Source organism: Populus alba, chromosome 2, assembly GCF_005239225.2.
Source record: "Populus alba chromosome 2, ASM523922v2, whole genome shotgun sequence".
Taxonomy (NCBI): Eukaryota; Viridiplantae; Streptophyta; class Magnoliopsida; order Malpighiales; family Salicaceae; genus Populus; species Populus alba.
In genome coordinates this window covers 9,247,081-9,383,452 of record NC_133285.1, presented here as the reverse complement: position 1 = coordinate 9,383,452, position 136,372 = coordinate 9,247,081, and the positions used below count along the sequence as shown (strand labels likewise).

Below are 136,372 nucleotides of genomic sequence, written 5' to 3'. Positions count from 1 at the left end.
ATACCAAGGGCCAAAATTTAAAAGAGTACAATTTACTGAATAATTGAAATTTTTTTTTTTTTTATTTAACGTGGCGTTGTCGGGCCAAGCTTTTGCGCGCAATGCACGACTAATGTCCACGGTCCCATTGAACATGCCTGTAAATCCAGTGAACATGTAAGGCACCACGGGGATGACAAACATACATGCTGGAGGCTTGCCCAGGGAGTCGCAGAGGCAAGCGAGGAGCAACCCTTACTACTGTTAGGCTAAGAAGACTCGGTGTTCCAAGTTGACGAAAAAATCATCAATGCGGCCAAAAAAATAATACAAGAAAAAATGAAACAACTGTGAAAAAGAGAGAGCTAGACTGAGAGAGATGTTTTCCAGTCCTGCAGTACCAATTGAAAAGGAAAAGCACTTCGAAATGGTGTCACGTGGCCATGCATATGTACATATTGCATGTACAATTCACGAGAATAGTATACCCCATTATATCCACATAATGTCAGCAGATTTAACTAGGCGGATCCAGTCAGTCTCATTCAAAGGCGGTGATCCAGATTTGTGAATGCTGTTTCAAGGAAAGCAGCGCTTCACTTGATAGCATGGAAGTACGGAATCCTCTGCTTCTTTCGACAATCTCTTAATAGAGAGGTCCCTTCTTTCAGGGAGGCTCCTCCCCTTACACACAGGGGCCGGAGGGGAGGCTGGCAGGGGCCGGGTCCCGCAATAGAATTTTTTTTCTAGCCTTTTTCTTTTGCTAATATTAATATATTTAGCCTAAATTGGAATAAAACTAACTAATATTGGTCTGATCTCTTTTAAATTTTTTTTTCTAGTTCCGCCCCTGCTACCCGTCATACTACCAATGGTGAAAGGGTGATCAGACCGCCTCTTCCACTCCCTTCTTCAGGAGCGGAGAGTGCGCGCATATTCTTCTGCGGGTCCCATCCATGAAACTTTCAGAAAATGCAATATAGAAGGAAAAGATGATCTATCTGGAAAAAAAAAGATGTCCTCCTGGGTGATTTATATAGTGCAGTAAATTAAGTAAATACTCTGGTGAATAAGAAATAACTATTATAATAATTATTTATAATAGTAAAGATCACAATTGGTACTGGTGGAGGCACTTAAAACTTAATAATCCTCAATGAAATTAATTTGTTTTTTGAATTTTTTTTAAATTTTTTTTAATTTAATTTTGATATTTATGACTCTTGGAATAAATTGAGTAGTAACTATTCATTGTTAATTTAGAAATAATAATTGTTTCATTAACAATCGATATGTAATAGTCATAATATTAAAAACATAATGTTTCATTATAAATAATTTCAAGTCTAACAGATTGTATGCAGAGTAGAGAAAAACGTATAATAATAAATAAACAAATAATTTTTTTTTCACCTTTCTTCTTTTAATTTTTATTCTTTTAGAGGGGTTTAGATGAGCTTAGTTGTATCATGAAAGTGTTGTCTATGTGTGGAGAACAATAAACACTATAAAAATAGCTGGGGTTTTCACTCTCTAGAGCTAATTTTTATTTTGGTGTGGGTTCGTGTTTATAAAACAATTTCTTCAATAATTTTAAAGAATTTATTTTTATGAAGAGAAATCTAAATTCAAAGCATTAGAGTTGCTAAAGCTGTCAAAAATTTAACTATTATGAATAACTAATTCAAGTGAATAATAAGTCCACATCAAGATATAATACTCTCCCTTGGAGGAAGTGTAATATCCAAGGCATCTAAATAAACAAACATACATCTTCATTCTACTATGAAAATCCAAATTTTTACATTATAGCTATTGTAGGTAAAGAAGTAAAATGGCTAAGAAATATGATGTTAGATATTAAGTTGTGGCCACAACCTATATCAATTATTTTTTATACTACAATCAGTGAAGCAACTTTGTCTCGAGCTCTATTTAGTAATATTTACAAATGGTAAGTCATAGACATATAAGCCCCATTTGGACATGGATATGTTCGAGAGTTGATTACAAATGGGGTAATCACCAATGTTAATGGGCAGTGAAGGCTCCTGTCGAATAATATTAGTGGATTCTGCTCTCAAAAAAAAATATCGTGATGAGACGTGGTAAAGAAAACAACTATGGAATGAGATTGAAACCCGTTATTAAAGATATCGGTAATTGGAACCCAACTTCGGGATTAGCAAAGAAGTTTATCTCAACAAGTTTAATGGGTAATAACAAGTTTAATGTTTAGTATATGTGTAGACATTGATAATTAATTTTTTAGACCCTATTATGATAATATTTAGTGCATTTTATTACGTAAAGAAAGATAAACGTAGACTCTTAATGGAATTTAAAGTTTGTGTTTGATGTAACAGAGACATGTAATTCCTCCTATATGAAAAATATTTAATGGTGTCGTTTTTTTATAAAGAGTTAGAGTTTTCTCTTTGCAAATCATTCATAAAAATAAAATTTTAACACATAACCATGAATAAATGCTAAACAATTGTAAACATCTTTAAGAGTTTTGGAATAGTATTGTGTATGTAATATCTTTATTTTACAACAAAAAGGTTTTGGTTTAATTTGTGGACATCAAATAACTTTAGTAGATTTAAGTTCTAACACTAAGTTTGAAGGTTTAAATTACAAGAAATATCTTTTTAGAAGTGATAGAATTCTTCAAATGATGAAAATACATTCATTGCAACCTAGTGAGAGATTATTGGCTGTAGTTTGTAAATAAATAAAGATAGAAAAAAGATATTTTATCTCATATTAAAAAAAAAAACACCTTCCCTTTTTAGAGTGTTTATAAGTGTGAGTTTTTATGGGGTGTAAAGTAAAATTAATTGTAAGTCATATTGGATGAATTTCTCCTAATAAGCTTTCTAATACTATTATATAAATATATTATAATATCAAAAGAATGATACTTATTAATTGAGTCGCATATGTCATAAGGAGATTAATTTGTTTTTTTAAATTTATTTCATTTAATTTCATAATTAATTTAATATTTATGAATTATTGAGAATAAAACCAAATAATTATTTCAATATTAATTTAGATATATAATTGTTTCATTTAATAGGTTATATAGTTTCATTAACATAGGGTATAATATTTTTATTATAATGTTCCAAGTCTAATAACATGTTCGAATACACAAAAAATACACAGGCACCAAAAAACAAATGCCTTTTCTTTCTTTATCTTTATTTTTTTAGAGATTTAAAGAATTTAATTACATTACATAAAAAATATATTGTTTTATATAATAAACAAATAAATACCAAAACAATATTTTCCGCCCGTCTCTAACCAACTAATTTATTTGTTTTCATTATATAAAGAGTTTCTTCAACAAAATAAATGGACGCCATTGAGAGAGAATTGATAATCAAAATGATGATTTTAAGGGTGATAATTAATATTTGTGATTAAAGAATAAAAGCATCTCAGACAATCCATTCCAGTTCTCAAGAAAGTCCCACGTGTCCTTCAGTTCCTGGAAAAAGCGTGAAGATACATTGAATTCAGCAGGCCATCTACGAATGAATCAAGGAAGTTAAACATGGGAGTTGCCGTGTCATGTTGACACCCGAGCTAATAAAATTGCCTGCAGAAACTGATTCTAGGTTACCACTAAGTAACCTTGGCAACATACACAGGCTACCAAGATGCCAAGCAAAGCTCCAGCAAGAACTTGTGATGGGTTATGTCCAAGAAGTTCCTTGAGCTTTCTTTGACTGATAGGATGCCCTTGAAACAGGTCCTCAACGATCATATTAAGAACCTATGTTAGGCAGGAAATGTACGTGTTAGTTCCATAACGATGAAAGACTGAATCATTCTTCACAAAAAGCTAGAGAGAGAGGAGGAGGGAGAGAGATCGACAATCAAACGTAGACAAGCTATACCAAGCTTGAGAAAAGAAAATGGTTGATTGTGTATCTCTAACAGAAGGACTGAAGTAGAAACTGTCATGCTAATCCACATATAAGACGTCCTATGCAATGAATGAGGAAGAACAGAAGGGTTTAAGAGGCAGAGAGTTATAGAACACTGTGCTTGGAACTTCAAAATGCGCATCCATTAGCCTCAAGAATGGATACAAAGCTTCCTTACCCCACAAAAATCACAAGCTTCAAGTGCTGAATTAATTATCCACCAGAAATGCTGTTCAGTATGATACCAAAAAATTGTAAGATCTAGTGCAGAGAAAGATACTACGAAAACTAGCTATCACTTTAATAAAATTTCTCTCATAGTCAACTCAACTGTCTAAGATGGTATTACCTATTATTTTTCAAGTGTTTTTCATATGGAAATATATTAAAATAATATTTTTTTTCAATTTTTAAAACTTACTCTTAACATTAACACAATTCAAAAACACTAAAAAAATTAATTTGAAACAAAAAAAAATCAAGTTTTTTTTGCCGCAACAAACAAACAAGTCCTAAATTCACAAGACCATTGGTAGGGCTCATGATAGTTATCTGTTTTTTTGAACACGACAAAGAAACATTTGTTAGATTAGACAAATAGCTTATGCTTTTGTATAAAGAAGCCTCGTAACATAAATGCATTTCAAATCTTGTTTTTGTAGAAAGCTATAAGGAATCTGTTTCTCATTTTCGTAGAGACTTACTTTTTTATTTATTTTGCATACAAAAAATCCATCTCCGAGCAGTTTTAACTAAACAAATACTTTATAAAATTTATTTTCTTAAAACTGCAACTAAAAGTAATTTTTTCTTAAACCTATTTTTTTAAAAATGGCAAATGTCAAAAGCTTACCAAATTGACAGAGACACAAAATTAAATACCTATAATCATGACATATAAGCGCCGAGCCAGTGAGCAATAAATAGCAAAATTACAAACATAATGCATAGAAATCAGATCAACACAGCTGATGTGACATTTATTGTAGTATCTCTTCTGCTTAAAGCACAAACGACTTCCAATCCAACAACAGAGTAGCTTTTGATCTAGCAACAAGCACATACAAACTCAGGAAATTATCCAGCTAGTGGAGACAAAAATTAAGTCTGTGAACTTTACCTTTCAAAACTTATCTCAGACTAGCTTTAAATAAATTAATACTTGTCTCTAAATTAGATTAGTTCAGTTTTTAAGAGCTTCAGACCATCTGTTGAAAATCCTTCCCAAACACAGAGAACATTAATTTACCAGCATTACAAGTCTGATCAAGCATCCAATTAAGAAACATAAGACTGATCATTCTACCCAACCTCATATTATACTACAATCCTTCCTGACATTTGTGCTGTACTCAGTTCAAGTGAAACACTCTCTGGAAATGCATTTGGCATGGCATCCGCTTGTCATGGCTTATGCCTAATTGAACACACAGTACACATCCAAAGCAAATTGCCCCACTGCATCATGAAGTCTGGAAGAAGAGGAAGACCTCCCTCCAAATTCAATCCCATCTTTGAGAACGAAGTTTGAGTATAAGCCAGAATTGGATTCCGAAAAAACTTAATACCATCTCCAAAGAAAATAATGGCGATGATTAGGCAATGGATTGCACAGTATAGTGCATCCAGGCCTTTGAACACAGATGATCATCAATCTTTTTTCCTTTAAATCCCATAACCTACCCACCCATCCTATTTCCAATCCTAGCCATATCAAGAAGCTCCACTGGCAGGGGACCCGCTAGTCTTATTGGATTCTGAAATTTACTCATTTTTCCCAAGCGAATCACGCCATTCCAGATACAAGTTGACCATGAGGGGAAGCAACACGGAAAATCAATCTCATTAAGCTTGTACAAAGCTTTAGGTCAAATCAACGATCCAATTTAGGAACACCTCCAAAAAATAAAACATTAACTGTTCTGTCAAGAAGCACAACAGAGTTACCCGGCCAACGTTTGGGGAGCAACCACCACAATTATGACAACCAAAGCAATGCAACATAAGACTACGCATAAAAATGCGAAATTTCACCAACAAAAACAATTACTTTGTCAACAAAGCAGCAGCAACAAAAGCAACGCAGCAGTAGAATATTATGCATAAAAATACTAAATTTCACCAACAAAACAAATACTCTGTGTTCAACAAAGCAAACATAATGAATAAACCAAACTATTTCACTCCTTACCTGAGCTTGCATCCCAGCATGACGCCTGACACCAATTGCATCATACATAACTATAAGACTAAACCCCAAACAAACAGGAAATAACGAATCAGCCACTCCATGACAAAACGCAACTGATGTTGTCAAAGCAGTACACAAAGCAGAGTGGGAAGAAGGCATCCCTCCAGAGGCAAACAACATTCTCAAATCCCATTTCCTCTCCACAAAAAAATTCAAAAACACTTTCATTGACTGTGCAATAAACCAAGCAAACAAACCCGATATAAAAGTTGGGTTTGCAGCTAATGTTGCCACAAAAGGACTGATCTTTACTTTCGCATGCGATGTTATACTCAATAAAGCCAATCCAAACGCTCCATTTAGCGTAAAATCCCCGTTGTGTTCACTCATCACCTTCTCCGAGTCATCACTGTATGCTTGTAGCTGTGAAGACCATTTTTTTGTTTGTGAAGAAGCTAATGCTTTGATGTGTTCCATTATCGGGACCAAAGCCCGCAAAGGGTTTGATAAGAAAGTTCTGTTATTTTTGTTTCTTGGTTTTGGGTTTTGTTGATTTGAAGGCTTTTTATACGAAAAACAAATTGGAGAGTTTTTGAATTTGGTAAGATGAGCGGACTTGAAAAATGAAAAGTGGCCAGAACACCAAATTTTGGTTCTTGGATTTGTGGGAGTGAAGTAGAGAGAGTAAAGGATGGGTTTGGTGAGTGTTAGAGAATCCATGAGAGGAAGTAATCTATCATTCTATTCTAATTTCTATGACTGAGTTGTTGAGTTCAGTCTGCATTTTAGGAGAGAAGGGTCTAGAGAGGGAATGTGAGGTTGAGTTGAGACTCGAGAGTTTTCCGCTAATAGTACGGCTGTGTGATTGGATAGTGACAAAAGGTCATCATCTAGTTTCGGGTAACCTCTAAATAGTCCCCAACTAATTAAACCCTTCAATTGCATCCTCTACCTTCAATTTAAACAATATGATTATATCACATGCAAAATTTATTAAAAACTTAATACCCACAAATATTTATTAATAAAAAAACATATCTAATATAATAAAAAAATTAATCTAAAAAAAAAGAATAATTGTTATATAAATAAAGTAATATAACTATTGATTGTGAAAAAATATAAAATTTTGTCAAAAAATTTAAAAAAATATAATTTTTTAAAAGTGATCCTTAGCGGTGATATAAATTCATTAATATTAAAAATACATTTAATGCTTGCAGATTATGCTATAACATAAAAAAAAATTAAAATTACATCTCTTTTTTTTTTTTAAGATTGTGATCCACTGTTAACACGAAACTTGATAAATACAGACTTTTTAAGGTTTTGGTCAAGCTAAAACTTGTTTTGGAGGCAATATTGATAAATTTGTGATCCTTTTTAGGATAATATTGCTTGAGTCTCTAATCAGGGGATGCATCTGGAATTTACATAGTAGTTGGATGGCCTCTATTTGAAGGTATTCCTCTAATTTATAAAGATGGTGGAGAAAGAGCCCTTGGTTTATCTTATTATAACAAAGATGCCATTGCATCGCTTGACTGACATCGAATATGCCATTGGTTTGTGCGTAAAGAAATGCGGACTCTTGACAATTGGACCACTCCAGTCGCCATTGGAGGGGAACAAATTTCAAGGTAGGAAGCTCCAGGACTGGAATGTCCATTGCTAATCAAACCGAGAGAAGAAACAAGAAGCATTACGGGCGTTAAAAAGAACCGGCTCATATGTAATATTTATATTATTTAACATGATCTAACCTATTAAAATTGAATAATATGAATAAAATTAAATATTATAAAATGATAGTGAATTAAAAAAAATAAAAAAAATATCATGGATCAGGTTACGAGTCAATATTTTTTAAAATTCGCTCAACATGATTTCTCTAATTTATATATACTCTTTTTATATTTACATTTAATAATTTATGAATTATTATTTTATTGAGAATTGTTTCGGCTTCTAAAAATTCTTGTTAGTCAACTTCATATTAGATTTTTTTAATCTAACAAAAAAAACTTATATCTTTGATGGAGGAAAAGGGTGGGGTAATTATAATTTAATAGTAATGTAATATATAGAAATTACACTTAACATTAAGATTGAGAGTGTCATGACACCTACAATCTATATTATAAGCCTATCTTTAAATACAAATTCTTGAAAATTAGCAATATAAGTTTAACTCGTGAACATCTATAATATCTCACAAAAACTTGATCAACCCAATATGTTCAACCACTCAATCTAAAATAATTAAAGACGTTGAATTTATAATATATAAAATATTAAAAATTAAGTTGAATACAATTATAGACTTAAACTGACCCAACTATATTCATGAATATCCCTACAAGTGTATTGTTGTCTAGGTTCTGAATTGCAAATATTTTTAATGATTTAAAATAAAATATAATTTTTTTAATTAAAACTATTTTTTATTATTTATGTATTTTTATGAATTTTTTTTTATTAAAAGCACTATTTTAAAAAATAAAAAATTATTATGAACATGAAGAAATAAATATGTAAGTGAAATATAATCATATTCTAAAAAAAAAAAGATGGATGAAAGTCTAATAAACTCCTTGATTGTAAAATATATTTCATTGCACTTTATTACTTTGTTTTCTTTTAAATATCCATAGTGATGATACAATTATTTAAAAAAAAAAATTAGTGAATGCATTGTATATGTCAACATTATAGTTATTCGGGGTCATGACTAAAAAGCTAAAAACATATCCTGGCTCATTTTGACTTGTATTTGACTCAATCTCGACTTACTTTATTTTACCTAATCTTACCTCAAAATATATCTCTATATTTTTTTAAGTTTATAGGTCCTTTACATTAATGTTACATGTATATATAATTTTTTTTTAATGTATAATACCTTTTTTATGACAAGTATAAAATAGCAAAACATTATAGTCAATAACAATCACCAATAACTACTTTCTAGGAAAACATTTTCCTTCTTCGTGAGGTAAGTTAAAAGACAAAGTGTATAGATAAATTCAATTACCAAAATAAAGAGAGAAGGAAACTTTACCACATGAAAACGAGTCCACATGACTTGACCAATGCTATAATATCTTACAACCATCAACCAAACAATAGTTTTAGAAACCACAATTAATATCCATAAACTAAATCAATCACCCAATAATTCTAAGAAACACAAACAATTATTTGAAAACTTCTAGAATTATAAACAGCCACCCAACACTTCCTAGAACATTCATATCATTATCAAGGGTTCTATTAGCTCAAATCTAGAATTAATAATCCTAAAAAAATATATTTTTTTAAGAAGAAAAAATAAAAATAAATTTATTGATAATTAACTTGCATTAGTACCAAATAATGGAGTTTGATTTTGATTTCAAACTCATTTTCTTTTTGGTTTTCTTTGTGGATGTTGAGAAAATCACTTCTTCCACCCATGAATTAGAATAACCAGATCCATTTGTGTACAACATTATTGTAATTATATATTATGGTGGCAATTTTGTTATTTTGATATTAGCTTTTTATTTATTATAATGAATTTAATCACAAAATTGTAAATAAAAAAGATATTTTTGTAGACTTTTTGTTAGGATTTTAAGTATTAGCATGTGTATAAAGTTCAAAAGAAATAATGTAATTTCTAAAACCTTAGATTGAAAATGAAAAATGAACTAAAATGTAGGAGGTTTTTTTGTAAAAAAAATTTCATGTTTTTCTTACATGTATATATATATATATATAGCATATTATATCACTATTTGACCACGTATAAAAAAAAAAGATACAAAAAGTGCAATGATGAAAATAAAATAATTTATTATATCATATATTTATATATAGTATATTTTATAAAATGTAACTATACATATAATATAGATATTTTAAATATAAAATTATAAACATATAAGAATTGAATTGAATTCCATTAACATTTTTTTTACAATGCAATCAAATATAAAAAAATTTAAAAAATATTTTTTCAAAAAGAACATTTTTCTAGCAAACAGGCAAGCAATAACCTATTGGAGCAGGAAATGGAATTATTGTGTTTACTTTCCCAAAATTGCATTGCCGTACGTAATTATTTCCCCATTCAAACAATAAAGGGTAATATGGTAATATAAACTAGAAAAAATGAACGCCACGAAGAAAGTTTCAACGGTCTCTCCGCTCTCTTCCTTCAGACATTCCCTTTTCCCGGTTCCTTCGCCAACCTCCTCCTTCTTCTTCCTCGTTATTCAACAACAAGAAAAGTAAAAGGAGAGGAAAAAATAATATATTAAATAGATCACGGAAACTAATATCTCTTTCGCGCACTGAACGACTCATCAGCTCACCGACTCGGAACTTCCTCGCCCGCCGATCAAAACCGACTCATCAACTCAGCATTTCGCCTCGCAATGGAGACTTTGATTTCATTGGTGAACAAGATACAGAGAGCGTGCACGGCACTCGGTGATCATGGTGAAGACAACGCCTTGCCTACTCTCTGGGAAGCCTTGCCTTCCATTGCCGTCGTTGGTGGTCAGGTACCATCTCTAATCCAATCTATTCTAACTACTAATCATAATTTCAGCTCTTCATTTCAATGAATCCACCCACGCTTTCTTGTTTATATTCCAAATCGGATCATTCATCTTCTTCTTTTTTTCATGCGGTCATATTGGCGGTTGTTTGATTTTTAAAAAAATTGTTTCTTGAATCACGTTATTGTTTATTTCTCTGATTTGGTTTGATTGCATTGCGTTTTAGTTTGCTATTCAAGTAATATATCCATCAAAATAATTGTTTTAATTCTACCGTGATCATTTTCTTTATTTTTCTTCTTTTTGGTTATTTTGAAACATTAGTCTTGCACACATATTTTTTTCTTCTCATAATTGAATGCAAATCACACGAAACCTATAATTACTATCAATTTTAAGATGTTTGGGTTTATTATTTTTTTTAAAGTGTTCATTTATTTAATAAAGTGATGTTATTTCATTTGATCAGCTTAAATGCGCGCTACTTCCACAAAATCTTTTCAACTATTTATTTGGAATTTCTACCCTTTTGAACTATTTGTTATTTAATCATCTAAACGTGTTAATCGTTCATAGAGTTCCGGGAAATCGTCCGTGCTGGAGAGCATTGTTGGAAAGGACTTCTTACCTCGTGGGGCAGGTATTTAAGCTGTTGATACCTTCCATGCTCGCAATATTTGCACGCGGAGATTATGTATTTGTTGGTGAATTTTTTTTTTCTATGGCCTTTAGTGATGCGAGTATTTTTCAGGGATTGTTACACGGCGTCCTCTTGTCCTGCAGCTTCATAAGATTGATGAAGGAAGAGAATACGCAGAGTTTATGCACCTCCCGAGAAAGAAATTTACTGATTTCGGTATGATCTATGGCCTTGTGTTTTTCCTCTTTTTGCTACTTTTTGATGACTGTTAGATAGTAGTTGCAATAAATGCCAGGTGATACATATGTTGATGACAACTAGTTTCTGTTTTATCATCGTTTGGTTAGTTTTGGCAATTGTTTGTATGCATATATGTTTTATTTTCTATCTCAGTTGCTAACCATATTTCTATTATGTATAGCTGCCGTGCGGAAAGAGATCGCCGATGAGACTGATCGAGAGACAGGTCGCAGCAAACAAATTTCTAGCGTTCCAATCCATCTAAGCATTTTTTCTCCTAATGGTGAGACTGCAATGCTCATCACACTATTTTTACTTAGATGCATTTGGTTTTAGCTTTAGTTCATTCTGAGTGAGTGATTATAAACCAACAATATATGAACTGTCATTTTTATTATTTGATGTGATGAGCAGAGAATCAGAGGGACCACAATCAGCCAGTCATATTAATCTGGCGTGTTACAATGTGCTGATCATTCTATCATTCTTTGCTTGAGAATGGACTTGTATTCAACTAAGTTTCAAAATTTCGTTTCATCTTTATGCTTTTCAAATAATCTGTCTCCAGTTTTCTGTCAGGTGTATGGCTTGAATTTTATTTAGAATGTTCTGGATTTCTCTTGTTAGTAATTGCCTTCTATTCGGCACTATATTATACAAAACACTCTGAATGTCTATTGTGATTTTTTGTACTTTCCAGTTGTGAATTTGACATTGGTTGATCTTCCTGGACTTACTAAAGTAGCTGTTGGTGAGTTATTGTGACAAGTCTTTTCTGTTAATGTTCATAAATATTTTACTTGTTTGCCACAAGAGTGACTAACCAATCTGTTAAATTGGGTCATCATAGACGGTCAACCTGAAAGTATCGTGCATGACATCGAGAACATGGTCAGGTCATACATTGAGAAGGTAATTTTCCTCAAATGTTTCATACCATATGGTACCAAAAGTCAAACTTAATGGAAAATGATTCCAATTAGAGCTTCTGAGAGCATTTTGATTGTATTTATTATATCATAAATATGTTCATTGCGAATGTTCATAATGTTTAATGGTATAAATCATTTTCAACATGATCTACCACATGCATAAATTGTCCCTTTTAGTCCAATTTTTGTGAATTTTTTGGGGTGCAATATTAAATTAACTCTGATCTTTCAGCCAAACTGTATTATTCTGGCAATTTCTCCTGCAAATCAAGATCTCGCGACAAGCGATGCAATTAAGATCTCCCGTGAAGTTGACCCTAGAGGTAAGATTTCAGACAACTGTACTTATTCACCTGGTGCAAAAATGAACTTAATGGATTCATTTGCCTTCATTGTTTGGATAAAGCAAGTCAGCTTTGCTACAACATTACTCAACACAAAAGAATAATCAGATCAATATTTGAAAATTAGTGCACACTTGATATGTAGAAAAATGGTAAAAGAGGAAAATTTCCATTTTCCAGCAGTGTGGAGGAACATGTATACCTCAAAACGTACAAGGGGACAAGTTATAAAGATGACTTAGATAGTAATTCAGTGGATCCAGGGTAGATTAATGAGTTTAACAACTTATTTTCATCTCTCTCTCTCTGTTCCTTTTTCTTTTTTGCCTTTTATCTTATGTGACCAACTTTCAATTTGAAACTCATTTGTCTTCATCTGGGAGAGCGGTGTGTTCATCATGTTCACTGAAAAAATTGAGTGTATCCATCAGTCAAATGTTAAATTTTGAAATTTTAGAATTTTCTATCACATTCATTTTTATTTAACATGATGATGATTACTGTAGACAAGATATTTTATCCTTTTATTTGATGATCGGATTTCAGGGGAGAGGACATTTGGAGTTTTAACAAAGATTGACCTCATGGACAAGGGTACTGATGCAGTTGATGTGAGTTTCATACTTTAAGTTCACAATCAAGTCTCGTACTTTTATTAGACAGTAGAGTTTCAGTTTTCTGTTGGATTCATGTAGCCCTGCTCTTTCATATGGGCCTTTTCTTCACAAAAAATGCATTAATGTTTGATATAGTGGGAATATAGTGATACATGGGGTGTTTTTTTTATTTAAATCATCTTTGGCATTTATCATTTGTATGTGGTAGGGTGTTCACGGTTCGGTTCGGTTTCGGTTAGACTAAAAAACCAACCGAACCGAATTACAGTATTGTTGTAAAAAAATGAACCGAACCGGACCGAAAACCGATTCAAACCGAACCGGTCCGGTTTTTAAATTCGGTTTTTTATAATCCCATGAGGTTTTTGGTTTTTTGATTTTCCTTATGATGATGTTCCTGGGTCTGCTCCTTCTGTATTGTTGCCAAGACGAAATCCTTTTGACCTTCCCTATGACTCAAATGAAGAAAAGCCCGATCTTAAGGGAGATAGTTTTCAACAGGAATTCTCTGCAACTCAGCATAAGGAACCATTTTTCCAAAGGCATGAAAGTTTCAGCATTGGGCCATCAACCTGGCGGGGACCAGGCAAGATCTTCGATGGAAGCCATACTTTGTACCCGAACGATTTGCTACTGAAGGGACAAGCTATCACACTTTCCAGCGCCAATTAAGTGAAGCTAGCAAGTCAAAGGATCAATTAGTTCCAGATACAGAGTCAGTTAGTTCAGCTTTGGAGGAAGAGGACAAGAGGATCAATTAAAGAAGATGACATACCGAGAGCTAGTGCCAGCGCATAGTCAGAGTCTTCCCTGTGTAAGTGGCACTAAAGTCATCAAATGAAAGATCAAGATTAGCATGCTATGTGAAGCACACGAGAATGAACACATGGGGCAAGAGGCAGGGAAGATGAAATTGAAGGGGAAATGAAGAAGGCTGGTTTGGTGTGGGCGGCGGCTGCAGAAGTGAATTGTAATATCATTTAGGTTTAGGTTTACACTTTAGTATTTATACTAGGTCATTCTGCCTTTCTACTTTATTTTTATGGGTAGCCGGTTCGGTTCACCGGTTTTGGTGGTGAAACCGGAACCGAACCGAACCGGAAAGATATTTTGTTTTAGTAATCGGTTTTTCATCTCGGTTCGGTTTTCTCGGTTAATTTTCCATCGGTTTTCTCGGTTTTTTCGGTTAGTCGGTTTTTTTGAACACCCCTAGTACTATGTGGTATCAAATCAGTAAACATTCTCGCTTGTCATTCGTCATTGTGAAGCTAAAGCAATGTTTGTTATTGGATGTGGTAATGCTGATTTTAGTTAAGTAGATGGAGTATTGTTTGGAAGGTGGTTAAAGATGTTCTAAAAGCTTAATGTTACTTCTTCCTGCCTTTGTTGTAATGTTATTACTAACATGGAAGTGTCAAGTTTCATTGCAATGAATTTCTACTAATATTTTTGGCTTATCAGATCCTGGAAGGAAAATCATACAAGCTACAGTTTCCTTGGATTGGTGTTGTGAATCGCTCTCAAGCTGATATTAACAAAAGTGTGGACATGATTGCTGCTCGGCGCAGAGAGCGGGAGTATTTTCAAAATAGCCCCGAATACGGGCATCTTGCTAGCAGGATGGGTTCTGAACATTTAGGAAAGTTGCTTTCTAAGGTATGCTGAGATGTTAGTGGGAATTTACATGTGTGCATAGATTCACAGATGCTCACAGATGTCTTCTGGTGCACGCACACAGACACTAATCCAAGATTTGTATAGAAATTCTCATTTGCAGCAGTTAATTTGTATAGATGGAAATGTCCTATATTGTATAAGCTTCACATGGTAGCAAGTTTTTGTTGGAAAAAATGAAATCACCTGTCTCTTCGTCTACTTGATTTCTTGTTTCCCTGTTGCCCATTTATAAACCATTTATGTTGTTCTGTTAATTTCGTTCTGATACTGGATGTGGTAAAAAATTTCAGCATTTGGAACAAGTCATCAAGTCTCGAATCCCTGGCCTTCAGTCTCTTATTAGCAAAACCATAAATGAACTAGAGACAGAATTAAGTCGTCTTGGGAGGCCAGTTGCTACTGATGCTGGAGTAAGTGTTCCATTTTATCTTTGGTTCGATTATTCTTACAGTTCCTTTTTCATTCTTTTTTTTATTACAGCCTTCTGACTGGAGTAGGGTGACCCAATCATTTAACAATGTTACTTTTGGTCTTCTTTTGCTTTCTGTGAAGTTTATTTACAATTACAGTATGCATTGTTCTTTCCTTGTCAAATATCATTGATTTGCCATTATTTATTTTCAATGCAGGGAAAGTTGTATATGATAATGGAAATATGTCGTTCTTTTGATCAAATTTTTAAAGAACATCTTGATGGCACGTATGTATTTGCATTTTTTGAATTAATTGGAATGCAATTCTGCTCACATGATGGTTTGCATTTCAACCATGGGATTGATGGGACTTGTTTTCTACAGACGTTCTGGTGGTGATAAAATCTACAACGTGTTTGATAACCAGTTACCTGCTTCTCTGAAAAGGTTGCAATTTGATAAACACCTTTCAATGGACAATGTACGAAAGCTGATAACTGAAGCTGATGGATATCAGCCACATTTAATAGCTCCTGAACAAGGTTATCGCCGTCTTATTGAATCTACTTTGGTGACTATCAGAGGTCCTGCAGAGGCAGCTGTTGATGCGGTATGCATATGTATGCATTGTAATTGTGTGTCAGGAAACGTAATTGTTAGTGACCATAGGAAATGTTTTGTTTAAGGGGAGTGTAGCTATTAATACTGCTATGTGATTTGGTCAGAATTTCAATCCTTATTTTGGGCAACCTGAATTATGCACAAGTTGCATGTGTACTTGAGCTTGCACTGCTACTTCTTTCCTCAGTCCTTTGGTTCCACCTTTAGATTCTAGATTGAAATTAAAATATGTTCTTATTGCTTTGATCTAGGAGACTTCTTTCTAGTTCTATTTTTCTCCGTCTTTTTCGAAGGCTAAAGTTTATCTATCTTTAGAATATAAAATCTGTCAAACATGCTGTTAATAATCATACATTTTTCTATAGCAATGGTATGGGATTTTGGTTTGTATCTGGCATGCATTGTTATTGATGTTTTCATCTCAAGACTGCTGTTTTCCATGCCAGAAGAAAAATAAGGAAAGGGAAAAACAAACCCTCTGGATTTCATGTTTTGTTACTGCAGTTTCCATAAAATGTGGGTCAATTAATCCGATTTCTTATTTTTGCCATGATTTCAGGTTCATGTTATACTGAAGGATCTGGTTCACAAGTCTATCAGTGAGACAATGGTAAGTCTCTGTGATTCTTACTTTAATGAATCCATTGAAGTTCATTCATATATTATCATGCCACTCACACATTGATTTACTTAATTGGAGTAGTATGTGCTTTTTCAATGAAATGATGCATTTGCTTTTAAGATATTAGCAGATAGATTTTGTCCTATATGCTCAAAATTATGTCAGATTTCTTGAACTTTGCTTTGGAAATGAAGAAATATCTCTTTCTTTGCTGCAAATATTAGTTTCACCCTGATCCTATAAAACCAATATTGTCTGTTTTTCTTCTGTCCTGCCTTTTAGTTTTAAGTGGTTGCTCTCTCTATTGCGTGTAGGAACTCAAGCAATATCCCACTTTGAGAGTGGAAGTTAGCGCTGCTGCTGCTGACTCACTGGATAGAATGAGGGAAGAAAGCAAGAAAGCAACTTTACAGCTAGTTGATATGGAGTCCAGTTACTTGACTGTTGAATTTTTCCGGAAGCTTCCTCAAGATGCTGAGAAGGGTGGAAATCCTACACTTTCAATATTTGACCGATATAATGATTCATATCTCAGGCGAATTGGTAAGTAGCTAGAGGTACCTATGCAGTCTTTCGCAGAATTTGACCTGTTTAAAGTTTTGGAAAGACATGTTTTGTAGTTAAGACCTGCACGCGAGAGATTACCTCACACTAGATTACTTTAAATGATTTCTTCTTCTATTTCGGTGCCTTGAGGGTGTCATGTGTGAATCTTTGTTGTCAGGGCCCTCTCTACTTGTTAAAGAAAGAAAAAGAAAAGAGATGACACTGTGGTTCATCTTTTTACTTGGAAATAAAACAAAATATCTTCACAGTTCTATTCTAGGTTGAAAAATCAGTACATGCCTCTTTTCATAATGATTATAATTAAAAATTTGTTCTCTATTTATTTTCTTTTCAAAACTCAGGGAGCAATGTCTTGGCCTATGTCAATATGGTTTGTGCAAGTTTGAGGAACTCCATTCCAAAGTCTGTTGTCTATTGTCAAGTACGTGAGGCCAAGCGCAGTTTGCTTGATTATTTCTTTGCGGAATTGGGCAAGAAGGAGGTAAGGATTCCAATCCCTTTTCCTTTTCCTATTTCATCAATGTCAGAGAGATAGAAGATTGCTGAGCGGTGCTAATTACCCTTCTTTTATTCATTCAGACAAGACAGTTGTCTTCCTTGTTGGATGAGGATCCAGCGGTGATGCAGCGCCGTACCTTACTTGGAAAGAGGTTGGAGTTGTACAGAAGTGCCCAAGCAGACATAGATGCAGTTACATGGGGCAAGTAGAGGGTAATTGCTTGTTTCCTTTCTTAAAACATGGGGTTTAATTGTTGGATTTCCGATTCTTTGATTCATGAATACTAATTCCTAGTACGTTCATTGGGAAGAGCAGATAGCTTCATGCCACGGCTTTCTTAGCAGTTACTCTTTTGAATGACCGATTTGAGCTTTTACTATATCCACTTTTCTTCTTCTTAGATTATAGCCATTTTTTTACTTCTTAAATGATAGTTTTTTTGTTTTTGTTTTTTTCAATGGTGTTGAGTTACAAAAACTTTTAAAGATTATGGTCTCTCCAAGGAAATTACGGGTTGGGAAATGAAGGTCAAGGTTGGGAAACTGGGATATTTGCAAAGCAATTCAGAAGGTTAGGGACCCTTCATTGTCTAAGTTAGGAAGGCAAAAAAATCAAAAAACAGATTAAACTGAAAAAAAAAAAAAAAATTGAGAAAGCTGAATTATATAAAAAAAAAACTGATTAGAATATTTAAAAAATTATTGATTCGGTTCAGTTTTGTAAGTTTAAAATCGAAAAACCAAACTGAATTGAAAAAATAAACTAAATAAAAAAAACCGAACCAAACCGAAACTAAACTCATTAGAAAAGTTTAAAAAAATCCTAAAAAAATAATATAATTTTTTATTTTTAATATAAAAATAACCAAACCATCTCTTCAACATAATTAAAAAGTGTTCAAACAAAGAAAACTTCTTATCTTAAAACCTCAACACCATTTTAACATGTGGCCAAAGGGAACATTTTAGAAAAATCCAATTATCAACGGTTAGATCACAATGAGCAACAGCTTTATGTATGTACTGGACAATGATAAACTTGGGAAATCTGCTAAATACATCACCGAGCCGAGCAGGACAACGACAGCTCAATGTCCCTGCACTAGCAACAATGGCACTTCTTTCATTACTATATAATCCCTTTTGTTTCAGTTAGTTTGTTAAAACTAAACCTGCTTTTTATCTTATAATGCAAAATTGAAGGTCGTCATCGTCTCTTTCAATCACCTGTGCCAAGGCAGCTTGCTTGCTAGCTTCATTGCCTCGTCGGTCATATAACACAGATAAACAGAATATAATCAGATACTTTTTTCAGCAGATTTGCTGTCCATATTTCACGTTGTCTAAAAATACACTTTTGGTAACATTTATGAGGTAAGCAGAGAATAACCTAACTCCAGAAGAAAAAACAAATTTCCCAGATGGAATCAGAGTTTTCTTATTCATACATTTCTTTTTCTGGATAACTTTGCCCAAATATAGGTCATGGCCCAAGAAACTTATTTGCAAGTATGATTCATGACAGCTTGTGGACAGAAACCATCAATATTGTTTTCAGATTGCAAGTATAGATTGGTCTCCAAGAAAAAGGAAATAAATTTGAAATATATGGCAGAGATTAAAAAAACAAAAAACGCTGATGTTCCTCTAAATACTTCGAGAGAAAAAACATGGACATGTAAAAGTGGTGCAAAGGCACTAGTAATTAAATTTGAATTCTCAGCCAGTAGTGAAACCTGTTTTAAGGTACCTGCGATGCAACGAAGAGGATTAGTCTCCTGGCTTGGAAGGGTGCCAGAGGATGCTGGAGGATATCCTGGTACAACCAAAAAAAAATAATTCGGATCAACCATAATTTTTCCTTCATTTTCGAGAGACTGATTCCTCTCAACAACTACTCGCCACCTGTTCTGTGTCTTTCACGTTCACGATATTCTATCTTCTTGTTCTTCGTATTCTTGGCTACTTCCTGTTATGATCCTTAGATTTCCATGGAAAATCCAAGATTTCAAAATTTGAAGCTTGTGTTCGTTGTATAATGCTTCTTGGTTTTTGTCTTGAGACTCGGGGTTCTCGTGGCTGCTGCTGATGAGTTTGATGTGTAATGTTTTGAAAATTAAAAAGATTGGAAAATACAATAAAGCCCTTGGAGGCTTAAAGAGAGGGTATAAATGATTGAGGGTTAGTGTGGTAATTGAACAATGGTTGATAAATATAAATAAGAAAAAAAAAAAAAAAAAAAAGAGGGATCTGAATATTGGAAGAACAAACCGTAAGAGAGAAGGGAGGAAGAAGAAGAAGAAGAGAAAATAAGGGAAAATAAGGGGAAAAGGAGAAGAGAAGTAGAGGAAATAAGTAAAAAGGTAAGATTTATGGTTTTAAGTGTATAATATGTTAAATTTCGGTTTTGATTAATTGTAGAGTTTTGAAGTTTGTATTTTGAGTTAATTGATGAATTAATTTGAAGGTTAGGAGTTGATTTTTGTGGGTATTTGATTAATTAGTTGATTTGGAGAGATTGAATTGAAAGATAATGATTTTGAGTTATGATTTTGTTTAAATGGTGAAATTGTGTTAGAAATAAGGGGATAACAGTAGGTGATCTGTTGAAATTCTGGGTTTGAGGTTGAAGATGACGAAAATTCAGTTTGGTCCCTCAATTTACGGAAATTGCAGTTTAGTCCCCGAACTTTGGAAATTTTACAGATTGGTCCCTGGGGCATAAATTGAGGTTCTGAACAGAACTGAGGATGATTTAAGGGTAATATTCCAGTATAATTAGGAAGATATGATATTTTCAGTTTGGTCCTCCAATTTGACAAAAAGTATAATTTGACCCTAAAAAAAATTTGGTAAAGTTCCAGAATGGTCCTTGGAGCATAATGATATATCCTGGACAGAATTGAGGATTAATTATGGATAAATTTCAGTATGGTTATATATTTACAGTTCGGTCCTCAAAATTTTGGTAAAATTACGTTTTGGTCCCTGTTTTGGAAAATTATCGTTTTAGTCCCTAAACTTGGGAGATTAAGCCCTGTTTTATTTTATGCATTGGGATCTTTTGTTTGATTTGTTTTTGAGCATATTTCATATATTTATTGTAGGTTCTCCTATCGATCCTTAATAGGATTTTCAGGTCTTTCGTCCGACATTCCTTTTAGTTCTATATTTTCCGGGTGAGTGGAATAATCTTTAATATGCATATAATATAAATAAATATGTATGTTGATTATACAATGAGTACAACTAGTAAATTTCTTGAATATTTATATATGTTGCTTTATTTTCCGAGTACTAATTTATTATTGAATTTTCACTCGCAATCTGTTAAAGTAAATTCTATTTGATATGATATACGTTTCTTTGATGATTATGTGAATATTTGTTATGCCTTGATATGGGACTTGTCAGTACTCCATGCTAACGGAGAATAGTTAGCCTGTGTGCACATAGTATTTTGTTACCTAGCTGGTGAGAGAGGCATCAGCCTGTGGCGATTGATCATCCCACAGTGGTCACCGACGGGTGTCATCTGGTCACCGACGGGTGTCATCTGGTCACCTTCGGGTGTCATCTGGTCACCTTCGGGTGTCATCTGATCTCTGACATGTAATCCACTACGTTATAATAATATGTTACGTTATGATAACTATATGTTACGTTATGATAATATGTTTAGTAAGTATATGTATATGTATATGTATATGTATATGTATATTAAGATAAATCATCTTACAACTTATTAATATCTGAAATATCTAAAATGTATATTAAATGTTATTCTCTCACTGAGTTGGTTGAACTCACCTCTCATTTTTAATATTATTTCAGGTTCTTAGTTTCTGGGACTTTGTTGAGTGTTTCCGCTTCTTCAGTTCTGGTCGGTATGCCTTGCTTGTTCGCGAGGTTTTCCTTTCAGTTTTGTTTTTGATGTCTTAGACGCTCCACTGTTACCTTGTTTTAATTACATTTGGTTTTGACAATGTAATGAGTATTATGAATTATTATTTTTGTTTTAATAACTATCTTTTGGTTTCATCAGTATTTGAATAATATAATATTTCTGAATATTATGAGCCGCTGCGTATTTTTGAACAAATTATTCTTTTGATATGTCCGTTCTGAGGCTTAGCGTAGGTGAGGTGTCCTTTCGACACCGCTCCTACGTTGCCGGTCACGGATCCGGGATTCGGGTCGTGACAAAGGTGGTATCAGAGCACGGTTTTATTAAAATCTCGTAATCTATTTTATTTATTTATTATTATTCAAAATTTCGTAATAAGTGGAGCATTAGAATCTGTATCGTTTTGTTTGTTGTTTTTGAAATTTTGAATTCTCATCAAGCATGTCTTCTTCCTTGTGATAAAAATGCATTTTGTTTTTAGAAATATGCCGAGGGCTAAACATGTAATTAATACCGATGATCAAGAGGACATTCCTATCGCTCAGCTTAGGAAGGAAAGGCGCAAAAAGAGAGTTAGAAACCCTTCACCTCAACCAATTGAAGCAGAAGTTCAAGATGAGGTTGAATTTGAGGGGGACTATGGTCTGGATGTTGGTAAGAACCAGGAGCAGGAATCCCATGATAGGGTGTCTTATACTGATAGTGCTTTGGATAAAATTGGACAAGCCATGCAGACCCTAGCTAACCTTTTAACTGAGAAAGAAAAGGAGAAGGATAAGAGTGCATCTTCGACTTCCCATACTGTGCATGGGGTGAAAGTGCCATTGGCAGAGTTCCTTAAGTTGGCACCTCCTACCTTTAAGGGTGTAGATAACTCTGAGGACCCACAACAGTTTTTAGATGCAGTGTGGCGTAGGTGTGAGGCCATGGGGTGCACAGATCATCGTGCAGTGACTTTAGCATCTTTTAGGCTAGAAGGCGAGGTGGCTGTGAACTGGTATGAGTCCAAAAGAGGTGAAAGGGCAGCTAGTTCTCCACCGATGGTGTGGAAGGAATTTTCTGAGATATTTTTGGAGCGTTTTCTACCTGAAAGTGTGAGGGAAGCTAGATCATATGAGTTTGAGAAGTTGGTTCAGGGTGACTTGACTGTGACGGAGTATGAAGTTGAATTCACGCGGTTGTCCAGGTTTGCTGGGTATTTGGTACCAACTCAGGAGAGGAAGATCAAGAGATTTGTTCGGGGTCTTAATAACTACCTATTTAAAGCTATTGGGGCTCATGAGTTTAAGACGTACTCGGCCGTAGTGGATCGTGCCCGAGCTATTGAGGCACGAGAGTTAGAGGATGAATTATCAGTGGGTTCGGTCAAGAGGCCCAAGGTGGAAAATCAGTTCTCTTTTCATCAGCGGTCTGATACAGGTCCTAACAGGGGACAAGGAGGTCGGCAATATCCTCATCGTTTCAATAATCTCGGTAAGTATTCAATCTTTTCTATTAAGTTTCGAGGACGAAACTTTTATAAGGTGGGGAGATTGTAATGTTTTGAAAATTAAAAAGATTGGAAAATACAATAAAGCCCTTGGAGGCTTAAAGAGAGAGGTATAAATGATTGAGGGTTAGTGTGGTAATTGAACAATGGTTGATAAATATAAATAAGAAAAAAAAAAAAAAAAAAAAGAGGGATCTGAATATTGGAAGAACAAACCGTAAAGAGAGAAGGGAGGAAGAAGAAGAAGAAGAGAAAATAAGGGAAAATAAGGGGAAAAGGAGAAGAGAAGTAGAGGAAATAAGTAAAAAGGTAAGATTTATGGTTTTAAGTGTATAATATGTTAAATTTCGGTTTTGATTAATTGTAGAGTTTTGAAGTTTGTATTTTGAGTTAATTGATGAATTAATTTGAAGGTTAGGAGTTGATTTTTGTGGGTATTTGATTAATTAGTTGATTTGGAGAGATTGAATTGAAAGATAATGATTTTGAGTTATGATTTTGTTTAAATGGTGAAATTGTGTTAGAAATAAGGGGATAACAGTAGGTGATCTGTTGAAATTCTGGGTTTGAGGTTGAAGATGACGAAAATTCAGTTTGGTCCCTCAATTTACGGAAATTGCAGTTTAGTCCCCGAACTTTGGAAATTTTACAGATTGGTCCCTGGGGCATAAATTGAGGTTCTGAACAGAACTGAGGATGATTTAAGGGTAATATTCCAGTATAATTAGGAAGATATGATATTTTCAGTTTGGTCCTCCAATTTGACAAAAAGTATAATTTGACCCTAAAAAAAATTTGGTAAAGTTCCAGAATGGTCCTTGGAGCATAATGATATATCCTGGACAGAATTGAGGATTAATTATGGATAAATTTCAGTATGGTTATATATTTACAGTTCGGTCCTCAAAATTTTGGTAAAATTACGTTTTGGTCCCTGTTTTGGAAAATTATCGTTTTAGTCCCTAAACTTGGGAGATTAAGCCCTGTTTTATTTTATGCATTGGGATCTTTTGTTTGATTTGTTTTTGAGCATATTTCATATATTTATTGTAGGTTCTCCTATCGATCCTTAATAGGATTTTCGGGTCTTTCGTCCGACATTCCTTTTAGTTCTATATTTTCCGGGTGAGTGGAATAATCTTTAATATGCATATAATATAAATAAATATGTATGTTGATTATACAATGAGTACAACTAGTAAATTTCTTGAATATTTATATATGTTGCTTTATTTTCCGAGTACTAATTTATTATTGAATTTTCACTCGCAATCTGTTAAAGTAAATTCTATTTGATATGATATACGTTTCTTTGATGATTATGTGAATATTTGTTATGCCTTGATATGGGACTTGTCAGTACTCCATGCTAACGGAGAATAGTTAGCCTGTGTGCACATAGTATTTTGTTACCTAGCTGGTGAGAGAGGCATCAGCCTGTGGCGATTGATCATCCCACAGTGGTCACCGACGGGTGTCATCTGGTCACCGACGGGTGTCATCTGGTCACCTTCGGGTGTCATCTGGTCACCTTCGGTGTCATCTGATCTCTGACATGTAATCCACTACGTTATAATAATATGTTACGTTATGATAACTATATGTTACGTTATGATAATATGTTTAGTAAGTATATGTATATGTATATGTATATGTATATGTATATTAAGATAAATCATCTTACAACTTATTAATATCTGAAATATCTAAAATGTATATTAAATGTTATTCTCTCACTGAGTTGGTTGAACTCACCTCTCATTTTTAATATTATTTCAGGTTCTTAGTTTCTGGGACTTTGTTGAGTGTTTCCGCTTCTTCAGTTCTGGTCGGTATGCCTTGCTTGTTCGCGAGGTTTTCCTTTCAGTTTTGTTTTTGATGTCTTAGACGCTCCACTGTTACCTTGTTTTAATTACATTTGGTTTTGACAATGTAATGAGTATTATGAATTATTATTTTTGTTTTAATAACTATCTTTTGGTTTCATCAGTATTTGAATAATATAATATTTCTGAATATTATGAGCCGCTGCGTATTTTTGAACAAATTATTCTTTTGATATGTCCGTTCTGAGGCTTAGCGTAGGTGAGGTGTCCTTTCGACACCGCTCCTACGTTGCCGGTCACGGATCCGGGATTCGGGTCGTGACATGATGAGTCGAACAAAGGTGATGGTTATGATTCTGGAGTCACAGAAGAAGAACAGATTGATGATAATAGCACTATTGATGGTGTGGGCTCGGCGATTTGACGACCCAAAAAGTTTCATTTCAATGGTGCAAAGGAAAAGGCATTGCTGAGTTAAAAGAGGGACCAGCTGCCAGCTCTAATGGTGTTGGAATGGATCAGGAAATATCCGAGCTCTGCGATAGCTATATGAGTAGTTTTCTTCCTCCACCATACAATAACATATCAAACATTATCTGCAGACCAGTTCGGAATACTTTTCTGTTGAGGGTAAATTTTGATGATTTATTTTTCTTTGATCTCTTTGTATATCTATAAATGGGTATGGCCTAGTGTCATCATCTTGTGCATGCAGTATCACGAGAAAGAAGATGACGTAGTGACTTCTATATTATCTGCTGTATACACAACCGGATGGGTGGCAATGGGGTTTTCAAAAGATGGAAGGATGGTTGGATCCACTGCTATGGTGGGCTGGTTTAATAGGAAAGGACAAGCAAGAATCAAAGAGTCTTGCTTGCAAGTTACTAGGCCATCATAGGACATAGAGGAAGCAGGTGAATTGGACCTCACAAAAGTTCCACCTGCTGTTGTGATTCATGGGGCTATGATTTACTCGGTATTTCAAGCTAAGTTTGAAAACCCTCTCACTTCCCAGCCAATTATATTGGCTTTTGGAACCAGCTAATCCCAATCACTACCGCCTATCTTCACATGATGACAAGACGACCATTCTTTTCGACTTCACTGCAGGTTTGGTTCATCTCCACCTAGCTAGGCTGCTTCTTAATTATTATATTTTTTTTAAGTAGATGATTTACATATAGGTTGCTCACAGGAATTGCTCTGATTCATACCTGGCCTCAATTTCTCTTCCACAGGTTCTATGTCTAAAGCACGTATAAATCCTGGGCAGATGAAGAAGAATCATGAGGTATTAGGTACCCTGGCATGGGGTCTCTTCCTTCCTAGTGGGGCAATTGTTGCAAGATACTTGAAGCATAAAGAACCACTCTGGTATTATCTACATGCGGGTATTCAATTTCTGGGGTTTCTCTTGGGGCTTGCCAATGTGGTTCCTGGACAACAACTCGGCAATAAGATTAATGCCAGGTACATCACATAAAGGCATGGGGCTTGCCAAAGTGTTCTTCAGGTACGCCATCAGCCGATATCATGCATATATAGGAGCTTCTCTTAATCACCTGTTAATCATCATATCAAATGCATTCTGATGAATGTTCCAAACTTGAAATTAGAAATTGGCTTTCTTTCTAAGGCCAAGGAGAGATGCCAAGATCTGCAAGTGCTGGAAATGGTACCACCATTGGTTTGGAAGGATTGCCCTCTTCTTTGGAGCCTTCAATATTGTGTTGGGAATCCATTTAGGAGCTGCGGGGATGTCATGGAAGGTAGGCTTTCGTTTTCTAATCACTACGACGAAACGTTGTCTTGGTTAAGGAGATCAGAGAACACTACTCCACCTGAGACCTTCCAAATGAATCCAATTCAATTACTTTTTAGAGGGCTTGGTTGATGGGACATCCATGTTGAAGGATTTCCTAGTCGTGAGGAAAGGCTAGGTTTGGCATGGTTTTAGATATTTGGAATCTGTGGGCTGCCCTGTCTTCTATTGTGTTTGGCAATTTAAAATTTGCAAAGAAAATGGAAAGATTTTTCGCTCTTTTTTTTAAAAAAATGGAAATGAAAAGGATTAACAAAGGAAGAGTTTAAGAACCATATATATTTTATTTTTTTTAATTTTTATTTCAAGAGTGAAGTTGAATTTCTCGTCTCTCTTTTTCGGCCGTTTGTGCTCAGAAATTAGAGTAAAAGTAAATGCAGTAGTGTTACCATTACCATTTACCAACAATTTCTTTGACGCCATTAACATAAAAAACAATTCATCTTCCAAAAGAACTTTAGAAGTTAAAAATATTTTGGTTTTCATGACAGTAATGCATTTTTCAGAGAACAGGAAAACATGCACGGGCCCTTAAACAAAATGTCAAAGCTTGATTCAATGGATTAGCTTCCCTTGTTTACAATTCAATCAAATTAATATTTCAAAGTCAAAGCTATGGGAAACCAAAAGTACTGAATGTATTTAGATGCTGTGATCCAAGATATCAAAATTTTCTAGCTACATTTTAAGCCAAAATTGTCTACTTGACGAAACATATGTTGAAGGTCCCAATGGCAGACTTCCTACTGTAAACCTGCACATCAAGCAGAACCAAAAAAAATGTGACTCAATATAATAGACCGGAACCTTTCGACCACTTTAGCTACTAATCTCCAGCTTGATGACACTTGGGCATCGGTGATTGTTACCATACCATAACTTCAAGTCATCGCTGACTTCACTTTTTTGTCACATAAAAGTAAAGCACTTTTGTACAAGAAATGGATTAATTTTTACCAAAGTCATGGAAGACGCATCCTTATTACGGACACCAAGAATGAACTCAGTGGTCAAGTTCTGTTCTATGTACCCACTACCAAAACATCTCTGGATAGTTTCTCAAAGGAATCAATTGCGGTACAATTTAACAAGAGTCCATCACAAGACACCAACTAACTGAGAAGGACATTTTCTCTCCTTTAACCAGGGCTGTTTATCATGCTAAAATGGATCGTCTTCTGGAATTGATGAAAAGAAGAGATAGAAAGGGTCACAGAAATACCTGAACAAAATGGAAGCATCTGTTCCTGTATCTCCACTATCCGTTGCACAGGCACAAACCAAGTCAAATGGAGAACTGCAAATTTATCAGAAAATAAAAATATAATATTCACAAATAAATCTTGCATACATTTACGCCAAATTTTATCCATAGACTAGGCGATGGGTCAGCCTGCGTATTGCACTCGGTTGTGATCTGGAAGTCCAGAAAGTGATTGTGGAGAACAACTTTTACATACATGTACTTATACAAGAAAATAGAAGATTCAAAGAAGCAATTCATGGCAAGCAAATATACGTGGGATCAGCAGAAAGTTATCTGCTTTTGTTAATCAAGAAAAGAAGTGCTATTCGCTTTGATTATAGAGAACAAACCTGTAAATTTTCCAGAAGGTGCTATGTCCATGAAAGCCAGAAAATACTCAAGATACGTGTCCCTAGTGCATATAATCAAATAAAAAAACTATCCTCCAGCTATCTCCAAACGATCAGAATCACTTGATTGGAGAGAACAGCAGAACCTAGGATCATGTAGCACTAGCTGTGCAGCCTTCACCATGAGCGAAGCTTGTAGATTTTGGAGATTCACTGCCTCTTACCACTCTGTTATATATAAATTTGAAAGACTGTGAGCCATATGGTCGACTAAGCAAACTTATTGGCATTCTCAGATTCTGCTTCCGGTTTCTCCTTCTTCTTAACAAAATGCTGAAGGTTTTCTCCCCATGGATCTGCTGGTCAACATTGCTAGTGACATTTTCTTTTGGGCTTTTTTTTCTGACTTGAATCATTCCTATAAACTTCAACTTCAGACGGATTTGAGTGACCATTTTCCTTGATATTTTCCAAGCCATCTCCAGTCAATTCCTTCACGTTGTCCTTTCTATCTGATGCTTGAAGGTTCATTTCTCCATTAGCTAATCCTACATTGTCAATGTCCACTGGCTGAGTTGGAGGTGGACTTGGGCTTCCAGAATTTTCAAATTGTACTTTAGGCTCCAATACAGGATCAGCAATTGGCTCAACAACAGGTGGTGGGACAGAGAACTCCACTGCATGACAGCCAGACCATACTGTGCTAGGAATAAACTCTGACACATTAGGGCGCACATTGCATTGCCAGGAGAAATAATTAGGGTGGAAGGCGCTGCTAGTAACAGGAAATGTACTGGTTGGCACTGCTTGACTGTAAGGAGGATACATATAGGACAATGGGTGAATCATGTTTGGGGTTGGAGGTGGTGATAGGTATGGATGGTGTGGAGAGGACATTGGATTGAGGGGGGTTATGACAGTTGCAGGTCCAGGGTGAAGAGTCATGTTCACAGGCCAGGGTGCAACAGCTGGAACACCACCAGGAGCAGAAGGAAGAGGGATGTTGATGGCAACTGGTGAAGAGCATCCAATGGATGTTGATGGGTTGAATGGAGCTGCAGAAGCAGACAATTTCTTATTTGGCAATCCCCGAGAATCACCTGAATTCAAAATCAATGGTTTGTCCTTCAAACCCTCTACTCCTGGCAAGGTGGAGTTGGGATCAACTAGTGGTCCCAATTCAATAGATGAATCCTTCTCATGTGGTTCCTTTGGAAGAGAATCGTTTGAATTTTGCATCTGGTCAATCAACATTCCATTCTGTATAATTCCATGAACCTCAATATCACCAGATTCAGGTCCTTGCATGTTCGGGGAGGAATTTTCTTCCAATACATGAGTTGAGTGGTGTTCTTCCATTTTCAGAGCAACACCTGTTTCCTTCTTCAAATCATCTGTATGATCTGATTCAGAATTCTCACCATTCTCTCCACTGCTATCTTCCACGCTCATTACTACTGGACCAGCAATTTCTTTAACTTCATTGGTCTCCTTGAGTTTTCCATCACCAATTTCCTGGTTATCTGAAGTATTGCTTTGGGGAAACCAGACCTGCAGCTTAGCAATGGTCCCTGGTGGGGCCAATGCTACTTCCTTGTATGAAGGGGATTTTCCGAGACTCACTATTGAATTCTTGAATTGACCGATGTCATTAGGGGGGGGAATTGGAGCAGATTCTGATGAAGTAAGAGCAGTGCTGTGAATTCTTGGATTCTCTGTTGTAGCACTTTTATTAGATGAAGGAACAGACTTGACCCTGTAGGTTACAGCTTTAACTATTCTCCTCCCAAATCTGCTACCCTGAGGGAGATTGGTAGTTTGGTGGTCTCCATAACTTCCATGAGATGGTGTCCGTTTCTTTAAAAGGTAATACCCACTATTCTGATTAGCATTCTTGACAGGAGTGTAATCCATGTCAGGATCCACAATCTTTTTGTGATAACTATAAACTTTGCCAACAATCCCACGCCGCTGCTTTAGTCGTCGCCCATACAAGCCAGCTGATCTTGGCCTTTGAACTGGTTGCCATCCATCATCTCCTAAAGCAAGAGTTTCAGAAAAGGCTTCAGTCACGATGCTTGATTTTTTTTCTACAGTCTCTTCCACAATGGGTGTCTGGAATTCAACATGTACAGAGCTGGTCTCCTGGGAAGCATCATCTTCAGGCACATGTATCTCCACTTCCAAAGCCTCTTTAGGAGTATTTTTTGGAGATTCATTGGAACTTGCGATACCAAAATTTGGTTGGGTTTTTTCCTTAACCTGAAAAGCAAAATTGCAAAAGCATGTTGTATTAAGGAAAAAATTAGAAGTTACTACATGTAAAACAATTGTATTTTCTGATAATGTATCTTGGTGAAATGGTTGATCTCAGCCCAGTGGAACTTCATTTCATCTTTTTTCATTACTTCATTTACAACAAGAGAAGTGAGAGATCTTCAATGTTAACAAATATTAAAGAACCAAAAGGTCGAAGGAAAATCATAATTATTCTAGATTTTGCCCTGTTTTCTTGTCCTTGTACTTCTATAACAAAGACAACTGGTTTCCTGAGCCTACGAAAGTACAGTTTCTAAGTATTCCAAATGCTCCAGTAGGGGTCCCCTCAGATGTTGACTTAACAAGTGAGAGTACTATCATTTATTCCTTTTCAGTCCAGTACAAGGTTGCACATATTTGGCTTGAAGTTTCAGACAAACCCCAAATGTGATGGTAACTTGAAAAAACATGAAACCAAATCTTGGAAACTCCCAAGTCCCAGAAGGAGAAGGAAAGTGGCAGGAAAAATCCCATTCTGAATTGCTAAAGTCTAACAGGAAAAAAAAAAAGTATCATGTAATGAACAGAAACTGGTAATTTTTCCCCAACATCATTGGCATGGATGATGAGTTAGAGTTGTTTTAATCAAACACGAATATCCAGATACCTTAGTGATATAGCTCTTTCTCTTCCCAGCCACGTCTCTCCCCTTGGCATCACGACTTGGATTAATGTAGTCCAGCAAATCTGATACACTGCCAAATTTTAAAAACTGAAATTAGTTTCAAGACATCTGTCCGTTTGAACAAGAGTTTGCATCATAAGCTAGATATGTGAATTGCATTCATGTGACAGCATGTTCATGGTGCATATAATCAAATAGAAAGCAAAAGTGGCATCCAGCTAGATCAAATTATTCTGCACACCCATTAGAAAAGTAGCCGATTACTAAAAATTAACAGGATAGATATGATGATCTGTGCAAATACTTCTTGACCCCAGAAACAAAAAGAATGACCTTTGGGGAAGCTACTGAATGTGAGATGAAAGTCCTTGCTGAGTGATGTTTGTGCGTGTAGCAAAGATCATGAAGAAACCTCGAGCTTACATCTTTTCTCTCTTTGTATGAGTGTGTGTTAAAGTTCACTTGTTACAATTTCATGGATGTATTTCCAACAAAATTAAAAGAGCATAAATTGCTTCTCATGCAAATCCCAAAAACACAAGTAACCACACCAATAGCAGAGTGTCCAAATGGTGTGATTAGTGAAAGAAGTAGAGGAAAGTTAAACTACATTAAATAATTAAACGGGGCAATAGGCCAGTGTTGGTCTAATTTACCTTAGGTGGCCTTTGCTAGCAATTGATGCATCAGGCTTCTTAGTACCATTTCGTGCAGCTTCTTGCTGTTCAAAAGCCTTGGATTCAAAATACTCAAGCCAAGCAGCAGCATCCTGCAGCATTCCATTAAGATTTTAAAATTACGAATGGATATTGGTCACACACATATATACAACCATGCCCTTTTAGTAAGTTCAAAACTTGGTATCGAATCTCTATGTCAAAAAACAACAAAATAAAACAATCTATGTAGCCCTTAAAGTCATCAATTTAGAGTCATTCATCTCATGGCTCCATGTCATGTTGAAAAGAAACCCAAGGACCTATTTAATTGCAATCTTATCTTCATTTCAACCTTCAGATCGCCAAGCCAGAAGGGCAGGTCAGACTTCAGATGATTACACATACATGTTGTCAGTAATGAATATAATACTTTCGAGATGTTCAAATTCATTTAGCGTGTCTAGTGCTATCATACTAACAAGTGCTTGTTTCTAGCTCAGGGTAGCTGATAGTAACACGAATGCCTAGGAGGAGAGAAATGGTGGAGGGTGCAGATTAATTGATGAATTTAGCAAGACACCTGAGTACGCAAATCATCTGGACCCAGCTTTGCTCGGAGAATTTGCAAGGTTGTTTGTTCATGTTGAACACTCAAAGGATATGCTTCCATCAACGAGAGTGCAATTGCTATTGCATGGTAACTTGCAGCTGTCTGGCATTATTAACCACAAAAAAATGCAGTAATTAGCTCATTTATAAGTACATAACAAGTGAAAAAATGGAGTTTCATTGGCCATATATTGTTACAATATATTCGCAAAGTGCTTATAGATGTGGTACTGACTACTGACCATCTGAATAGTTCAATGCTTATGAACATTCTTTTTCTTCTTTTTTTCCCCTTCTAAGGATTTTTACATTTAAGGAGGAAGAGGGAGATCAATATGGCCATTCTTAAGGCTAATTAATTACAATATGGAAAGTTTCTTGATGTAGATGGGAACAGAATTTATAAGATCATTTAGAGCACTGCTTAGTTATAATGCTTGACAAGATGGTAATGTATATAGCACTTCATGTATAACTTCAAATGAATATATAATATGCTTACCCAACCATTTTACTTTTGGTCATCAACTAGAAAATAGTGAGCATATTATGAACAATAAAACATAAACAAACTTCAGAGCAAAATAAAACCTGAATATGGTCTGGGCCAAGTAAACTTTGGTTGCATTTCAGAGCTTTATGAAGATATCTGAGTGCAACATGCACATTCCCCAGGCCTTCCTCCATCATAGCCACATTGATGTATGTTGCAGCAGTGTTTGGGTGTAATGAACCGCATGTGAGATGTAAGAGATACAAAGCACGCTTTACATACCTAATCAACAACAGTACTGGATTCTCACACTAGGGTAAAGGTAAAACACAAAACATGAGCAATTTATAACAAATGATGGTACATATGAACCTAACTACAGGTATCTCCCAGAACTCACGAAAGAAGTACAAAAACAAGCCTTAGGAAAAGCCAGGTAAGATTTTATCACTCAAAAGAAATCCAAAATGATAAAAGAAAGGGATCTTGGTTTATGCAATATAAATAAGAACCTTGTCTGTCAAATAAAAAAAAACCATGTCCCTTAAATATGATAACCAAAACGAGCACAAACAAGCAATTGATATCTAACATCTATGGTGCAGAATCACTATGAGAGCAATCATCATTCTGATTATAAACATAGATAATTGAATACAATCAGGCAGTCCAGGAGACAATCATTTGACATCAAGCCAGAATCAGATTAAAATGTAATGAATGCAAAACATGAAATTACATAGTATCATGCAAGACTAAAACTTCTAATGTAAAAAGAATAAAACATACTTGAGAGCCAGCTCTGTATGTTGAAGTCTGTAATAGAACACAGCAAGATCCCCATAGCTTTTCATTGTGTCTGGATGATCAAGTCCCAATTCTCTCTCATTAATATCCAACGCTTTTTGCTGATATATAGTTGCCTGTAAAGTGAACAGAATATTGAATCAGCACAAAACGTAAGTCCTTAAAATAACGGAATGCAAAGTTTCTGGGTCGACTCTGTAACTATACTATGTCATTCTGCTACTAATAAGCAATTAGTAAGGTGACTATAATCTGGGTGTTATTGGAGAAAATTTCCAGCTACATCAGGGGGGGAAAAAGGAAGAAAAATATCGATAATAAATAGACCTGATTGAAGTCCCCAGTGTGATACAATACCACAGCAAGAAGGCTGTATGCTCCTGCGGTCATTCGATGGTAGGGACCACAAACAGCCACTAGCTTTGCAAGAGCCTGGAACACCACAGATACGAATCAGCTAAAATACTATAGCACCAATAGCAAAGGTTGATTAAACGGTTGGTGAAGCACCTTGTTGACATGGGAAAAACAGGTAAGAGATTATTAAAACAGAAGCCATGACAACTATGTCCTTTACAAAGAGTATCAGAAGTGCAATTTCAGAACCCACCAACCTTTGTCCCATAAGTGACTGCATCTTCAAGTTTTCCCTTGTCTAGAGCTGTTTTTGATGATTCCAGAAGTTGCCTTCCATCTGCAGAGGAGCATGCTGCTTGCTGAAAATAAAAAGGTACAAGTCAATATGGATTATAAGGAGAAAAGCATAACCACTTTAATCTCTAGTAATCACCTTATGCACAGGGACCAGACTGACAACATCTGATTTTCTGAATGGATGTGGAGAATCCATATCAAAATCCCTTGGAACCAACTCGATGCCCACCTGAGAGGATGGGAGAAGACAAAAGAGTGTCAGTTTATACATGTACCTGTTTTGATTTTCCCAAATCAAGTAAAAGATTAATGTGTATGCAAGAATATGCAATCAATTCCTTTAAAAGGTATTGTTTCATTTGGAGGAATGCCACAATCAGGGAGGAAATACACTCGTGTGCTTTAAAGCCAATGCTTTACAGGTTTACAATTGTGCCTCACCAAAAATAATCAAGTTTGGACATATTTACCAAACTGATCCAGTGAATTAATTGCAAATGATGCATCCTACAACTCTTTAGAATACCAAAAATGGGAAAGAAGCAAGGTTTTTGTAGATCAAACAATTTTGAGTCCCTATATCCCACTTGTTATGCATTCTAGAGCACATGCAGAAATATACCTTGTGGCACAGCCCACGCAGGATTGCAAATTTCCTCACATCTTTGAAGTTTGAACTGCTAAGATCCCATTCATACCGCTTCTTTAAAAATACCTCCAGCCATCTCCATACAAGAGGATGGACATGCAAAGACTTGATTGAATCTCTACTTTCAGGAACCCCAAGCATCAAATTTAATGCAGCGGCTATTGATACAGCAATTTTCTCATGGTCCATAACAGCAGCAATCACAGCCTGAAGTATGTGCTTAAAAGCTCGTACTATCATCTCATGAATGCAGAGTGACTGCACATGTGACAGCTTTTCGGAAAGCTTTACCTGGTTTATAATATAAAAAGCAGAAATTGTCTAATATGAAAAATCAAATTAAAAGGTAGAAATTGACAATTATAAGAAGAGTTGTTAACACATTAACTTGCTGGAATCAAAAAACCATGGACAATTTCTACTTCTAGTTAAAGAAAGTAGCCACATCAAAATATAGCAACCACTTATGAAGTTAATTCAAAACTCTTATAAACTAAAAACACCCTAGATCAAAGACAACTTGTGTCTCAAAATGAGAGAGCATAAGGGGAGGCACATAACCTCCTCAGAGGAGCAGCATAAGCCTCCAAAGGGGTTGAGGCGTGAACCTCAAGAATATTGGTTTTATAATAAAATTGGCTAGAACTTTAACATTTAGTGCAATTTGAAATAAACAGTAAGTTTAAATGGTGCAGTAAATGCACACACATGAAGATAAAACAGGTGAGAATTTTTATTATATATGCAAAAAAGGAAATTTTTTATACGTAGTAATCAACCCTATCAGTTATGCTACAACTGGCGAACTGAGAGAGCTGGCCCTGCCTTCAGTCAATCAAGCAACCGACTGTGCCCTTGAGAGCAGAAGCTGCAAATGACAATCTTAAAGGCATGCACCTTATCTTGTGAAGTTTGCTCAGTATCTTGTGAAGGTTAGGCCACACAATATTACCACTCAAAAATTAATGCCTCAAGGCTATCTATCACAGCTGTGTTTCAAGCACGCTTAAGTGTCTAGAAAAGGCCTTATAAAACTGTAAGGATCACATACAGTTAACATGAGCACCAACTCAGACAACAACATACATATGCATGTTTATACATAAGAACAATGGCAGGATAACAGATCTCATTGTCAAGCATGAATATACAAGGATCTGATTGGAAAATCCTCAGAAAAACTGGATGGTTAAAGCACAAACAAGGTCTTAAAAAAGTATAAAACAGATGCATTCGTTAAAGTTAAACATGATTGTGTCCAAAGAGAAGGTAGATATGGAATTAAAATTTCCTTCGTGGACAAATAAATGTACCTAAACTGTGTATTGAAGATTAAAAAGTAGGGGTGCACGATAACAAAGAACTTACAACATGTCCCAGGGAGCGCATCTGAAGACCTCTAGTATGCATAAAATCAGTTAGAGTCCGGCCATCGACGGGTGAAAGCTCCAGTGAACCAAAATCTGCTACCTGTGTTCCATTATCAGTACTCAATCTAGGAACTATAGTAAACTTCTAGAAATGCAGGTTTGGTTGAGATAATTTAATGAAAAAGGTTGAGTACCAGTTTAGGAAGAGCAACTTCTGTGTAATATCTATGAGACAAGTCGATTAGCTCTCGCAGAGACTGTCGATCACTTCATAGGTTAGTTAACTCCTTAATAGAGGGGAAAATAAAACAAACAATAAGGCAATGAACAGTCAAGAAAATAGTACCTTGCGATGAAGTCCAGTATCTGATCCTTTTAGTCGAACAAAGGCTGCATCAGACAACAACTGCTGCAGTGCAAGCTCATTATCTTTGGCATCAATTTCAAGGTGAGATTCCATGGAAGGCAATGTAGCATCTTCAACTGCCCCGCTTAAACCATCAAAGGCAGGTCTTGAGTTTTCCGACTGCATTTTTACATGGCTTTCATCTGATTTTTTCTTGTTCTTAAGGGACTTAAGAGGTGTCCCAAGTCCCTCAACCTTCATTTCTGTTTCTGTGGAAGGTTTCTTATCTTTTTCAGTATTTTTCTGGTCTTGCAAATGTTGCATCCAGCAGGCTCCAAGTTCCCATCTCACCAAATGATCCTGCTCTGGTGCCTCTTCTTCAAGCCTAGCAACACTTTCTTCCAGCAATCTCTCTACAATTGCTTCAGAAGCACAGAGCTCTTCGCATTCCAAAGTTTGCAGATTTGGTGTCTGCTTTGTGTGCTCTGAAGGTATTGTTTTGTAAAGAAGTAGTCTCAAGCTGTAAGGAAGGCAAAGTTAGATCTCTGTATAATGAATGAAGCCAAACAACTAGAAGAGAACCAAATTATGGAGCATATACTATCACCATGAAGTCATAATATTAAAATCTGAAATATCAGCTTTTGGGTATAAATATCTTCCATTCTGGTATGATGTTGCAATCATTAAGATTGGTACAATAATACAACGGTAGCATGGGAATGCATGTCATAAAACCCTCATTGATTTAAATGCTAGTAACAAAAAATAGATTTACAGGTAAGAACCAACATGCCAAATAGCTAGAGAATCAATCAAATCACCATTCAAAGACTTCTATCTTTGAAAATTTTGGAGTTGAATATCGCAAGACATGATTGGTATTTTCCAAGATAGGAGAAATTAAGATTCTATGTCAGTCACCCACATTGAGATTCTTAAGGACAAAGCAGGGTTAAAATTTAACTTCAGCATAATTTATTTGAAATGGAAACAATATCACAGTATCGAATTGGATCGCCATTGCATTCTAAAATTGTTCAAGAAAAAGATCCACTTCTGAAATTGAAAAAATGTAATAAATCAAAGCTGACTAAATTTCTTATATTGCACTGATACATATGTTTGGACAAATCAAAATAGAAAACATCAAAACTATTGGCTCCCAACTAACGAATGATCCATCACAGTTTTCACTGCTTGTTCAAAGCTAGAATACAGCAATCGTATATGATTCTTAGCACAACCACTGGCAGGTATACAACTCCACTGACAGATGATATCTAAGATCTCTATTGCATATATAACTATCAACTTCAATGGGAAGTGGCTCATTTTAATACTAGTTCATCAATAGGAAAAGATGGTAAGGACCTGTTGATGTTAAGGGCATTTGCACCACCTTCAGGCTGTTCAAGTTCAATACTTTGGGATGGAGGACTGGCTTTCTTTTCATCCCTCACCTCAACTTTTACAATGGCGATGAAACCACAGTATCTTACATTAAGAAAACCGAGGGTGGCAATGTCCTGCAGTCAAAATGCAAAAGTATTCACCAGTTTACCAATTAAACTAAAATTAAAATCCCAAACCCTTGGAAGAGCATCATTGATCAATCATGTTTTCTGGAACTTACATGAGCAGCCGTATTCTCGTCAGCAGTGATCCCTTTCAAAAGGTTCCTCTCTACTAAATTTTTCTTATCAGTTCCAGTTGCTTGAATCCCATCAATTTTAGTGTCTACCTTAGAGCTTGCATTGGAAGCATCTTTCATAACTGTGATGCTTAAATCCCCAATTCTCTCTGTATAAGGAATATCACTGTTTGCAACCGAACCCAATAAATCTGGCTTTAGTTTTACATGTTGCACAGCCTTAATGGCTCTGAAAATAGCAACATCGACAAATAGGCTGTGAAGAAGGAAGGCTTTCCTGTCTCGAATCTGCCTCTCCTCAGCTGTCTTGCAAGGCATGGATGCGACAAACAAAAACTCATCAGCCCAAGGTATTAAATCTTTTTTCCCATCTCTTCCTAGACCACCCCCATTTCCTCCCCATGTTTCATCCTCAACTGGGAGAGGAGGGAAAACTGACGGCAACTGTGCTGCAACAGGAGGGATAAGCCATGTGTTTGCTCTAAAACCATACGGAAGATTCCCAAACTATAAAAGGCCAGGAAGCAACAAAAAAGTTAAAAAATTGGAAACAACAACTGCAACATCAGCAAGAAATCATTAAATCACAAGTGCACAGTTTATTTCCCTTGTTTTTTGTGAGAGAAGAATCGACACAAAGGTTAGATACCTTGTTACGCTCAGCAAATGCTTTCATGAGCTCATCGTAAGCCTGACACATAAGACATGACATCCATATCACTTCCACAAAGTCTAAACTGAAAGCAACGTAGTATCTCAAGAAAAGATTAATCTAAGTTCATTTACAGACTAAACTTCATACTCAGAAAAATATTGGAAAAGCATATGTCATGTGCACGGACACTAACTGTTTATCCAAACAATAAATGATCTTTTAAGAAAGTTCATGGATTCCAGCCGAAAAATGATACAGGTTGCACCAATTCGAATATTATCCAATACAAAAAAAAAAAAAAAAAACTCCGCCCACACAAATTGAGCAAGGTGGTGAAACTAACATTATCAAAAGCTCGACTAAGCTGCCTTAGCAAATCAACAAGATTGTGACATAAAATCCTCTGCTTTCCAACGCTATAAAACCCTTTTCTGCAAGCTTCAACCTGAACCAGCTTCCCGTTGCATAGCTTCACCTGATCATTTCAACAACAATTAAGAAAAAAGCCTTGTCAAAAGATAAAAGCAAATTCATAAATAAAACAATCTTACATCAAGCGAGAAAAGATGATCATCCACGGAAATCTCATCAATCTCTCTTTTCGTTGCCTTCCTTATAACTGCAACAACACCAATCACATTTTCTGTCATTTCCAATTATACCCTCAATTATCTCAAAATGACGCTCTTTTATTTTTAATCAGCGAGAGAGAGTACATTGAAGAGGAGGGGCGAGATGCGAGAGAGAGAAGAACTCGTAAAAGCTCCCAAGCTTAGGGCACGAGTGGCTCATTTCTCCCTCTGCGTCCACTGGAACATCTTTCGATGCTGATTTTGGTGACGATGATTTCTTAGTGGACATAGCGGCGGTGGATGGAGACTTGGTGGTGGTTTTCTTAGAAGTCTTATTATCCTGCGCAGCCGGCGCATTCTTTCCAGTATCGGACTTGAGCTTATCCTGCGCAGTCGCCGATGGACCGAAGCACGTTGTGCATGCCACGATGTCGAGGAGTCGTCTAACGTGCGCCACTGCAAGCTCCTCATCGTAGTCCTCTGTTACAAACGAAAAAAAATAAATGGAGAGTGAAGCACGTAAAACAAGACGCTGTCGATTAAAGAATGAAACGGCGCCGTTTGTTGCTGGTGGGTTTTTGCGTCTTACCATCGCTCAGAGTGAGAGCACAGGGCTTGAGAGCTGACACGTCGACCGTGTCTTTTAACCGAGATCCTCTGACCTGTCAATTAGACACGGAAAGGTAAATTACTTTAATGCCCCTTTCTTTTATGGAGGTGGACACACAAAAAAGTTGAAAAATGGAAAGCCCCACGTTTTGATCGTCTTTGACAATCAGTGCAAATCCTGTGATTTAGATTTTCCGCTCACGTGACATCAATAGTGATGCGCATTGATTAATCTTGTCATTCTTAATTGATCATGAGGACTTGACCGACACTAAAACACCCACACGACACCGTATATGTAGGGGAAAAAGCAAGAGTCAATAATTTTCACTCTATATCTTCACCTCGTGTGATAATGAAAAGTTTGTGATGTAGCAGGTTCCAGTATTCACCGATAGAAGCCGACGAACATCTATGATCCTGTCCGTTGATATTCCCTGCTCAAGATTGACACGTGGCTTAGCAGTAAGAGGGCAGATGAATACATACCAAAAGAGTAACAAATGTCACTATATTTTCTCCTGAGCACATGCTAGGTAGGAAAAGGAAAACGAGCAAGAAGAGGACTGGTTTTCCTTGCAATCAAGTCATATCATGCATCTTTTTACTAATCACATATTCAAGCGAGTAATAGAGGAAATCAAGATATTGTCAAACCCATTTTGTTGAAAAGAGTGACACCATTCTGAAAGTTTTGCTGGCGTATCTAAAACGTTTTCCACTGTTTCCACGCCTTTCAAAAACCAGTTATTAATGTCTCAGGCTAATACGTTTTTTTGAAAAAAAAATTTAATTTTATATATATTTTTTAAAATATTTTGATACGTCAATATAAAAAAACATTTAAAAAACTCTGAAAAGTAAAATAATGACCAGAAAAGGGACAGTAAATAATTGGCTAAATTAGATTCCAATTCAGCCAATGAGCTCATGGCGGACACACAGCCATGGCTGGAGCACTAAAGTATTCAGGCTACCTTCCAAAAAATCAAGCTTGCGGAACCTATCCAAGCAAAAGATGCCTGGCAAATTATAAGGAATGTAGAGACGGCTACGAGTAGAAGATGCTAGCTATGTGAGTGCAGCAAAAATGACAATTCCTTGGAAAGAATTTGCTAATATAATTAAGAGCCATGACTCCGGAGCACCAAACCTTCAAAACAACATGAGTCTCGTCGGGAAGGTTTATTGTGATATCAGCAACAGCAGGGAGAACTGCACAAGAAGTCAATTAGAACATTAGATACATTAGCTGGTGACTGATAGAATGGACTCAAGAGGGTCTTCATGATCGATTTATTATATTAAATTAAACAATGTTCTGTTGGAAAATAAATCGATACCCTTCTCGTCCTTCTTCTTCCTCTCCCCTTTAGCCTTGCCACGACTGTTCCTAGGTGCCATTTTCAGCTCTTGCTTGTTTCAATGAGCACAAATCTCCCAAGTGTACCTGTATTTCAACAAATCTCAATGAATTAATGAGTCCGTTCCTTTTTACAGGAATAAAGTAATTCTTCTCTGCAATAACTGCGTGGACGAAAGCAAGTCTTGTTAAGAAAGTCCAGATAAGAGGATAAGATCCCAGCACCCTCTTGCATCTAAAATGGATAAAGAAAGAAAGAATTCGACACCAACCAAGGGAATCACTGTATAAATTTGTAAACGAAAGAACGAACAAGAACAGCATAACATTGAAACAGCAGGGCATTTCAGAACTGGGAAAGAAAAAAAAAACGCAGCTTTCTGGACAAGGACATGTATACATTAATGGCATGGACCAGCTCAAGAATTGTTATGTGTACATATATATGGAATTCAAGAAATAATTACCAAATAGCAGAACTCTTTTGAGTTCTGCAACTTCAAGAACTGAAGAAGACAGAGAAAGGGGTTTTTAATGCACTGTATTGATGTTTCGTGGTACCAATAAGACTTGCAGCAGAGGAAAGCATATGTATTCGAGGGAAACAATTCTCAGTAAAGAAGGCTAAAGAGCTGCGAGCAACGAAGGTTGGCTTTCAGAGGTTGGATGCTGAGGAGGACTTAACCATTGAAGAGGTTTTGAAATGAAGCTCTTAGAAAGAAATGGTGAGAAGAGGAAGAGATAGAGGGGAGAGATGGTATGATAAGGCAGGAAGGGCGGAGATTTAACAGATAGGTGATATGTATGGCAGCTTGTGCTGGCTAATACAGCAATCATCATGTTTCAGGATATTTTTAAATTTATAATGGTATAAATTATAAATAAAATAAAATATATGTTATTTCAATAAAAATAAAGGGAGTATTGTTGTTTTTTTTTTTTTTTTATCGTGGGTATTCGGACCAGCTTGCGCGTACCTTGACTAATCCCACATGGATTCTGAATTTAAAACCATGTAAATCTCCAGTGACTATTATATGAGCAATTTAGAATTTAAATTTAAAACTACAGAAAAAAACAAACTTTTTAATCCCTAAATTTTTACCATTGGGCTACCATGGTTGAAGGGAGTATTATTTGAGAGAAGGAAAAGGAGTACAAGGTAAAAACTAAAAGGTACATCACTACCTGTATGTTGCTGGGTCCACGCGTACAAGAAAAGTTTGTATTTTTCTTGGACAATCGGAGCTATGGCAGATATCAACAAGGAGATATATCCACCGGCCCGGCCGGCCCAAGGCCCAACCCGGTCTCATTTTTAAACCTTCATGACAAAAGCTAAAAGAGGAGCTCACTGTAACAAAAGCTAAAACAGCTCATTTACTGTTTCCACATTTACATTTCACTATAGTTTTCTACATCGAAATTATTGTTTTAATCCTGGAGTGCAAACTAATTTAGCTTCATCTTGGGGTAAAAAGGTTTTTTTTTTTTGTTTTGTAGAATTCATTTTCCATTACAAATTGATTGGGATTAATTGATATTTTTATATTTTTATTACATAGTGTGGTTACTAAATTACTTTAAAAAAAAAAAAACATTTAACAAGGTCAAGGGGCTTTTTTTACTTTTCAGGGTTTCATGCATGGTGCAATTACTTAAATGCCCTTTGGAATAAAACTCTTTGGGCTTTGGATTCAAGGGCACTTTCATCATTTTATTATATTTTTTTTATAAATCTCAAGTGTGTTCAAGAGTAATTGGATCTTTGTATATATAAAACAATATTGGTAAAATAAAAATTTAGTTTGCGATGCCAAAGAAACTTCAAACATCACATTATAAGACGATGTTTGATGTGTCTCGCCGTCTCTATCACGATGGTCAATCACGTACCACTAGACAAGTGGCAGTTGAGCGCTAACGACATTGTTTTCTCCCCCCCTCCTTTTTTTCTATTTCCCCTCCTCAAAAAACATGGTGGAAATTGAAAAAATACAAAGAAATCTTGTTATTTGTTTATTTAATCAAATTGGATACTTGTCTTTTTTATTTTAATATATTTGGTCTTCAATCTTTTATTGAATTATTTTTTGTTTCAGTTTCATTCATTGACTTTTGGCTTTTATATCAAGTTTAGTCCTGTTTTTTTATTGTTATTTTTATTTTTTTTTCTTATCATTTTCTTGAGTGGAATTGTTTTTTCAATTTCATCCCTCGTTATTTTATTTTATTTTATTTTATTTTATTTTTATGTCAAATTTGATTCCCATTCTTTTTAAATCTATTCTTTTTTATCCCTTTTTTATTGAATTTGTTTTTCAGTATTATCCCTAATTATTTTGGTTGGTTGATAATTTGACATTATTATTTCTTTCAAATCTACAGTTTATATTGTAATATTGAAGATTAGATCGAGTTGGCTTCATTTTTTTTAGGTCTTTTTAAATATATTTCTTTAGTTTCATCTATCAACATTAGGTTCGTTCAATATTGGTATTTGTTATTTTTTTTATCCTTTTTTTAATGGATTTATCTTAATGTCATGTATTGGGTCATAGATTCAGCAAATTCAACAAAGTTGACTCAAGCCTTTTTTATTGGTTTTTTTATATATATTTTTTAATTTATCCCTTTAATATTAGGTTGGTTTGATATGTGAGCTACGTATTTTTATTAAATCTATTTTCAATGAGGTTATTTTAGTTCCATAACTAGGTTATAGATTTGGTGTGTTGGCTCAAATAGACTCGGGTTAATTTAAAAAAAAAATTGTGTTATTTTTTATTTCCTCACTCAACATGTTATCTGCTGGGATTTTAGATTCTTTTTTTTTTTATGTAATCATCTTGTTCTTATTTATTTTTTACATTGTTAACAAATAAGATCATTTAGAAGTATTAAGAATATTGTAATAGTACATTTTTATAATATTGACAAACATTTATTTTTTACATTAAATCATTTTTTTATCTTTTTTTATTTGTTTTTTATTGATATCTTCTTCTCTAATTATATTATTAAAATAATTAAGCTTATTAAACTCATTTAAGTAAATCACTATAAACTTAGAACTGAATTTAGCATGGATAGAGCAACAAATCCCAAGTTTCAAATTGGTTTTTTTATCATACAGTCTCCTTAATACCTTAAGGATGTGTGCTAAGAATAAGTCATCACAACTATACTGGTTTTTTTTTGGTGTTTTTTTTTAGTTGTATCCATCCATTTGCTACATCAAGTAAATAAACACTTACTTCATAAGTAATTGATTACATGAAACTCATTTTAAATGTCATATTAAATATGTTAGCAACATGTATGGTAATTTAATTTAATGGCATGGTATACCTTTACCATTGTTTGGGTATCTTTTTTATATTAGGAAGAATTTGACCCAGCTACAACCGTTTTGAATCTATGCTTAACGCCTTAGAATTTGATGTGGCACATGACAAAAATGTCATCAAAGCTAATATCAAAGAATATCAATCATAATTAACTATAAATGTAAAATGCGTGGGGAATTCATCATGCAAAATGCATTTTAAATCCCCTCACATAGCACTATAGATGGAGGGTTCACAATGCCTTTTCTTATCCCTTTTTTTTTAAAAAAAAAAAATATTGGCTCTTATTGGACCAAATTATATGTTAAAGTTATTGAGGGATGATGGGATTGAAAGCTAGGAGATCAAAGTGAGAAACATGGAGGGAATGAGTGGCGTTAAAAAATTTTAGGCAAAATATTTATTGTGGTCCTTATAATTCACAAATTATAAATATTGAGTCCCTCCAGTTTTAGAATTTAAGAACAGAATCAATTCTGGTCCCAAACTTTATTTTTTATATTTTTTAAATGTGTGGTTCGAGAGAGATGAGAGAAAAATATTGGAATCCAGTGCTAAAGAGAGAAATTTTTATTGCACTGCTTTTGGCCACAAAAACGATCGATAATAGGGTCACTTTGTTCCATTTGATGAGGGGATTTCACATTAAGTTCTTTTTTCCCTTGAAATTGCATAGAAAAACATATATGAGTTCGGTAAGATTTTTTGTTTCAGGTTGATTTCGGGTTTGGATATGGTTTTTTAAGTTTTTTTTAAGACCTGAATGGGTTTATCAAGTTGCATAAGATATTTTCTTAGTATTTTGAGTCAAAAATAAGTTGAGAAATTAATAATTTTTGGATTGAAGAAACATTTCTCCTGATTTTCTAGCCACCATAGTGGCTAGAAACTGGATAATATCAGATGACACGTCATTTAACTTATTTTTTTCAAAAACAAATTGGGCAACAATTTAAGTTTTTTTAAAAAAAAAAAACAAATAAACAAATAAGGGCATAAACATGTAAGCCTTCACTTGTAAGCTTGTGTGCAAGCCCTTACTAGATAAGTCAAACGCGTTGACTTAGCTTGCCAAGCTCTGAAGTGCATGACTTTTTTTTTTTTAAAAAAAATTTTTTTTTAATTAATTCATTTTTTACATGTATTTCTTTCAAAATAATTTTAAAATTTATATTTAAAGTAATACTCATTCTTTTTTTTATTTTTTTTTATATAGCCTCTTTTAAATAGAGACTGTATTTTTTAGTTATTTTATATGGATTTAATTTTTTGAGAGATTGTTTTAATTCATCTATAATTTTTTATGTTTTATATAAATTGGATTTATTTTAAAAAATCAAAATATTTATTTTCAGATAATACATCTCATATGTGTAACCTTGCATGATAATGTTTTGCCTCTTATTTTATTTAATCAATTTCACGTGTTTTTGTTTTTATTATCATTTAATTAAATAGAGATTTTATTTTTGTGAAAAAAATTATTAAACACAATCATGTCAAAGATCTAAGTTACGAGGCCAACTATTTTGGTCTATATTTGACTCAGAATTTTTTAATTTTTATCTTTATTTATCATTAATAACTTTTTATTTATTTATTAACATATATAATTCTCGATTTATTTTATTAGATGTATACATAAGTTTTTTTATGTTCACTTTTGATTTTTTATATAAAAAACACATCGAGAAAACCTATATTTTTATTTTGAAAAAAAAATCTAATCCATAATAAAACACAAGTCAAATAACTAGGTATTAATAAAGTTTGATAATTTTAATCAAATACCATTAAACGTTCACAATAAAAGTCATCAGAATGAGGGATCTTGCTAAAAGTTATATGTAACACATATCCATTATTGCATTTTCCTACAAGTTTTGGTATAGCTCTCAAAAACAATGCTTCAAAAAAATCAATTTTGCACTGGTGATTCTCATCGCACACTGGAATTATTTTAACATTTTACACTTGAAAACACACAAAAAAGAAATACTCATAGCAATAAAAATAGAGTTTATAATTTGTTATTTTTTTTAATTTGAAATACTCTTTTCATCCAATAGCATATATAGAATGAGGGATGAGAGAATTATTTGAATTATCTTGAATATCCATAAAATTGATCCGAATGGAATAGTTTTTTTATTTTTTTTTTTTATAATTTTGATTAGAAAATTAAAATAAAATGGTTCGATTTTAGTTTAAGAAACTAATAAAAAAGGATTTATAGAAACAGGAAAGAAACAGGAAAGAAAATGTTTACTAAAGGGATTGTTTTCATATAAAAAAAATTAAGTTTAGTTTGTACTTTTAATTATATAAATATTTTAATGTCATTTATAATTCCAAATCCAATTCCAACTGTAAACTAAAACAAAACTCATTGTTCATTGTTCATTGGTGTTACTATTTTTTTTAGTTATTAAACTTTATTTATTTCTTTTGTTATTTTATCATAGCATGTTAACATCAATTTATACGATGAGATTTGTTTTTTTCCCCCATACTCTTAACATCAGTTTCTTAAGATTCTTCAAAGTGTGTCTTAATATTTTTCTGCATTAAATTAAAAAATTAATAGTAAAAAATAGAATTATATTTCAAAATAAAATTAAAATAATAAAAACCAAAATTACTCCATCCACTCACTTTGAAGAAAAAACACACACACAAAAAGAAATCAAAATATGACACTAAAGACCATGGTTTTCAAACTTGGCCCGGTGGCCGGCCTAATCTAAAGCCCAGGTTCCAGGTCTTGACCGGGTCACCAGGTTGCCCGGGTTAATTTTAAAAAAAAAATCAAAATGACATCATTTTAGTAAGAAAACAAAAGTCAACAAGTTAAAACCGGGTTTTTGACCGAGTCGCTGAGTCATATTAAGTTTTTTTTTTTCTTTTATTTTTTCTTCAACCTGGCCCGGTTCCAGCCCCGGATCGATCCACCGAGTCGGCTCGGGTTTTAAAACTATGCTCATGACTCACAAAAAAAAAATGATAAGAATATCTTCACCTGTAATTTATCTCTCCTGCTTGTATCTCTTTGTTTTCTTTAAAATAGGCGCAAAGAGTAAGAGAAAATTTTATGGTACTTGAAAAGTAACTAGTGTCATCTTATTAATTATTTTTTATGCTCACCTTGGAGAAAAAAAAACAGACATAGAAAAATAAAGAAACTTGTATCCTAACAAAAATAATAAGAATATTTCTTCCTAAAATTTCTCTCTCTTGATTGAATCTATTTTTTAAAAAAATAATTATTAGAATACCACTAATTATTCCGTATATTCAGTAAAATTTCTCATAAATAATAAACAATATTCACTAATTAAAATTTTAGAAACTTGGAAACACAAGCAATTCAAGAATTGCATGATACACGCATGTGTAGGCGTGTTCCATGTGGATTGATAACCTGCCGCTATCCTTCCGTGAAAATGATGTTACCTAGACAAGAACGTAGGTGGCCATGGCCTCTCATTTTCCTACTCTCCCTTGAACCGATCGATATTCAGCTCAATCAATTTCAAGGAAAAATATTAATTGCAATTCTTCTCTTTACAGTAAAGTGACAGGCCAAAACCCTAAGAAACGGAAATAATTGAGATACAAGGGTTCTGTTTGTTGCCACGTGAAATATATAATAAACGTTTTTTTATTCTTTTTATTATCAGACTTGTAATATTTGAAAAAAATAAATAAAATTACTATTTTTATTTTAGTTTATAATAAGTATTGCATTTTTTCAACTAACTTAAAACAATAATTTCTCCACTCAGAAAAATAACATTAAAAAATAATTTACTCGGTCAATTAATTATTTCTTTAAAAATATTTAATAATATAATATATACTTAGACCAATAGCATGTCAAAAAAAATATTAGCTTCAAAGTTAAAATCTAACATGGTCATAAATAGAAGATAATGAATTAGTTTTATTCAATTCATAAAAAAAATACTATGTTCTCCAATTCATTCATTTTTCTTGTTTTTATACATTGTTGAGTGATATAAAATAATTGATTTTTTCTTTTAGAAATTGATTTTTTCATATTGATGTAATGAAATGAAAAGGATTAAATTTTGAATACAATTACATTCTTAAAAAGTTTTTTTTTAAAGATAAAATATAATAGATGTGTGTGATAAAAAAATCTAAAAATTAGTAAAATAAAAAAAATGAAATTATGAAATGCTTAAAGAGAAATTTGTGGAATTGTTTTTTTCTAAGCTGGTTCTATCTCTATCTTAATCAATCCTCTTTATTTCTTTGTGGGTGACTGAAAATTTAAATAAAAATAAACCTTGAGAACTACACAAAAATCTATTTTTATCTTTTTATATTTCAAAATAGTAATCAAACACTATGGGCTTGTTTGGATTGTGATAACGATTGCGATTCAAAGTATTTTTAGTTTATAAATACATCAAAATAATAATATTATTTTTTTAAAAAAATTATTTTTAAAATTAGTACATCAAAACAATTTGAAAATATAAAAAATTAACAAAATAAAATAAAATTTAAGAGAATACAGTTTCAACTATATTCTCAAACATTCTCAATAAAAAAACACAAAGTAATTTCTATGAACTATTTTTTTTTGTTAAAAAATAATTTTGCAACCATAAAGAGTTCATAAGAATTTATATCCAGTGTCATCTGTGGAGATTTATCTGGTTTATAATAAAGTGGAAGGGTAAATTAATTTAATCTTCATGTAGAACAGTTACCAGATGACAACTATTATTTATAAAATTAAAAGAATAAAGAATAGTGTAATTTTTTTAATTAATATGGATATTTGGATCAGCTTATTCGTATCTCGACCAATCCTATAAGTTCTGAAATTAACAACAATATAAGTCTTTAGTGGTTTATGAGTTTTGTTTAAAATTATTTTTTATATATATATTTTTAGATATTTTAATTTGTTGATGTTAATAATAATTTTTTAAAAATAAAAATAAAATATTTTAAAAAATAATGAATATGATAATAATGAATATTATTTTAATTAAATATTAAATTAAATTAAATGGGATACTCGAAGAAAAATGAGATTTGACGATGTTATCCATAAATCCCTCTTGAACACGTGACACTTATCTAGTCCTTTATAAGTTGTACGCTTGTCACAAGTCTAATAGTTAAGTGTCATGTCATGATCTACACCTATAGATATAAATAAGTCGTCCATTACTTTTTTTTTGGAACCATTTATTTATTAAAAAGTTTTATCTCTCTGACCTCACACATTCGCTCACTACATCACCTATAAATATAAATAATTGCTGTGCTGCTCCCGTACCTCTAGAACATACCATTTTTTAATAAATAGTGCGCAATCTTTCATCCTTTTTAAAATGTTTTTTTTTTAATTATTTTATTTTATTTTATCTTTTAAAATTATATTTTTTAACTTAGATCTTTTTAATATATTTTCAAACAAAATACACTTTAAAAAATAATTATTATTACACTTTGAAACATTTAATTAGAGTATTTTTCACACCTTTTTTTTTACTTACTATTCCTCACAAGTCTCTTTTTACCATTAAAATTATTTGAAAATAATCATTGTTACATTCTGACACATCTAATTAAAGTATTATTTTATTTTTAATTTTTTAAAAATAAAAAATATTATTTTAATACATTTCCGAGCAAATTACATTTTAAAAATAATCATTATAACACTCTGAAATATATAATTAGAGTAATTTTCACACCCTTTTTTGTTACCTGCTATTCCTCACATGCTTCCTTTTACATTAAAATTATTTAAAAACATTAATATATATATATATATATATAATTTTAATTACATCTCCAAACACTGCTCAAACATTCTTAATATATAATACTACTTCACCCTTTTATACCCTTAAGAAAACTTTGCGCGTAGAATGTATAAAACTGCCTAAAGAAGAAGAAGAAGAAGCAGCTAGTGGCATGTGCGATTATTGGCTCGTTCTCTAAATTATTTTAGTGGAATGTCTTGAAATAATCTCCAAAACATATCTTAAATTTCAATGAAGTTTTGGAAGTATTATTATTATTATTATCTTAATTGAATCTCCATTCAAGAACCCTAAATGGAACCCTTCCAAATGTTTAAGAAATATGTGAAACCCTCTACAAGGCAGCATCACATGTCATGTGTCATCTGAAACAATACTTTCTGTAATAATTAATGAAAACATACGAGGATAACTCAGGTGAGAAATCCTTAAAACATTGAATAACGCTGTCGACGCAATAAGTAGCCGGGAGAACCAGTTGATATACGACCATACCTCTCTACTGGTCTCCAGAGGTAGCTCCTCCCTTTCCCTCTCCTGAAATTAGCATTTGACCTTCGTGCTCCCGACTCCATCCACACGTCACTCCTAGGATGAACACTAAAAAACTTTATGACTGGTATGGTATGCTACACTTCACTTTTCGTGACAAGTGATCGTTGACATGTAAAACGTGCGACTATTTGTGGTATAGGGAAATAAATCCTAGATACTTTATAATCGTTTGTTGCTGTGGGTTATATTTTTTTTTAATACATAATTCTGTATATAGTTTTTTTTTTTTGTGTTTTTTGTAGTTCAACAAAATTCTAATTTAAAATAAAAAATCTATGTATATAAGTATTTAAATAAATTCAGAATTATGAGTGTTAATAAAAGAAAAAAAACACAAACAGTAACTTTTCCTTTTGAAAAAATTAATAAAAAAATATAAATTAAAATATTTATAGCTAACAAGTTCTAAAAATATAATTTGACATGCTGCATCTGTTTTTTAAATCAAATTTAAAATCTACTTAGGAGTGTGATTATGGTTACTTTTTAAAAAAAATTTTTATTTTGAAATACATTAAAATGATATATTTTTTTTTATTTTTTAAATCAACACATCATAACAATCCAAAACATTAAAAAAAAAATTATATACAAAATTTTTTTTAAAAAAAATACAAATTAACCCGTGTTTTCAAGCACTCTTGTGAACAGAGATCCCGATTAAAATTTTTTAAATGAGGGAGTTTGCCAGCCTATAAAAAATCTGTTGTGGAAGAAAAAAAATAGAGCCCACGCACCAACCCTTTCTAAATTTGAGCTTTATTTATTTTAATATTTTTAAAAATGTTTTTTTAATAAATTAAATTAAATTTTTTTTATTTATTTCAAAAAAAATTTACAGATTGTTTAATATATTAATATGAAAAAAAAGAAAAAATATATATTATTTCTGTTTATTTTAAACAAAGAAAAACAGTAAAATTACCGAACTCTCATTCTGCCTCGGGGCTTTCGAGAATTTATTGGCAAACGTTATGCCGCATCCCCAGCAGACCAATTCACGCATAAGCTGCAGAAGCGCACGAGCATAATAATAATAATAAGAAGTCAGTGACCACTGTCAATCTTAACCACTTACAGAGTACGAACTTACAGCTTCTGTCTTTACATTGAGCTTTATATAAAATTACATTTCAAACTTTAATTTCATAAGAACAAAAATAATCTATTTTTTATTCATGAAAGCCTTCTTTTTTAATCATCATAGAAGAGGCTAGACACTGGGGCGGCATTAGATTTTGTTTTTCGTCAGTTTATGACTAAAAATGTACTTTAAAATCACCACTTATTTTAGGAATGGGTCACCCCACACCATCAATAATGAAGCCACCATTCGAGTGTACTCCACGTGCCACTTATATTTATTAAATCGTACCGTGTCAGAGCGGTGCAAACGAACCAATCAAATCACTCCAATTTTTCTGTGCTCGAAGCCGACCGAAAGAGTCCCAAAAGCCAAGTAATAATGCCAAGCAAGCAGAGTTCCCCAATTATCAGATATGGGAGTGGCATTTCATGATCCTGACTGAAAACGAACACACTAACTACATACAATTCAATTTTGTGTGTGGCAACGTAATAAATCATCACTATCAATTTTATTCTGGCCGAGGAGGAAGGAAGTGTGATTCATCCTCTATCCCAAAAGACCACATCAACTGAACGTGTAATAACTACTCAACTCCAACAAAACACCACAACAGGGGGGGCAATCAGAGGAGACAGCTTTTCTTGTTCTTACACGCTAATATTGGAACTGATCCTATGAACAAGCAACCTGTATGTTTGCCGGTCAAGATAGGGAACCCGACCAACCCCAAGTTTCTAGTGCCTAAAACACAACGATGACTGTCATATCCTTTTCGTGAGAGCAAACAGGAAGTTCAGCTTCCATTCCCCAAACTATCTAAAAACAAAAATCATTTCGCATAATGATTTTGAAGCCACAAGTAGGTTTGGCAAGAAACCAAACACTGAGAGCTTGAGTGCAAGGAAGAAGACTTTTAACAGCTTCAATCAAAACTCATAAAAGAAAGAAGACTTTCATGAGGTACAGTTTGGCATGAGGAGAAGACTGCTGTTACTGCACAGCGTGATTCCAAGCAACTAAGCCAATTTTATTGCGTGCTAGCTCCTTTGAAATTACATCGCAATTATAAACAGCATATGATGATATTCCCCCCCTTTCTTTGTTGCTGCATGAATTTCAAGGACAGGGTTATGATCTTCCTTGGAAAATATATTGATTAACGCAGAAGGAAATAGTATGGCATTAAATTTCAGGCTTCCTATAATTTTATCCACTTTCTACCATATATGTTCAGCTTAACTGTCCAATCCAATATATAGTACTAATAATCGATTGTATCATAAACTGGGTATCAAAACAAAAACAAAGCTGATTGGTTTGCAAGAAATCTGGGAAACTGTTGGCAGGAAGAATTTGCCTAAAGATGGTCATGACAGGGGAAAAAAAAAAGGAATCTCAAGTTATTATAAGACCAAGCAGAAAATCATGTTCATACCATCATAAACACTGCAATAATCTAAAGTACCCGACTCTTCATCCTCAGAACTGGGTTGCTCAATACATAATAGATGTCAGTTGTATGCCATCATATCTATCCAACGACAGCACCAAAAAGATAAGCAGATGAATGCTTAACAAAATATATCCCAGATTCATCATAAAAACTCAGGTCCGAGTCTACGACCCACTTCAAGCAAGTTCCACCTTAGGTTAATACCATTCTAGTCTGATACAAGAATTTCCACTGCAGCTGATATACGTACATTTCCAAGCATTTGTATAAATAAATATTTGTTTTCATACCACCAATGCCAAAACAAACCAGAGACTCCAGCAACACAAAGGCATAATCTCAAGGAATATGTCCAAACAGAGAAAACTTCAACCAACCATATACTTTTCACTTATCCATCTTATGGGACATGATACTGAAAACAATATCCAGGTCCAACTTCTATCTGAAAATGCAATAGCATAATGGCTATTAACAGTGATTTGCTTAGATTACCGAGGGTCCCTGAACCTAATGAGTTTGAAATTGTTTATTCTAAACCAAACTATGTCACACAGGATAGTATTTTTGTCATCACATAAAACAATGACGAATGCCACCAGAAAGAAGCAACCATACTCTAAGCACCCATTTCACAAGCATTCAAGCCACCCACACCACAAAATCTGTAGCCAAAAGCAAACCATTATACAATTCCAAGTGACCTAGATTTGACACATCTCGACACCTTCTCAACTTGTATTATATTTACTCATCATATGAGCATATTACCATTATGCTAAAATGCATTAAAAAAGAAAAAATTTTCTGCAGTATAATTGCGGAAAACATCCTGAAACAGTACAAATCCATTTTTTATTCTCTTCTTTTGTGGTTGTTCAATGCAATGGGTGGTAATCTAACATATGCAAAAAAATAGTGTTCTATTCGATTCCATCATGAAGTTGAATATCTAAACAGATATTTCAGGACAGAGAAACAAATGATACCGATGCCTAACATACTATACCACATTTAGAATACCAATAAAAAAAGAACTACAAAAAAATTGCAGATTGAACTACAAGACTAGGAGGTTTAGTGAGTACCCATGCCAGTAGTAGAATAAATCAACCAGTAGTAGAATAAATCAACCACACGAGACGGCCAGCATGGTGAGCTTGAGGATGTTTTCTTTGTAGTTGTGGCGCCTTTGCACAAAGAACTGGTCAGCTATACACAACTTGAAAAGAAGCAAACCACTCAAAGAGAGCTTTTTCAACCTTGCTATTCTCGGCATAAAAAACAGATGACCAATAATCCCTGCCACAAGTTGACAAGGTTATGTGATTAACTCCAATACTATCTCAGAGATACAAAATGCAGAGACTAAATGCTAAGAGGAAAGACATCTTACCTTGAACAGGAATGCAATTATACACAGAGGAACACAAGTCCCAGGGCCATTGCAAAGAACCTAAGACATTTTAGACAAACACAGTCAATATATATTAATTTACACTTTCTTAAGTAACAGTGATGACTAGGAGAGAAATATAAAATTCATAATAGAAATTATACCACTTGAGGTCTAATTCTAATCATTAGCCATGATGCATGAGACATAGCTAATAAAGTTGTCTCAACAGAGGTCAGGTATGACTAACCGACTTCCCTGCTTCTTCTGTAGATTTGCATGAATTGCACAGAGACCCCCTTGCCCCCTGCCTGCAATAAAAACCACTACAAAATTTTACAATCTAAAACAAACCAGACAAGATTTAGAGTGCAAAGGAGAATACTATGATCTTACTCTCAAAGAGAATCAGAACCACAAACTAGCTATAGAAAAAAAAAAGAAATCATATCCTCTACAGGAGTTAAGCAGGAAGCTGGAGTTAAGAATCAAAAACAACTACTGATGTGAAAAATCAACTTATTCATGAAAACAAGGATTGGATTTAAAAGAAAAACAATATTTTCTCAATCTAATAGGTAACCTTGCAACACAACTCATGAGAGACTCAGATAGTTCAATATTTCAACTTTGGCTCATGAACAATAGAAGTTCACACCACTAATGGATCCAAAATAATTCATCATTACCTATCATAAATTTTATGCAAGAAATACTGTAGACTTTCAAGAACTGCACACATACCCCCTTTCACCCAGTCTGCAATAATAGCCAATTCAAAATTGAGCAACCCAGAATAAATCAGCCAAAAATTAAAGGAAAAGAAAATGTGCAATCAACTTTGTCTCAGGTGAGAATCAGAAATCCTCCAGGGAATCAAAAAAGAAATCCTGGGAAAAAAAGAAAAAATGACAGACAATATCCATTATAGCTGGAAGCTAACAAACCAGTTCAACTTCACCCATTGCATCCTCTCTAAACAAACTTGGCTTGAACTTCAATATATTCCATTGCACATTTATATGCCTAGGTATATGTGCTTCTTGAATCTGTAATCAAGCTCACCATTGCTTAAGTATAAGAAGTTGATAGATCAGAGGCAATGCTGCAAGGAGAATTACATACAAGAAGTATTGCAAAAATTCAACTTATTCATGAAACCAGGAATTATTTCAAAGAAAAGCTGTTTACATTTTTTTCCCGTCCTCAATCTAGCAAGTAGGCTGACAGCACTCATAAGTGAGGTAATCCTTGGATAGCTACTCCAATTTTTCAACTTTGGTTTAGTTCATGCCACTCAGGGTTCCAATATGATTCATCATTAAGCCAGCGTAACTTTCAAGTGCAGACTAATTATTTCTATCACCTTTGCAATTACATTGTTTTATCAAAATTCAAACTAAAACTATTCACAAACACTCACAGCCAACAATTCAGTCAGCCATAAACTCCAAAATGCAAACCAGCAACTAGATCATTATATCAAACAATTGAACCCTACAAAAGCAAACACAGTACAAAGTTAAACCACAAATGGCCTACCCTGTCAACCATATTGTCCTCCAAAACCCGAGCTTTTTTGCAAACTCAAATTATCCGTGGCTGACGCAACATAGATTCTAGACAAAAGCATATCCTTTTGCAGCACAGTCAATACATTGATCATCTCTGCTGCGTGCCCCCCTACAATAACATGATAGCATAATCATATACACATAAAATATTCAATCGACTTTGCTGGGCTCACCTGAACCCAAAAAATCAAAGTATTCATTGGCTCAAGGGATTTGTGGCACAAGGGCTTGCCAAATTGATACACGACATAGCAAACACAAACAATTGTGATCAAACCGATGCTGATGATGATGATAGTACAAATGCAGAAGCAACAGTAATGTTTCTTCTCCATTGCCAAAAAATTACACATGGATTGGGGAACCAAAATTGGGATGTAAAAACTCTCACACAACTCTGTTGTTGGTTCAAATACTTCAGCAAAACCATTTTTAAACAATTACATCTGAAAAATAACAGAATACACCAGGAGCTCAAAGAAACTACCCGCAAGAAAAGCAATCCCTGAAGAAACATCCAGCAAACACAACCTCATGAGAAAGCAGATAAAAAAAAACAATGGAATCAAACAGCAGCTATTAGGTAATGGAAACGAAAGGTCAGATTCTATTATCTGGAGTTATAGGTTCATGATTTTATAATCAAGCTCCAAGCACAAGCAGCCATTGTGTAACTGTAATAACTGAATCACAGTCAATCCGACCATCATGATTGCCATTGAGGTTGTTGCAAGCATTCTACTGAAAATTTTCAATTGTTTAGAATTTCAATAGAAGTATTGAAAAAATGTTCTATTTTATGCGTGCACTAAGTTAAATTGCTTTTTTGATAAACATAATGCCAACAATGGCCTGTGACACCGTGACTCTGGTCACAAGTTCAAAACAATGCACCAGAACCCCCCACTAAGTAGAGCCTCAGTTTCCAAATAAATCATCGTATTGGCCTTCCTCTCAGACAACGTGGTGAATTTGCATTTGCTAATATGCAAGGAAGAATGTAAAACAGAACTTTGAATGGGTTCAAAATCACCAAAAATCAATATAAAAAAAATGAAAATGATTATTGAAAAAAAGAAAAAAATGATCTTAAAGGACTAAAACAGCAAAATGAACCAAGTATATAACCCAGACAAAGAATTTAGCAAGCACAGCAAGCAGGAACACTAATGTGGTATTCAAAGAAGCTGTCATGTAGCATGGGTCACTAATGGATAGACACCATCCTTCGAAAAAAATGCAGCCCATTTTCCCCACCTCGCATTCAACCACATTCACCCACATCCATCAAAATTCACCATTTTTCCATACTTTTAATTATATCCAAGTGAATTGATCAACAATGCACCACAAAAAAAGGGCCATTTTTCGCCAATCTCTTGTGCCTACAAAACATTTCTCTCTCCAAGCATTCTTTTCTACCCCTGCATGTTGATTTCTCCTGAAGCTAGCACAATGCAGTTTCCACAACATTCAGTTATTTTTTAAATTGCACACACATCATGACTGAAAGCATGAGTGGAACACCTGAAACCACTCAACAACCACCACCAAAAAGAACACCCGTCCATTTGGATTATTTTTATAATAAATCGAGCGCTCATACATGCAAAACATAAAAGAATTAACAGGAAAAAAAACAATTTAAAAGAGATAATTAGCAGAGAGATATAATGTATGGATCAGCATCAAGGTTTTGATCAATGCAGGAAGCGCGGTGGCAGCCAACGGATAGGCAAAGTAAGGGGATGCAAAAATTAAAATGTCGGGAGAAGTCTAGGTTAGCATTCAATGCTAGAATGCAGCCCACGCCTTTTCTTTCAACCCATCGCAGCACTCATGCTTTGAGAGCAGTAAATTTGTTGTAGGAGAGGTTGCGCTGTCGCGATGCAATATCTCAGAGCAAGGACAGAGGCCCTCTCCTTTTTTCTCACCCCCAGACTTTGGCATCCATTACCACCACCGTTGTCTCACTCTGCTCAGACCTTTTACTTTATATTGCCATCATTTCCATCTCGATTCACACATTATTTCAAATAATTTAAAACTATTGAAATTAAATTCTGATTAATACATGACCAAAAAAATGGGTTTTAGCTTCAAAGACATAAAAAAGAGATACCGAAACCGATCCGTTCTGTGGAGTTTCTAAAGGCGTATTTCTGGTGGTCAATTACTGAAGAACCTTCACAGGGCAGGCGGGGTGGGTGCGACTAGTCAATCACCACGATCTCTGAATGCAACGTCCATGTACCTCTCCGTCTGCTCTATGAGTTCGGGTCACTCCTCCGTGGGGATGCAACAAAAGCGGTTCAAAAGAAAACGAGTATTCTGAAGCGTGTTGGTATATGTGTGGAAGGGGATGATTCGTGCAAAATGCGGGAAGAGATTGGAGGAGTGGAAGGCGGGGGAAGAGGATAGGAGGTTGGAGAAGCTTGCAGAGGAGTTCGTTTATTATGAAAGCGGCGTTGAAAGGAGTTTACATTATTGAGGAGATGCGGGTCGGGTCTTGTTCGATTTTTTATGGTTAGGCTCAGGAAACTCAAGGTTGTGTTTGCTTTGGCGGAGTGGCCGGCTTTTTTAAAAAATAATTTTATTTTATTTTAAATTAATTTTTTTTAATGTTTTTAAATTATTTTAATTTATTGATATTGAAAAATATTTTAAAAAAATAAAAAAATTATAATATTAACATTTTTCAAATTAAAAATTACTTCAAAAAATAACCATTACCATAATGTTACACACTAATTCAGAGGTTGTATGAGCCTAAAAGCACCTCTAAAAAAAATAAGCTATTTATAAAAGCTAAGATAAAAAATCTAAATGAAAGAGTTAAATGGTTAATATGTAATTTTGAATAACGTAGATATAGTTTTTTTTTTCCTAGTGTGCACTTTATGGACAAATTTTATTTTAACAATCCATTTATATTTTAATAGACAATCAATTTACTTGTAAACTAGTGTATTTAATTTTTATACAATGTAATCAAGTATTAATTATACAAAAGCAATTTAACATAATTAAATATAAATTAGTGAAGTCATAGAGAAGGCAGCTGCTTCTTGTTCTTCTTAAAAGTTAAGGCAAAGTGTTTTAAGGTTTGAATTAGCTCAATTTTCTCGCATCATCATCTCTTTTTATAGAGGAATTTTTTAAAGAAGAATAAGGAGCAAGTGTAGATAAAATAATTCGTTGCTCAATGGTTATTTGTAACACATATATATATATATATATATATATATATATATAATGTGTAGAAATAGCATTTTCATAGGAGAAAAGTTATTTTATATATAAATCTTAATTGTTTTTGTGTTTTAAAAATATTTTTAAATAAATTAAATATTTTTTATTTGTTTCATATTAATAATTATTTAATATTTTTAATATATTGATATTAAAAATATTTTTTTAAAAATAAAAATATTATTTTAATAAATTTTTAAATAAAAAAAACTTTAAAAGATATCTTCAGCTTCACTCTAAATCACCCTTTTAGCCATCCTATTAAAGGTGCTAAATAGAGAGAAAAATAGCTTGAGTGAAAGTTAGGGTTGTTTACAGTTCGGTTTAATTTGATTTAGACTCAAAAAACCAACCAAACTGAATTAAATTAATTTTGTGAAATAGTAATCAGATCGGACCAAAAACCGGTTCAAACTGAACTGGTCCGAAACCAGGAAACCTAATCCCATCATCTAGACTCCCCCAAATCCCCTCCTCCCAGCTCTGAAAACTCGAACCCTGACCCATCAACCCAAAACTCCACTTGGTTCTTTGGCTGTCTCATTCAAACCTTAGCAACCAAATCTGAATTTGTCATCGAAATTTATAAGAAAGACTTGGAAGAATTCGGATCCAAATTAAAAAATGAATCCTCCATTATCCACAATGTCCTTTCACGTGCTGGCCATGATCTCCCCGCTTCCTTCAAGACTAACGCTGTCGTCGCTCAGGAATCCGTTGGACAAGCCATCAGTGGTATTAGATCCTCCATGTGGAAATCAACGGCCCAGATCATTTCTCAAGTTAGAGACTCCATTTTAGCCTATGATCATGATCGTGATTTACTCTTATCTAATACTGATACCAATAGAAGTAGTCTGGGTAAACAGTACAATCGTTTTGATGCTCAAATGTGTGCATTGCAATGTGATTTCAATACTTACTGTAGTAAACCTGAGGATAAGGAGGATTGAGAGGTTTATTAGTGAAAATGGGGTGATCAGGGAGATTTATGGCGGGGTTGTGGCTAATAAAGTTGATGATGAGAGTTTTTTGAGCAGGTTTTTTTATAGGATGTTTAAGTTGAACCAAGTAGATGAGGCTAGGGCTTTGCTTGTTAAACGCTGAAACGCGGATGGCAGTGCAATTGAAAATTGAAAGGAAACCGAGAAAGAAAGATCGGGAATTAATTGAGAGGAAGATTGGGAATTTCTCTGGGCAAAGATGCAGTTTTTTGTGAGAGGGAGGGAGGTTATGTTAATTGTTAGGGTTAGCTAGTTAGGTTGCAAGTTAACTATTTATACCATAAATTTTATTAATTGTTTGGTGGGTCAGATTTTTAGTTTAAAATCTAAATTGGACCGGATCGTTCTGAAGTTTAATTAGTTTTTTATTTTGATTTAATTTTTTTGGTTAATTTTTCTTTAATTTTATCAATTTACTCAGTTAATCAATTATTTTGAATCTGTGTAGTGAAAGTTATTTCATTTTAGCTTTTCTTTTACCTCGAGATGCTCGACTTTTTGACGTGATATTTTTCCATATATACACTCAAGTAAAAACAAATCTCTTATAGAAGTTAATTGTATTTTAATATATTTAATGTATATATAACTATTTATTAACCGTGACAAACCACCACAAATCCAATTAAGTTTTTTTTTTTTTTTTTTTGCATAAAAATATATTAACCAAATTTTTAACTTTTTTGATCAATATATATGAATAGCCCTCCAACATGTAGATGCTATTTTGGCTCTATAATATACTTCTTCTTTTTTAGCTATAAAAATAAAGGATAAAGACAGAGTTTTTGTTTTTTCCTCCTTTTCCTTTGACATACCCTAGGCTTGCGTAACCTCTTATTTTCTCTTAAGTATTCATTGTAAATATATTGTCTATTATTCAATATATAATAAAAAAAGTAATATATATTTGAGGTGTATATGTGTGTGTGTGACATTTATTGTGTAGTCATTTAATACGTAATTTTGACATTTAATATGTGTGTGTAATGTCAACATTAAAATATGTGTCCATTGTATTAAGTTAAAAAATATGAATGTTCTGCATATTAGGTCTGGATGAGATTTAGAGTTGAAATCCAACACCCACATCTTATCACCTTACTTATCAAGCAAACATATGCAAACTAAAGCAATGCAAGAAAAACAACAAACATATATATATATATATATATATATATATATATATATATAAAAAACATAATTTTATTGATGAGGGATCGTATAAAATTACATTTTTTTACTAAATATTTATTTTTAAGTAGTTTCCATCAAATACAAACCAGTTAACCATATTCATATTAATACCATGTCTAAATTGGATAATAGAAAATAAGATTTCAAAATTAAATAAAAAAATAAAAACACGATAGAGAAAGGTATTTTCTTAAACTATAAATGAATAAAAACAAACAAGAAAATAAATGATCTATTGTAAAAATCCTTTGGTATTAACTTTATTGGGTTGAAAAATAACTTGTGCTCGGGTTTATGATATTATTCCCTTGATCTTATGAATGCTCATCAAGACTCTCCAACTTCCTTTTTTTTTCCCCACTTCAAGTATATAACAATTTTAGATATTAACTTTAACCCCTGCATTATAATTTTTGCATGGTAAACATCAATTGACTAATAATTTATCTTTTAGTGGCTTTTAGAGTAATGAAATGTAAACCTTAAACTTTATTCATCAACATGGGTTGTATCAATTTAACCATTAAACAAATCTATATTTGTGATAACAATAATCTTGTAATCAAAATGATCAACATAGCTTGAATTAACTAGAAAAAGCAAATTTATTAAGCACATTTCATGTCCTTTTTGCACTAAACTTGTAAGTTGTCAATAACAATATTATTGACGACATCATCATTGTTATTATTGATGTTTTTTATGTTATTGTTATCAATATAATTATCATCAAACTAAGTACCTATAAATTGATGGACAATACAAATCCATATCTATCTTATCATACCTTATGATACTAATATATTATTTTTAATTTTAACATTTGATATAAACTGAAATAAAAAAACATCTAATTATTTTTCAAACATGTAAGTTTAGCAGTGACAAAAATATACTTTTTATATTTTATTTTGTTTTGTTCACAATCAAAACATGATATAAATATAATTACTATATTTTATATAGCTTTACCAAACACAATATATATATATATATATATATATATATATATTTCTCATGTTTTGTCTTGTTTTATTTGTCTCAATTATCCTTATCTCTTCTACCAAAATACAACAACCAAAAGTTACTTGGGTTTTCTTAAATTAATTTTTTATTTATTCACAAATTGTTTTAATCATTGTAATGTTTCGTGTTCAAAAAAAATTATTGAAAAATAATTTCTGATAAATTTTAACATTAAAAATGATGAAATCCATTTTTAATTTGATTTTAAAGATGCGAATTAACAATGGTATAAAACAAAATTTAAAGAGAGATAGAGGGAGGGTGTTAATCACATCACTATAAGAAGTTTAGTTGATTTAATTGACAATTCGATCAAAGGCAGGTTTTCATCCCGAGTTTCTTCACACATCCATCGGGCATGCAATGAATATGGATTGAAATTTGATTTGCACTCTCTAAGAAGACCATAGGCTATGTTTGAGTTAGGGTTCATCGTGTAACTAAAAGAGGTCTGGTTTAATTAATAACTCGATCTAAGTTAGGTTTTAATATTTATTGAACAAGCAACAACTATATATTAAAATTTAATTTGTAATCTCTAATAAAATTAAAGGTTAAATTTTTAAAAAAGTCTGATCATGTCATTGAAAAAAGGTTTAATTGGTTTAATTAATAACATGGTCCAATTAGATTTTGATTTTAAATTTGGTTAAATAGGTTTTTTTTTAACACCAAGTCAATTGTATATTTGCATTTTAAATTTTGATTTTGTAAAAATTAAAATAACATATTTTTTATTTATGAATATCTATTTTGAAAAAACCTATTTCATAACAATTTTAATTAAATATATATATATATATATATATATATTTAAAATATATTATTTAAAAAGCATAACATTTTTTTTTTTTTAACCTTAAAAGCAAAGCTATTGAAATAGCGAACCCACACTCATTACACAAATACACAGCAGCAGCATATCATTTCCGCCTTCTCAAATTTTCCATTTCGCGCTCGCCACAAAAAAATTTGCACGGTCTCCCTCCTTTCTTTTCGCTCGGAACTCCAATATTTGAAGCCAAAATACGTTACCACCTGGTCCCACCGTCACAAAGTCCATTTTTTTTTTTTTAAAATCAAATAAAACAACACGTATAATAACAATAATGAAGGTAAAAGTTTAAATACAATAACCCCCTATAATAATAATAATAATAATAATAGTAATAATAATAATAATATTATTATTATATACAGTTCTAATTCCTTTCTCATCGGTAATCCGACTAGACACGCGACAGCATGTCCTCTACAGTCCACACAGCTTCAGTTTCTCTCCGCCACCTCCACCGGCCCTTCATTCCATTCTTTTTTTAGCGAGAAATTCAACTGTTATTGTCTCACACACAAAATTTAAGGACTCAGAGTCGCAAATTTTGTTTCGAATCCTTTCTTTGCTTTGCTTCTTCTTGTTCTTCTTTTTTTGAAACTTTTGCTCTTTCCAACAAAACAGGAGATAAAACGTTTGAATTTTTAGGTTCCTACCCCTTCATTATCTCAGTTAGGGTTATTCTAGGGTTTATAGCTTCATTCAAGCCGGTAAAATAGAATTGAGCGATCATTCATTCAAGACTGAAGTGTAAATAGTTTAATTTGGATACATTCGATTCGAATTTTTCTGTGTCGGATGTGAAATTAGGGTTTCGAGTTGAATTATCAGACGATGATAACAAAAAAAATTATGAAAGGCGAAATGCGGCGAGGCAATACGAGAGAGGGGGCTTGTAACGAATTCGACGAGGAGGAGAATTTTGAATACGAATTGATTCCAAAGAAGCGAAAGTTGAATGGATACAATTCAAATTCAATGGGTGTATATAGTGAATTTGATGATTTTAGGAGGGGTTCATATACTTATCGCAGCGAAGAATCTTACTGGGCTAACGAGGTTCAGTCTAATTCGAAGAAGAGATTGAAGAATCAGAGTTCGGTGAGCTCTCGAAAGTTGATATCGAGATCTTCTCGAGGGCGAGTGCAAATGCTTCCTTCGAGGTTTAATGATTCGGTTGTGGATATTTGGAAAGGTGAGGAATGTAGAATTGATGATACTGATATGGGAATAGAGGATGATGAATTTCAAGATAGAAAGGATTTTTGTAGTGAGAAATATAGATATAACAGTAAATTCGATTTCGTAAGCTCTGATTCCTACCCCTTCTACGCCGCGGAAGGAAATAGAGAAGCGGGTCAGTTAGGGTGTAACGAGTTTCAGTATAGAAATTGTAATACTGCAGAGTTTTCGAGTTCGGGTAATCTATTGATAGAAGACGGGGAGTTTGTGCCAAAATATAGGTATACGGGCTTGGATAAAATGAGAAGAGAAAGAGCTCATAAAAAGGACGTTTATAAACCAGAGGATTTTGCTTTGGGTGATATAGTTTGGGCCAAATGCGGGAAGAGATACCCATGGTGGCCAGCTATTGTGATTGATCCCATTTTGCAAGCTCCTGATGCTGTGCTCAGTTGCTGTGTTCCTGGTGCTATTTGCATTATGTTTTATGGTTACTCCAAAAATGGAACGCAAAGGGTATATTTCTCTTGCCTCTACTCATGTTTCTCTCACAGGAGTTTTATTACTTAGTCTGGGCGTGGATTGAAGTTACTGATTAATGGATATGTGCAGGACTATGCATGGGTGAAACAGGGGATGGTATTCCCCTTTGCAGAATTCATGGAGAGGTGTGTAGATGATCATATTGAATTAGTGTTATTATAAATTGTTAGGATACTTTTTTTTGAATTCTGTTTTTTTTTTTTTCAGATTTCAGGTGCAGTCTCAAATGTTCAAGTGCAAGCTGAGTGACTTTCAGGTGGCACTAGAAGAGGCAATTTTAGCAGAAAGTGGTTTCCAAGGCATGGACAGCAGTTGTGCGGAAATAGCATATCCTGAAGCTTATCCCACTCGATTCCAAGAAGCCAGTTGTTCAATTCAGGATCAGGACTTCTACAATCAACAACAGGCAAGTTTAAGTAGTCTCTTTTTTCTGACCTTTCTCCTGATTCTAGTTGATGAGACTTTATGCATCACTGGGAAATTATGTAGTACAAGACAAATATAATTTTATAGCCTCTACTTAGTCTGCCATGGTCGAGCTCTCTGATACAGTAGTACATTTGTTAGGCTATTCTTAGTTTGTTCTAGCTTCTTGTTTTATTCTCTGTTTGTGATGGGATTTATAATTTCTGAATGCTAATGAACATTGGGAGATTAAATCCATTGTTTAGAGAATTTTCTGTCATGTTTTATCCTTGCTTCAATAACCAAATAATTCTGGGTATAATCCTCAACAGGAAGCACTCCAGAATGGACAAATATTTGGATATAAATTATTGTTAAAAATGTGGCTAAAAGTCGAGACTGAAAAAATACTGGTGAAAATGGAGAGGACTGGGCCAGTGTTTAATTGCCGAGAAAACTATCAAGTTGGAATTGTTTCAACAAATAACTGAATTCTGTCAAATTACAGTGCACAAGGACCAATTTCATCATTTAATTTTCTCTTCTAAAATACTGATACCATAGACATTGGAAATGTCTTGATAGATATTTTTGTGCTTCCTTTGTCTTCTACCTTTCATATGCTGTAAGATTTACAACCTCCAAAGTGTTGAGGAAATCTCTCCCCTCTTCTTAAAACCAAAATAATACAATATAATGAAAGTCTGAAGCTTCTCTCTCTCTCTTTTAAATTGGTGGCCTGTTTGTTGGCAGCAGGCACATTCAATTTTTCCTTTGAGGTGTCTATTAGCTATCTGCATTGAAGAAAATCATATTGTTTTTTCTGTTGGCATATCTTTACGCTAAAAAGCTGTTACTGGTATATATGGTGGTACTTTGTTCTCTCTCTATTTTTTTTTCTCCTGGAAATTCTCTTACAGCATTTGGGTTTTGACTTCGTTTTTGTAAGCTGACCTTTTGAGTTTAAGGTCCTCATAGTATCTTGGTTGTTCAGTTATCAGAATCTCATCTTGTGAATTAATTTTTCAGGATGCATGTTATAAAGACATGAAAATCTGTGATGGCTGCAATCTAATCTTGCCATGCAAAATTGTGAAGAAAAGGAAGAGATCAACATTTCAAACTGAACTTCTATGTAAACATTGTGCTAAGGTACATGAGAAATACCTTTTCTTTGTTATCTTTTGTTTGCATAAATATCCTTTTCAAAGTGATAATTACAAGCATGTTTCTTACAGTTAAGAAAATCAAAGCAGTATTGTGGCATATGCAAGAAGACCTGGCATCATTCAGATGGAGGGAATTGGGTAAGATTATCAGTAGTAATTTGAATTAAGTTTGTACTGTTCTCTTGGTAAAACAATCAAATAAATTTTTGGGCATTAAAACTTTTATGTATTAGGTATGCTGTGATGGCTGTAATGTATGGGTGCACGCTGAGTGTGACAACATTTCCAGAAAACTTTTCAAGGTGTGTCTACATTGTATAGTCTAAATCTAATACATTCTTTTATCTCTTATGTTAGCTTGTGTTCATTCAAAAGTGGAGGCTAACTGGTTTGCTATTGTTTGAAGGACATGGAGGATATTGATTATTATTGTCCTGACTGCAAAGTGAAGTTTAAATTTGTGCAACCAGATTTAGAGAGAAGGAAGCCTCCAGTAAAGTAGGTTGCTCACTTTGTTTTTCCTAATTCATGTGATTTTTAAATTTGACATTACAGATTTATTATGGATTTTGTCCCTGGGAAATTTTAATTCTAATGATGTCATTTAAACCAGGTCAATAGAAAACTGTGGACAGGCTGTACCACTTGACAAGGTGACAGTTATCTGCAATGGGATGGAAGGAACATATATTCCAAAACTTCATTTGTAAGCCCTGTAAACTTAACAAAAACTATGGGTTAAGATAAACAAGTTATCATGTACTCCTTCTCTCTCTTTCATTTTTGGGTTGCTATATATGTTAAAGGACTGGTGCAAATTATTACTGTAACAATTAGTTTGAAGTGCAAATCCAGATATGATTAAATTAATCTGATTTAGTTGTGTCTATAGGGCAGTGCTAGTTTATTTTGATTAAAACAAATATTTGGTGGATTCTCTGTTTTTTTTTTTTAATATGTATAATCTTGATCTAGTATCATGATGTCATTGATTTTTTCCCCTTTCCCTATGTTTCTAGAATTGAGTGCCACTGCAGTTCATGTGGGTCACGGAAACAAGCACCGAGTGAATGGGAAAAGCACACTGGGTGTAGATCTAAAAAATGGAAGCACAGCGTTAAAATCAAAGGCACAATGTTACCACTGGCTCAATGGGTTCGTACTGGAACTTGTCATTTTTCTTAATTGGCTTCCTAAGGTTTGACCTATTTGATTTTGTTTCCATGTAAATAAGTTGCTGTTTGTAACATCGTGGTACAGTAGATGGCATTCAAATATTGTAGATGGTAGGGTGCTAGATTCTGGTCACGTTTTCACCAATGCTGTTGCTGATTCAATTTTTACCTTATCTAATGCGGTGCTATGTCTTGACAGCTTAAAGAAGAAAAAAGAGCCTATAAAGAACCAAGAAAGAAAAAAAGAAGAGGAATAATAAGGAATTGATTATATCCTTCATTATATAGCCCAAATTGTTGACAAAGTAGGAATTTTAGTTTGTTTATTAAGAACAATGTCAAAGGCTAACCTTGAGAACCTATCAGTGTTTTTTGATGATTATGCTGCAATATTCTGAAATGCCTTGCCTACTATATAAATGCTCTTAAAACAGTTATCTTATAAATGATATACATTGACAATATTGTAATTTAGCCCTATAGTTGGTATGAAATTCTTCACTCCCTTAGGAGTTGGGATCCATTTCAAGGCCCGGGTTTTTTAGCTGACTAGGACAATCCAGCGTTCCATGCTTGTTCTGCGAATATGATCTTGATTGTTGTAGAATTTTCTTCTTTTCCTTTTTCTCCTATGTTGTGGTGCATGAATCTTACACATGTCCTTGCTATTCAATTTTCTTTGAACAATATCTGTATTGCAGATTGCTGAATATAATGCATGTGTAGACCCTCTAAAGTTAGATGAGCAGAAGCTACTTGCTTTTGTGCAAGGTACTAACATTCACTACCCTTTTTCTTTTGCTTTAGTGGGAAGAGCTGGTTGCTTTAAAAAATTGGGTTAATTGTGAAAAACATTAATTTTTATTTCCATTTCAACAGAGAAGTATGAACCTATTTATGCAAAATGGACATCGGAAAGATGTGCTGTTTGTAGATGGGTTGAAGATTGGGATGATAACAAAATTATAATCTGCAACAGGTAAAGACCCTCAGTCATCATTTCTTTGTGTCTGTTTAGTATTATTTGGTCGGTCAATGAAATTTAAGTTTGAAACTGAATTATGTACTCAATTACAACTGCCTGAGACCTATTTTCCTTTTTTAAAATTTATTTTCAGGTGTCAAATAGCTGTCCACCAAGAATGCTATGGGGCAATTAATGTACAGGATTTTGCTTCGTGGGTGTGCAGAGCATGTGAAACACCTGTTGTTGAGAAGGAGTGCTGCCTTTGCCCTGTAAAAGGCATGTTCTCAAGCATTGTGTCTTGATAGATCTTAGTAATTTTTCCATGGTTTGCCAAAGTATTTGAATGACTGAAGTGTCTGATTTGCTTAGATTCTTTCCTTTCCTTGAGAAGGAAAGAAATATCACTGTGCTGCTGAAAAAAATTCACTGTCTGACTTCTGTACTGTAAAATTTGTTGGATTGATTCCAGTACATAATGGATGATGAATTTGATGATCATTGATGTTCTTAATTAATTTTTTTGCATTGCTGACCAAACTACTAAAGCCATCTGTCAAAATGATTTTTTTTTGGTGAACTTTTCTGCTTTCATGTGGTAAAGTTCATTGTAACCTAATGTTGGTTTGTTTTCTTATATTTGAAACCTGCTTCTTTAGGGGGTGCTCTGAAGCCAAGTGATATCGAAAAACTGTGGGTTCATGTCATATGTGCTTGGTTTCAACCTGAAGTTGGTTTCATGAACCATGAGAAAATGGAACCTGCCACTGGAATACTTAGAATTCCATCGACATCATTTATAAAGGTACGTTATAATCTGAACAATTAGTTAGAAATACCCTAGTTTTTCGAATCCAACTTTTGTCACATGTTTAAGAATGGGAATAGTATCTACTTTCACACATCCGGAATTTAAAAGGATTATAATTTTGGTAAAGGGGAATATTTCCTTCAGAGGCTTTTGTTTCCTAAAACCATTTTTATGAAAATCGTTTTCCAAACTTTACCATTTTGTTTAGCTTTAGGAAAGTTGGTCAATGAAAAGTGGTTCCAATCAAAGGAAAAACTTAAGCCCCTTTCAAGGGCAAGTTTTTTACTTCTCTCAACTTTAGAAATTTTTTTCCGGATCTTTAACAAAAAAAAGTAAGGTGAAATGACTAAATTACTTTTAATCAAAATTTGATAGATTGGGGTGCTTTTTTTGTATTTTTGTATTGGTTTTTAGTAATGATCAAGTTGATCGAGGTGCAATTTGGTATTTTGATTAATATAAAATATAATTTAAAAATAAAAAGTGGTTGGCACGTGCATTGGATGCGCCAACGTGTTAGATGCGCCACCTTAATATGCATGTGAGACTGCATATAGTTTCTGAAGGTGACCTTCCTTGATGAAGTTAGAATCGTCTCAATGGCCTCTCTCTAGGTAGCAATGTGGCGCATTGATTTATGATTTGGCACTGGCCACATTCTCTCTCTTTTCCCCCTTTGTTTTTCTCCTTTTTTATTTCAATGCTTGACCCTTTAAATTTTTAAAGCAACTCTTCAGTTTGTTTTTCCTTCAAATTTGATCATGTTATTTGATTACAATTTATTTTATTTGAAATAATTTATAAAATAATTTTTTTTTCAATTTCATCCTCAATCTTTTTTGACTTGTGAGATTTGGTTTTTATTTTTTTGATTGTTATTTGTTTTATTTGAATTAATTTATAAAATTGGATTTTTTTCAATTTCAACCTCCAACTTTTTCATCTATTAGATTTGGATTCTTATTTTTTTTTAATAAACTTAAACAAAATCAAAACATTAATAAGTGATTTTTCAACTCATTTTTCATGGCATAGCCTAACACCAGAAAATATTTACCAACTCATTTTCCATGACATTATTAAACATTAGAAAATAATTCACTTTTCATGAATCCACTTAAAAAAAAAACTACTTTTCAACAAACAAACAAACAAACGAGGCCTTAGTCATTAAAGACCAAGGTTTTTGTACAATATGGTGACTAAATTGTTTATCAAATTGTTTCTCTCCAAATTGATGCACACTTGCTATGTTGTTATATGAATGAGAGTTCTTTTGGTCTAAATTTATTTTATTTGCTTGCCAGAGGTGTGTTATCTGTAAGCAGACCTATGGTTCGTGCACCCAGTGTTGCAAGTGTGCCACCTATTTCCATGCAACGTGTGCCTCAAGAGCAGGTTATTTCATGGAGGTAGTTTTTTCTGAATTATTTTTAATACTCATGAATAATATATATTTTTTCCTGCTGTAGTGTCCGGATTTCATATTTTGTACTGTGCTATACCTTTCTGGGTGCTTGCATGTGTCAATATTGTTCTTTATGTTCCTTATGTAGCTTTTCAATTGGAAATTATAAAAGAATAGAATACCAACTGTTTCTGTTAATGTTGCACTGTGAACTTTCAGTTGAACTGCACAGAGAAGAGTGGCATGCAAGTCACAGAAAAGTTAATATATTGTGCTGTTCACAGGTTAGAGCTTTTTCCGTCGATCATCTGTATCTTCAATATCATATTGTTTTTTCTCCGAGTTGGAAGAGGGAATCCTGTCCATCTTGTGTGCATCTAATTTGGATATTGCGTCATCTTACCTTGGTTCTGTTGCAGGAAGCCAAACCCAGATTCTGTTGTAGTTGTGCGTACTCCTTCAGGGATTTTCTCTGGAAGAAGTTTTCTTCAGAATCGGCATGGGTGCTCGAGGGGTTCAAGGTTGGTTTCATCCAAGAAAGTGGAACTTCCAGATCCCTCAACCAGAGAGAGTAATGAATTTGAAACTGTCTCCGCTGCAAAGTGCCGTGCTTTTAAAAGAACAAACTATAAGGTGATTTATCTAGGAACCTTTACTGCTTTTATTTGGCTTTGCTTTCCACTTTTCTTCTGGATTTTTCATCACTCATATTTGTGCAATCCATACACTTCTTGCAAACATCATTTGTTTTCCATCAAGACAAGTTTATTGGTCCCTTTTATCTCATTGATATTTTTTCGTGTTCTGGCAGGTGTCTGAAGGAGAACCAATATTCCACCGATTGATGGGACCAAGACATGATTCTTTACATTCAATTATAAGCCTGATCACCTATAAAGTAATACACTTGTCTTTGTTGGAAGTTTTTATTTCTTTTTACGAGTTTGACAGTACGACAAGTAAAAAAGTTTGATTTTGGAATTTCATGATCTACCCTTTCTGTCCTCTTGGTTGGTTAACTTGTCAGTATTTGCTGTCTGCTAGCAGGAAACTGGAGATTCTACAGTTTTCTCTTCATTCAAAGAACGCCTTTGCCATTTACAGGTCCCACCATCCTTTGCATGAGATAGTTGTTTTATACCTGATATAATTGTCAAATTCAATTGACATGTATTTATGTCTTCAGAAAACTGAAAATCATCGGGTGTGTTTTGGTAAATCTGGTATACATGGATGGGGCCTCTTTGCACGCAGAAATATTCAAGAAGGAGAAATGGTACTTCATTTGAGTGTTTGGCCTGTCGGTTGTGTTTTGTTAAAACATCCATTATTTTGTTTGGCTAGACTTTCAGTCACAGCTTTTGTAATACCTCTCTTGTATTTAACTTCCCTGGAAGTATTGCTTTCTCAAGACTAGGTGTGTCTTTTTTGTTTAATAACATTCCCTTTTCCAGGTCATCGAGTATCGTGGAGAGAAGGTGAGGCGGAGTGTTGCTGATATGAGAGAGGCACGGTACCGTTTGGAAGGCAAGGATTGTTATGTGAGTTTCTTGACTTGCCTGCTCATATTTCTCAGCACAGTTTTTGTTAAATGACTTAGAAATTGTACTTGCCCACTTGCCATGAATTTCTTCTGGTATCTTGAAGAACTTTAATCTTAGACCCTGCCAAACAAGTGGTAGGCAGATGACCCAGAGGTTGATGATGAGGATGTAGTCTGAATTGACATGTCCCATGTCTTCCAGGTCTATCACAAGAGATATGAAAGCCAAGGCTTGCTATCTGGTATTGAAGGTGCTATGGGCAAATTGAACCTCCCTGTACTATTTTGAAATATCGGAACAAATTACGGACAAACAATATAAATAACTTAGTTCTGATGTGATTAGCCCTGGCAGAAGATGCCACAGTTTCCTTTTCCATTCCTTCTTCTCTTTGGCCCATTAAACAGCTGGACATATTGTAATTTGGAATGAACCATCCCTTTATGACACATGCATGAGCATATTTGTCTTGTAAAGTGGTAGAATTTACCTCACTGAACGTGTTTTTAATTATATGACTTGATTTCACTGTTATTTTTTAGGATATCTGGCATGTGTTTTAGGCAAGTGCATTCCTGATTGTTTACTTATTTCTATTGTTGGCGTTTCTTATGGTTCAATCAAATATTTCTCGCAGCTTTTCAAGATCAGTGAGGAAGTTGTAATTGATGCAACAAATAAGGGGAATATAGCACGGTTAATCAATCATTCGGTAAGTGCAGAACTTAAATTTCACCCGAAACTGGATCTAAAGATACCCACTTAACTTTTTTTATCTTTAATATTTGTGATGGTTCCATGTTTCTGTTTGATCAGATGTTTGTAAGACCATGTTCACAGAACAGTACATAGTGAAATACTTACACAGCGACCTGGTACCTTGGATCACAATCCTGCTTGTTGCCAAGGACCTGGGGACTTGGGATCATTTGTCCTTTAATTCCCATGCTGTCTGCAGTACCATCTAACTCAAAAGAAAAATGGATCTTATTTGTGTGATTTAATGACCATCGTGACACTTGCCAAATTAAACTGGTCTTTGGTTTACTTTGTTCTTAAGACCTAGTATGTGTTATATTTGATTGTACAACCTCAGCCTCACTCCGAGTTAGGAAGTTCAACTAGGTTTACGTAGGTCTGATTGTGCAACTCATGGCGCATTCTCATGGTCAAACATTTTCTATTTTGTAACCTTATTTAATATACGATTAATGGTAAAATAATTGAGTTACTTGTTTTCGATACCTAGATACCTAGATATGAAGCGTTCAGTTGCTCTTATTGCAGTGTATGCCCAATTGCTATGCGAGGATAATGAGTGTTGGTGACGTGGAGAATCGGATTGTTCTCATTGCCAAGACCGATGTTTCTGCCGGCGACGAGCTAACGTATGATTTAAATAATCTCTCTCTCTCTCTCTCTCTCTCTCTCTCTCTCTAAGTGAATTACCATGGTTTTGATTCAAGTCACTGGTCCTGATATTTAATTTGGGAAGGACATGTGTGCCATTTGTTTTGTGGACAGGTATGATTACTTGTTTGATCCAGATGAGCGTGATGACTTGAAAGTTCCTTGCCTCTGTAAAGCTCCCAATTGCAGGAAGTTCATGAATTAAAGCTCGAGATTGACTTTCTGATGTATCTGTGTGAAAGCATCAGACTCATCTATTAATCAGCAATGAACCTGTAATTTAATTCATTTACTTACTCTGACAACGATCCAATTTTTTGTAGCTATAAAATGTAAATTCACTAGCTGTTTGGTTGGCACCTTGAATTTTTTTTTTTTTTAAAAAAAACAACAGCTGCTAATACTTTTAATCCAGATTGCAACATTAACCCGCATCATCTGGTTTCAACTATCGGTTCTGTCCTCTTACGGTCTTAGGGGTTGGATTTGAATCTGATTCTGATTCAAACTAGTGTAAGTAAGAATGCATTAGTATTGTGCTAGTTTTTGTCCATCAGAAATTTATTCGGTATATTTTCCATGTGAAAGGAGCCAAATGATGGAACAAAATGAAAGCAAGCCGTAAAGCCTAATGGATTAGCTGGAAATGAGGCTTGTTTCAGTGAAAATAGTGGCTGTAAACCAATTTTGTTTTTGCATTTAAAAGTTTTTTTTTTAAAATAAATTATCTATTTATTTATTTTTATTTTAAATTAGTTTTTTTGTTTTTTGTTTTAAATTATTTATTTTGATGTGTTGATATTAAAAATAAATTTTTTACAAATAAAAAAAATATCATTTCAATACATATCTTAACATAATTATTACAATATTAAAACTATAATAATAAACAAACTTCTTAAATAAGGAGGTGTTTGATAGTGTGATAGTGGTTGTTTTTTAAAGTATTTTTTGTTTGGAAATGTATTAAAATAATATATTTTTTTGTTTTTAAAAAATTATTTTTGATATTAATACATCAAAATAATAATTGTAGTAAAGAGATATAATGAAAAACTCAATAGCTTATGGCAACTACATCAGGTGTCTTCAAAGTGATTTCCAAAGCATTTGATTTTTATTTTATTAGATGATTTTGATATGAGTTTATCAAAATCATGAAAGACTTGAAAAAAATATATATAATTTTTTTTTTCAAACAAAAAAGTATTTTAAAAAAAGCCAGATTGAGCAAACACACGGCATCTATAGAAATAGGATGCTAGTTTACTGGAAATCGCTGATGAAGGCTTAAGGATTTTGTCAATGGTTCTTAAGAGCATAACCATTATCATAAAGAGTCAGCTTGCATTCATATATATTATTTATATTACGACCATCCATAATCATTTAAAGACTAATTATAAAAAAAATATATAAATAAAGGGAAATAAAGGTCTAACACGCAACTCAAGAGTCGGAATATTTCAAATTGAATTGAAGTACGAAAATTACAGTTTCTATCATTTTCTCATGGATGCTGCTAAACAGATCGGAGTTGATTTTGAGTTTGTGTTTAGGTTTCGAAGTTCAAGATGATCAGATTTAAGTTTCTGTGAGTAAGAAAATCAGGCAATTAATTATTTTGTTTTACACTTCAACGTAGAAAGGTATGAAGTGGATCTATGGACAGAAATAACTAAGTTTTTGGACGGGAAGTCTCTGGCGAAGCTTGCGGCGACTTGCCGGTGGTTTCACACCGTCATCATGCATGGCAGTGTATATATGGAAGTTTTCTTGCTTGCGTGAACTTCAAGTCCCAGCCCCCATGTCAAGTAGCGCTCTTGTCCGAGAGGCTCAGCTTGCCACTGAAGATAATTAACAAAGATGATGTAGAGAAGGCCCCGGAATCCTGTGGAGCTTGTGTGCTGAGTAACATCAGAGAGGAATCTGGATAGCGGGTAACTCTAATTTGTTTTTTTCACCCTAGAAATTTTAGTTCTGAACACATTTTTGTCAGCAAATCTAACAAATTCTCGATCACAAAGCCAAAAAAATTGCCATTGTCTTCAGATCTGCAGCTTAGTTCGATGCCCTGCTTGTGAACTCGATACATGTGAGGGCGAGCTCAAACTAGTCTACTGGCTAACTATAGGAGCTCCATGCAGGTCAAAAGATGAGCTAGATTGTTTAGTTTAACAAAAGCATGGCATCCTAAAAAACAATTACCTAGAGTTTATGCATGTTGAAACTATAAGTATATATGTATATCATTTTTAATCAAAAAAAGTAAATTGATTTTATTTTTAATTTGGGTGTGTATTAAACATGTCCAAACAAATTTTCCAACACTCCAAACTACAAGTTTACTTTAAAAATCATTCCATAAATGTAGGATGTTATTTGATATAGGTGTTCATCTATTCTACTTAGAGTGTATTTATTTTTGCATTTAAAATATACTTTTAATATTTTTTGAAATTGTTTTTTGCTTTAAATTAATTTTTTTATTAATTTATAATTTTGGATCATCTTGACGTGCTAATGATAGAAATAAATTTTAAAATTTTTAACTATTTTGATATATTTTCAAATAAAAAAATACTTTAAAAAACAACTAGTACAATCTCAAATACTACCTTAAGCTACAAGCCTATTGTATACAATCATTGGCAAAATGACTGGATTTTGGACTAAAAACTGCCATGCAGATAACTGTCTGTTGCATTCATTTACCTTATTGTAATGAAAGAGGCACTCAATACTCGAAGAAAAATTGCTTTTCTGTACAGGAACAATGCAGACATTAGAAGCAAGGCAAATAGAGCTCTGTTTCTGTGTGAGGGATTCCGGAATGGGAGCTGGAACTATGAGCTGACTGGATCCTATACAATCAACAAGTCTGTAGGTGCAGCTTCTGGTGGCATTTTTTTATCTCAAACACATCAAGGACCGTGCAATGGCTGGTGAACTTCAACTTTGATAAAATGAAGTTTTTCTTACAACTTTCCCCAGTTTTTCCTTCGGTCAGGAGTTTGCTGTCCATTTGGGTTCTGCTTTTAGTCAAATCACATTTTTACGTATCAATGAACCAAGTTTTCAGAAGGGTTTAATCGGTGCTTGCGTGCTATCTTGATGTTTAAAATACAGGATTAATTGTCCGTGCCACTTGTTCTGACTTCTTATTTTGAGCAATATCAGCCTAAAGGCTTACTGTTCTTGATATGTTGTCCATGGAAATGGCAGGCGTGTTTTGTTTCAAGTCACGGGCAGGACAAACCAGTGACTTGCAGCCAAAGGCTACCAACACTTTCCATCCAGTTGCAATCCACACCAATTTACAAGAGAATCAAGGTAAGGCCTCCCAAGCTCCATATAATCAGAACTTCCATAATCTTGCCCTTCTGCATGTTGCTATCCATGACAATAATCGCAATCACTTCAATTGTATCCCTGCGTCTGCCCTTTCTGATTTTACAGATTTTCAAGCAAACTGAACTGCTAACTTCTTGCTATTTCCTTCTGCCTACCAATCTCTTATTTCCTGGAGAAACAGGGCTTCTTTCAAAGTACTGCACGATGAGAGCAGGATCAGATGAAGAAGTAGTTTCCATTAGAATCTCTCAGCAGCTTGTGTAGTCCTGCCCCAACACGCAAATCTTCTAGCCCAAGTTTTGCGTTCTTCTCCCACAGAAGTTGCAATGCGTTTTCAGTACTGTTATTCAAATTCAAAGCCGACCAAGAGACACCAAATTAGGGCAGGTAATGGCTCGTTAGATTTTCATTTGGCTTCCTTATATCTTGATAGTTAATGTCTTATTATACTGTGAAGTTCTGCCATGACCAAAAGTTAATAAAAGTTTAAAATATATAAATATATTTGGGTGAAACGATCAGGGCTACTAGCTAGATTCAATTATAATTTATACACATATATTTCAAGTCTATATATAAAACTCTCACTATCATTTTCTGACCAGCGGATGTGTATAAATTAATTAGCGGACGGGGTTGTAAGCCTGACCTGTTTTTCTGAGCATGTCAGCAAGGCATATCTTAATGTTTTTCCAGAACGGTTTCAACTCCTAAGAAACAATGCGTGTGGTGCACGTAGCCACTTATGCTCATGGTTTTATCTGGAACCTAAAGGCTAGCTCCTCCTCTGTTATTTAACTCTGACCATATATAGTTGACTTTTAGGCCAAAGCAATAGTATTCTCTTGAAAATTGCTGCCACGCAAGTGGCGACGAATGCCTGAGCTCCTTCTTATAAAGGTTGACATCATAAATGTTTGTTCTAGTGTGGTTTTAAATGAAGAAAAATCCTAGTGTTATAAGAAGGCCTATTTGTTCCTGAACCGGTCCTTTCAACGCTATGTGCATCTTAGAAGTTCTCCTTCTCATCAAGCTCCTTCATTTTATCAACGCAGCAGCAGATTGCTCAATCTCCGCGTGCAGCATCGGTGATGTCCCTGTTCGATTCCCTTTCCGAATAGAAGGTCGGCAACCTCGAAACTGCGGCTACCCTGGTTTCGATCTCAGCTGCAACAGTCAGAGTTCGACAGTTCTAGAACTTCCCCACTCCGGGGACTTTCTCGTGCGTGACATCAATTATCTCACACAACAAATACAGCTTTACGACTCGGATAATTGCCTTGCTAAACGCCTCCTACAACTCAATCTCTCGGGCTCTCCTTTCCTTGGTTTTTTCCATCAGAACTACACCTTTCTAAGCTGCCCAACTCAGCTCGTGAAGTCTCGCTTCACCACCATCAATTGCCTCAGTAATTCAACAATATCAGTTTTAGCTACCTCTTCCATGAGCCTTGTGAATGCAATGTCCTCATCATGTGAGGTTATTAGTACGCTGAAAATTCCAGTTTCACAGCCAGTTCAGTACAATGAAGGGTTCACATCTGATCTCAGTGAGGATCTTCTATTAACATGGTTTTCTCCTGATTGTAGTAAGTGTGAAACACAAGGCAGCATGTGTGGTTTCCATGGAAATGCTAGTCAAGAAATTGGTTGCTCCCATGATTCTAAAAAAGGTAACATTTCTTATCTTTATTTCTATTTGTTAAGCAACAACTTCATAACCATCTTTACTTGCAACTTAGAAAAAGAAAAGGCGGAAATACCACTTAGAAACTGCTTGACTGGGTCAAAACTATGGTCGTTGAGGAACAAAAGACGTTGGAAATTTCTCAACTTGGTGTTGGTCAGTACAGTAATGCATGACATCGGAATCGTGCATTAGAATTTAGCGGTGTAGAGGAATTGACTTCACTAGATAATTAAATATCAAGCTACCGTCATTAGCTAAGCTATAAAAAAAAACATTAATTAGGAAGAATGTCAAGTGGGATATGACACTGGATAATCATTCCCAGTAATATCATGGATGGTTCACCCCCACCATGGTATCGACGTATGTTCAGTCAAACAGGCCATCATAAAGTGTCGACCTTCCATTCAGTTGCCCCTTCTGCTTTTTTTTTATTGGTAGAAGGTGCAAAAATGGGACACTGGTTCAATAGACATGATTGTTCAGTCAATTCTAACCAGTCAAAAGGGTAGAGTGGCGTATGCCAGGAAAGTTGATTTACTGGAAAATTAATACGGAATTTTGGGATCATCCCAAAAATTTCTTGTTTCTTATATTTTAAAAAATTGTCATAAAAGCAAAGTAGGCTGAAGAAATGCAATGAATCTTATGCAACACTAACAAACAGAATGAGCCTAATCAACTTAGAAATAAACAATAGATGATGTGAGAACATCAAATATTGACAGCTTCTAATTTCAGGCAAGTCTGCCAATAATCTCAGAGTTTTTGGGATCTTTATCCTGTTGATTGGAATACCAGTTCTCGTATGTGCAAGTGGGATCGCTATTTCTTTATACCTTGTCCCCTGGCATCCTCGAGCCAATGAGGCAAATGCCACGCAGAGAAACTCCACCATAGCAGCAGTATCAACGCAACCTACCATCTTGGTGTTAGGTCTTGACGAGTCCACCATCGAATCATTTGACAAGCTGGTCCTTGGGGAAAGTAAGCGGTTGCCTGGTCCCAATGGTAGTACCTGTGCTATATGCTTATCAGAATATAACAGCAAAGAAACAGTAAGAATCATACCAGAATGCAAGCACTGCTTCCATGCAGACTGCGTCGATGAATGGCTACGGATGAACAGTACTTGTCCAGTTTGCCGGAAATCACCATCCCTTGCTCATGTTAGATCATCAAACATTTGACATTAAGAGATTTGATCTCTCTGTCTCTCTCCCCTTGCTAGATTGCGGCTGTTTCGTCCATACGACCCCCCACCACCAACACACAGGCACCCACAATGTTTCGTTTTTCAACACTGTTTCTTATTTGTTCTGGAGGAGCAAAATGTTTGCTAGTTTATAAATGACTAGGTTGATTGCTTTAACAAAAGACAAGAAGATTCAAGGCAAAAAAAGTCTCAGCATTATTTCGTTTATTTCTTGCCAAGATTGCTAGTTGCTGCCAAAGATGCAAGTAGATTTGGTTCTGAATAACAAAACCACGTTCTTGGTGCCCAATCGCACCCCTTATTTCTTTTGCTTAGCTTTTTCTGAAATTTCACTACAAGTATCCTACAAGAGCGAATAAACTATATGATGTCAACGGCAAAATGTTGTCATTTCTTATCCACCATCATTACATCCCGATTCATTGAAGATCAGTCCTCCATGGATCATTCTGCACAGGCTCTCCGTCTCTCCTTCCATTGGAGTTCTCAAAGAAAACCAACACCCATTGTTAACGAGATAGGATGATTTGAGGGGCAAAAACACATAAAACCCTGCAACCCATTATATCTCTGATAATCCCTGAAATCTAACATGATCAGGAATGCATTACATAAGAACCCTGCGGACACGTAAATTAAAATAAGAAGAAAGAAATCTTCCGGATCCGTCTTTGATTTAGCATCACCATACCTGCAACCCGTGGTTGATCAATTCGAAATCTAATTTCAAAATTGAGAATCTAACTTGACTTGAGCACCACGCAGGTCAAACTCTGCAAGCAGTTTGGCACAAGACTCATTGACAGTGATCAAAGCTTCATTTAACATTTGATTGCTTTTGGCCTGTGAAGAACGAAGAGAGTTAAGGAATATGTTTATAAAGACGTGGGTGATCATGGATTTGACTGTTGATTAGTGAGATTATGAACGCCAGAGCTAGCTGCGTTTAATAACAATTGGTTAAGAAAAGTTATCACATAACAGCTCGACGTCTATCTCAATTTGACATGACATAGGAAGGTTGGGTATAGAGGAAATGGGATGCCACAAGTCAACCGACCACCGTACATTGAACAAGGGCCCGGAGAAACGTTGCTAGAATTCGTCCCCCGGCGTACCAGGAAACAGCAGCCGCATGTAGGTATAGCATAGATAAAATTAGTGTTTTTAAACCCTAAAATTACATACTAAAATTTAAAGAAAATTTTCTAGTATTTATTAAAAGTCTGAATAATGTTTCATTTTAAAAAAAAAAACTAAACATCTCTATTGATAATAGTTTTAAAATTCTTTATAGAAAATAATTTCTAATTAAAACCTACCTAATTAATAATCAAATTCATCTAACATTATAATTTTTAAATAGTAAGAAATAAAATCCTAATCTAAAATAAAAAAAATAATGCAAATATAACAAGATAAATAAAAACAATCTCACATAATAATATTTTTCGAACCTTATTTTAAAACCATCTTGATTTCCAATCATCATGAAATTTAAAACAATAAGAAATAAGGCCTTTGAATCTTTATGGCAAGATTTTAACTTGATTCAATAATTCAAATTAAAAATTATGTTTGATTTATCAAACTGCATTTTAGACTTTTAAAACTTTTCAAAATCTAAAAATTTTAAACATTAATAAAATAATGCAATAAATATCATTATGCAAGAATATAGAAGGAATTTTTCTATGTCAATCCCCTCTACTTTTAAAAAACTTGCCCTCGAGTTAATTGTTAGAAATTGAACTTAACCACTCCAAAGAAAAAGATACTTTGAATATAACATATTTAAGTAGCATGTCTTTGACATGTAAACTTTAAATTTATAATTTATGATGTGTGTATGCTAAAGAAATTAAAAATTTATATTTAAATTTATACTTTTTGTTCCTATAAAGTCCACTTATATTTCCTTCACACATTTCTTTTTTTTCAAACTTGACCCGTCATCATCTATGACTTTTCAATATCTAAAAAAGACATACAATATAATATTTCATAATATCTTTAGAAGAATTATTGTGAATTAACATGTTCTCCATGTACTTATTTGTAAGATCTTCATAATCATTACAAGATATTAATTTATAAGCTTTTTTATTATTATTTCTTTTTCATCATTTGTAGATGAAACATTGACAAGTAGAGTAGATGAATTAGAATGTCTAAGTTAGTGTTTTGTGATTAATTAATGTAAATATACATGAAAAAGAAATAATGGTTGATGAATGATTGAAGAAATTGTTGAATGTGATATATTAAACTATGAAAAACTTATAGGTGAAATGTAATGATTATTTGAATTTGATTTGAATAATTTATGAGGGTAAATATGTTAATTAGAATAGAAGGGATAATTAGATAAGGATTTCATTAGAAAAACTTGAATGAATTCCTTGTTTTGGCTAAGATCATAATTGGCCATGAAGAGGGGTTAAGGGTTAATGAAGAAATTGTTTTGAGTATGGAAAATAAATTATTTAGATAATGTAATTTGGTGAAGAGAATAAAAATAATAAATTAAAGGAAAGAGTGATTAAAGGGGGAATTTCATAAAAAAAGAAAGAATTATATATGATTCTAAAAGATTTGATGATGTATGAGAGGTTGCTGGAGAGTCGCATACAATGAGAACTATGGTGCAACATTCAGATGCAGGTAGGTGAATAATTTATCTTGATTAGATAAATTATATGTTTTTTTTTATTGAACATTAAGATGAGAAGTTATATGGAGATTTAATTTTAGGTAGATAATTAAGATTGTGATAAAAAAAAATTAATGAATGAGAAACCTAAATGAATTTAGAAATATCCGAGAATTAATATTTAATTTTGTGGGTATTCGAAAGTGAATATTGAATTAATTGGCTTCCAAATTGGAAATGCCAACATTACAAATATCAAAGAATAAATATTTATTTTTATGGGTATTCGAAAGTATATACCAGATTGATTGGCTTCCAAATTAAAAATGTTGAAATTATAAATATTTAAGAATAAATATTTAGTATAAGTATTCGAAAGTTAATACCGGATTGATTGGCTTTGAAATTGGGAATGTTGAAATTAGAAATATTTGAGAATGAATATTTAATTTTATAGGTATTTGAAAGTGAATACCGAATTGATAGGCTTTCAAATTGGGAATGTTGAAATTATAAATATAAGAGAATATGCATTTAATTTTATGGGTATTCAAAAATGAATACTAGATTGATTGACTTTTAAATTGAAAATGCTAAAATAAGAAATACTCGAGAATCGATATCAAATTTTATTGTTAATAAAAAGAAATAATAATAATACTAAGTGGATTGAGTTTCTACTAAATTTAGGAATGTTAATATATGAAACATGTGTATGTGTGAATGTGCAATATTATTTTTGCTTAAAGTAAAAAATTGTTAATAAATCTAGTCTAGTACTAATGAACATGAAAATACTTAAATTTTCAGGTTCCACTTAGCTTCACCATGATTGATGTTCAGCTACGCAATAATTCTCTTTTGTATGCATTTTGCTATAAATATTTTGTGTAGTAATGATGTATGAAGAGGATTATGTAATTAATCTAGGTTAATCTTTTGTAAACAATGCTTAAATGAATATGGTGTGTAATTAAAACTAGATGTTAAATTGTCTATAGTTAGTTAATTATTTGTTCAAATTCTTATTTATTAGGATTCAAGGAATATACTTATGTAATGTTATTTGTTTTTCTATACTATTAACTCTTAGGTGTGTCAAGTTTGTTTAGTGTTATTACTAGATTGTTTCATTCTTTTATTAATGTGCATTATGACATCAAAGGATTAATATATGTTGACTTGAGTAGACTTGGAATTATAGAACATTAGATGAAAGTTTAATATGAAGAAATTAATGGATTTATTGTGGATTATGGATGTCGAAAGGTCCAAGATGATTGGACTATTGAATATTGTGCATTTGAATTGATGATGAAATGAAATTAAATGATTATTGATAATTGGGATGTTCTAAATATAAAAGAGACTGCCGAAATTTCAATTGAAATATAGAAATACTAATGACTTTTTTTTTTGAGTTCTTTATCCTCTTAATCGTGAGATTTTGTTTAACAACTTGGAATTTAAATAGAGATGTTACAAATTTGGTCAAGCAATCAAGAGCTAAATAATCATCTCAAATTGAATTTGCAGAGGCTAATAGCATGACATCGGCACCAAGTCAAACTTTGTTAAAAGAACCTATTTGGTGTGAGAAAAGTACTCTACACTTGTCTTTGTTTATTGTAGATTATAATAGTAAATTAAAATTTTTGTCATTCACTAAAAAAACCAAAGAACTAGTCTCGAAGGGTAAAAAAGATTTTTTCATGAGGTCCATTTGTCATTCTAAAATTGCTTAAAGTATCTTGTTTTTTTTATATAATTTTGTAAACAGTTAAATTACTTTGTTACTCTTAAAAGAAAAAAAAACTTTGGCTTCGAGGCTTTTTTCGACAATTCCTTTTGCTATGCACATTGTGATTACTTTATTACCTTTGAAGTGAAAAATTCTTAGGCTTGACTTTAAGGGCATAATAGTTATTTCACATTGGTGTTTTGGCAATAATCATGTTGTTCCATAGGCAATTCAATAATTTAATTAATAAAAAAAAATTAAAAACAAAGAAAAGTTGATGGCATGTTCATGTGAGTCACTCTGTTATCTTCTAATAGCACATGTGGTTGCTTATGGAGGTAGAAAATGAGTTTTCTTGGTGTTTTCTGATTCCTCATATGGTTAAAACCTTTATGGACAATGCGTTTTACTATATGACCTTTGGTTTCACGACAATTGGCTTTCTTCTCTTTTTCCCCTCTTTCTCTCTCTTCTTCAGATTTCATGCCTAGCCTTGCAACATCTCATATCATCCTTTCAGTTTGTTTGGTCCTTAGGATTTGGTCGATGTTTTTTTCATTGCAATTTTGTTTATTTCAATTAATTTATAGAATTGAATTTATTTTTTAATTTTATTCTCATTCTTTTTTTTTTTTGATTTTTATTTATTTTATGTAGGATGATTTTTAAAATTGATTTTTTTATGATTTTATCATCCTTTATTATATTTACATATCAGGTTTTATCCTTTTTTTTAATTGCTATTTGTTTTTATTTGACAAATTTTTTAAATTGATATATATTTTTTAAAATTTTATTCTTCAATATTAAATTGAGTTTTTAATTGACTTAAAGTCTAGGATTTAAGAGGTTGTGAAGTTGAAAGCTTAACTCATGTTTAGAAAATTCATCTAAGTTTATTTATTTACTTATTTTAAAACTCATAGTTTTAGTTTCATCATTAAGCATTTGATTTGATTAGATATTGGTATCTGTAACTTATTTGTTTTTTTTTATATATATAGGATTTTTCACTGATCTAAAAAATTATTTGGCTTATTATGGTTCTTTTTATTTATTGTTCTTTGTTAGATTTATCTTCTTCTTTTTTAAGAATTTTTTTGAATTAAATTAAATTGATTTTTCTTAAGAAAATATTGTCTAGTATGTCACCATCTCCAATTTTTCTTTTATATTTTTTTATAGGTTAAACAAAAATATCTGACCAATAACATAACACATGACAAAAACTCATGTGGTTTTTTTTTTAAAAAACTCATGTATTTTTAGTTTTATCCTTTAAAATTTAATTTATTTGAAGATTGAGATCTATAAAAGTTCTTTTGATTTTCTATAGAATTTTTACTAATTTTAAAAATAACAAGGTTATCTCGAAACTTTATTTTTTTTTTATTCTTTGCTCATTTCTTTAATTATATTATTAAATTAATCTAACTTAATTAATCCAATCAAGCCAAAAACACAAGCCTCACATTTTATTTATAACTCAAGCTGCTAATCTTAGTTTGCTAAAGTTTTTTTGGGTCTTTTCTTTATTTAAATATATTCTTTTATATTTTAGATCTTGAATATTTAATTAATTAAAATTAAATTTTCTAATTTGTTTTGATATAAATTCTACGAAATAAATCTTATGAACTGGATCACAAAATTAAATATAGATAGCCCAGTCCATCGACATCTTCATATTTTTTAACTCATAACTATGACAAAGATGACCAAAAACGGCGGTGATCAAATGTCCTCTCAAAAGGTCCCCTGAAGTCCAGGACAGTAATGCTGCAAAACTGCAAAATCATTCTAACTCTGCAAGGATTAAAACTCGACTCCAGCATTCAATAGCGCATATGAGTATGCTACATGGCAATTTCAGCATGCATTTGAATATGAACGCTAAGAATAACCAACAACACATGTCGTTCTTCAACAAGCAAGCTCCAACCATTTAAGTTGTGGCAAACAAGTAATAATATAACAAGTAAAAAAGCACGAATTTCAAAACTATACATTGGAAAGGAATGAAAACCTCAAAACACTACCATGTCAGATGAATCAATACAAGTAGGCTCATTTCTTAGCAAGTAGTTTTTTGGGAAGCTTCTCCAAAGGGGTAGATTTCAAGAGAAAAAGCCGTGCAGCGCGTTCCTGCAAAGTACCTCCACATTTAAGCCCACGGATTTGCAGCTCAGTCTTCAGCCTTTCCATGCCAAGTACCTTTAGAAGGAAACGACAAAAGAGAGTGTCAAGTAGTTGCAGAAACTGAGCTTCATTAACTAAGCAAGCATTATACCATTGATAGCAATGAAAATGCAGACATGCTATTTTATATCATAAATTCATGTTTGCATTAACAAATGAGCCATCAGCTCTTAAGTGATTGGAAAAACATGTTCTCCTATATTTATTTAGGCTTATTTCCGATGGCTTCAGGAAGAGATAGAAATACAGCTCAAGTTACAGTTCTAGAACCACCTCTCTAATCAGAGCAGCAACAAGTCTTATTGCTCCAATTTCTGTTAATTGTTTGATCAGGAAAACCATCCAGATCCATAAATTCAAATTTGGAACACCTACCCTATCCCAGCAGTCGCAAGACCCATGCAGCGACATAGGCATTCTACTACAGCAGAGTGAAAAGTTGAAAGTTGATTAAGCAGCTGACCTTCTGACCAACCTTTTACTACTTTGCTTACTTTGTTAGAAATACAATAGTGAAGAAATGAAGATGGAAGGGTACATGCATATCGAATTCTTTTGTCTACTCAACTATACTCAATAAAGCATAATTTCCCAGTGGTACTAACTCTATGGATCCTTGTTTTCCATCCAAACATGTGTAAGATCACATCATTATGTATTGCTAATCACATAATTTTTGTTTTTGATAGGTCAAGACTTTGATGTAAAGAAGTGGGAATTGACAGCATAGCAATTAGTCAAACAAATTAAGTAAACGTGCTGATAAACACACCTCCAGCTCTGATGCTGAATTGAATTCATCAAAATTTAGTGGTTTCTCCATATCTCCATTGCCTTCATTTGACTCAGGTTTTGATTGAGAGAAACCATTGGCTTCAGGAATAACCGGTTTGCTTTCAATAATTCCTCCATTTCCAGAACTTGAAGCATCTGGACATTGAGAATCAGGTTCAACATTCTCCTTCTTTTCAGCCTCAAGTGCTTTAGTTTCAGAAATCTCTTCTGTCTTCAAGCAAGCTACACTGGCATTCTGTGCTGCTGTTTCCTCAAGAATCTGTGCTTCAACCAATTCATCCTCTTCGTTCAAGGCAACTTCTCCACAGGGATTAGATTTCAAGCTTTGCTCTGAAGAAGCCTCCTTTTCTTCCTCAGAGCTGCATGAGGCACCACCAGAACATTCTCCATCTCGATTTCCAGTAACTGAGTCTGAACTTCCCTCAACTTCTTTATTTGAATCTGAATGACTCCCATTATTTAAAACAACAGATTTCTCATTTTCCTCATCACTGCTATCTTCGTCCATTCCTTCACTGTCACTTTCATCCACTTTTCTCTTGCCCATCCTAACAAAAATTCAATCAACAAAAATTCAATGAATGCATTACACGAAAGATAGGAAAGAGACAAAAATACAACACCACTAAGAAGAATCAAGTAAAATGGTCCACGAAAACATGTTTCAAGCATAAAATTTTCATTCCCATGCACCAAAACAACACTAATCAGACACCTACACAATTTCGATAACATAGAAACACGAGGTTACTAAATCAGAATCCTATATAGCACATAAAAATTCAACTTTGCACACCCTAACCCTTAATCTTCATTTTCATACACCCCGAAAAGATTCTAAAACGACAACACTTGCCCTATAAACCTTTCCAATTTTCAAAACTTAAACTATTTCTTAGCCAGCAAAAAAATAAAGAAAAAAGCAAAAGCATTTAAATCCAAAAAGTTAAGAACACTTACCAAATCTTTATTTTCTTGGCTTCTGCGCCTTCCACAACCCCCTTCCCCTTCCCCTTTCTCTTCCTAAACCCATTCCCATTCCCAAGAACCTCCCTCACAGCCTCCTCAACTACTGCAGCACATTTCGCCGAGTCCTCCCTATACTTTGCCACATACTTCTCCGCCTCACCATCTCCAACCCCTTTCTTCCCTTTCTTAGCCTTCTTCTTAATAAACTCCTCCGCCATCTTCTCCAACCTCCTATCCTCTTCCTCCGCCTTCCACTCCTCCAACCTCTTCTCCGCATTCACATGCCTTAACCTCCTGCCACTCATATCCCGACACGCGTCAAAATTATTCGTCTTCTTTTGACCCGCTTTTGTAGCGGCCCCACGGAGAAGTGACCCGAAACCGCCTTTGCCACCGAGGAGACGGAGGAGGAGATAGACGGTGGATTCGGGGGTAGTGATGATTGAATCGTCGTTTAATTGGAACCCTCTGCACATCAAGCGTTGATAGTGAATAGGGATTTGAGTGACTTGGAAGATTTGTTGCTTGATTGCTTGGGCGGTACATGAGCTTGGGGTTTTGAAATTCAAGACTTTTGTTTTTCCGTCTAGAACTCTGGCGAAGATCTGGAATGGCATAGGATCCTTGTGATCTTCCATTGCTGATGGTTTTGGTTTTGGTTTTGGTTTTGGAGAAGGGAAACTGATTGAGAAGATTGTGGTCAAAGAGGGGAATGGAGGCATGGATGCCCTTACATAGAAAGGAAAGCCCTCATTGCTTTTGGGTTGTGATGGGCTTGTGAATTTTGGGTTGTCACTTGGGCTTATAGCTGACCATATTAAAATCCAAATTTCATTGTATTTTCATCCTTGTTCTATTTTGACTATTGTATCCCTTAAAAAGATGGGTGGGTTGGGTTGGCCTGTTGGGAGATTGTGACTTGAGTCAGACTTATGGGTTTGGAATTCTTACACGGGCACCTCCAAAGTCTTCTAGGCTCAAGGCTCAGGCCAGCCCGTCGAGCTACGGCTAGTCTAGTAGCCTAAAAACATTTTCCCATAAAATAAATAAATAAAAAACCTCGAAATTGCTATGGTATTGTTTAGTTTAGCTAGCAAAAAACAAAACAGAAAAAGGAAAAGAAAGTAACCAAATTACCAATGAAGGAGGAGAATCCTATGAGCGATAGGAATCAGACCTTTCAAGCGGATCCAAATCTTCCTCGATGGGTTTGCCAGAACTGCCGCAACTCTCTTTGCATCGTCGGCGTCGATTCCTTCGCCGACAAGTTCTTGAACGACTCTTCTTCTCGTTCCGGTTAGCCTTTTCTTTTTTCTTTTTTAAAATTTCAAATCTCCGTTAGTAGAATTATTTGTTTCGAATGATGGGATTTGAATTGGTTTTGTGGTTTTCACTGGGAAAGATGGATGGGTTTTTGGTTGAGTGTGGAGGAGATTAAATTGTTTGAATTAATCATTCTCATATCTTAATCTTATCCTCAAACTGTGAGATTTAGTCAGTGGCTTATGGCGATTATTGAATTTTAGCCTGTCAACTGAAAGTTAACCGCTATCATCAGTCACCTTACTGATTGGGGGTTTAACAACGCGACCGGTCCAATAGCTTTCGATGTTTTGAGTTTGTAAAATCTAGGCGGATTTATTTAGCTAGAATATGCTTCATTGTAAGGGGGTATTTGATTTTTTTCTTTTTTTGATTGCCTGGAATGGGATAAATGCAGGGATGCAGGGCTGTTCTGTACATGGGGCCAACAGCATTTTAGGCTTAACACGTATGGACAATTCTTTTGTTGTGTTGCCAAAGCAAAAGCCCCAGGCACCAGGAGTCCCTCCACGTCCTCGTAGCGGAGCTGTTCAGCCTGATACTGGCCAGTCTGGCAAGGCAATGGAAGAATCCTTTGTGGTCGTGTACAAGTCCGAGCCATCATCTGATGGAGGTGGGTCGCATTTGCCATCACTAGAAGGAGGGCCTAATGGTCAGCTGCATCCCAATAATGCTGGATTCAACTCTACCATAACCGTTCTCAAACGAGCATTTGAGATTGCCACAACCCAGACACAGGTATAAAAATCTGAAGGTCTTTAGATTGGTTTTCACTAGTCTTAGGGATCATGGTCTGTTCGGCTGATGTCGAGGGTTGTTATTGGTGCATTGGGATCATGATCTTTGTTTTTCATTTTGTGCTTCCAGGTTGAGCAACCTTTATGCCTTGAATGCATGAGGGTGTTATCCGATAAGCTCAATAAGGAGGTTGAAGATGTAAACAGGGACATTGAAGCTTATGAAGCCTGCCTTCAGCGCTTGGAGGGGGAAGCTCGTGATGTTCTTAGTGAGGCTGATTTTCTTAAAGAGAAACTAAAGGTGCCTACTTATTAACCAGCTCCTTTGCATTCATCTATAAACATACCAGGAAGGTTTGTGAAACCTCATTCATGGATCAAGGCATCTTTAGATGGTAAAAATTAAAATATATTCTGATTTTTATCAAGTCCTTTGCTTTATACTGAATTGTTGGTATACCTGCTGGGCTACTACAGAATCGTATTGCATTGATATGAGGAATTAAAATGTTTTATTATTCCTTTAATTTCAACCTTTTCTTTTGCTTTAGCTGGGTTGTGGCTGCAGGCTATCCTGCATGCAGTTGAATGTACGTTTGAGTTCCAGTTTAATCTGCTATTATGGAGATGATGGGTATAATCGCAAGAATTTATGTGATGAGTATCAGGAGTCCTGGTCTATTAGTGATATCAAATTCTTTCCGTTCTCTAAGTAATGAAGCAGAAGTTTAAGAAATTTAAATGGATAAACAAAGTTGCTAACTGTTGGGTTGGTTTTCTGTTAAACTAAATAATAATTTGTATATAAAGTTATGGACAGATCACAGAAATAGTGCTGGTTCAATTTACTTGAACATGCTAACACTCTTATTTGGAAAGGAAAAGGAAAGAAAGAAAGAATTTGTCATGGGTAATAGCCTTTTGAATATTTTATTTTCTATCTGATATCAAAATATTCATTTGATTATTTTTGGACACTCTTTAAGATTGAGGAGGAAGAAAGAAAACTTGAAGCAGCAATTCAAGAAACAGAGAAACAATATGCAGAAGTAAATGCTGAGCTGAAGGAACTAGAAATTAAATCTGACCGCTTTAAAGACTTGGAGGATCGGTAAGTTTCTTCCCTGTTTTTGGCTTTCAATTTCTACTTATGTGTGTGCATGCTTGACTAGATTGTTCCTTTCTGAACTGACCATCTTAGAGATTGACATTTCAATGTAATATTTGTTTTATTGGAATGCACATCATACATTAGAAACTCCAGCTCATGAGTTGTTAGCTGATCATGTTTACAAATTCAATTTGTAACAGGTATTGGCAGGAGTTCAATAATTTTCAGTTTCAGTTAATTTCTCATCAGGTGTGTTGCTGATTATCTACTTTTTGCAGTTTCTCTGTTCCACTAGCACTGCATTTCATCAGATATAGATGATTTTTCTGCGTAACTTTTTTGGTTTGATTTGGCTGTCATTCTAAAATGGTTTTAGAGCGTCCTATGGCATGTTGAATGTCATCTATTGATCAAATATCTTTGTTTCCATTACACTCTTATTGTTTATCCATCTTATATGTCCATAAGAGCTGGATAGAGAGGTTGTTTTTGTACAATGAAATGTTTAATTGATCATTAGAAACCTTCTATCCTAACATGCAAATCAATATGGTGTCTTTACACAAATTCTCTAGATGGATATTGTGATATTTAAAGCAGTCTGATTCTTAGAGCAGCAGCAGCAGCAAGACATCTTTCTTTGGTAAATTGTTTACCTTCAAGCTCAACATGGTAAATGAATTTACGCATCTTTATGTTAACTTTCTAGGTGGAAGCTACATAGATATTACCCTTCTGGTTACTAATTTGTAAACATTTTTGTGAATCCATCACTGATCCTGAAGATGTATACTTATTCAATTGCTGTGTTTTTTATGACCTTTTCTTCGCACATGATAAAAAACTTGGTCAACAGGAAGAGAGAGATGCAATTCTGGCAAAAATTGAAGTTTCACAAGCTCATCTGGAATTGTTGAAGAAAACTAATGTACTGAATGATGCCTTCCCCATCCATCATGATGGAGAGTTTGGTACAATAAACAACTTTCGACTTGGAAGGCTTCCTAAAATTGCGGTAAAGAAATATGCATATACTTCTCCTTTTCTTTTTGTCTGCTTTTAAAGATTCTGTGCTGGGGGTTTGATCATAAGGCTTGTCCTTTTTCATCTTCATCATTTGGATATGACAGCTGGAAATATGCTACACAGAAATGCACTGTATTCTCACCTAGGCATTCTAGGCACCTAGTTAAAATGAAATAAACACCCTCCTTTTATCCCCTTGGCTATTTGTAATCGGCCCTAATGGAAAGGTGGGTTGATTTTAGGTTCAACTTTCCATCAAGATGGTACTAAATCGAGCTCAAGCCAGAAAAAACATATTCCCAACTATTACTATTAGATTATTCAATTTCTATGCTGAAGATTATTTGTAAAGCATTCAACAGGGAAATCTTGTCAGACAGTGTGGCACATGGTCTATCGCCTGTGTGATTTTACAGATGCATGTTTTTGGGGAAACTCATACATGTCATAATGAACTAATAATTCATTCTAGAAGAGATCTGGGATTGGAGATGGAATGCCGTGTTCAGAATGGTCAAGGGTCAACTAAGTGCAAAACAATTGAATTCCTTCATCAAGCTGATTTAAACTGCTATTAGGGACTAGAGACTTTTTTTCTGTGTAATAGTTTGCTTGGATACTTCTGTATTTCTGATCGTGAAGATGTCTTGATTGGTTCTGCAGGTCTTATAACTTTATGCTGCCATTAAACATGGAGTGATGTTTTCTTATATAGTACCATTTCTTCTAGTCTTGCCATTGTTCTTTACTATTTGTTGATGAGGTTGTATGAACATGCAGGTTGAATGGGATGAGATAAATGCTGCCTGGGGCCAAGCCTGCCTTCTCCTTCACACAATGTGCCAATACTTCAAGCCAAAGTTTCAGTATCCTTTGTTTTATAATACATATTTGCTTCCCATCAGCCATCTGTGAAGAAAAACAATCTATTAAAATTCCTTGATACATTCAATCTGAAATGAGCATGGAGATGCTGAAAAACTAGCCCTTATTGTTAAAAGAGATTATGTCCTCGAGTACCTACATGATGCTTCTTGATAAGTCAATACATGAACCAATAAATGATATGCCATATGTTTGAGAAGCATAAACCATGGTGAATTTTTTACCTCTTTGTTCTGTGAAATGACATGTCATATAGAAGAACTTTTTTCTTGCCTTTGAGAGGTGGTGGTATTTTTACAGGAACCCGTATATAATGACGTGTCTTGATAAGTTAATACAGGAACCGATATATGATATTTCATATGTTTGGGAAGCATAAACCATGGGTGGATTTTTTAGCTCTTTGTTCTGTGAAATGACTTGACATATAGAACTTTTTTCTTGCCTTTGAGAGGTGATGGTATTATTAACCATATTTTCTAGCATTTTTTTAGGCATGCATATCCCAGGTTGTGCACTTAACTCTGTAAGTAGTAGTTTCAACCTGATTTTTAGGACCCTGAATGCACTAAGCATCGATACTGGCAACAAATACTGATCTTTTTATTCAAGTAATAATAACTTTTAGTCCGTGTTATTTTTATATGTCTAAATTGATTGTTAGCTGCTGTCGCTACCACTGCAAGTTTTCTTTTTAAAGGAATTTATATACTCAACAGAAACAAAAAATATTGTTGATATGAAAGATACAAGTATTCATTAGATGTGGAGTTCCATATTTGGCAATTTAGTTATGTCAAAAACCTGCTCTGGGTATAGCAGAAAATTGATTGTCTGATTTCTCAAGGTATTGCAAATCTGACCTGGTGCAGTAAATCTATCTTTTAATGAGATTATATTATAGAATATGTTGTAACTTTACTTGCATTTGGCATTCAATTTTTCCTTCTTTGATGGACACCTAATGTTAAAGTCCTTGTGTTTCCTTCCATAAGTTTTCTGTTTGAGAAAACCATCTGGCTTTGAGCTTTTAAAGCATATTTTTAAAATTGAAGTTCATAGTTTCAAAATCATGTAAAGTGATAGCCATGTCCTTAATTTTTACTTTCTAGATATAGAATAAAAATACTTCCTATGGGGAGTTACCCACGGATTATGGACAGCAGCAACAATATCTACGAGCTGTAAGTATTAATCACTCCATATATTATTGTGTTCCTAATATGATTCAATTTATTATGGAGAATGTGATTTGAGAACGAAAGCTTTATCCTGTTATGTGAAATGTAATTCGAGTATGAAACCCTTATCCTATGAATAGATGAGGCAGCATGCATGAAAAAGGGATGTGGTGGATTTAATTTTGGTTCCAATTGTCTGAGTGGCCTGATTTGATCATTAGGACTAGTTGTCAGATTGGATCTGCAAATTATGAATATGGTTTACACCTGAATTTTTCACTGCCTTTTTGGATTCTTTTGGCTGACATGAGCTTTTCTTAGGTTTGGTCCAGTGAACTTGTTTTGGAGTACTCGCTATGATAAAGCAATGACTTTGTTCCTAACATGCCTCAAGGACTTTGCGGGTTTTGCATATTCAAAGGATCAAGAAAACAACATTCCACCTGAGAAACGCTTCAAACTTCCATATAAGTAAGTTTTGTCGCCTTAATGAAATATGACAAAACAATGGATTGCCAAGTTTTCTAATTCTGTGGATTAATTTTTTCAAGTTCATCTGTTGCTTTACAAAACATGGCTGGTTTCAAGGAGCAAATGTTGAAATTTCAATATAGTGTCAGCTGTTGTATTTGGTGAACCTTTTTACATTTTTGTTTAATTAGATTACATGTGTGTGTGTGTGTGTGAAAGAAAAAAGATGCATGTAAAAAGATTTCACCATTGATGGTGCTATTGAATTTTTGCATGGACATGAAGGTATGAAAAACTTATTCCTCGGATCAATGTATTGGTGGGAAATGTTTGTTTAGAAATTCTTTTTGTGCCTCGCTGCTTGCAACTCATAATCATACAAATAAATCTTGCAGGATTGAGAATGACAAAGTGGAAAACCACTCTATTACACAGAGCTTCAATAAGCAGGAGAATTGGACCAAAGCACTCAAGTACACGCTCTGCAATTTGAAATGGGCTCTCTATTGGTTTATTGGAAATACAAACTTCCAGCCCCTTACTGCAATGGTGTCTCCCCGAGTTGAAGTTCCAGCTGTAAATTCTTTCTACACAAAGCGTGGTAATGATTCCAAGGCTGAATCTAGACGTCCGTGAAACATGCTGCAGAATCGCAAATCATGCAATATAATATATCAACGTGTAAATAGAAATAGGTATTCTGCTGTGCAAATCCCATTTTCATTTCTAGTATTGTATATGATACCTGTTTCAAATATTCGTGATGGAAAATAGATCTTGCTCTTTTTTCTTGACCATTTCCTTTTCTGTAGACAACTCAATTTCCTTGCTTTGAACATATCACTCGTATTTGCAGACTCTGAGAGCCCTAGATTTCATTTAGTATTTATCTATTTGCTATAGAGTAAAACTAAAAAAAATGAATAAAAATAACCCCAAGTTTTTTTCTTTTTGTTAGTATTTAAAAAATCTCTTCCAACAAAAATAAGGAAAAATGGTTTCTAGGCTTATCTTAGGGTTTTGAGGTTTCTATATATATATATATATATATATATATATATATATATATATATAGAGAGAGAGAGAGAGAGAGAGAGATTGAATATTGAATTATATAAACATTTTCCTGATGCCATGGCCATGCCTAAATTGTAATTGCATATATGCACTTTAAAAATCTTGTCACGGAAGTTCCTTGTTTCATTCAGTCATGCAATCATGGAAGCAGGAAGCCATGGAAACTGGAAAGTTCAAGGCTATTATGTTTTGTTGAAATTGTTTTTCCATTTAAAACATTAAGAAATAAGTTCATGAAAATATTTTTCAGTGAATCCTAAACCGTATTAACTTGAAAAATAAAATATATTAACTTGATAAAAATAAAATAAAATAATATTTTTTAACAATATCAACTCATAATATTTACTAATATCATAATAGTCTCTGCTCATCATTATATTTAGTATTTTTTAAATCTGGTCCGGTAGTTGATTTGGTTCAACGGATTGTGACCGGGTTATCTGGGTTAACCTTAATTTTTTAATAAATCAAAATGATGTTGTTTTGATAAAAAATTAAAAAAATAATCAATGAGTTGCAACAGGTTTTTTATTGAATCCCGAGTTAGCAACCAGGCCAAACTAGATTTTAAAACTATAATTATAACAATCATTTTGTTATTCATATAATTATTGTTATTATCTTTCCATAATAACTATTAAAACAAAATCACCAAAACCACAATCAACCACTATTTTATTACCAACATAACCATCATTTTACTTCCACAATCCCTTAATGTCATTATCATAACAATAATCATCATAAAATTATTATTATTATTTATTGTTGTTGTTGTTGTTATATTATTTAAATAATTATCATCATCATCATAATTATATAATGAACTAGATCAAGAGTCCGACCCAGATAAGTGCCCCGAGTCACTCTTTCGCCTTCATACAAAATATTCAGTCTAAACTCCTTGGTATATGAATTTTGCCGATACAAGAATTTGCTTCACAAAATAAGGATACAGAGAGTGCATTGGATTTGATTTTTCCCCTGCGACCAATGGAAAATGTGCCTTTTTAGCCTTTGAATGTTTTGTGATTATAATAATACTTATTTTTTAAAATATTTTTTATTTAAAAATATATTAAAATAATTTATTTTTATTTTTAACATTAACACATCAAAATAATTTAAAACATTAGCACATCAAAATAATTTAAAAATATCAAAAAATTAATAATTTAAATTAAAAAAAATATATATTTTTTAAAATACTTTTAAAACATAAAACAATCATACATATAACTTACTATTTGTTTTTGCCTTTTCAACCATGCTTTTACTCTCGGTAGAAATTTTTGCACAAATAAGAAGTGTATAATATAGTCTAATTCACAGTTTACCTAAAAGAAATGGATCTTCTGATTACTGTTTCTGGTAGCTTCATTCTATACAACATTTCGGCCAACAATGATGTATTTGGCAGCACTCATGCTCTACAAAAAGAAGACTAAAAATCATCACTATATATATGTATATATCCCTGCGTACGTACGTTTTTCAAGCCTGTCAGGGCAAGTACAAAAATGATTACAGTTAAAATCACAGAAAAGTAAATGCTCAAACCACAATTATATACAAATTTACACCTAGACCACTGGCGTTTGAGCTTGCAAATATGAGGCAAAACTAGGATAGTCTCGCTTGAAATGTTCTGTTACTTGTGATGTTGAGTGGAAAAGTCCGGCTCTGTTGGTTTCTGAGGCAGAAATGACAATCTCTGCGGCAATCTAGCTGCGTTTGTGCCATTCTGCCGCAGATTTCTTAATGCGTTGGCAGCAAACTGTGATGCATAAATGGCAATATGAAGGCTTGGCGAAGTACTGGCCGCGTTTGCCAAAGCATCTTGCAGTTTTTCTTCTGCTTGACGGAAGCTTTTAGCCTGCTTCCTCCTACAGTGACGATGCCAAGCTGCCTGTATGAAGCATGCTGCCCACGTCCTCCACTGCACTGAGAACAACCTGAAAACAAAATGTCACCAATAAATAAGAGTTGTGACTTCAGTACAATGGTCATTTGCAAACTTGCAATAGTCACTAGAGCTTATATAGGGAAAGTAGCAATCCATCGTTCCAGTTGCATAATTCTGAGAGAATCTGCTTATATCAGGCCCTGAATAATAGCAGGAGAAATATTCCATTACTAGCCCCTCTCTATTTCTACAGGAGAAGAAAAGGAAGGAGAAACGATCCCTGAAAACTTGCCTGAATGTGTGCTGGATATCCTTGTGATGTAAACGGCGAAACTGGGAAGCTACAGTCTTCAAGTCTTCAGCTTCCAAAGCAAAGGCCTCAACCTCTGACAGAGCTTGTACTGTTCTAGTTGAGATAGGGAGGTTGGAGGATTGGGGGTCTAGGGCCCATGTAAGAAGCCCTTCTCCACAGAAGTCACCAGCCTTGAGAGAGACAGCATTGAAAAAACCAGTTCTTCCACCGTTAGTGGTCACACTTAAGAGATTACCTCGCATGATAAATAGCATCTCGTCAACTGGGTCCCCTTCTCGAACAACGTAGCTATCCTTGGTGTAAAGAGTTGCTTTGAGACGATCGCATACTGCATCCAATATTTGCTCATCCATTTTTTCAAATATTGGCACCTGAAGAGTTGTTAAACATTCTAGAAATTGTTATTTCTCAAAGAAAATAGGGTAACTGAAAATATTTTAGCACATGTTGAGCCAATCCAATAATGCTAGAAGTTAGAACACAGACAAAGACTCGGAAAAGAACTCACTTTCTTGATCAGATCCAAGCAAAGATGGCGGTTTATGTCCCTCCTGAGATCTTTAGGAAGATTACGAATCAGCCCCCGCTCTTCCACTCCTCTGGTTTCTTGCCATCTGTACTGTTCATGCCGCCTAATTCGTTCCTTCAGGTTATCAGGGAGCATTCGGTGGGACATCCACTGCTCTGCATCCCTCCTTTTCACTCTCATTTCCTCAATTCTAACAGTTGTGGATTCGAGATATTTCTGCGACAACCAGGATGTACAATTGTTTAGTGCTTTGAATCATAAGAAAGGACCTCAAAAGAGACAGTTCGCAAGGTCGAGATAATTTATCACTTATGAGTACGGAAAGGAAAGAAAAGTAAGGGTAAACATCGTGCTTTTTTCAAGGGAATGGTACTCAGTAGGCTTAAATTGTCAGTAGAATCACGAAAGGACAGCCCTGTGATATTGAGATAGCAGAATCACAATATTCCATTACATGGACCATTTTTTAACCATCATTTCCTACTGCAAGGCCATGTTAAGGAATTACCTGCATGTTACCGATAAGCAGTGCAAACAAAACCAATCCAGCGATGGATATGAAGATGGCAAAGAGAATCTCTCCAATGAAGGTGCTTGTTTTAAGGTTTTGTCCAAGAGAGCTGTAAAACAAAATTTAAAAAGAAAATATGTAAGCTGGATGAAGTGACTAGAGTAAGGATGTAAATAATTTCATTTGTTTATCTTATATTTCCTTCTCCTTCTTTTTATTAAAGGTTCATAGACTATATTTCCATTCAATTCAAATAAAGTCAGGGCCTGCTGTATGCTGTCCAATTCTAACCCTGATGGCAGGTGCTTGAAATAGCTGGTTTTAATAGGGTTCCTTTATCTATCATTCAGAACTAGAAGGTTCAATTCCACAGATTGCCTACTGGTATTCAACATTTCAATATAGCCAATTTTCTGCTGCCTCGCATTCTTAAATTGGTAAAATTCTGAAGTGACAATTCAGCTTTTAAGAATGAATCAATGGAGAATGTAATTTCATATGATACAAATGAGAGCATGGTAACTGGTTAAGGACTGAACTAGATAACCATATATCCCCAAACCTGAGATTGCGCAAACCCCACCAAAAGCAGTAAAAGAATTTCCGCGGAAAATAAGTTGATTCCACCACTCCAGAATCAAGAGCATCAGTAAATATACCAAAGTTGAAGACCGATGAGTTTTGAATTTGATCAGGTTGGATAAAAGGGCATGATTCGGTCAGGAATGTGTAGTTTTCTCGACGATGATTTCCACAATACCAGTACGTAGAATCACACACTGATCGGTCCTTACACACTTCACGCCAGCATGCATCTTCTCGTTCGATTGAGAACAAGTACCAGAAGGCTCCAATTATCTGGCATATCACGTTTTTCTTTATCAAAAATCCACTTTAATACACCGGAAAAATGTTAAAGATTGTAAAGTATCAAATCCAACTTACATGACTGGCTAGCATGTAGAGAAAGAGGTTGAAAACAGCTCCCACCCATGCAGTTTCAGTAAGTATGCCAGAAGTTCTAGTTATTTCTTTGAACAATGGATAGATTCGAACAAATCTTGGTATGTATTGGGAGAAAATTACAAACTCAAGCAAGTTCTTTGCAGCCAATGAAACCGGGCCATCAACTGATGGAAGGATGATTATAACCACTACCTGAGCAGAACAAGCATGATATGTCAAATTTCTAGGGCTCACGCCAGTTGAGCAGTGACTGATTTTTTGCAAGAAAGAAAAAATCATGTATACAAGTTTCAATTAGAAATAGTCAATAATTTGCTCTTGGTTCATTCTTTCCCCCCATATTTTGTATTAAAATTTCAAATTTGAGTTAAAAATCAGTTTTTCCAGTGATAATAATCAAGAATTTTAATGCAGCTAGTCCAATCAAAATCTACATATATGCCATGTTAAAACGTGAGGACAGGAGCATCAGATGACATAAAATCGTCTAAATGAACCGTTTATCATACAAGTTTTAGGAAGACAATCAACGTAAAGCATACTCCCCCCCCAGTAAGTGTTAGTCACAGGTTGGATTACATCTTTTCACAAGTCCTCTTCATTCCCGCCACTATATCAAGCATGGTTCTTAATGCAAGTTAACAAAACAGGGAAAGAATACCTGAGGAAGTGGAAGGATTGCTAGAATATCAATGATAAAGTGAGAGGTAAGGTATTTTTTGGCGATAACTTTAGGATCCTCAACCAACTCGCCCCTCCCAAATACACGAGAAGAAGGGGCTATGAACCCAGTGCGGAATTGAAAGGCTATTCGAAGTATGTATACGACATCAATGAATGTACGAAGAACACAAGCAGCAGCTTCCATCTTATGGTCCAGATCAAGGCATTTGTCTTTGTCAGTGCCATTAACCCATGGGATGTAAAAGAATAAGGGGTCTATAGCCACTGCAAGCACGCAAACAAGCATAAATATTTTGTTCCAATTCTGGAGAAATGAACCTTGCGGATCAAGAATCTTCTTCTTAGGTCCTTGTTCTTTCACTGAGCGAGCACCCCTAGGATAGAATCTCAATGGTTTCTTTAGGCTTCTAATCCTCTCCGAACCCATCTCCCACCCTCTTCGGATATTATCCCAAACTGCATTGAAAGTTGGTTTGACTTTTCTTGCATAAAATCCATCTTCAATGGAGTATCCCTGCTCTGAACTGAAGGATTCCTCTGATCTCCAATCCTGAAACCTGCATAAGAAAGTAAAAGTTGGAACTTGAAAGCACAAAAAGGACAAGTCACATCAACCAAGCAAACCATCAAGGAGATGAGAAACTCAACCCAGTAAGCACCAATCTCTTATCGAGACAATCCAATTTATTGAACTAAACATGGGGTTCAAGAAAAGGTTAAGAGTCGTGCAATTTACAGACTGGCATTGATTTCAACCACCCGGAATATTGAATATAAAATTTGCATCATGTTCAAAATATGACAACCAAGTAACAAAAATATTTATCTAAAGAAACCCGATATCGTTAACTAAATATGGGTAAAAAAAACCCTGCAATTCACACACTTGACAGTGATTTCAACCACCCAACATGCTCAGAAGAGTCAACACAAATCCACCCTTTCAAGTCATTTGATAAAACATTTACAAAACACTATGATCAACAAAATCCAATTTACTTTTGGTTTGTTCTGCTTAAATTCATACAACACTGCGTTTTGTGTCTATGATTAAAAAAAAAAAAAGGTGACAAACCTGACAAAATTTATCTCCTTTGAGATTCATAACTTTGACCAACTATAATTGACTCACTCTGGCTTCCAAAACCAATCCTGCAAAACATAAAGGGCAAAAAAAAAAAAAGCATATATAAACTCAGTTCGGCTGCTAAAGAAAACAAGAGGGTGAATGATCATATGCAAATCATGTTTTCCAAAAAAAGAAGAAGAAGAACTGACCAAAGCAAAGGCGGTTTATTTCATTTGGGCTTGTGCAAGTTTTTTTTGCCGTTTCTTGATCAATATATATATGCGAATTAAACGAAAAGACAAAGGATGAGTGTAAGACTGTAAGGAAAAGACACCACCAGGCTACTTCCTTTGTTTTATGGAGCACGTGTATATATTGAGATTCTCTGTTCTTTATGAAGAAAAGAGAGTTCGTAGACAAATTTCGTGCTAAGAGGAGAAGAAAGTTCGTCGAGACTCACTCCAATGGCTGGCAGTCACGGTTTGCGCTTTCAGAGAGACGAGACGAGACAGAGAAAAGAGGGAAAAAATGAATGAAAGCAAATATTAAAAAACGGTGACGCCGGGGCAAAGTCGTAAGTCAATCCCAAGGGAGGCTCCAGGAAATTGTTTTAGAAAAGGAAATTGATTATTTTTCTTTTCAAAGCCTGCGGGCCCATTATTATAAAAATGGACGATAGTTGCGTTTTTTTTCTTCCTCCCCACACTTCATTTTTTTAAAAAAAAATAATAAGATTTTTTTGTAAAATCAAAATCCAGTGATGTGTTTTATAGGTAATATTTAGGATTGTTTTAACTATTATTTTTTAATTTAAAAATACATTCAAAATAATATATATTTTTATTTTTAACATCAAAAAATCAAAACATGATCCAAAATCATAAAAAAAATTAAAAGTAATTTTTAAATATAAAAACAATCTTCACTAATCTATCCATGTAAATTGCAATGTTCATGAAGGAAGTTTTAAGTAATAAAGGCATGGACCGTGGAGGGATTAAAGTAGGCTTTTTTTTTAATGGTCATTTTTTCAAATAAATGGTCTTTTGTAAACTATATATATATAACAGTTTATGGAGTGTGTGTTTTTTTTTTTTTTAAAAAAAAAGAACTAATGCACTAACACAAATATCTTACGGATTAAAAGAAGGTAGGTTATCTTAACCTCTTCTACCATCCGAGAAGGTCAACCTGGAAATCATATCGTAGTAAAGCTTCTCAAAGTGGGTAAGTAACATTGGTGGAGCTCACTGGTCCCTAATGGGACAGACATGTGGCGGGTAGACCTTTTCTCGAAGTGCATATTTTACAAGAGCAGGCGGGTTGACTCTGCATGGGATTTGTTTTGTCGATCTTCTCTGCTGTAATCGTCATCTGCTTTCAACTTTGAAGCCGTCTCCTGTTTTTTTCTTTTATTCGCCACTTCCAAATTCCTTATTCATTGTAAGTTATTTACTAGTACTTTCCTAAAACACTAAAAACATACTGATTTAAAAGATATTAATTTAAAGTTAATAAAAAAATATAAAAAAATTTCAAATTTTTTTAAAAGTATTTTTGAAATGCAAAAAAAAATAGACCCACAATTGAATTATATAACGTAGTGGCGGTGATATACTGACGGGAGAAGGGCATGTCCATTCTCTCGAGGAAAAAAATAAAAGTTCGGAAGATGCATGCCGACTCATTCCAAATTGATGTATGTGCCTGTGGTGCTCTTTGAATTTACTCGGTACTTTATTAGCAGCTTGAATGGAAGGGGTGAAAGGTCCTCCGTTGCCTTCATTGTTTGAGAAGTGTGAAATGCTGATTTCGGTGTTTGAAAAAAAATATTAACACAAACAAACGTGATTATCATTTTTCTATATAAAAAAGATGGGCTCGGGGTCGGGGGGGTTCAGGCTCCATTCAACATTAGCGCGTTCGGGCCAAACCTAACTATTCTGAAATAAGATTACTCCGTAATTAGCAACTTGAATTGAAGTTCATCGTACCAGAGAGGTGGGGGAATGACGCTCGATCACTGAGCTGCAACCCCACTCGCCGAGGATCACGTCACATTTCCCCCCACCAGGAAGTAGCCAGCCACCTGCTTAGAATTTATTAATGCTCCCTATAGAAAGCTCTCCAACGCCCTGAACGTATTTTAGGTTGAAGATTACCAACCCTGGAAAAAGACGAGCCGCCATCCTTGTAAGAAAGGAGATGCAAAACACGCCTATTTTCCTTGCTGGGACGCCGTACTCAATCTTGCGTTACTAGTCCAAAGATTAAAATCTTGTTTATTTTAGAAACGTTTTAAAAAATGTTTGAAATTCTTTATTTTTTTTTATTTAAGATGAATTTTTTTATAACATACTACTGTTAAAAATAAATTTTAAAAAATAATCACTAAACAAATAAATAAAAATAAATCATGGGTTGGAGTTGGCTGAAGGGGATAATGCCGGCCTTGCCATCTAACAAGTGAGACTAAGGTTGTGTTTGATTAAACTATATTTTTAAAAATTAATTTTATTTTTTGTTTTAAAATTTGGCATTGCAGTTAAATTATACTTTTAAAAAAAATATATTTTTATTTTTTAAATGGTTTTCATACATTAATGCTAAAAAAATTATATATTATTTTAATATATTTTCAAATAAAAAAAACACTGTAAAAAATAATCTTTTCCGTAATACCAACAAGATTTTTTCCAAGTGCTTTACGAAAGCACTCGAAACATCATATGCCTTTTACATTGTGTAATCCCAATAAAGTTCTTACATCCAAAAAAAGAGATTCACAAGATAGATCAATCCAAGGTTAAGGTGATTATGACACCAATTAGTTTAAATAAATGTTACAAATCATGCTCTCAAGCTTTCCGTTTAAGAGTTCAATTTAAACAACAAAAGGGGAGAAGGGTGTAAGAAGTTGTAATTTGCCTTCTTTATTTCTGAGCTGAGAATTACAACTACTATCTACATTACTCACCCCTATTAGCATACTAATAACATCGAGACTACATTACATTACTGGAACACTTCTAATTTGTTCAAACTTTGCTGATAATGACAAACTAAATCCTAAAAAATAGATGACAGACACTTAATTTTATTCATCTAATTTCTCTCTATTCCGATAATTTCAAAGAGAACAAGGATGGGCCTAACCTCACACTAGGACCTCTCTTCATCTGACTGGGATGGTGGCCCTGGGACAGAGTCGACAAAAAACTCCTCCACTGTTGCACGATAAATCTATCAGCATCGCTTGTCAAAAACAGAGGTAAACAGACTTTCAAATGAGGGAAATAAATATAATGATTTTACAGGATCTTGAAGTGACTTCTGGTAAGTACTGCATTGCCCAAATAATTGAAACTATCTCTTCTTTTTTTTCCTGAGAATTGCTAATAATCAAGCTGAATGATGCAAAAGCATCCATACAGCCGATACTAACTACTCTTGGATTGAGGCTTTGTGGTGGTTGTTGAGAATTGATAATGATATATCATGAGCGCACCAGTCGTGACAAAATTAAAGCCAGTCTTAAGCAACACAATCTGATTCCACGGTAGAGAAAAGTTATCTTTCTAAATGTGTAAGGTGGAGTTTCCTAACAATCTATCCAATCTTCTATTTATTTCGCTTGCACATAGAGACATCTAGAAAAGAATAATGATTTTCTATGCGACCACCATCGAACTGTTAAAGAAGAGAATCAACAAAAAGATAATAATATAAAAGATGCAATGCCCTTTACCTATGTCCTCATTCTCTGGGGAATCAAGCAAAATTTCTGAATCAGATGGCAGAAAGGGGGAACCGGGATAGTTTCCTAGAGCTCCTAAATCTGCAAACAGTTCCAAGGTAACACATTTAATCAAAAGACCTGAAGAAAAGAATAAGTAAAGCACTGGAGTTTGCTTAATGTTAAGATATCTTCAAAATTTGCTATGATATAGCATCAGGGTAAAACATCTCCATGGACATAAAATATAAAGGTGCTGAATTTATCCTAACAAATTTATACAGTCTACAAACATTAGTCCCAAGCAAATCAGAACATTAAAATGTTTCTTCAAAGCAGAGAGGAAATGGGAGAGATTGCAGTTGCAGAACTCGTTCTTTTACTTGCCTCACAATATTTCTAGCAAAGTATGCATCTTAAAGCATCCTACAAAAACCAGTAACATGGCGAAACATGAACAATTAGGCATCAGACAATTTCAGAATGATCATATCTTTCTAGAGGAGCCTTTTCTAACAATATAAACTTCCAATGCTCCATTATAGTTCACTTACACTTTCATCTTTCCCAAATAACAACATAAATTTCCAATGCACTTAACCATATGCAAGGAGGCCGGTTTGATTTTTGTTGTTGTATTAACCAAACGCATACGATCAGTTACAAAAGAAATAATTGCACTAGCTGTATTCCATGTACCATCTTTTGTGTTTTATCAATCAAGCAAGTATATGGACATTAATTTTTCTTACTTCAATATACCAGCTTTTTTTTCATTGTGCCAATCAAGTACTTCAATTAAATCCTCATTAATACATTCATTATTTGATGATGTGATGGTTTGACTTTGACCAATCAACATCATAAAGGAGTTTTTAAGAGGCAAAATTCCTTCTCAAATAAAATAGTAATAATAATAGAATTTTTAATCATTGATAGACTAAAGTTCTCAATATGTTACTGTTTAAAAATAAAAATCACAACCATTCACTCATTTGATTATACTAATAATGTTTCGAGACTTCTAAAAAAATGAATTTTACCAATTAATACCATGAAAGGGTTTCTCTGAGGGAAAGTTCCTTCAATACATTTTTGTTTAAAAAATAAAAACATATCTAATAAGGATTACAACCTTTTACTCATTTGATTATAAAACAAATATTTCAAGACGTGTAAAGTATCTTTTAGAAATGAAAATTATTATTAGCACCAAAAAACAATTTAATGAAAATTTTTAATTATTGTTGTTGTATTAATATTTTTATTGAAAAAATATTTTGCGAACTTTCCTCTTTCATTGAGTAAAAGGTTTTGATGTTTATTAGAAAGTAATTTTTTTTTATTGATTTTTATATTGTCTAGGAGGAAAACTTCCCTAAAACAAAACCCATTTCCATGATGTTAGCTGGTAAACTTCAAACAACCACATCATCAGCTAACAGAGATACTAACAAGTATTTGATGGAAGCACTAAATTAGCAAGATCCAAAAGGTTGGTGTATTGAATTGAGAAAAAATAAATTTCATGTAGTTTATTGAAGGGAAAAAAACTCCAAAAATAATGGCAATGCCATTATCCCATTGCAAAAAAGATTTAAAACTTACCTCCCAAGTTTGACAAATCTGCCGTTAGATCAGAAAGGCTGAAATTCCATTGAATCTGATCCAATGATCTGGAATTCCCAGCTCCACCATCAGGTCCAAGCTGCAATCCTACTGAGCTTGCCACATCAGATGTAAATGTTGTGTCTAATGCTGTGTCTACCCCCATTCCTGCCATGTCAGATGAAGTAAATGGAAAATGGCCACTAGACGCCACTGATGTAGGGCTCACAGGCATCTCAGACAGGGACGAAATGGTACTGCTTGGTGGCACTACATGAGTTGTGTCAGTTGCACTGTTTTCCATCACCATACTACAAGGACAAGGCAGCAGCAATTAGCGGGTCTTTTTTCTTTTTCTTTTTCTTTTTGTGAAGAAAAAACTAATAACCAATACCAAAGCAGGGAGAACATAATTAACTGGATTTAGAATTTTCCAACATCACTGATGTACATACCATTACATAAATTACTACCACTTTCAGAAGACCAAAAGATGATCTAGTGTTCGATACCAATGTGCATTCACTCAGATGAACTATTTTAATAGTCCATGCAATGTAGCATAATCATATGTGTTGGACACATTACCATAATTATAAGTGTTCAACATGAAAGAAAAAAGCAACTATCTCATTCAGCAGTTAGAAGTGACTGTTAATTCAAAACACATACATTTGCATGCACATGGTAAGGCATATAAACCATGTGCACATGTCTAGGTAGGTAGCATTGAAAATGAAAAAGAGCCTTGACAAAGATAATTGTTGTTCATTAAGTAGACAATTTAACAATAATAAAGTGAGGATAGAAAAGTTCTCACTCATTTCCAGAATTCATCCGAATGGGATGAAAATTTCCTGGTGCAGGGACTCCATTAACCACATGACAGCTTGATACTCCACAGCCCATTGAATCAAGATGAGGTTGACCAGGAGTAGCCATAGGGGGTTGTTGCAGGACAGGGTATCCCATGGGTAGATTGTTAGCTGCACTGCACTGCAAAACAGAGATGTTGAATAATAGATATAATATTATAGTAAAAAAAAAGCCTTATTCTGTCATCAAACGTTTTGGCACCATTGAACTTGCATTGCAGAAAATGATAAAAGAACCACATTTTCGATATCTAGGATAACTTGCAAACAAAATAATGGAAAACATAGTTCAGTTTGAAGCCTCAAGAGAAAACAATAACAGAAAAGTCAAATGAGACACTAACACTTTACTAATATCCCGCTAAAAAAGAAAATTACTAGCTTGATGATATTAACAACAATAGGTGCATAAAAATATCCTACAGGCGAGGGGTATTTTTCAAGGAAGTTAATAAAATAAAAGAAGTGCTAAATATCAATGGTGTATGGTTTCTTTACAATGGAGATGAAACTAACTTAATAATCAATATAAAAGTTGGAATTAAAGAATAGAGTTTTTGAAGTTTCATTATTTCTCTTTCTCAAAAATAAAGAAATGCTTAGTGTTTTCCACAATCATTCCAATAGAGAATTAGAACTTACCAGGCATGGGGTGAATCCCGTTTTGTATGGGAGCCAAAGGAACTTTCGGAGCTACTGGATACTTCATTAGATGATATTGATGCTCAAGTAAATAATTAAACAAGAGGATCTGTTTCTTCAATTTCAGCCTAATGTAATAGGCCCTGAAGAAATCAGCATTTTCTTCTTCCAGCTTCTGCCATACTGCGAAATCAAGAAATTATGAAGGAAATATTAGGCTAGATTTCTAGTTTGAATGCTGAACAAGAAAATCAGGTTACTGTAATATTATTCTGTTCAAAGGAAAATATCTACAATAACATGTTTCATAATTACTCTACTCATATTCAATTGAAAATAAATGATACAATCCATGCGGGAAGAAGACTTTGAATAAGCAACAACTTGCTGACAGCAAAGACAGACTGGAAAAATTAAAATTTAAGAAAAACCTACCTAGCGTTGTAAACCCAGGGTCTATTCTTGCGCGAGTCAAGAGGGTTTTAACAACCTCATCTCTATTCATATACAGTTGTAGGCACCGTTCTATTAAATTTTGGACCTGCAATGCCCATAATAGATATGATTAACAGCAGGACATATTAGTTAAGCTTCTCTTACGAACAGATCCTATATGAGAAAAAAGTAATGAAAATAATAATAATAACTAATAAAAAAAACCTTAAACAGGATTGTGTTGCCTTACAAGTTCAATATCTTGGCGTGAAACCTTTCTGCTATCATTGCTTGAGGCAGATTTTGAACCAGAGTCTGCTACAGGCGGCTCTATATTGTGATTATTCTGCTGCTCACTTTGGGAATCCTGCGAAACTTGGGTGGAGGACTGTTCTTGTGCACTCTGAAACCAAAAGGAAAATTCTTGTCAAATTTTTTACAAACAAATTATTTATGTAATAGTTTTTTAAGTGCCAAAAATTACATGAGGAATGAAGGGCCCCGAACAGCCCTTCAATGTGTAACTTCTAAACTGAGTCCCTGAACTTGGATTCGGGAACTACTAAGAGGGTGTTTGGGACATCGTTTCAACCAGAGTTTTCAAAAGTTTTGAATTTTTTTTTTTTTGCTTTAAGTTTATTTATTTTTGATGTTTTTGGATCGTTTTAATGTGCTAATGTCAAAAATAAATTTTAAAAAAATAAAAAATATATAATTTTGATGCATTTTCAAGCGAAAAACACTTTAAAAAGCGACCGTTATCACTGTCTTCAACACCCATTGCTTGCCAACTATCCTCCTTTCTTTTTCCTAACGACAAGGCTTATCATCATGTCAAATAAATTCAAATCTAGCATATGGTTAAGTGTAGTGGTATCTATAAAACCATCTTATAATCAGGGTGGTGATGAGTAAAAAGCAGAGGTGGAAATGCACCACATCATCACCAATTGACATGGCCAAGTTAGAATATATCAGTAAAGAGGCTTGCAGTATGATGAATCGAAACCATGATCAATGCATCACTATTCAGTAGCTGCAGCCAAAGATGGTAGCAAAAAATGAAAATAAAAGGCATATGGATGTGTGGAGAAGACAAGTTTGGGTCTCAACTGCACAAACAACACAAAGATGATAGAAGAAATGTGCATTTGAAATGGCTGAGTGTGTGTGTGCGTGCTTGTTGGGCAAAAGGGTGCAACAGAAAGGGGCAGGGGTGTGGTTTTTAGAGCATATAGTAACCTTAGAAGTTTCAGTTTTTCACTATCCTAGAAGAATGACCACAAAATAACGTGACTTGAGAGAAAACATTTGTCAGGAAATAGAACAAACAAGAAAAGGGAGAGGAGGCGGGGATTTCTTGCATGCGCACACATACACGAACCAAGACACATACATGTTTTGCAACAAACCTGTAAGGTCTTCATTCCAGCTAATTGCAAGTTGACAGCATCTCTTTGACTAGCTCACTGCTGCTAAGGTCATAGAATTTACTAAGGTGAAAATAAGAGCCTCTACTTCTGTCGGGGTCATATATTTAGGCAATTCGGACCTGGGAATTAGAAAAATATATAAGAAACCACAAGCTAAAATGTGATCTTGATTGGAAATATCAATCAACAAAGTTTTAACAGTGCAAACTGAAATAATACTTAAAATGCTTGCTTTCAGATTTTAAGTTTCCTCTCACAATCAGGACAAATAATATAATCTTGATGTTCCTTGATTCAACAATATTTGTCATATTGTTGAATACTTGTCATATTCAACTATATTTGGCAAGTGGAGAGATCACCACGTTAAGAGATTTCCCAAGCACAAGCTTAAGTTCACAATCTTTCAAATATTAACAAATATATTAATCCATAAGATAGTAGCTCCATTCTTTGACCTGTGAACCGTATTTCATAACTAATCATTCTCATTACACAAAAACTCGGAACCCAAACACAACAATAGTACTGCATTGCACCAAAAATCTACACCGACTATCTTTTCCTTATAAGAATCAGGATTGAGGCTTTTCTAACTACTAGCATAATGGGCAAGTATGGATTTTGTTAGCTGTTTTAGGAGACATGCTACCAATAAATTATTGAAGTTAGAGGCTTTCTACAAACCCTAAACTCTAATATCCCGTTCCAACTTCAAATGCTAACCCATTCTTCTACTGTTACTTGCAGTTTTCTTCTTCCTACTCCACATTAGCATCTCATATGCTACCATAGCATTAATCGAGCAGGAAATTTGAAAACATCGTAGCCAACTTTTGGAGATTGGGTAAAGCAATAATTCCTTTTAGACACTCCAGAATTTATACTCCGTGTCAACCACTATTTACGAGCAGACACCAAAAACAAAGAAAATCAATCAGATCCTAGTCCATTAATTAGTTTAGCATCAAAAAAATTCTATAATAAACTGTTAAAATTGCCTTAAAAATTAAAACATAATTAGGTGAAAGCACTTGAATACTTAGCAGAAATACTCCCTCGTGTAACCCAATCTAACATAGAATAAAATAACAAAAATGAAGATAAAATGTAATATATGAAAACAAATAGAATTAATTTTGTTCAGTTCAAAGTTGTAAGCTATAAACAGTAAGATCTAAAAAATAAATTACCTTACACCAATATTCTGAATCTTCAAAACTCCAAAAACAGAGAAACAATTATTTCGACGAATTTGTAGAGCTCAAAATTCGACGAACGGAGCTCTATTTTTTAAAATTACTTATAAGGGCTACAGTAATTGACAAGTCGACAACCTCTACGTTAAAAGCTAGATTGTAACTGTCAGCTTGAAAAAAAATCTAAAATTAAAGGTCGCCATTGGAGCTACAAGGCATTGACTAAGGTCTTGACGGAGATTTTTAAATGTACAGAAGCCAGAAATTAAGAAGGTCGGCTGATTGGAGAGATATTCGTTGGTTAGAAGCACGGATTCTGTGGCATTACAGAGAGGGTTGAATGATTGAGGAGACGCACTGCAGAGAAGCGAAGAGAGAGGGGGGGGGAATCTCGCCAAATTGTTTCCTTTTATTTTGTTTTTTCCCTTTTATACTTTTGAAAGTAAGTGGTGAAATGAGAAATAAATTAGTCGGTATTTATTTATTATTTTCTGACGACGCTACTCCGCGTATTATTTTTAATTTTTAATGTTAATTTTTAAAGTGTTTTTTATTTAAAAATATATTAAAATAATATTTTTTTTTATTTTAAAAAAATTATTTTAATGTAAATACATTAAAATAATTCTAAAATGAATATTAATTTAAAGTAAAAAAAATAAAAATATTTTAGTATTTTTAAAATATAAAAACAACCCAGCTTAGAGACAGGACGAAATTATGGAATAATGCTATGAAGTTTTTGTTAACCACGCCTCACGAATCTCATAAAGGTTTTTCATTTTCTTTGACAGTAACACAGTATCACTTTTTTTATCGGATTAATTGCAGTCCATTCATAACTCGATTTAAAACCTAGGTTACGTGGTGGCTAATTAATTAGGATTAATTTATAATAATATTATTTTAAATTATATATATATATATATTATAAAAATAATAAAGTCAAATTCAATTCTAACTTAATTGATAAGTTCTAGTCTCGTTCAAGTTAAATTAGATCAAATTATAATTAAATTTTTTTAAAAATTAAGATCAGGTCGTGAATTAATCCACCAATTCATTTAGTATCTTATTAATAAATAAATCACATGCTAAATTAAATTAAATTCTTAAACGAATTTGAATTTAATTGATAATTTATTACAAATCTTATATTTATAATAAAATGTGAAATCATAAAATTAAATTCAATTAAATTATTTGGAATGCATGTGAAAATGAATTCAGCAATATTTATTATTTTATCCTTGATTTATAAAAAACATTTTTATTATAAAAAATATTTCCTTTTGTTACAAAGACCCTTGTATTTCTTTAAAATGACATAAAATATAGATATTTAAAAAAAATATAAATAGATATATATATATATATATTATTAATATTTTATTAAATATTTGATAAAAAATAAAAATATATATTTAAAAAAATGATCAAGATCTTGTCATTTGAGTGTTGAGAAAATAAATTATATAAATATTACATTAAAAAATCAAACATTTCACTCAAATCAAATTTAAATAAAATAAATATCAAAACAACACAAAATGCATTATCAAATAAACAAGTTAATGACCAACATGTTATTGATAATTTTAATGTATCACAATTCTCAGTTTTAGAAATTCAAAGAAATTGTCATACAAATTATGCATTAAGAAGTTTTAACTTTAAAATAAGTTTCTGACAATTTCATAGATAAGTTCATGGAAATTACATGAATATTTGATTAGTAAGCAATCCAAAATATGATTCTAGGTGGCTGATAAACTTTACATATTGCTGCTCCACCTAAAAAATATGAACTAGTAGCTATTATACTAACTATAATTTTAAACATTACTTTTTAATCTCTATTTTTTTTTTTTAATTTATACTCATTCAGGCATCAATTAACCATCATTCATTCATTACAAAAAAAAAAAAAAAAAAAAAAAAAACACCCTAATAATCCATACATATGAGTATTTGGAAACACGTACCCGTGTTTTTAAAAAAGTTTAATTTTTTTTATATTTTGAATTATTTTAATGTGCTAATTTTAAAATAATTTTTTAAAAATAAAAATATTATTTTAATATATTTCAGCATGAAAAAATTTTTAAAAAGCAAATATAATTAAAAAAAATTGAAAGATTTGGGCAAAAACCAGAAAAGAAAGGAAAGAAATGACTAATAACATATTTTATGAGGGACAAAAATATCTTTATAAGGATTGATGCGATGCTAGGAGAAAAGAAGGATATTGTGATGTCGGGGATTTTTTTGTAGGAAATAAAGAGGCATATAAGATACACAGTGAAAATAAGGTTTGTGTTAGCACATGAGTATTTTTTTAATATTGTTTTTAATGTTAATTTCAATAGAGATTAATGTAACAAATTAGTTGATCTCCCTCGTGATTTACTTTTGCATTTTTTTTATTAGTCGAATTATATTTAAAACTCAAATCAATATTTTTGAAAGGGTTTCAAACATAAAATTCATTCAATTCTCTAAATTGAATTCAGAATTCAGTTCCACGGATCCAAATGAGCAAAATAACTATGATTAATTATACATGCACATGGTATGATTATTTGAATTCCTTTGCTGGTTTTATGAAATCAACAGAGAAAATGTATCATTGATACTACCGTAGGTAATTAAATAAAAATTTATTTTTTAAAATTATAATATTCAGGAAAGAAAAAACAAAATGAAACAAAAACTGAAAATTTATTTTACCCTTTATATAAAATACTAAAGAAAATAGTGTTTCACTATAGATATCATGGATAGTGTTTTTCTAGTCCTTCCTAACTCTTGTATTGCAATCTATTTTTTAAATTATAAACTATGATTCCATAATCTTTTACAAATTTAATTTTAGAGTAAAAACTTTTTTTTTATTATTTTAATAAAAATTATTATTTTAATATATTTTCAGATAAAAAATGCTTTTAAAAAACATCTTGCATCATTTCCATACCAAATGCACATTTAAATTGACAATTTTAATCATAGCATGCTTACTTTTGAAAATCCCTATATCTATTTTGATATAATCTCCATTCATTAAATAAATAAAAAAGTTTCAATTCAACTTCAAATCTCCTAGCTACTCCACGTAATGAAACGCTTTGTATATTTCACTTCATCAAGTGCTACTGAATATCTCTTACATGTAAACCGGACGCAGCAAAATGATATTCACAGCCATTATCCCACACGTCTCGCTTGTTTTCACTTTCTCTTATTTTGCATGGCGGAATTTCGAAATTGAACGTGTCTTTTTTCTATATTTTTATTTGTTTTTGTGTTTTAAAATAAATAGTTTTTTATTTTTTATTTTAAATTAATATTTTTTTAATGTTTTTTAAATCATTTTGATGTACTAATATTAAAAATAATTTTTTTAAATAAAAAAATTATTAATTTAATATATTTTCAATTAAAAAATAACTAATATCACATTCTTCATCACTGTTTAAACTTTTAAAAAAAAAAAAAAACATTAAATGATTAGCAAGGCCTTTGCTTCCAGAGGAAAGCATAGTATAATTTGCCATTAGAACTTACAGACAAAAAGTCCACTAACACCGGTTGCGGTCTGTACTTCTTAGGGTTCATCGGAAAATGACAAGAAAGTTGCCTGTAACGCAGAGCCAAGTTGTTGATTGTTGTTTTACTCCGTGGCCAGCAAAACTATATATTATCACTATCATAATTCACGTAGTGGGGTCCAAGACTGCTGGTCTGTGGTCCGACTCTGGAAATCTTATTGCCTGCCGAGCCGATCGTTTTGATTTTGATGGAGATCTACTAGATATTATGCTTCTTTGAATGGCCAGGAGGACCACCACTGCCCATAATTGTGGTGATGCCAACTCTTTTTTTTATTATTATTGGATCCGGCAATAGCTTTTTTCAGAACTATTGATTCCTGTTCTTGGTTGGTTTTGAAAAAGAAAAGAAGCAAAGATCCACCTGAAAATATACGGTGGTTAATTAACACCGTACGTGGATCTTGCAAAGGTTCCCAAAAATGTTTTTTTTTTACACGACACTTAAGATATATAATGTAAAATGAGAATAAATTTTTTTTTAATAAAAAATACTTAAAAAAATAATTACAATAACAAACTCATAAACTTCTAAAAGCGTGTAGTGATAACATATTTATTTGTGATAGTTAGTGAATAGTATATCAATAAGAAATGGATAAATTATTACACCTGCTGAATTTATTTAGTAAATTCAAACTCTTAGAGTTTATTTGGTAATGTAGTTATGATTGTTTTTTAAATAGCTTTTTGTGTTAAAATACATGTCAATGATATTTTTTGATTTTTTAAAAATTATTTTTAACATCAACACATCAAAATGATTCGAAAACACTAAAAACATATTAATTTAAAGTTAATAAAAAATAAAAAAAATTTAAATTTTTTAAAAAACACTTTTAAAATACAAAAACAAATAAATTCTTAATTGATCGGAAGCAACGAATCCCGACATCATGATTGACTACCAACTATCATCTAGCTTGGTCCATGTCGATCAAGTAAATGTAACAACGAAGATGAAGAAAATTAAAAACAACATATCCTTATTTTTTTAATCTAATCTAACTATTTGCAAATATAGATTTTGAAAAAAATTGATTTTTTTTATTTTAAATTAATATTTTTGGTGTTTTTAGATTATTTTATATACTAATATTAAAAAATATTTTTAAAAATAAAAATATTTTTTAAATATATATTTTTTAAAATTATTTGAAAAAATAATTATTATTATACTTTTAAATATCCTTTAAATATCTCAATGAATAAAAAAACCCAAGAAATAGAAAATTACTAGCACCATCATGGGGGCCTTACCTTTATTTATAAATGATGAATTTCACGAGACCTTCGAAACTGGCTCGTGACCCCTCATGAGCCGAGCATGCACTGGCAGCCGCAGGTGATCAAATTTAAGGCTTTAAACTAAATTTTCTTAATTTATATCTAGAGGGGACGCGAGAGTGCAGTTATTGTTGTTTTTTTAAGATAAAACCGCGGAGTAGATGTAATACGAAAATTTGTGAGCGTAGTTTTTATTTTTTTAAAATATATTAAAATAATATTTTTTATTTTTAAAATATATTTTTAATATCAATATATCACAATAATATAAAAAAATAAAAAAAATAATACTTTTAAAAACAAAAACAAACTGTTTAAGCATTCATTTTGTTTGGTTGCAGACACCAACAAATGAGAAGAGCGAGCTAATCAAGAGCGTGTTTTCTACTATAATAGCGGTTGTTTTTTAAATAATTTTTCGTGATGAAATATATATTAATGATATTTTTTTATTTTTTTAAAATTATTTTTGATATTAATACATCAAAATAATTTAAAAAAATGTATACCGCATTAAATTTTAGTAAAAGAAAAAATTTTAAATTTAGTGGTAACATGGTTTCCACTCCGTTCCCAAACGTTTTCCAAATAAATCCTGACATTAATATCGACCTGTCACGTTCCACGGTCAGACTACACGTGTCAGAGAGTTTGTGACAGAGCGTGGCTTTCGCATGGCTGTAACGGCAACGGGATTTGGGGGCAATATTGAGAAAAGCTATCGGGGGTATGAAAATCGCCGCGAGTGGTTGCTATCTTTGACCTTTGGCGCTATCTTGACTCGTGAGATCTCTCCATCAGAAGTTTTTCGGTCCACTTGGGAATTTGATGGTGGCATTCACCGAACAATAGCATATTTTGAATCCTCTAATTCCTCTCTTTCTAACTCACTCTCTTCTAAGCTCTTTGATTGTCTTCGAAGTCATATATGCCCTCGGCTCTTGACAAAATTTTAAAACATGTGGATTTTTATTGCACATTTATGTATTGTGTACTAAGAAATAATTAATTGTGGCCTTATACAGTTACTTTGCTATATATTAAAACATATAAAGATTTTTTATTATATATATACTGTGAATCAAGATACAATTAATTATGGATGATACTATAGCATCCTGATAGGCATTCTTTTCATGTGTTTTTAGTAAAAAATAACAGTTAGGGACGTGATCTTCCCTGCCAAAAGCCACTTGGTATGGCTTTAGTAGGTGAACCCAACATTATTGGACTTAGTTAACAAGCCAGACCCAAAACACTTTCAAAAAATACTAATAGTGTTGGGTCCTATCTCATTATGGACGACACTATAGCGCCTATATATGGCGTTGTCTTTTCTATTTGTAAATTAGAACGGGTTGTTGGGTCGCTGCAATATGACTCAATAGCTTTGGATCCAGCTTCCACTAGGACTCAATAGCGTTGGGTACCCAAGACTTTAATTTCTTTTTTTCTTTTTCATACAGTAAATAGGAATAAATAGATGAGAATTTTTTCCATTTGAGGTTCAGATGAATTTTTTTATTTAAGCACGTTTGTTTTTACCTTTCAAAAATGCTTTTAAAAATATTTTTTTCCCCATTATGGACATAGACACATTGCCCCCACACTAACCTAAAACACTTTCAAAAAGTGTCCAAAGCGTTGGGCCCTGCCTCCAAGCAAGACCTAACACTCTCAACTAGACCCAAAACACTTCTAAAACGTATCAATATCGGTGGATCATGCCTCCAAGTAAGACCCAACTCTGTGGACACATACTTATTGCAATGCGAGCGACACTATAGCTATAAAGTATTTACATTATGGATGGCACTGTAGCACCATGAGAACGTTCATGTCCTGTGTTTTTAGTCAAGAGTTGCGACCATGTTTTCTATTTGTAAATCAAAAATCCTGGATCATTGCAGCACAACCCAACCATGTTGAGTTTTGCTCAACCCATTAGAATTGGGTCCGACCCTTAGTTAAGACCTAAGACTTTAATTATTATTTTTTTGTTTTCCATATGATAAAGAAGAATTGAATAGGTGAGATTTTTTTTTTTCATTTGAGGTTGAGTTGAGTTTTCTTATTAAAGCATGTTTTTTTTGTCCTCTTGAATTGTTTTTCAAAATAAAAACATTCATGATATTAATTGTTTTTCATATTCACATAATATACTTTATATATTTTTTTTATAAGAGAATTTTTTAACAATAAAATTCATTAAAAAACAATTCATAAATACTATAATATAATATTAGTTTGGGACAACGATGCTATGTTTTTTCAAAACATGTGGGATAAAAATTATTTTTGGTTTAAATACTTCAATTCAGAAAAATAAGATAATATCTTTTCAATGTGGGATAAAAATCTTTTCCAATAGTTATTTAAAATTAATTGTATACAACATGTATAGCCTATATCCATATTGATTATTGCTTAATTTTTTTGTATAAAATATTAAAACCTCAAATATTTTTCTCCATTTTCCCGGTTTGAAAATATTTATTTTTTACTTTATTTTAAATCAATATTTTTTTTTTATGTTTTTGTATTATTTTTAAAATATTTTTTTAATATATTGAGATTGTGTCTTGAAATTTTTTAATTTTTCCCTTTACTTAATTTTTTTTTGTTTTTGTATTAGTTTTAAAATATATTTAAAAAAAAAAATGTTTTGAGATTATGTTTGGTTGTGAAGTGAAACCCAAGAAATTTAAAAAAATTTAATTTTTTTCCTTTATTACAAATTAATATATTTTTGTATTAGTTTTTTTAAATGTTATTTTCAAAAAATATTATATTGAAATTGGATCTAGTTGCGTAGCCAAATCCAAGGCGATTAGGTTTGTTTTCTCAAGGACCCAACGCAAATGGGTTAGGTTACGCTTCAGGAACTACTTTTAAGGGGTCCTGGGTTCTGCCTCCTATCAAGAGTCTGACTCAACAAGGACCCAACCACGTTGAGCCTTGCCTTCGACAAAGACACGCTAATGTTAGAGCCTATTATCATTTTAAAAAAAATACATTGAAATTGTGTTTGGTTACAAAACGAGACCTAGAAAATTTGAAAATTTTAAATTTTTTTCTTTACTTCTAAAGCTTTTGTATTAGTTTTTAATATTCTTTTTTTTTTATAAAAAAACCATATTGAAACTGTGTCTAGCTACGAAGCGAGAACCAGAAAATTTAAAATTATTTTAAGCAAGACCCAATAGGGTTTTTTTAAAATATCTTATTTTTTTTATTTTGTTTAAAAGTATCTTTTAAAATCTTTTAATTATTTAATAAACAAGAGCCACGTAACTAGTTTATACTAAGAATCTTCGGATTGACATTCGAAGCAAGATTCGAAGCATGACATGTCGAAGTTCAGTAATCAATACGCTCAATTAAAGAGGTTCAAAAAGAAGAAAAAAAAGCGTTAATATATTCCTTTAAGAATTTATGTTGATGGTGAATCTTTGCAAACCGATATCAATAGTTGCACTTTACATTGCTGTATAAGCCATATGTTTTGTTTTGAATTCAATCCAGTTGAAATTCGTGGACGACACGGTCCATTATAGATGGTTGAGAGGTAGAGGTTGCCACGTAAGCCAAGGTCTTTAGCCTTAAAATTATGGGGGAAAAAATATAATAATAATAATAAAATTGATAAAAAAAATAATAATGAAAAGATAAAAAAAAAAAAAAAAAAAACAGACTTATATCAATATGAGTTATCAAACAACTTAATATTAAAGGGTGAAACTATTAAAAAAAAACAAACAACTTTAAAACAACAACATAAAAAAACTTCGTTAAATTAGGTGAACATGCAAACTTCACAACTATGGATATAACATTCAAATAATTTTTATATAAAAATACAGGAAAAAAATTGAGAGATGAATTTAAGCAAATCAATCTTAAAAAATGATCCAAAAAAAAGTCAATCTGCGTTAATTTTTGAAATAAGTGATCTTGATCTTAAACATGAGACTAAATCATAGAAGGCAAATTGTAAATAATAACAAATCAAAACTCTAAAAAAAAAAAGTAAATAAAAGAGAGAATATCATCTGAAGAAGGCGGTGTTTGATGGCTGAAGAAACTTGCATTTATCACTCGAAGGATGTGAGAGCTGTTAACTTGTTGACGCGTGTCACACAATCGCCATTATTTTTTAATGATATTTAATATATGATCATTACAATAATACTCCTGAATAAATTTTAAATTAATAATAAAATCAATGTAAAATGATAAAAAAAAATCTTTGTGAGAGATATATTTATTTTGTCTATAAGAATATATATAAAAATAATTTAACTATTTGAAAAAAATAAAAAAGATAAAAAGCCTAATATTATATTTTTTTTATTCAAGAGTTAAATTAATAATTTTATTTTATAATAAAAAATGAAATAATTGATATAACCCGTATAATTTATGGAAGATAACCACGTGATTATGAAAAAACTATTTTGTCTACCTTACCTAACTCAAAGATTCAATGATTCAGAAAGGTAATTTTATCATCATCACAATGATTAATGTTACGAGTTTTAGTGTGCAACATCGTCTTGAGAAAAATTTGTTTTTATTTAATTAATTTAATGGTAGATATAACCAAGAAAAAGGATGTGCATGAGGGGAAAATGAGTGAAAATAAATTCAAAGATGAGCCACCAATGAGCCACCACCACCGAGGAGAGGGATATTAAAAGACAAGTAAGATCAACCATCTAGGTAGTTCAGTGATAAAAATTTGGGATTAAGAGGTTTGTTTTTTCTGTGGTCTCAGGTTTAAACCCTAGATTGCTTATATGATGGCCACTGGAAGCTTACATAGTCGTTAACTTCAGGACCAGTGGGATTAGTCGAGGTGTGCGCAAGCTGGTCCGGACACCCACATTAAAAAAAAAAAAAAAAAAAAAAAAGGAAAAAAGGATGAGTAAGATCTCGTTCTTGAATTCTCCGGCTATCCTAGAATAACTACTTTTGGAACAAAATTTCATCTAAAAGAAACAGAGACGGGTTAAGATGTGGTGGCCTCCGCCACCCATCCACGTTGCCGAGGATATGTCGTCAGCCCACTTCACCTGTTTTCGAATTGGAGAAGACAAAGATCAAGGAGAGGAGAACAAGGAAGGCCTTAGCCTCTGCAATTCTATTTTGCTGTGAAACATCACCTTCTTCACGAGTCACGAGATCGGAGTAGCAGCATTACTCTTTTGTGAAACCCTACCTTCTTCACGAGATCGGAGTCGTTTTTTTTTTAAAAAATTAAATTTGTTTATATTGTTTTAATGTATTACAGAATACACTGGTATCAAAATGATTTTTTAAAAAATAAAAAAGAATATTATAATAAACACTTTAAAAGACTCCCGGAGCACCAGAAAGCACAATCCAACAACATCATTTTCGTGCTGAAAGCAATGACGTCGACACGACGAGGATAGCAACGATACCAAGACAACGACGGTGAATATAACGATGAAAGAAATCTTAGCTAGCAAGGGCCAACAATCCCATCACCCTTCACTGTTTATGCCTACCACCTAATTAGTCCCCCGATACCTACCAGCTCTCCGCCACACAAATCCCGCAGCCAGTTCATCAGTCGCCCAAGGTTTTCTTCGTCTTTGATTTCGCACGGTAGTTGCATGAATAAGATATTCCGTACCGGCGACGCAATTAGGCGATTTTCATTAGAAATATATAAAATAGCTAGCGTGATTAGATATAGAAAACCATCAAGTCATCAACAATCTCAAAATTGACTCCAACTGACATGTTAATTCAAGTCATCATCTCCGAAAAACATCACATATACAAAATAAATTCGCGAGGGTTTGTTCAAATGCTAATGAGAAGATTCATTGCTAATTTCGTGATGTTCTTTATCCATGGTTGACAAAATCTTCATTGAGAATCTTAAAAAAGTGTTTGAAAGTGTGGTAACAATTATTTTTTAAAGTATTTTTTATTTTAAAATACATTCAAATAATATATTTTTAAATTATTTTTGATATTAACACATTAAAATGATACGAAAATATATTAATTTAAAATAAAAATAATAAAAAAAAATTTCAAAAGCATTTTTTAACCGCGGTGCTAAACACTATCTTAGCACTACCTACTACATAAATGCAATGAAATTTCTTCGTATATGTATTTTATTATGTAATTTTTAGACTGGATTTCTTTTTTTTTCAGTGGAACGTTCAAGAGTAATGCTTTACGTGTGGTTTTTAGTCCAACTTTTTTGCTCATTAATATTAATAGTTATGGATCACAATATGGAAGTTATGTTTCGTAAAACTAATTCAGGGTATAAAAATTTAGTTCGGTGTGTGTAAATTTACCCGGGATATCCTATATATATCTGTATAAAACTCTCTTTTAAATTGGAACACAAATTGAAATGTGTCTCCAATGTTTTCAGGATTTTGTCATAGTTGTATCCTCTCTATGGGTATAAGGTTGTGCTCTCCTTTTGTTTTAATGCAAAGGGATTAGATATAGAATTATAACGTTTTTTTAATATTGAATACTGTTTATGTATTTACACTCAGTTTCTGTAAAATAAATAAAAAATAAAGCATCACACAAACACCGGTCCTTTTCATGACCCGTAGAAAACTTGGGACAATACCTCGGTAATTTTAATTGTTGAACATAAAAAAAATATTATATTCAAATCATGTATAATTTACATAGTTATATAACAAGACACATAAAAAAAATAAAATAAAATAAATTATAGAAAATATACTTAATCATCTCATCTTATTAAACGAATGAAATAATCTTAGAGTTGTTAAATTCCTTAATCTTTTTATTATATTAATCAGAAAATAATCAATAATATTTATTTTTATTATTATTTTAATATGCTTCTTTAAACTTGTTATAATTTTTTTTCGTGAGTTTGACATACAACATTTTTATTATCATTCCAACCATACCCCCTTATCTTTAACACTTGTATTTCATAAAATGTTTATTTTCAAGATTTGGCTTTTCAATATGCTATTTTCTATCTTGACTTACTTTTCATTAGGCTGATGTTTTCTTTTTATGACTTATTGGTCATTTTTCATATCTTTTAGAAAAATCCCTCTCTTCCTTTATTTTTGACAATCTCTTTTATACCATCTTATTTCTTGGATAAGAACTTATCAGTTTGCACAAAGTCTCTCTTGTTCTGTTTGTATATTTTTCTCTTAATGCGGAATCTCAAATCTCTTATTGAGTTTTGTTATCTTGTAACTTTGTTTTTTTTTTATTCCCGGGATGTTATTTGGTCATCCACATAATATTGAGATTTCTTCTTTTCAAGAGTTGATTTGATATTAAAAAAGTATAGTAAATAAAATATTTGATACTCAATAATAAAAAGGATTGAAAACAAAATATTTTAAAGTGATAGGAGGTATAACATAAAATTACCAATTAAAAAAGCAGAAGCTATTATTTAAAGTAATACATGATTGATTTGCTTTGATACCAAAAAATATTTATTATAGAAAATAATGTTATTATACGATAATTTGATATATTTATTACGTTGAACTCATGTATAGTTTATATACCAATATAACAAGAAAAAAAAATAGAATAAAAAAATTATAAAAAATATATTTGGTCATCTACTTTAATCAGAAGATTAAAATAATATTTTTAATTACTTAAAGTTGTTCAATTCCTTAATTCTTCATATCTTTCTTCTATTAACTAGAAAATAATCGATAATATTTATACCAAAAGTTCCACCAAGTGTAAGCAAAGGCCAAGAACCGTGCGCCGCGGACACCACAAGCTAGTGACGAACCGTCAATTTTCAGGTCGTGTGCGTGTCACGCGCCCTTGCTAAGCTCTTTACGGGAACCATTTGTTGCTTTGAAAAGGCCTAACGAGAACAACAGGCCATGAAAATAAAAACAACCCAGGAGGAACAAATATCAGCACTGTCAGGCCCCACGCCCGCAACGAATTCTGGCTATTTCACGAGAGCATGTCCTTAGCAGTCAAGGCATCCAGACACGTCTCTTGTCCGAGGCAAGACTGCATCTCTAATCATGTGTGTCCATGGCTTACTCCTTAGTAGGCAACATCTTGAAGACCTTATCCTGTCGAACCCATCTCTGCAATGGCCCAAGATACAGGGGCCAGTGCTTGATTAAACTTGTTCGGAGAATTATTGAGAGGACCACTTCATATCACCTTCATCCCTCGACTCTCTCCTGTAAAAAACTTGTCTGCATTTACAGGGATGGTTGCTCGAGAGCCACCAGGCACTTGTGTCCAACAAGGGACAGCATTTGAAGTTATCCTCGCTACTTGCTGTTTCAATCATCTGGGTCGACGTGACTTGAACATATGTGAAAAGGTGAAGTTAAAGTATATCAAATGGTCAAATATTCGAGCAACCAGTAGACTCAGCGGAGAGGGTTTGGAAACGTGGTGTTCTAAAAAAATTTAATTTTAATATATTTTTAAATACAAAATATTTTAAATCATTCCTACTATTATAATCTCAACTCGAATCAGTTATGTCCTTAAGATGGACCATCTGGCCCTCGAGTAAATAATCTCAACCTCACGTAAACGAGCCAGTTCAGTTAGGTCACTAACGAGGTCCGGCCATATGATTTCCAATGACTGGACCTTTTTTATATGTGATGCGGCTTGGTCCAGCCTACGTCTCCCTGGACCTCATGAGCTCATGCACCTGGACCACAAGAGGCCATATCCGCCCAAAGAAGAAGATGTTCTGGATCCCAACTTTAAACTTTAAGCCCGACCGGAGTGAAATACCCTGCTAAGTCCACGCGCTATTTAAAATTGTGTTCTAAACCATATAATTTTTATAATTTTTTTATATATATTTTTAAATTATTTTAATATATTAATATGAACAATATAATTTTTTTAAAAAAATATTTTTTTAATATATTTTCAAATAAAAAATACTTTAAAAATAACTACTACTGCATTTCTAAACATTTCAGTTAATGAATTGAGCAAAGGGCCGTGCCTAGTTAAATTTAAAGAGTATTGGATGGTAGGAGAAACTTAACCCTTCAGATTTCATACATAAAAATGAGAGGTTTTTTTTCCTTTCTTTTCAATCGCTAATAGTCTCAACGATAGAAGATAAAAATTATATAAGTTGTAAAAAAATTATTAACACTAGTTAAAAACTAAAATAAAAAGTTAAAAATAAACACTCTTTAAACTATCTTATTTAATATATGGCAATAAAAAGAATTTTTTTTTAAGAAAAGCAATAATTTAAGTTCTTAGAAAAAATAATTTTTTGAGTATATATTCTCCTTTTTTTATTAATATATATATTTTTGTCTGTGTTGTTTATTCCATAAAATTGAAAGCAATTAAAATAGATATTGAAGATTTTTTAATAATTTAAAATAAAGATAAAAAAGATACCCTATTAATTGAAACCCTTAATTTCTTTTATTAATGCATACATTTACTAGACTTCCCTTCCTTATTTTTCCTAATAAAGTATTTGGAAACACGGGATAATTTATATTTTTAAAAAAAAATTAATTTTTTTTATATATTTTTTATTGTTTTGATGCGCTGATTTCAAAAATAATTTTTTAAAAATAAAAAAACATCATTTTAATATATTTTGACATGAAAAACACTTTTAAAAAAAATCATAACCACAATCCCAAATAAAACTTAATAAAATACAAGAATTTCTCCATCTTTTCATCCATATCACTAAAAAAATTCCAAATCCAGATAAATGATCGTATCAAAGATACACATCTTCCACATATATCATATCTGCTATGTCATCTAAAACTCGTGTATTTTCTTTGTTTTTCTTTTCAAATGGGTTTTGAAGGATTCTAAACTTCATGAAGGTTTTAATTTCATGTTCTAGCTTATTGTACTGCCCTACAAAACCAATCAAACGTAGATTTTCCAGGTAGAGGTAATTGTTCACTTTGCAAAAGTTCAGCAATTGCCCTTCTCTTTATTTCAGGTGAAGCTTAATCACCTGGATTCTGAGGTTATTATAGTATAATAACACCATAAGAATTTTGTAGAGAGACTGCCGTTTTATAAGCTACTTGAGCATCTCTGGATTGTTCAAAATGCTGATCTCTCTGCCTGTCAAAGAATAATTTCAATTTTAAAATTTAAGTTGTTTGGTAAGGTTTTAATAAATGATTTATATTATTTTTTAATATATCCTCTTAAATAAAAATCATTTGGGTTTAAAATATGTCTAAACCTATATTACTTTGTGCTTAATTTTTATCAAATAGAGATGATGAGATTCGAATTCGTAACTGCTTGGTCATCAAAACTCCAATATCATGTCAAATAACCATTTTAACCTAAAAATTTAAGTTGTTAAATAAAGTCCCAATAAATAATTCATATTATTTTCTAATATTGTTATCTTCAAGGTCAATTTTTATCTGTAAGGTGACTGCTTCAGAGGAATTAATGGTGTCAGATTTTGGAGAAGAACTCAAAGAACCTCCTGGCAAGTTCTGTGAATTTGTGAAGAGCTAGATCACAAACTTTATAAGAGTTCATTGCCCATGTTGTCTCCAAGCTATGTAGAGCCAAAAAAATATTTGTTTATTGAATTTATTTCTTTTCTTTGAAGACCTCTCGTTTCCATTTCCAAACTGCACACTTCCTGCAAGACCATGCCTGTTTCTTTTCAAAATTCAAACAGCATGAGACGAAGACCCCAAGTTTAGAAACACTACACTGAAAATTAAGATGTTTCCAAGATATATGGTAACGCTAATATACTTTTGCATTATTAATGCAGAATATAAATTATTGGGATAATTTTGTTCATTCATTTACAAACTGATGTAATTAAATGAGAAAATTGAAGTGGTTATTTTTACTATTTTCCTGATAACCTTTCTTTGTGTAATAACTTGCAAATTTATTATTTATTATCGTAGAAAAATTGTCATTTAGTAAATGCATGATATTCAAATAACTATTTATTTTTAGGTTATTGTAAAAATGAAAAATATCATCTGTTAGATTTTTGAATCATGCATGCTCATCAATATATAATGTGATTGAATGTATTTTTGGAATTGGGGGGAAATGGAAATTCTTACAAAACATGTTTATTTATTTTACAAAACACAAGGTTAAAATGTAATTGCATCAATAGCACTACATAACTATACTAGGTCTCATGTACTTGTAGAATTTGATTGCTATTAAAATTTTATTTATGATAATATTTTAATCAATGTTGTGCCATGTTCATAAAGTCATGTAATTAATAAATTATCTTGAATTGACAATCTCAGTGATAGAATTGCAACTAATTTAATAAAATAATAAAAGTAATTTATATTTCAAGACATGTATAAATAATAATAATAATAAGGAATACATTTTTTACTTGAAACAACTTTACAACTGTTACATTTATTATTGTATTTTTTTGTCAAATAGGATCTTAATGTTGTTTTGCTATATTTATTATGTATTAATAATCATATATTTATGAAGTTATGAAATTAACATGTACCATTTTTAGTCATTTTATCATCAACTATATTTTCAATATAAATTTTAATCAAACATCTTTTTAACTGTTTTTTTTATTTAAACTCAATTTCAATAATATTTTTAACTAAATACATATTTTAATCTAACTAGCAGCAACTAAAAGTGATTTTCATAAATCTATTTTTTTAAATTATAATCATAAAAGCTACCACAATATCAAACAAACATTATTTAGTGTGTGATACAAAAATGCTTTTTAATTGAAAATATTTCAAATTGATATTTTTTAATTTTTGATATTGACACATTTGAACCATTAAAAAACATATAAGATTTGATATATTTTTCAAGCAAAAAATAATTTGAAAAGTAGGTTAAACTGTATTACAAAACACACTTTTAATGCCTGTTTGATATTGTGGTACTTTTTGCTTTTTATAAGTATTTTTTGCTTAAAAATATATTAAAATATTATTTTTTTATTTTTTATATCAACACATGAAAATCATCGAAATATATTTTTAAAAAATTAATTTAATGTTTTTTTAAGACAAATACACTTTTAAAAAGCATTAAAAAACAAAAGTTACCTCATTTAAGAGCTTGTTTGTTATTATGATCACGCTTTTTTTTTTTTTAAATAAAATTTAAATTTAAAAGATTTAAAAAATATTATTTTCATATTTTACCAAAAAAAAATATTTTAAAAAATAAATTTTACCTCAATTCTAAACTCTGCCTAAGTTATTTAGAACACCGCATCGACTCATTAATTATTTTAATAAACAACAGTAACTAAGTTAAATTAACACGATAAAATATCCCACGGACTGATCTTTCCAAAAAAAACAAAACAAAAACAAAAACAAAAACAAAAACAAAAACGAAAACGGTGCGTTTGGTACTTTCCTTCCACTTAACCTAAAACCCTAACTCCACAACGGCGCCTCTCTTTGAAAACCATAAAAACCTTAAACCCTAGTCCACTCACAAAAAAAAAAACCATACTCTATTTATCCGGCACCCAAAACTGGAAACTGGCAAACCCAGGTACTCCTAATGCCCATTAAATTCCTTCCACCTCTCCGTTTCCTTAACCCGTCTCTTCCCGTAACCCGTTTCCCTCTCCTGAATGTCGGACTCTCCCTAAATACCCCTCGGCCCATCCCCATTTTCTCTCGGGTCTTCCCTTTTAAACTCAAGTACCTAGGGTTTGCTTCTCAATCCTCCACCCGTTCATTTCGACCTGGACCAAACCGGTCAAGACCCGATTTCAGCCGCCTTACTGGTGGTGGAGTGGAGAGAGGAGAGTCTAGGCCTTCTAAGAGTTTAATTGAAGACGAGGCCGAACTCAGTGACTGGGTTAGTGACTTGCGGACTAACTCGATTCGTGGCCAAGTCACTAGCGAAGACGAGCCAGATTCTGATATGGGTCGTCGTTCCAGAAGTAAGAGTGGTCGCGCTAGAGAGACAGATAGCGGTGGCAATAAAGGTGGTGGTGCAGGGGGTTTTTCGATGAAGAGGAGAAGGGAGAGTAACTCGAATGAGTTTAGTGAGCCAACTCGAAGGAGAACTGAGTCCAGGTTTGGTTCGCCGACAATGAATCGAGGAACTGTGGGTTTACCAAAAGAGAGAAGAGGACGGAGAGAGAGGGATTTGGGTGTTAAGAGAGATGGTAAGGGATTAAGAGGCAAAAGGGGTTTTATTGATGATGATGCGGTGGATAGTGGCGAGGATGAGAGAAAGGGGTTAATGCAGAATCTTGGGGGTTTAATTACCGAGGAAGAAAGCGATGGCGATGATGATGGAGGTAACGATAATGGGTTTTTTGAGAAAAAGGCACTGTCCTCTATTGGTTTGGAGAATGATTTTGAGGTGAAAGATAGGCCAAGTTTGTCTGCGAATTCTGATTCTTTTATGAGTGAGACTAGGTATGATAAATTGATTTGTATAGTCATAAATTTGATGTGGCAAAGAAACAAGTGTTGAATTTATCATATCTGCTCTGTTGGAGTTTTTGTTTTCCCTTTTCTTTTTTCAATGTTTATAGGATTTTGTAGATCTCTAGTAAAATCTAACATATGTAAAATGGTTGCAGATTTGATCAATGTTCAATTTCTCCATTGTCATTAAAAGGAATCAACCATGCTGGATATGAGAAAATGACAGTGGTCCAGGCGGCAACACTTCCTATTATACTCAAAGGTTTATCTATTTATTTTTAAAAAATGGTCTAGTGTTGTTTGCTCATGGCTCATGCTAATTGCTTTTTTGAGAAACAGATGTCACAGTTTTGGATGTTGAAATGCTAAGTTTTGTCCTTGTGGTTACTGCGATACCATCAGGAGATTGTAGTTATAGTTTAATTTCAAAATAATTCTTTCCTCGCTGTTAGTTTGGATTACGAGGAATGTCCTCAAACTGTGAGGACTCTTTTCTGTTTCATACAAGCTTCATATTCTCCATTCACTAGTTTCATTGTGCATCCATTTGTTTGAAGAAGTGCTGGCAAAGAGTTAAATGCCCTAACATTGTCAATCCTGAATTTGCCACCATTGTGACTAATTTTCATTTTCGTATGTGTCCTCATTTGTGGTGCTGCACTGCAGCTGACCTGCTTTAATGTCAACACCCTTTTCCATAAGATGATAACTCTTGCTTATCTTGTTTCCAGGTAAGGATGTTCTGGCCAAGGCTAAGACGGGCACGGGAAAAACTGTAGCTTTTTTGGTAAGGTACTTTATTTGAATAAGCATCAGCATGTTAACCAAATGAGGACTGTCCACACCCATTTTTAACTTGAGGACTTCTTGTTCCTTCATTTTTTTTAACAACTCCACATGCATTGGTAAGTGTACGAGTGGGGATAAACTTTTTGTATAGCCTATTTTTCAGGGTTTATATCTATGTTTTGCTGTAGAGATATTTTGTTTTATACAATAGTGGATATAAGCATTTTGGTTATCTTATGAGATTGGGATCATGAAAACCTCTTAGTTACTGAAACTTTTTTGAATTCTTTTTACCAGCTTCCTTCGATTGAAGTTGTTGTAAAATCTCCTCCTCATGATCGTGATCAAAAACGTCCCCCAATTCTTGTACTTGTCGTATGCCCGACGAGGGAGCTTGCAACTCAGGCCGCCACAGAAGCGAAGGCCCTGTTGAAGTATCACCCTGCTATTGGTGTTCAAGTTGTGATAGGAGGGGTGAGAATTGCTTTAGAGCAGAAAAGTATGCAAGCAAACCTTTGCCAGGTGAGTTTATCATTGTCTAAAGGGTAGTATCATTCATTTAACTTACTGCCTTGTTATGTTACAGCCCTCCCCGTGCATTTATCTCGGCCAAACATGGAAATATTCTAATTTTCCTCACTGTTTGATATGCTGTGAAGGGCTGGTTTCACAGTGATTTGAATCTAAATTCATCTGGTTAATCTCTTAATATCACTTGGAATACCCAACTGACCAGTTAGATACCGAGTCATCATCCTGGATGTGTACTGAATAAATTTTTAAATTCCAGCACAATTTCTCAAGAAAATGAATTCCATCTAACCATGGTTGCATATCGTTATACTATTCACACATTTAAAATTCTCAGATCCTTGTTGCTACACCTGGAAGGCTCAAAGATCATATTGAGAATACTGCAGGATTTGCAACGAGGCTGATGGGCGTGAAAGTCCTTGTACTTGATGAAGCTGATCGTTTGCTAGATATGGGATTTCGGAAAGATATTGAGAAAATAATTGCAGCTATTCCAAAACAAAGACAAACACTCTTGTTTTCTGCCACGGTTCCTGAAGAGGTTTTCTTTTTATCTTTGTCATGTGTTAACTTGTCTTGTCATTTTATTGAATATTCTGAAGTTGTTGCTCTGTATGAAGGTTCGCCAAATCTGTAACTCTGCTTTGAAAAGAGACCATGAGTTCATCAATACAGTTCAAGAGGGAGCTGAGGACACACATTCCAAGGTTGGCTTCTTCATGGCATTTGCCATCCAATACTGATAATATATATGAGCATTTTCTTAAATTGCTGGATAATTTCAGGTCAGACAGATGCATTTGGTTGCTCCATTAGACAAACAATTTCCTTTTTTGTATGCTATTTTGAAAGATCATATGGCAGATGACCCCGATTATAAGGTACACATCACAGTCAAGCCTGTTTCTTTGTTTACTTTTTTTAGAGCCTGTTTTCTTACTGAGATTTACTTGATATACCACTGCATGCAGTATATGTAATCGCCCATGGTTTGTGCAGGTTATTGTTTTTTGTACTACTGCTAGAGTGACTGGACTGGTTGCCAGACTTCTTGGTGAACTGAAGTTGAATATCAGAGAGATCCATTCTAGAAAGGCTCAGACTTATAGGACCAGGGTTTCTGATGAGTTCCGCAAGTCAAAGGGCCTCATACTTGTGACTTCTGATGTATCTGCACGTGGAGTTGATTATCCAGATGTTACCCTTGTCATACAGGTATATATCTATGTTATGTTTCTACTTTCACCGAGGTGAGTGATTGGACATCAGTATTTGTTCAAGAACCAAAGGGAAAAAAAGTGTTGGCCTTTCACGCTTTCATTCCAATAGTGTTTTATACTATTAATACCAACTTAACCTCATGCAAACTAAAGGAATTTTTATGCCCATGGCATAACATTAAGAGTTTGAGCAATTTGACCCTTGCATACCGGTCATTTAAGCTTTTCTAACTACTACCCCAATTTTTGCAGAGAAATGGTGTCCCTCTCCCATTTTTACACTCATGAAGTTTTAAGCTTCTTCTAGATCTTCCATATTCAATCTTCCCCTTCGTGTTTGCAAACTTTTTGTGCTCCCATGGATAATAATTACATTTATTGCAAATGTAGGTTGGGTTACCGGCTAGTAGAGAACAGTATATACATCGACTTGGTAGAACTGGGCGTAAAGGTAAAGAAGGAGAAGGTGTTTTATTACTGGCACCTTGGGAGGAATTCTTTTTATCTTCTGTCAAGGATCTGCCAATAACAAAAGCTCCAGTGCCTTCAATAGACCCAGACACAAAGAAAAAGGTAGTCTACTTTGTTCTTTCTAATGTTATTCTGAAGAACAATTCCATCTAGTCTACTTTGTTCTTTCTATTGTTATTCTGAAGAACAATTCCATCATCAATTAGAAAGCACAGATTCAGAATTTCTTAAACCAACCTTTTCTGTGACACTGACAAGTAAACATTCCTGAACAGATGGAACGGGCACTGTCCCAGGTGGACATGAATTCCAAAGAATCAGCATACCAGGCCTGGCTAGGTTATTACAATTCACAAAAGAAAGTTGGCAATGACAAGCACAGGCTTGTGGAGCTTGCTAATGAGTTTAGCCGAAGCATGGGACTTGATACTCCTCCTGCCATTCCCAAACTCGTCCTTGGCAAGATGGGTCTCAGGAATATTCCTGGCTTGCGCTCGAAGTAGATCAGCTCCCTACTAGTGAACTGGATGATTTTGCATGAGATCAGGATCGTTTGCCTGGAAATATCTCTGTAGGAAAACTTCATTCGTTAAATTAAACCTCTCTTCTTTTTGCAATCGCTATCATGCTATATAGAGCATGAGAGTGTCATCCTAACTGAGTATGCTAATGCGTACATTGGATGAGTGAGAGGTGGTATAATTGCTCCTGCTGGTTAATATGCGACGAACAAGTGATCATTTTTATTTTACAAAAGTACGTTTCCTTTATATTGATGTTTCTGCAACTTTAATATCTACTTCCCTTGCCGGCAAGATCTTTTTTTGACAAGACAAGCGATATTTCATTTAACCAAAAAGATTACGTCTCAATTTTGGAGTTGTAAGGCCTGCCTGATGAATTCACCTGGATTTTCGTCGACCTCGGGTGTGTTTAGTTGATCTCAGACTTGGCACAGGCTAGCTCATGATTTTTATTTTTTTTAACGAGTGAGAGTGGCATCATACTTAAAAAAGTCAAAGTGTGAAATTATACAGAAGTTTCGAAAATCTTATTAGAAGGGCTCTACGCAAAAGTGGAAAATTGAATGACTGCACCTCGCACCCCGACTCTTCCAGCCAAGATTTTTGCCTTCAAGACCTTGCCTATCTAGCTGTGCTTACCTAGGTGCAGAACATTCATATTGTGATGAATTTGTATTCTATTGTTGAATGAACTTGTTGAATGAATTTCTTTACTTGTTCATCTAAGCTTATCCCATGGAGAATAAAGTAATGTAAAATAATTGTTTTTCCATGCAAGTATCTAAAAAGATGAGTTATTGTGCCTTATTATGGTATTGGTGGGAAAAGTTGCTGCTTGAGCGTGATTAACATGAAAAGTGAGCGAAGGCAGACACTTTATGAGGAGACAAGTTAGCAAGAGATAATTATTGATGAGAAACATGAAGGTATGAGCCATACTAACAATTCATGTGTAAATATATGAAAGTGCATCGCAATATTTAGTAACTTTGAATTGGAGTGTGTGCTAATCGCTTGTTTTCCTGGAATTTACATGGGATTTGGTCCCAAGTTTGTTGGGGCAAGGACTAGCTTGTGGTTAAGAGATTAACAATGATTGAAAGGGAGTCTGATTCGGTTTGAGA

The 136,372-nt window shown here is 33.4% G+C and overlaps 13 protein-coding genes across 31 annotated transcripts; 7 read left to right on the top strand and 6 right to left on the bottom strand.

Annotated features, from left to right (window-relative positions):
- Positions 1–3,581: 3,581 nt before the first annotated feature.
- LOC118057832 (uncharacterized) lies at positions 3,582–6,943 on the bottom strand. 2 transcript variants are annotated; one of them, XM_035070552.2, is made up of 3 exons: positions 6,115–6,943; positions 4,102–4,152; positions 3,582–3,769 (listed from the first exon to the last, which is right to left on the bottom strand). In XM_035070552.2, the coding sequence occupies exons 1-3, from the start codon at positions 6,832–6,834 to the stop codon at positions 3,608–3,610; spliced, it is 933 nt and encodes a 310-aa protein (XP_034926443.1). In that variant the 5' UTR covers positions 6,835–6,943; the 3' UTR covers positions 3,582–3,607. The 2 variants fall into 2 exon arrangements, with proteins under 2 accessions (XP_034926443.1, XP_034926444.1); XM_035070553.2 differs by lacking the exon at positions 4,102–4,152 and having other exon boundaries at positions 6,115–6,940.
- Positions 6,944–10,289: 3,346 nt separating this feature from the next.
- Positions 10,290–18,480, top strand: LOC118057829 (phragmoplastin DRP1B). The gene is made up of 16 exons (XM_035070549.2): positions 10,290–10,664; positions 11,238–11,301; positions 11,413–11,517; positions 11,723–11,824; positions 12,242–12,292; positions 12,392–12,453; positions 12,706–12,796; positions 13,364–13,428; positions 14,896–15,090; positions 15,402–15,521; positions 15,741–15,811; positions 15,909–16,134; positions 16,705–16,755; positions 17,082–17,310; positions 17,676–17,815; positions 17,914–18,480. The coding sequence occupies exons 1-16, from the start codon at positions 10,536–10,538 to the stop codon at positions 18,040–18,042; spliced, it is 1,830 nt and encodes a 609-aa protein (XP_034926440.1). The 5' UTR covers positions 10,290–10,535; the 3' UTR covers positions 18,043–18,480.
- Positions 18,481–19,935: 1,455 nt separating this feature from the next.
- On the top strand, positions 19,936–27,123 carry LOC118057721 (uncharacterized). 6 transcript variants are annotated; one of them, XR_012169154.1, is made up of 7 exons: positions 19,936–20,195; positions 20,972–21,011; positions 21,667–21,715; positions 24,282–24,353; positions 25,008–26,167; positions 26,296–26,570; positions 26,674–27,123. XR_012169154.1 is itself a non-coding variant. In XM_035070392.2 (4 exons), exon 4 carries the CDS (start codon positions 22,225–22,227, stop codon positions 23,275–23,277), a length of 1,053 nt encoding a protein of 350 aa, XP_034926283.1. In that variant the 5' UTR covers positions 19,936–20,195; positions 20,972–21,011; positions 21,667–21,715; positions 22,221–22,224; the 3' UTR covers positions 23,278–23,361. The 6 variants fall into 6 exon arrangements, 4 of the variants coding, with proteins under 4 accessions (XP_034926283.1, XP_073263549.1, XP_073263550.1 ...); XM_035070392.2 differs by lacking the exons at positions 24,282–24,353; positions 25,008–26,167; positions 26,296–26,570; positions 26,674–27,123 and adding an exon at positions 22,221–23,361; XM_073407448.1 differs by lacking the exons at positions 24,282–24,353; positions 25,008–26,167; positions 26,296–26,570; positions 26,674–27,123 and adding an exon at positions 22,221–23,361 and having other exon boundaries at positions 20,940–21,011.
- Positions 27,124–27,410: 287 nt separating this feature from the next.
- Positions 27,411–42,658, bottom strand: LOC118057719 (protein REDUCED CHLOROPLAST COVERAGE 1-like). Its single transcript, XM_035070391.2, is given in 27 exon segments — positions 27,411–27,633; positions 28,102–28,176; positions 28,476–28,879; positions 28,881–30,737; positions 31,402–31,489; positions 32,076–32,188; positions 32,659–32,790; positions 33,279–33,462; positions 33,970–34,103; positions 34,315–34,419; positions 34,602–34,703; positions 34,778–34,870; positions 35,264–35,581; positions 36,659–36,760; positions 36,855–36,917; positions 37,007–37,526; positions 38,381–38,535; positions 38,643–39,167; positions 39,310–39,351; positions 39,659–39,790; positions 39,867–39,934; positions 40,032–40,367; positions 40,477–40,549; positions 40,841–40,933; positions 41,650–41,711; positions 41,840–41,946; positions 42,327–42,658. Coding segments are annotated over 24 exon segments (5,610 nt in total). The 5' UTR covers positions 41,901–41,946; positions 42,327–42,658; the 3' UTR covers positions 27,411–27,633; positions 28,102–28,176; positions 28,476–28,627.
- A 9,564-nt stretch (positions 42,659–52,222) lies between these two features.
- Positions 52,223–59,626, bottom strand: LOC118057717 (uncharacterized). Of its 10 annotated transcripts, none has more exons than XM_073407698.1 (6): positions 57,059–59,560; positions 56,464–56,565; positions 55,767–55,827; positions 55,517–55,576; positions 55,209–55,422; positions 52,223–53,772 (listed from the first exon to the last, which is right to left on the bottom strand). In XM_073407698.1, the coding sequence occupies exons 1-5, from the start codon at positions 57,068–57,070 to the stop codon at positions 55,250–55,252; spliced, it is 408 nt and encodes a 135-aa protein (XP_073263799.1). In that variant the 5' UTR covers positions 57,071–59,560; the 3' UTR covers positions 52,223–53,772; positions 55,209–55,249. The 10 variants fall into 10 exon arrangements, 4 of the variants coding, with proteins under 4 accessions (XP_073263799.1, XP_073263800.1, XP_073263798.1 ...); XM_073407699.1 differs by lacking the exon at positions 52,223–53,772 and adding an exon at positions 53,787–54,357; XR_004689004.2 differs by lacking the exon at positions 52,223–53,772 and adding an exon at positions 56,206–56,275 and having other exon boundaries at positions 55,027–55,422; positions 55,681–55,827.
- A 5,144-nt stretch (positions 59,627–64,770) lies between these two features.
- LOC118057714 (histone-lysine N-methyltransferase ATX3) lies at positions 64,771–75,446 on the top strand. Its single transcript, XM_035070380.2, has 23 exons — positions 64,771–66,099; positions 66,196–66,251; positions 66,334–66,532; positions 67,561–67,683; positions 67,770–67,838; positions 67,934–68,002; positions 68,107–68,198; positions 68,314–68,406; positions 68,720–68,855; positions 69,577–69,646; positions 69,755–69,854; positions 69,994–70,118; positions 70,499–70,644; positions 71,958–72,062; positions 72,278–72,342; positions 72,478–72,691; positions 72,870–72,956; positions 73,106–73,162; positions 73,245–73,334; positions 73,513–73,599; positions 74,240–74,314; positions 74,890–74,990; positions 75,127–75,446. Exons 1-23 carry the CDS (start codon positions 65,236–65,238, stop codon positions 75,215–75,217), a joined length of 3,114 nt encoding a protein of 1,037 aa, XP_034926271.1. The 5' UTR covers positions 64,771–65,235; the 3' UTR covers positions 75,218–75,446.
- Positions 75,447–76,614: 1,168 nt separating this feature from the next.
- LOC118057822 (probable F-box protein At3g61730) lies at positions 76,615–79,550 on the top strand (the record flags this gene model as incomplete). Its single annotated transcript, XM_035070540.2, is given in 8 exon segments — positions 76,615–76,776; positions 76,778–76,826; positions 77,784–77,818; positions 77,821–77,913; positions 77,915–77,957; positions 78,238–78,345; positions 78,548–78,753; positions 79,422–79,550. Coding segments are annotated over 7 exon segments (573 nt in total), but the record flags the coding sequence as incomplete, so codon positions are not given.
- On the top strand, positions 78,790–82,396 carry LOC118057715 (putative RING-H2 finger protein ATL21A). Its single transcript, XM_035070382.2, has 2 exons — positions 78,790–80,039; positions 80,798–82,396. Exons 1-2 carry the CDS (start codon positions 79,367–79,369, stop codon positions 81,244–81,246), a joined length of 1,122 nt encoding a protein of 373 aa, XP_034926273.1. The 5' UTR covers positions 78,790–79,366; the 3' UTR covers positions 81,247–82,396.
- Positions 82,397–87,566: 5,170 nt separating this feature from the next.
- Positions 87,567–90,390, bottom strand: LOC118057718 (uncharacterized). Its single transcript, XM_035070390.2, has 3 exons — positions 89,621–90,390; positions 88,638–89,208; positions 87,567–87,880 (listed from the first exon to the last, which is right to left on the bottom strand). The coding sequence occupies exons 1-3, from the start codon at positions 90,349–90,351 to the stop codon at positions 87,734–87,736; spliced, it is 1,449 nt and encodes a 482-aa protein (XP_034926281.1). The 5' UTR covers positions 90,352–90,390; the 3' UTR covers positions 87,567–87,733.
- A 308-nt stretch (positions 90,391–90,698) lies between these two features.
- LOC118057713 (beclin-1-like protein) lies at positions 90,699–97,160 on the top strand. 2 transcript variants are annotated; one of them, XM_035070379.2, is made up of 10 exons: positions 90,699–90,925; positions 91,350–91,690; positions 91,820–91,990; positions 92,676–92,800; positions 93,001–93,049; positions 93,657–93,815; positions 94,607–94,692; positions 95,830–95,895; positions 96,214–96,363; positions 96,759–97,160. In XM_035070379.2, exons 1-10 carry the CDS (start codon positions 90,769–90,771, stop codon positions 96,997–96,999), a joined length of 1,545 nt encoding a protein of 514 aa, XP_034926270.1. In that variant the 5' UTR covers positions 90,699–90,768; the 3' UTR covers positions 97,000–97,160. The 2 variants fall into 2 exon arrangements, with proteins under 2 accessions (XP_034926270.1, XP_034926269.1); XM_035070378.2 differs by having other exon boundaries at positions 95,824–95,895.
- A 1,714-nt stretch (positions 97,161–98,874) lies between these two features.
- LOC118057711 (probable cyclic nucleotide-gated ion channel 10) lies at positions 98,875–102,927 on the bottom strand. The gene is made up of 7 exons (XM_035070377.2): positions 102,330–102,927; positions 101,648–101,860; positions 101,265–101,560; positions 100,700–100,811; positions 100,171–100,407; positions 99,642–100,033; positions 98,875–99,398 (listed from the first exon to the last, which is right to left on the bottom strand). The coding sequence occupies exons 1-7, from the start codon at positions 102,777–102,779 to the stop codon at positions 99,095–99,097; spliced, it is 2,004 nt and encodes a 667-aa protein (XP_034926268.1). The 5' UTR covers positions 102,780–102,927; the 3' UTR covers positions 98,875–99,094.
- A 3,285-nt stretch (positions 102,928–106,212) lies between these two features.
- On the bottom strand, positions 106,213–113,763 carry LOC118057710 (uncharacterized). 3 transcript variants are annotated; one of them, XM_073407667.1, is made up of 10 exons: positions 113,344–113,763; positions 112,838–113,050; positions 112,130–112,269; positions 110,968–111,120; positions 110,718–110,823; positions 110,283–110,465; positions 109,586–109,751; positions 108,766–109,076; positions 107,170–107,259; positions 106,213–106,648 (listed from the first exon to the last, which is right to left on the bottom strand). In XM_073407667.1, exons 3-10 carry the CDS (start codon positions 112,142–112,144, stop codon positions 106,584–106,586), a joined length of 1,089 nt encoding a protein of 362 aa, XP_073263768.1. In that variant the 5' UTR covers positions 112,145–112,269; positions 112,838–113,050; positions 113,344–113,763; the 3' UTR covers positions 106,213–106,583. The 3 variants fall into 3 exon arrangements, with proteins under 3 accessions (XP_073263768.1, XP_034926262.1, XP_034926265.1); XM_035070371.2 differs by lacking the exon at positions 112,838–113,050; XM_035070374.2 differs by lacking the exons at positions 112,838–113,050; positions 113,344–113,763 and having other exon boundaries at positions 112,114–112,269.
- Positions 113,764–130,693: 16,930 nt separating this feature from the next.
- On the top strand, positions 130,694–135,494 carry LOC118057709 (DEAD-box ATP-dependent RNA helicase 31). The gene is made up of 10 exons (XM_035070370.2): positions 130,694–131,698; positions 131,866–131,972; positions 132,442–132,497; positions 132,797–133,021; positions 133,368–133,574; positions 133,654–133,740; positions 133,819–133,914; positions 134,033–134,248; positions 134,644–134,826; positions 135,000–135,494. The coding sequence occupies exons 1-10, from the start codon at positions 130,827–130,829 to the stop codon at positions 135,225–135,227; spliced, it is 2,277 nt and encodes a 758-aa protein (XP_034926261.1). The 5' UTR covers positions 130,694–130,826; the 3' UTR covers positions 135,228–135,494.
- Positions 135,495–136,372: the final 878 nt, after the last annotated feature.

What these genes read in the sequence shown, in the direction of transcription:
- LOC118057710 (XM_073407667.1), bottom strand. An exon ending in CACGCCAAGATATTGAACTT is followed by an intron (nt 110,824 to 110,967) that starts GTAAGGCAACAC and finishes TGGGCATTGCAG; the next exon opens with GTCCAAAATTTAATAGAACG. An exon ending in CCCAGAGAATGAGGACATAG is followed by an intron (nt 106,649 to 107,169) that starts GTAAAGGGCATT and finishes ATCGTGCAACAG; the next exon opens with TGGAGGAGTTTTTTGTCGAC.
- LOC118057711 (XM_035070377.2), bottom strand. Translation starts at nt 102,779, where the DNA reads ATGGGTTCGGAGAGGATTAGAAGCCTAAAGAAACCATTGAGATTCTAT. An exon ending in TGGGGTTTGCGCAATCTCAG is followed by an intron (nt 100,812 to 101,264) that starts GTTTGGGGATAT and finishes TTTGTTTTACAG; the next exon opens with CTCTCTTGGACAAAACCTTA. An exon ending in GCTTGGATCTGATCAAGAAA is followed by an intron (nt 100,034 to 100,170) that starts GTGAGTTCTTTT and finishes ACAACTCTTCAG; the next exon opens with GTGCCAATATTTGAAAAAAT.
- LOC118057832 (XM_035070552.2), bottom strand. Translation starts at nt 6,834, where the DNA reads ATGGATTCTCTAACACTCACCAAACCCATCCTTTACTCTCTCTACTTC. An exon ending in ATGCTGGGATGCAAGCTCAG is followed by an intron (nt 4,153 to 6,114) that starts GTAAGGAGTGAA and finishes CATACTGAACAG; the next exon opens with CATTTCTGGTGGATAATTAA. An exon ending in AAGCTTGTGATTTTTGTGGG is followed by an intron (nt 3,770 to 4,101) that starts GTAAGGAAGCTT and finishes TGCCTAACATAG; the next exon opens with GTTCTTAATATGATCGTTGA.
- LOC118057718 (XM_035070390.2), bottom strand. Translation starts at nt 90,351, where the DNA reads ATGCCTCCATTCCCCTCTTTGACCACAATCTTCTCAATCAGTTTCCCT. An exon ending in GCCAAGAAAATAAAGATTTG is followed by an intron (nt 89,209 to 89,620) that starts GTAAGTGTTCTT and finishes AATTTTTGTTAG; the next exon opens with GATGGGCAAGAGAAAAGTGG. An exon ending in ATTCAGCATCAGAGCTGGAG is followed by an intron (nt 87,881 to 88,637) that starts GTGTGTTTATCA and finishes TTCCTTCTAAAG; the next exon opens with GTACTTGGCATGGAAAGGCT.
- LOC118057709 (XM_035070370.2), top strand. Translation starts at nt 130,827, where the DNA reads ATGCCCATTAAATTCCTTCCACCTCTCCGTTTCCTTAACCCGTCTCTT. An exon ending in CTGCCACGGTTCCTGAAGAG is followed by an intron (nt 133,575 to 133,653) that starts GTTTTCTTTTTA and finishes CTCTGTATGAAG; the next exon opens with GTTCGCCAAATCTGTAACTC. An exon ending in CAGATGACCCCGATTATAAG is followed by an intron (nt 133,915 to 134,032) that starts GTACACATCACA and finishes TGGTTTGTGCAG; the next exon opens with GTTATTGTTTTTTGTACTAC.
- LOC118057829 (XM_035070549.2), top strand. Translation starts at nt 10,536, where the DNA reads ATGGAGACTTTGATTTCATTGGTGAACAAGATACAGAGAGCGTGCACG. An exon ending in TAGGAAAGTTGCTTTCTAAG is followed by an intron (nt 15,091 to 15,401) that starts GTATGCTGAGAT and finishes AAAAAATTTCAG; the next exon opens with CATTTGGAACAAGTCATCAA. An exon ending in CAGTTGCTACTGATGCTGGA is followed by an intron (nt 15,522 to 15,740) that starts GTAAGTGTTCCA and finishes TTTTCAATGCAG; the next exon opens with GGAAAGTTGTATATGATAAT.
- LOC118057714 (XM_035070380.2), top strand. Translation starts at nt 65,236, where the DNA reads ATGATAACAAAAAAAATTATGAAAGGCGAAATGCGGCGAGGCAATACG. An exon ending in TATGTAAACATTGTGCTAAG is followed by an intron (nt 67,684 to 67,769) that starts GTACATGAGAAA and finishes TGTTTCTTACAG; the next exon opens with TTAAGAAAATCAAAGCAGTA. An exon ending in ATATATTGTGCTGTTCACAG is followed by an intron (nt 72,343 to 72,477) that starts GTTAGAGCTTTT and finishes GTTCTGTTGCAG; the next exon opens with GAAGCCAAACCCAGATTCTG.
- LOC118057717 (XM_073407697.1), bottom strand. An exon ending in CAATGGGTGAAGTTGAACTG is followed by an intron (nt 55,828 to 56,463) that starts GTTTGTTAGCTT and finishes TTTTTATTGCAG; the next exon opens with GCAGGGGGCAAGGGGGTCTC. An exon ending in CAGAAGAAGCAGGGAAGTCG is followed by an intron (nt 55,577 to 55,766) that starts GTTAGTCATACC and finishes AAAATGTCTTAG; the next exon opens with GTTCTTTGCAATGGCCCTGG.
- LOC118057713 (XM_035070378.2), top strand. Translation starts at nt 90,769, where the DNA reads ATGAAGGAGGAGAATCCTATGAGCGATAGGAATCAGACCTTTCAAGCG. An exon ending in TTGCCACAACCCAGACACAG is followed by an intron (nt 91,691 to 91,819) that starts GTATAAAAATCT and finishes TTGTGCTTCCAG; the next exon opens with GTTGAGCAACCTTTATGCCT. An exon ending in GAAGGCTTCCTAAAATTGCG is followed by an intron (nt 93,816 to 94,606) that starts GTAAAGAAATAT and finishes ATGAACATGCAG; the next exon opens with GTTGAATGGGATGAGATAAA.
- LOC118057715 (XM_035070382.2), top strand. Translation starts at nt 79,367, where the DNA reads ATGTGCATCTTAGAAGTTCTCCTTCTCATCAAGCTCCTTCATTTTATC. An exon ending in CTCCCATGATTCTAAAAAAG is followed by an intron (nt 80,040 to 80,797) that starts GTAACATTTCTT and finishes TTCTAATTTCAG; the next exon opens with GCAAGTCTGCCAATAATCTC.
- LOC118057721 (XM_073407449.1), top strand. Translation starts at nt 22,225, where the DNA reads ATGCCGAGGGCTAAACATGTAATTAATACCGATGATCAAGAGGACATT.